At 47.8% G+C, this 122,847-nt stretch overlaps 3 protein-coding genes across 5 annotated transcripts in view; 1 reads left to right on the forward strand and 2 right to left on the reverse strand.

The window, feature by feature from the left end:
- LOC135518484 (uncharacterized) overlaps positions 1-4,102 on the reverse strand; it is a 51,955-nt gene extending 47,853 nt beyond the window's left edge. Inside the window, exon 1 of the mRNA XM_064943656.1 lies at positions 3,971-4,102. Within this exon, the coding sequence (XP_064799728.1) occupies positions 3,971-3,979 (9 nt within the window). The 5' untranslated portion in view covers positions 3,980-4,102. The remainder of the gene's footprint in view (positions 1-3,970) is intronic.
- Positions 4,103-23,470: 19,368 nt separating this feature from the next.
- LOC135517133 (U2 snRNP-associated SURP motif-containing protein-like) lies at positions 23,471-79,106 on the reverse strand. 3 transcript variants are annotated; one of them, XM_064941165.1, is made up of 25 exons: positions 78,999-79,106; positions 78,141-78,239; positions 77,743-77,854; positions 75,115-75,257; positions 74,942-75,012; positions 72,152-72,243; positions 46,204-46,239; positions 46,021-46,103; positions 45,666-45,831; positions 42,390-42,601; positions 41,859-41,902; positions 38,555-38,659; positions 38,378-38,444; positions 35,361-35,527; positions 33,958-34,120; positions 33,507-33,586; positions 33,274-33,361; positions 32,957-33,097; positions 32,468-32,714; positions 32,226-32,312; positions 27,436-27,632; positions 27,008-27,118; positions 25,115-25,251; positions 24,441-24,668; positions 23,471-24,234 (listed from the first exon to the last, which is right to left on the reverse strand). In XM_064941165.1, the coding sequence occupies exons 1-25, from the start codon at positions 79,041-79,043 to the stop codon at positions 24,096-24,098; spliced, it is 3,060 nt and encodes a 1,019-aa protein (XP_064797237.1). In that variant the 5' UTR covers positions 79,044-79,106; the 3' UTR covers positions 23,471-24,095. The 3 variants fall into 3 exon arrangements, with proteins under 3 accessions (XP_064797237.1, XP_064797239.1, XP_064797240.1); XM_064941167.1 differs by lacking the exon at positions 46,204-46,239; XM_064941168.1 differs by lacking the exons at positions 41,859-41,902; positions 45,666-45,831; positions 46,021-46,103; ... (5 more) ...; positions 78,141-78,239; positions 78,999-79,106 and having other exon boundaries at positions 42,390-42,407.
- A 4,868-nt stretch (positions 79,107-83,974) lies between these two features.
- On the forward strand, positions 83,975-119,045 carry LOC135518500 (procollagen C-endopeptidase enhancer 2-like). Its single transcript, XM_064943673.1, has 9 exons — positions 83,975-84,218; positions 84,615-84,723; positions 86,311-86,566; positions 89,222-89,346; positions 89,885-90,021; positions 90,944-91,107; positions 102,546-102,629; positions 104,857-105,024; positions 117,846-119,045. Exons 1-9 carry the CDS (start codon positions 84,070-84,072, stop codon positions 117,974-117,976), a joined length of 1,323 nt encoding a protein of 440 aa, XP_064799745.1. The 5' UTR covers positions 83,975-84,069; the 3' UTR covers positions 117,977-119,045.
- The last annotated feature ends 3,802 nt before the right edge of the window (positions 119,046-122,847 follow it).

Consider the following 122,847-nt stretch of genomic DNA (forward strand, 5'->3'; position numbering starts at 1 on the left):
AAAGAGGAGAGATTACAATAGAGGAAACCAAGTCTAGATTTAACCTTAGCCTGCAGCTTTGATATGTGCTGAGAGAAGGACAGTGTACTGTCTAGCCATGTACTTGTATGAGGTGACTACCTCAAGCTCTAAACCCTCAGAGGTAGTAATAACACCTGTGGGAAGAGGGGGATTCTTCTTACCAAACCACATGACCTTTGTTTTGGAGGTGTTCAGAACAAGGTTAAGGGCAGAGAAAGCTGGTTGGACACTAAGAAAGCTTTGTTGTAGAGCATTTAACACAAAATCCGGGGAGGGGCCAGCTGAGTAAAAGACTGTATCGTCTGCATATAAATGGACGAGAGAGCTTCCTTCTGCCTGAGCTATGTTGTTGATGTAAATTGAGAAGACCCAGTGTCTGCTGGGAACAGAGTTTCCATGGTGATAGAGAACCAACCACCTGGCTCAAGATCCATGATGGTGAGAGGGAACCAACCCCCTGTCCAGTCCCCTCCTACTCCCCCCAAGGCCTAGAGGGGATATGACCAAGGTCAGTCCGGTGGGGGACCCTGTCCCTCTCGTCACCACTGGTGTGACGGTACTCATCTCTGCTCCAGCTGGTAAACTGGTGTGTGTGTGTGTGTGTGTGTGTGTGTGTGTGTGTGTCAAGCTGAAGTGAGAGATGTATTGTCAGTCAGGAGTTAACAGAAGAAAATAAACTCACACTGCCGTACTTCCTTAGCATACAACCACACAGCTACACACAGCAGGCCTGAAATAGCCAGGAGATAAAACAACAACAAGGCGTTTGGAGGGAAGGCCGAGCCCAGGGCCTGGGTTCGTGTGATCGGTCTACTCTAACCTCTGACCCCTGAGGGCTGGCCTTCTTTGAGCTGGAGAGGCCTGTTAGACAGCATCTCTACTATTAGCGGTTCAGTAGACGGTAGAAGGAGGAAGCAGAGGAGACCAGACCACTGCTACTGTTACATCTCATATCTCTTGGATAACCTCTCTGTCACAACTCACTAGTGAGGGCTACTGTTACATCTCATATCTTAGATAACCTCTCTGTCACAACTCACTAGTGAGGGCTACTGTTACATCTCATATCTTAGATAACCTCTCTGTCACAACTCACTAGTGAGGGCTACTGTTACATCTCCTATCTTAGATAACCTCTCTGTCACAACTCACTAGTGAGGGCTACAGCATATGTAAGTAAGTATGGGACTATGCGTGACAAGGCACCTGGTTTGGATAGGGTAAGTCCTTAAACCCCCTGGCTCTGTGTCTCCCATTCCATCAGTGCTGCTGTCATTCTCAACATGTCCTGCAGAGTTACGGTCATTCTCAACATGTCCTGCAGTGTTACGGTCATTCTCAACATGTCCTGCAGTGTTACGGTCATTCTCAACATGTCCTGCAGTGTTACGGTCATTCTCAACGTGTCCTGCAGTGTTACGGTCATTCTCAACATGTCCTGCAGTGTTACGGTCATTCTCAACGTGTCCTGCAGTGTTACGGTCATTCTCAACATGTCCTGCAGTGTTACGGTCATTCTCAACGTGTCCTGCAGTGTTACGGTCATTCTCAACATGTCCTGCAGTGTTACGGTCATTCTCAACATGTCCTGCAGTGTCACGGTCATTCTCAACATGTCCTGCAGTGTTACGGTCATTCTCAACATGTCCTGCAGTGTTACGGTCATTCTCAACGTGTCCTGCAGTGTTACGGTCATTCTCAACATGTCCTGCAGTGTTACGGTCATTCTCAACGTGTCCTGCAGTGTTACGGTCATTCTCAACATGTCCTGCAGTGTTACGGTCATTCTCAACATGTCCTGCAGTGTTACGGTCATTCTCAACATGTCCTGCAGTGTTACGGTCATTCTCAACATGTCCTGCAGTGTTACGGTCATTCTCAACGTGTCCTGCAGTGTTACGGTCATTCTCAACGTGTCCTGCAGTGTTACGGTCATTCTCAACGTGTCCTGCAGTGTTACGGTCATTATCAAAGTGTCCTGCAGTGTTACTGTCATTATCAATGTGTGTGTGTGTGTGTGTGTGTGTGTGTGTGTGTGTACCTGCGTGTTTGAGGATGAGGATTGTAAAACATGTAGTGAGACCTGATGATGCAGTATGTGACTTCCTGCACTGGGCCTGGTCACCATTGATCCCCATGCACCCAACTCTGGCCTTTGACCCCTAAAATGGGGTGAAAGGTCAAAATGCTTTCTCCAGGTTATATTGAGTTCTTTGCCATAATGACCACTCAACTACAAAGAGAGAAAAGAAGACAGAATACAGCTGGGCCTGAGGCGGATGTAAACCCTGACCCTGCCCTACACCCCAGGTTTCTCCCTCCCTGTTGACAGCTCTACAATGCTGACTCTTAGCGGAACCTGGTGCAGTGATATCATACTTGGTCAGGCCGTTCCTGACCGTGCCATCTCCGTGAGGCTGCTTTCCACGCCAATGACTAAGGGGCTTGACCACTGTGTACCATCCCGTCGGAAAGAAGATCGGCCTGCTCTGCCAAAGGCCATTATGTTACCTCTTACTCTAACTAAATGACATGGAAATGTTTAGTTTAAATTTGGTGTTTTACTTGGTATTCTTTGGTTCTCTATTTCACCTACAGTACGCTATTCTGTACAGCTCTTCTTCCATAAATGTTTTGTATTTCATTCCCTTTTTCTCCCCAATTTCGTGGGATCCAATTACGATCTTGTCTCAGTGCTGCAACTCCGCAACGGGATTGGGAAAGGCGAAGGTCGAGTCATGAGTCCTCCAAAACATGACCCGACAAATCGTTCTTCTTAACCAGGAAGCCAGCTGCACCAATTGTGTCGGAGGAAACGCCACTCAACTGGTGACCGAAGTCAGCCTGCAGGCTCCCGGCCCACCACAAGGAGTCGCTAGAGCACAATGAGCCAAGTAAAGCCCCCCTCTGCCAAACACTCCCCGGATGATTCTGGGCAATTGTGCGCCACCCTATGAGACTGTTTGTGACTCAGCCCGGGAACGAACCAGGGTCTGTAGTGACGTCTCTTCTAAAGGAATGAACACTTAAACAAATATGACATAATGAAGATGGACAGTCTTAGCACAAGGAAACCATAATGCTGTATAATCAGTATATAAACAGACAGTAACCTACACACGGACAGGGTGACCTGAACTTACCTTAACGGGACAGTAATGTTATAAAACACAGTGTGTATGTACAGACACACGCCATCTAAACATTCAGTTTACATGAACTTCACAACCTTTACACAGTCCTCCCATCCAAGCCTTCTGCGACATGTGAAATGAGAAGATTGTTGACACGAGCCAGATATTCAACAGACTATTAAAAGCCTGGTCAATATTCCCCTTGACCCTCTTGTGTGAGAGGAATGCCAGAGGTTTACCTCTGGACTGCGATTTAGTGATAACAGTGTATGAAGTGCATACAGAGTTCTCATCACACACACACACACGAAGAGGAGAAAGTGTAAGGTCCACCTAACAACATTGTCAATGCATACCATCACCCATCACTCACACCTAACAGACTGGCTTCTCTCACTCAAACAAGCACTAACACACACACACACACACACACACACAGAGAACAAGAATATACATGTACACAGATGGATGTAGAAGAACACAAAGCCACACATTAGTTCATTTAGAACATTCCACACACAACGGTGTGACGTTAATGTGAACAAAGGTTTAAGGTTTCTATCTAGATCCTCATAAGAGACTCGTCCATCATGATTTAATAGCACTAGATGACAGGACCCGAAAGCCTGGCTGACTTAGTGAAGCTCCCTGAGACACGGCCACACTTTAAACCACCGCACTTTGATAACACCGATCACCTGGAACTAACTAACTAACAAAAGGTGTCACATGACTCCAGCAGCTCCCTCTGTTCTCAGACCTATAGGGTTCACTAACATCTCCAAAGTCAGCTGTCCAGTGAAAAGTGTTCTCACCTGAGCCATAGTAGGGCTGCTGTGGCATCCTCTGACAGCCAGCGAAGACACACGGAAACGTGAGACTACTAGCTAGGCTAGCTGTGGAATTCCAACACACCCAAGCCGAGCTTTCATTCCAGAACGTTAGACAGTCTCCCTCACGGCACGCCAACACTACAGCTACGGCTTGTTTTCTCTGTCCGGAGGCAGCGAGCCCAACCCCAGAGAAACACAAGAGAGGAAGGAGGGAGGGAGGGTGGAGGCTGGCCAGCAGTTAAGTCTCTGAAAAAAATATGTTTGCAGGATAGCAGAGAGCCAGCTGGTGAGTGTGTGTGAGACTGTGTGTGTGTCTGTGTGTCATCCCTTTTGGCTAGCCTTTCTCACACAGGAAACGGGTCCAGGTGAGTATGTTAGCGGGATGCTAGCACCAGGTGGATGGTTCCAGTCTACTTACTACTTTCCTCTTGAAGACTAAAAGGGGAAGACCCATCTCATCCTGTCTACCAGGAAGCATGTGGTAATATCTGCCCCATTAACATAAAGGAAAGAATAAAAGACATCCACATCCAAGACGTACACCTGTTTAACCAATCAGGGCCATTGAATGGAAGGCCACCTCCAGTAAGCTCTCTTTCTATTGGTCAATTCAGTGTCCGTTCAAGGTTGGTTGGCTCTGCAAAACAAAGGGCTTGATGTGGTTGGCTGACACAGTGGGTCTTAGACTTTAGCAGCTAGCCAAACGCAAAGAGCTTTAATGCAGGAGAACTTAAATCCGTTTCACCAAATTTTTATCAGCAAGTTAAATGTGCAACCAGAGGGAAAAAAATAGACTATAGACCACCTTGACTCCACACACAGAGATGCGTACAAAGCTCTCCCTCACCCTTCATTTGGCAAATCTGACTATAGTCCTCTCCTCCTGATTCCTTCTTACATGCAAAAATTAAAGCAGGAAGCACCAGTGACGAGATCAATAAAAAAAGTGGTCAGATGAAGCAGATGCTCAGCCACAGAACTGTTTTGCACAGACTGGAATATGTTCCGGGATTCCTCCAATGGCATTGAGGAGGACACCACATCAGTCATTGGCTTCATCAATAAGTGCATCGATGACGTCGTCCCTACAGGGACCGTACGTACATACCCCAACCAGAAGCCATGGATTACAGGTAACATCCGCACTGAGCTAAAGGCTGTAGCTGGCGCTTTCAAGGAGCGGGACTCTAACCTGAAAGCATATAAGAAATCCCACTATGTCCTCCGACGAACCATCAAACAGGCAAAACATAGTTCACCGGCTCTGACGCTCGTTGGATGTGGCAGAACCTGCAAACCATTACAGACTACAAAGGGAAGCACAGCCGAGAGCTGCCCAGTGACACGAGCCTACCAGACGAGCTAAACTACTTCTATGCTCGCTTCGAGGCAAATAACACTGAAGCATGCATGAGATTACCAGCTGTTCTGGAAGACTGTGAGATCACGCTCTCCGTAGCCGATGTGAGTAAGACCTTTAAACAGGTCAACATTCACAAGGCCGCAGGGCCAGACGGATTACCAGGACGTGTACTGCGTGCATGCGCTGACCAACTAGCGAGTTTCTTCACAGAAATGTTCAACCTCTCCCTGTCCGAGTCTGTAATACCAACATGTTTTAAGCAGACCATCATGTGCCCAAGAACACTAAGGTAACCTGTCTAACTGACTACCGACCCATAGCACTCACATCTGTAGCCATGAAGTGCTTTGAAAGGCTGGTCATGGCTCACATCAACACCATTATCCCAGAAACACTAGACCCACTCCAATTTGCATACAGTCCCAACAGATCCACAGTTGATCAAATCAAAGTGTATTTGTCACGTGCGCCGAATACAACAGGTGTAGACCTTACAGTGAAATGCTTACTTACAGGCTCTAACCAATAGTGCAAAAAATATATTAGGTGAACAATAGGTAAGTAAAGAAATAAAACAACAGTAAAAAGACAGGTTATAACAGTAGCGAGGCTATATACAGTAGAGAGGCTATAAACAGTAGAGAGGCTATAACAGTAGCGAAGCTATAACAGTAGAGAGGCTATAAACAGTAGCGAGGCTATAACAGTAGCGAGGCTATATACAGTAGCGAGGCTATAAAAGTAGCAAGGCTCCATACAGACACAGGTTAGTCAGGCAGATTGAGGTTGTATGTACATGTATATATGGTTAAAGTGACTATGCAAATATGAACAGAGAGAAGCAGTAGCGTAAAAGAGGGGTTGGCTGGTGGTGGGTGGGACACAATGCAGGTAGCCCGGTTAGCCAATGTGCGGGAGCACTGGTTGTTCGGCCCAATTGAGGTAGTATGTACAGGAATGTATAGTTAAAGTGACTATGCATATATGATCAACAGAGAGAGTAGATGCTGCAATCTCTATTGCACTCCACACTTCCCTTTCCCACCTGGACAAAAGGAACACCTATGTGAGAATGCTATTCATTGACTGCAGCTCAGCGTTCACCACCATAGTGCCCTCCAAGCTCATCACTAAGGACCCTGGATGTTGAACTGGATCCTGGACTTCCTGACGGGGCGCCCCCAGGTGGTAAGGGTAGGAAACAAACACATCCGCCATTCTGATCCTCAACACAGGGACCCCTCAGGGGTGCGTGCTCAGTCCCCTCCTGTACTCCCTGTTCACTCACGACTGCATGGCCATGCACGACTCCAACATCATCATTAAGTTTGCCGATGACACAACAGTGGTAGGCCTGATCACCAACAACAATGAGACAGCCTATAGGGAGCAGGTCAGAGACCTGGCCGTGTGGTGCCAGGACAACAACCAGTCCCTCAACATGATCAAGACAAAGGAGATGATTGTGGGATACAGGAAAAGGTGAACCCAGCACGCTCCCATTCTCATCGACGGGGCTGTAGTGGAGAAGGTTGAGAGCTTCAAGTTCGTGGTGTCCACATCACCAACAAACTAACATGTTCCAAGCACACCAAGACAGTCGTGAAGGCACAACAAAACCTATTCCCCCTCAGGAGACTGAAATGATTTGGCATGGGTCCTAAGATCCTCAAAAGGTTCTACAGCTGCACCGTCAAGATCATCCTGACTGGTTGCATCACTGCTTGGTATGGCAACTGCTCGGCCTCCGACCGCAAGGCACTACAGATAGTGCGAACGGCCCAGTACATCACAGCTTCCTGCGATCCAGGACTATACCAGGCGGTGTCAGAGGAAGGCCCCAAAAAATGTCAAAGACTCCAGCCACCCTAATCATAGACTGTTCTCTCTGCTACCGCACGGCAAGCGGTACCGGAGCTCCAAGTCTAGATCTAAGAGGCTTCTAAACAGCTTCTACCCCCAGGCCATAAGACTCCTGAACATCTAGTCAAATGGCTACTCAGACTATTTGCATCCCCCCCCTTTTTACAACGCTGCTACTCTGTTGTTATCATCTCTGCATAGTCACTTTAATAACTCTACATACATGAACATATTACCTCAACTAACCAGTGCCTCCGCACATTGACTCTGTACCGGTACCCTCTGTATATAATCTCGCTATTGTTATTTTACTGCTGCTCTTTAATTACTTGTTACTGTTATTTCTTATTCCGTATTTTTTTTAACTGCATTGTTGGTTAGGGACTCGTCAGTAAGCATTTCACTGTAAGCTCTACAACGGTCAAACGGTTGGTTAGGGGCTCGTCAAACGGTTGGTTAGGGGCTCGTCAGTAAGCATTTCACTGTAAGCTCTACACCTGTTGTATCCGGCACATGTGACAAATGCAGTTTGATTTGATTTGATCCGGAAGTTGTTCTGTTCGAACCAAAAAGGGTGCTACCCGGAACCAAAACGGGTTCTCCGATGGGGACAGTCGAAGATCCCTTTTGGAACTATTTTTTTCTAAGAGTGTTCTGGTGAATCACAAATATCATTGCTCAAGAAAAGACCATTGGTTCTCTGATACTATTCATTATAGCTGTGCTGTAGTTTCAGAAAACATATAGAGAGCATTGTGGTGAAATTGAACCCCTAGTTATCTCCAGCAGCAGCTCCCTCACGGAGTCATGACAGCATAAATTACACAGGCTCCACCTTTCACCCAGAAAGGCCCGTTGAAAGTGTTGCCTGGGCTTTGGTTTGCGTTGGCACAGTGAATCTACCTCCCTGAAAGACCGAGCGTGAGGGGACCGGGACGGCTGCCAATTTCACTCCCTTCTACAGCACAGCAGCACAGCAGAGCTCAGCATACACACTAGGTGTACGAAACATTAGGAACACCTGCTCTTTCCCTGACATAGACTGGCCAGGTGAATCCAGGTGAATCCAGGTGAAAGTTATGATCCCTTATTGATGTCACTTTGTTAAATCCACTTCAAGCAGTGTAGTCGAAGGGGAGGAGACAGGTTAAAGGATTTCAAGCCTTGAGACGTGGATTGTGTACGTGTGCCATTCACAGGGAGAATTGGTAAGACAACAGATTTATGGGGTAGTAATTGCACACCGGTTTAACTGTGTCAAGAACTGCCACGCTGCTGGTTTTTAAACGCTCTAACAATTTTCCTATGTGTATCAAGAATGGTCCACCGCCCAAATGACAGCCAGCCAACTTAACACGACAATGGGAATTATTGGAGTCAACATGGGCCAGCATTCCTGTGGAACGCTTTCAACACCTTGTAGAGTCCATGCCCCAACGAGTTGAAGCTGTTCTGAGGGAAAAAGGGATGCAAATCAATACTAGGTAGTTCTTAATGTTTCGTACACTCAGTATACGTGTACACACACACACACACACACACAGACACACAGAACAGCTCGAATAAAATCAAATTTGATTTGATCAGAAGCCTCAGCAACAAAGGGGTTTTTCATTTTCAGCGTTTTTCTTGTGGGAGCAAATTCCACTGGCTTCTCTCTATTTCCTTGCCTTGTGTTATGAAACAGGAGTTGGCTTATTTTTTTCAGATCTCCACGATGGCTAAGCCCCCCCCCAAGCCTCGTAATACAAACCCCTTGCTTCAGTATTTACTTCGGGTTTTTTTTGTATTAATGTAAAGGCCTCAACATTTTAACCGTTTGTGAAAATGTAGATGAGCCGCGTAGTACTGTAATCACATGGATCTAACTAAGAGTTTGAAGCCACATAAAACCTTTGAACTCATTATTAGTCAAAGATCCAGCAAACATTAAACAGGTAGAAAGAGAGAGAGAAGAAAGTCTCCCCCCAAAACAGCTGAACAATCATTACAAACCTGGCAGTTATGACAGGTTCGGGCATCTGCTGACAATATGTCAAATCAAATCCCTTCAATCCAATGTTCTCTCGGAAGGATTTGTATGTATTGTTAGATACTACTGCATGTTTGGAGCTGGGAACATAAACATTTCCCTACATCCGCTAAATATGTGTTTGCCACCAATAACATTTGATTTGAACAAAGTTCTGAAGAAACTGGTTGAGGTGAAACGGAGAGAGAGAGAGAGAGAGAGAGAGAGAGAGAGAGAGAGAGAGAGAGAAACAGAGAGAGAAACAGAGAGAGAGAGACAGAGAGAGTGAGTGAGTAGAGAGAGGAGTGAGTGAGAGTGTGTGTGTGCCATGATTCCTTTCTTCCAGTTCTGTCGATACCACTTAGTTTATTTAACACAGATATTTAAATGACACAAGTTCAAGACAAACAAGCTAAAACATGAACTTGTAGACATCCCGACTTCCCATCCCAGACAGTAGTTGACTGGAAGACATCTATAAGAAGCCCAGCCCTGTATTACAGTAGCTATCCAAAACAACACGCCTCCGTGCTCTGAACATTCACCAATATCTCAACGTTCTAATGCCTAGAATACCAGAGCTGTTCACATTATAAATAACCAACTTAAAGTTCAAAAAGGCGTTTTACATTATCTGCACCCCAAATGGGACCCTATTCCCTATAATACAGCAAGTAGTGCACTACTTGTGATCCACAGGCCAATGGTAAGATGTCCATTGAAATGGATGTAAACATCTATTCATTTTTTTTATTCTTCAGCAGTGGAGAGGCAGGCGTGCATCGTGGTCTCTGTGAAGAGGACAAGAGAACAGAACATTGGAGGATGTGCACTGCCCTGCAACAGACGCCAGGTCTGTTCGCTATGGTGTCAACAAACAAACAAAAACAAATACTTAAAACAATACAGCAGGCTAGCTCTGTTCTTTTAGTTAGCATCCCTGACCTTTCAGTAGTGCTAGAAGCGTGTAACTTTATAAAAAAATATACTTTAATAACCAAACCCACAAACTACACATAAATATAATCTCAGTTCAGAAAAACAAGCTAAACTAACTGTAGCATATGGTGCTACTCGTTTTAGGACCACTATTGTTTTCACAATATATTTTACCTCTTGCGGATGTTATTCGAAAACATAATGTTAACTTTCACTGCTATGCAGATGACACACAGCTGTACATTTCAATGAAACATGGTGAAGCCCCAAAATTGCCCTTGCTAGAAGCATGTGTTTCAGACATAAGGAAGTGGATGGCTGCAAACTTTCTACTTTTAAACTCGGACAAAACAGAGAGGCTTGTTCTAGGTCCCAAGAAACAAAGAGATCTTCTGTTGAATTTGACAATTAATCTTAATGGTTGTACAGTCGTCTCAAATAAAACTGTGAAGGACCTCGGCGTTACTCTGGACCCTGATCTCTCTTTTGAAGAACATATCAAGACCATTTCAAGGACAGCTTTTTTCCATCTACGTAACATTGCAAAAATGAGAAACTTTCTGTCCAAAAATGATGCAGAAAAATTAATCCATGCTTTTGTCACTTCTAGGTTAGACTACTGCAATGCCCTACTTTCCGGCTACCCGGATAAAGCACCAAATAAACTTCAGTTCGTGCTAAATACGGCTGCTAGAATCCTGACTAGAACCAAAACAATTGATCATATTACTCCAGTGCTAGCCTCCCTACACTGGCTTCCTGTCAAAGCAAGGGCTGATTTCAAGGTTTTACTGCTAACCTACAAAGCATTACATGGGCTTGCTCCTACCCATCTCTCTGATTTGGTCCTGCCGTACATACCTACACGTACGCTACGGTCACAAGACGCAGGCCTCCTAATTGTCCCTAGAATTTCTAAGCAAACAGCTGGAGGCAGGGATTTCTCCTATAGAGCTCCATTTTTATGGAACGGTCTGCCTACCCATGTCAGAGACGCAAACTCGGTCTCAACCTTTAAGTCTTTACTGAAGACTCATCTCTTCAGTGGGTCATATGATTGAGTGTAGTCTGGCCCAGGAGTGGGAAGATGAACGGAAAGGCTCTGGAGCAACGAACCGCCCTTGCTGTCTCTGCCTGGCCGGTTCCCCTCTTTCCACTGGGATTCTCTGTCTCTAATCCTAATACAGGGGCTGAGTCACTGGCTGACTGGGGCTCTCTCATGCCGTCCCTGGAAGGGGTGTGTCACCGGAGTGAGTTGATTCACTGATGTGGTCATCCTGTCTGGGTTGGCGCCCCCCCTTGGGTTGTGCCATGGCGGAGATCTTTGTGGGCTATACTCAGCTTTGTCTCAGGATGGTAAGTTGGTGGTTGAAGATATCCCTCTAGTGGTGTGGGGGCTGTGCTTTGGCAAAGTGGGTGGGGTTATATCCTTCCTGTTTGGCCCTGTCCGGGGGTGTCCTCGGATGGGGCCACAGTGTCTCCTGACCCCTCCTGTCTCAGCCTCCAGTATTTATGCTGCAGTAGTTTATGTGTCGGGGGGCTGGGGTCAGTTTGTTATATCTGGAGTACTTCTCCTGTCCAATTCGGTGTCCTGTGTGAATCTAAGTGTGCGTTCTCTAATTCTCTCCTTCTCTCTCTCGGAGGACCTGAGCCCTAGGACCATGCCCCAGGACTACCTGACATGATGACTCCTTGCTGTCCCCAGTCCACCTGGCCGTGCTGCTGCTCCAGCTTCAACTGTTCTGCCTTATTATTATTCGACCATGCTGGTCATTTATGAACATTTGAACATCTTGGCCATGTTCTGTTATAATCTCCACCCGGCACAGCCAGAAGAGGACTGGCCACCCCACATAGCCTGGTTCCTCTCTAGGTTTCTTCCTAGGTTTTGGCCTTTCTAGGGAGTTTTTCCTAACCACCGTGCTTCTACACCTGCATTGCTTGCTGTTTGGGGTTTTAGGCTGGGTTTCTGTACAGCACTTTGAGATATCAGCTGATGTACGAAGGGCTATATAAATAAATTTGATTTGGTGCGTTTACCATCACGTCGATGCTGAGGGAAGCCGGTCTCAGTACGACACAAAGTGCAAATGGCACCCCCATTTACTTTGCAGTGCACTAATTTAGAAGGCCCCATACGGAAATAAGGTGCCATTTGAGACACATTCAATGAAGCAGCTGCGCATAAACATATTCTCACTTCAGATTGACAAACTAACGTAACTGTAGCGTACAGTGTGCTGCGTTCACTACCACTCTGACACGGAGGGAAGCAGTGTGAAGCAGCCGGCTACACACAGTACATCATAAAATGACAGATACAAGCCAACAATTAAGATCTGCCTCATAAATTTAGACTGAAAATACATCAGGAGGACTGGATTGTAACACATCTGCATATTCATGGTGCTGCAGTCAGAACTGATTGTTTCCCCCACTGTGCTTTCCCAGGCAGCATCGCAGAGGCTACTGCAACGTCAAACCTCTTGTGCTAGGGGGCAGACGTGCGTGTGTTACACACACATACACACACACATACATATATATATATATATATCAACAATGAGTATACGTATAAGCAGGATGACCCAATATACAATTATATTGAGGGGTAACAACCCATTTTGTGTTGAAGTAATATCCACTAAAATAAGTTATTTTCATGTGGACAGTAGTAGGGGCGGCAGTGTAGCCTAGTGGTTAGAGCGTTGGACTAGTTCAAACCCCCAAGCTGACAAGGTACAAATCTGTCGTTCTGCCCCTGAACAGGCAGTTAACCCACTGTTCCCAGGTCGTCATTGAAAATAAGAATTTGTTCTTAACTGACTTGTCTGGTTAAATAAAGGTAAAAAATAAAAAATAAATAAAAATGGCACTAAATACACATATATAGGAAGTGTGCCATAGGTACCTCATCATAATCCGTACGACTTTCAGGAAGTTGACATCAATACCAGTGTTTTTGTTTTGAACCGAGAACAAGCCTCGCTAATCAACGTTGACTGTCAAGTCCTCGTTTCCCGACTGGTCGCTAACTCGTTAAGTCTAAAAACAGGTCAAAGGCGAAACTAATGAGGAAAAACAAGCATCACTTGACCAGGATATCAATCTTTTAAACTAACCCTGTAACGAGCGTTGTTTCGTGGCCAACTGCTCGTTAAGTCACGTGACTATATATATAAAAAAAAAAAATGCGTGTGTGTTTTTGATCTACTTGGTGTGTGTGTCCTTGACTGACAGAGTTAACGAGAGAGGCAGACCTGATGCGACCTCTGGCCACAGAATTAGAAATTAGAACACTACTAATGGTAATTTAATAGGATCACTATGGTCACCAGGTTGTGTGACCTCCGACCCCACCAGACTGCGACCCGGAGCGGTTCTTTAAAACGCATTCCTTCCCTGTCACACCAACACATTCCAGACTCATCAGGACCAGCCCTGACGACAGCGGGTGGTTTTTGTACCTCAGCACAGGGCAAGCACTTATTCACACTTTACATTACATCATGTATACGCTATATGTTATTATAACTAAAATGTGCTGTATATATTTCAAACTATTGAAGTGGACCTTTAATATCCCGGTGAATCCAACAGGTTGAATTAAGCGACGTGCAGTGCATACCACCATATCTCAAAGCCATCATACCCGTAGCAATTCAGGGAGGCAGTTCAAAGTGAACTAAGAGGTTTTACGTAATCAGAAGGGTTGAATCTGTGCATGAGTTGAGACTGTCTCTGGGGCTGGGCTCTGTGTGTGTGTGTTTCGCTGGGCTTTGTGTCCCTGTGGTTACTTCCTGCACAATGTGGAATGTTAGAGGAGTTTACAGGGAGCCCGAGGGAGACATTTCTTGTCCTGACAGACAGACAGACAGCACCACAGAGGGCGATATCCACAGTGACGTTCGTTACACCCAGGATAAAACGTGTTCCTGACCTGACTCATAATGGGTGTTGTAATGTTACCTGCTGCGTCAAAACTAATGTGCCCGTGGTTTTGTCAGACACTTTCGGGACCATTTCAGGGCTGATCACATGGCAAAAGTCGGAGCGAGAGGGCAGCTGACAACTGTAAGAAATGAGGATTCACTGGTGAAGAACCTGACTGACATAGATCCAAGCCACCCCCTGTCCCTGTGATCTTTTAATGACACTTCATTAGATGGGGAAACAGGAAATACATGTTCCACATCAACACTTTACAGGAAGTACTGTACAGGTTCCTATTGTCCTGATCTGCTTCCCAAATTAAGCACTATGGGGCTCTGGTCAAAAGTAGTGCACTACATAGGGAATAGGGTTCCATTTGGACAAGCCTATACATTAAGTACAGTTACCGGTCATGCTGATAACACTGACAAGCAGATGTCAAAACAGAGTGAAATGGAAAATTAGTTTGACAACAATACACACTTCTCCATAAAAACAAAATCAAACCCAAAGATTGATTACACTTCTGGAAAAGTGTGACTTTATTTGGATGAGCCGCATTGCTGTTAGACAAAACATACAACTTTATTCTACCGGGGGACAACGGAGTCCAACACGACCTCAAATCAATAGGGTTTATCTATTATGGGTTGGGCCATCCTGGTGAATGGGACTGTGTTTATAAGGGTCTATATGCTTATATCTTTACCCCCAGGCGAATGGGACTGTGTTTATAAGGGCCTATATCCTGAAATCTTTACCCCCAGGTGAATGGGACTGTGTTTATAAGGGCCTATATCCTGATATCTTTACCCCCAGGTGAATGGGACTGTGTTTATAAGGGCCTATATCCTGATATCTTTACCCCCAGGTGAATGGGACTGTGTTTATAAGGGCCTATATCCTGAAATCTTTACCCCCAGGTGAATGGGACTGTGTTTATAAGGGCCTGTATCCTGATATCTTTACCCCCAGGTGAATGGGACTGTGTTTATAAGGGTCTATATCCTGATATCTTTACCCCCAGGTGAATGGGACTGTGTTTATAAGGGCCAATACTATGCTGTTTAGCCCTGCAACCATGACAACTGGCATCTTGTCTAAAGAGCCAGTTAAGCTCGGGGGTTTGGCAGGGCAGGACCGAGGACCCAACCACAGAGACACTTTAGTCTACTTCCACAGCTGTCTGCTCTGGCAGCCCACGTAATCTTCCCACACTTCCAGCCAACACATAATAGATGCTCTCTCGATCCAGTGATGGGACAAACATGTCCAAGAGCAGACACTGGGTACTTCATTGTCTGTTGCTTCTCTTCTGGTTTCGACTGAGATGTTAGGAAGTCCGTATCACCCTGGAACGGTACTTTAAAGGTTTTACTGACAGAAGAGATAACAGTAATGTGCCGGGTATAGACACGCCCTTCGTGGTGCTAAGTGTGGGTGTTTCAGTGGGTTGGCTTGGTTAAGGGTGAAACATTCCCATGCATTGATAATTGGGCCCGGTAGTTAAAATAACAGAACGCAGGAGCCCAGCAGATCCAAACAAAAAAAGGTAAGTTTCCATAGCGACCGATTGTAAGAGAGTAAATACATGTCACAATAGCAGAACGAGGGTGAATTAGTGAAACACACGAGACAGCATCACTTCTGCAGAAGAATATTAGACTCTTGGGAAAGACTGAAGCTGTGGTGTGGTTGAGGAACAGACTGGTTGTTGTGTTTTGCTTCAATATTATTGGTATGAATGATGAAGGTCTCCGTACACCAGTAGGCTTTTCTCACAGGGCAAATCGGACAGGTTGGAGCAATAATAAATGTATGCCTACAGGTAAAAGATGTAGCGCCTCATATTTGAGTGCATATTAGACCTGTGTGGCTCAGTCGGTAGAGCATGGTGCTTGCAACGCCAAGCGTCGTGGGTTCGATTCCCGCTGGGGCCACCCATATGTAAAAGTAGTGGCCCCAGCCGACTTGTAAGTCGCTTTGGACAAAAGCGTCTGCTAAATGGGATATATTAAAACAGGACACATTTTACACAACACTTTGAAGAGGTTTGTATAAGCAAACACTAAGATAATTTCATTTCAGTGGCTCAATATAGTTCAGGAGAATGTACACTTAATCTACACTGACTGAAGGGGATTTAACAGGTGACATCAATAAGGGATCATAGCTTTCACCTGGTCAGTCTGTCATGGAAAGAGCAGGTGTTCTTAATGTTTTGTACAGTCAGTGTAACTCAGAGGATGTGGGCAACAATGCCATGACTAGATTTTCCTAAATTAAAAAGGCAGCAGAGTGTATCGCATACATTGGTCATCACTGCATTGTGATTTTGAATTCTAGTATTGGGGGTGTGTGGGGGGCGCTTGACAACAATAATGTACTACTCCACTCAGAGAGAGAAGCATAAACATTCCATTAACTTCGACTGCTTCAGTGAGACCATCTTACCTGGTAGAGTTTCGGTACTGCCCAGCAGAGCATATATGCTGATAAAGTGAATTTAGCCGTCACATATCACTCCGGCAGGCAGGCGAGATGCATATGAACCTCTTCCAGATCTCCTCCAGCATTGTTTTCTGCCGCTGTCCCGCTATCAGCTGACGAGTCGCCCTGGCAGTCAGACCACTTGAAGCGAGCGTTCTCATTGTTGTGATCATCCATGTTCCTCGACCTGTCGTATTCTAGGATGTTTTCAAACAGTCTACTCTCGAGGCATCGTAGCCATCACCTGCCACCAATTTCCACGTTCCACCAATTCCCACGTTGTGCCCGCACATGGAAGGCAAGTTTCTAAATTGTCAACATGATTGCTGTCGCCTACTTAATTAGAAGAAGCTGTTATCATACACAACGACAAAAACGTTAACCAAACCATACTTGTCTCCTTGTATGCAAAACCAGAATACAGTTACAAAATGTTCACCCCTATTCCCATCCATATGGAGCACGGCCAAACGGAGACAGTGGCGCACTGTTCATTACAGGGTACTCCGTTAACTAGTCCCCTGGGGGTAACTGCCCCGCCCAACTGTAACTCACATTAACAAGATAGCATCATATTATTTCCCCAACACTTTCCCTGGCTGCCACTGCTCTTGCTCAACAAAACAACTTTTGGAGATATAAATTCAATCAAACATTTTTTTTTATTTTTTTTTGAAAAATTTGAGATATATTTAAATGAAGTTAGAGCTACATATGTTTCCTAGAAGTAGGAAAGCTTTAAGATAAAGATAATTATTTAGATGCTTTTTGAGTAAAGTACTAATATGTTGGATGAGTGTGTTGGGGGCAAATCAAATAAAATTGTATTGGTCACATACACGTATTTAGCAGATGTTATTGCAGGTGTACCGAAATGCTTGTGTATCTAGCTCCAACTGTGCAGTAGTCTTAACAATTGACAACAATACACACATCTAAAAGTAAAATAATGGAATTAAGAAATATATAAATATTAGGATGAGTGGCATTGACTAATTACAGTAGAATAGAATACAGTGTACACATATGGAATGAGTAAAGCAGTATGTAAACATTATTAGTGACTGGTGTTCCATTATTAAAGTGACCAGTGATTCCATGTCTATGTATATAGGGCAGAAGCCTCTAAGCTGCAGGGTTGAGTAGCCGGGTGGTAGCAGGCTAGTGATGGCAGGCTAGTGGTGGCTTTTTAACAGTCTGATGGCCTTGAAAGAGAAGGTGTTTTTCAGTCTCTCGGTCCCAGCTTTGATGCACCTGTACTGACCTCGTCTTCTGGATGATAGCGGAGCGAACAGGCAGTGGCTCGGGTGGTTGATGTCCTTGATCTTTTTAGACTTCCTGTGACATCGGGTGCTGTACGTGTCCAGGAGGGCAGGTAGATTGCCCCCGGTGATGCATTGGGCAGACCGTACCACCCTCTGGAGAGCCTTGCGGTTGTGGGCGGTGCGGTTGCCGCACCAGTCAGTGATACAGCCCGACAGGCTGCACTCCATTGTGCATCCGTAAAAGTTTGAGGATCTTAGGGGCCAAGATGAATTTCTTCAGCCTCCTGAGGTTGAAAAGGCAGTGTTGCGCCTTCTTTGCCACACTGTCTGTGTGGGTGGACCATTTCAGATTGACACTGATGTGTACGTCGAGGAACTTGAAGCTTTCCACCTTTTCCAAGTCCACGATCAGCTTCTTCATTTTGTTGACGTTGAGTGAGAGGTTATTTTCCTGACACCACTCCAACAGGACCGTTCACCTGCTCACTGTAGACTGTCTCGTCATTGTTGGTAATCAGGCCTACTACTGTTAGTCCCTGGGAGCGGGCCGCGTCGGTGGCACTGTGTAATCCTCAAAGCGGGCAAAGAAGGTGTTCAGCTTGTCCGGGAGCAAGACGTCGGCGTCCGAGATGTTGCTGGTTTTCCCTTTGTAATCCAGGATGGTCTGTAGACCCTGCCACATTTGTCTTGTGTCTGAGGAATTGAATTGTGACTCCACTTTGTCTCTGTACTGATGTTTTGCCAGTTTGATTGCCTTACGGAGGGAATAACTACACTGTTTGTATTCAACCATTTTCCCAGTCACCTTGCCATGGCTAAAATGCGGTGGTCTGTGCTTTCAGTTTTGCGCGAATGCTGCCATCTATCCACGGTTTATGGTTTGTGTAGGTTTTAATAGTCACCTTGGGAACAACATCCCCTATACACTTCCCAATGAACTCAGTCACGTGTGTAAGAATCAATGTTATTCTCAGAGGCTACCCGGAACGGGTTTGGCGACGAGTATGAAGCGAGGGCCAGCCAACGAGAGCGTACAGGTCGCAGTAGTGGGTAGTATATGGAGCTTTGGTGACAAAACGGATGGCACTGTGATAGACTGCATCCAATTTATTGAGTAGGTTATTGAAGGCTATTTTGTAAATGACATCACCGAAGTCGAGGATCGGTAGGATGGTCAGTTTTACGAGGGTATGGTTTGGCAGCATGAGTGAAGGATGCTTTGTTTCGAAATAGGAAGCCAATTCTAGATTTAATTTTGGATTGGAGATGTTTGATGTGAGTCTGGAAGGAGAGTTTACAGTCTAACCAGACACCTAGCTATTTGTAGTTGTCCACATATTCTAAGTCAGAACCGTCCAGAGTAGTGATGTTGGACAGGCGGGAAGGTGCAGGCAGAAATCGGTTGAAGAGAATGCATTTAGTTTTACATTTATTTAAGAGCAATTGGAGACTACGGAAGGAGAGTTGTATGGCATTGAAGCTCGCCTGGAGGGTTGTTAACACAGTGTCCAAAGAAGGGCCAGAAGTAGACCGAATGGTGTCGTCTGCATAGAGGTGGATCAGGGACTCACCAGCAGCAAGAGCGACATCATTGATGTATACAGAGAAGAGAGAAGAAATAAAGGTGATTTAAAAAAAAAATGTTTTAATTGTTGCCTTTACTAACTGGAAGCAGAGCCAATTGTGCTTTAATCACGAGACAGAGAGGTGCTCTTGTACTACTCCAAACTCGAGTTTACTTTATGAACCGAAATCGTCCGGTAGACGTGCTTAATTTGCGCAAATAAAAGACACTGTTGCGTCAATTAGTTTTTAGCTTTGTTTGGAATCTGTATTCAATTGTGACCAGAATCTACTTTGAGCGTTTATAGAGGGGTAGACGGATGCCAAGGTAATTATTTACCTCAGGAATTAGTTCGGGAAATTTTACAAGGTCGTCTATGACTTCTATCACAATAGATAAATCCATCAATGTGTTTTATAGCAGATGCTTTATGGTCTAGTTTACAGTCTATATACATTATCAAGACCTTGCTGGTCGGAAAAGGAATTCTGATTATTCTGTGTGTTCCATGTTCTGTTATTCTGGATTGTTTTTAAATCAATTTGAAGTTCCTTTGGTGTGAGAAAAGCGCTTTACAAATTAAATGAATTATTATTATAGATCACACAAGGGGCGGTAAGTAGCCTAGTGGTTAGAGCGTTGGACTAGTAACCAAAATGTTGTCAATTCAGGGATTCGATCTTGCAAGGTAAATATCTGTCATTCTGCCCCTGAACAAGGCAGTTAACCCACTGTTCCCCGGTAGGCCGTCATTGAAAATAAGAATTTGTTCTTAACTGACTTGCCTAGTTAAATAAGGGTACAATTTTATAAAGCAAGTTCCGCCATGTTATATCGTGAGGATTAACGCATCTATACAATGTGTCACAAGGGGTCTTTCTAGACAGAACCTCCATAAAGGTCAAGAGGCTTGAAAGGGTATTGTTTATCCCTTACTACTGTCACTTCCAAACTGAATCAGTCTCTGTCCCCACGTCTTTATCCAAGAGGTCAAACACACGCAGTGTCCCCACGTCTTTATCCAATAGGTCAAACACACGCAGTGTCCCCACGTCTTTATCCAAGAGGTCAAACACACGCAGTGTTCCAACGTCTTTATCCAAGAGGTCAAATACACGCAGTGTTCCCACGTCTTTATCCAAGAGGTCAAACACACGCAGTGTTCCCACGTCTTTATCCAAGAGGTCAAACACACGCAGTGTTCCCACGTCTTTATCCAAGAGGTCAAACACACGCAGTGTTCCCACGTCTTTATCCAAGAGGTCAAACACACGCAGTGTTCCCACATCTTTATCCAAGAGGTCAAAGACACGCAGTGTCCCCACGTCTTTATCCAAGAGGTCAAACACACGCAGTGTCCCCACGTCTTTATCCAAGAGGTCAAACACACGCAGTGTCCCCACGTCTTTATCCAAGAGGTCAAACACACGCAGTGTTCCAACGTCTTTATCCAAGAGGTCAAACACACGCAGTGTTCCCACATCTTTATCCAAGAGGTCAAACACACGCAGTGTTCCCACGTCTTTATCCAAGAGGTCAAACACACGCAGTGTTCCCACGTCTTCATCCAATAGGTCAAACACACGCAGTGTCCCCACGTCTTTATCCAAGAGGTCAAACACACGCAGTGTCCCCACGTCTTCATCCAATAGGTCAAACACACGCAGTGTTCCCACGTCTTTAACAGTGAGGTCATCCTCTATAGATCACGTCTGTGCTTTAGGTTTTTACTTCCTGAGGAGGAGTGGTCCAAGCCAGCCTTAATGGCAATGCAGTGTCTTAGCAAGACAGACTCACTCTCCCAGTATTGTACACATGGGACTCAACACTTCCTGCATCATGGAGACAGTTTACCATTGTCTTTGGATAAACTCCACTGGGGATCTGTGAGGACAGATGCAGGGCACTAAACAAGCAAGGACTCTATTCCAGATAGCTTAGACAGGCAAACAGATAGATTAGAGAAACTGACAGCACATCAGTCATTCAGCACGGGGCTTTCCCATGGGACAGTTACACAGCAAACACCCCGAATCCTATCCTGGCAAAGACAACGGTTCTTTCTCACCGAGGCTCGTAGCACATAGTGAGCGATATGTAAGACGAATTACAGTGTTAGGTAGCCCCAGTGAGAGACAGAAAGTAAGAAAGAGAGAAGGGGGAGAGGGAAAGAGAGAGTGTGTACGCACACATTTATCAGTACATCCATCTGTTGTTTCCCAGGAACACGACCGAGTGGGACTGAGAATTGATGGCAAGACTTCTGTGCTTGAGATGCTGATATGGAGGCAACTTTAAAAAAAAAAGGTCAACAACATTAAAAACAAATGAATAACACAATACAGGATTGTTAGAAGTCTCTAGAATTGTGAACCTTTAAAGCAGCATCATACTGTCACCTAGTGGATATGTAGTTTAATAAAAACAAGCTGTGTGGCAGAACGTTCTGGATATCAACTTTTATACCATTACTCGTGGATATATCCCTGTTCCCTCAAGTGTAACCAGAGTAGATATTAATTAAAATGTACTTATGTAGACCATGACAACGGAGTAGCAGAGGTCACCATCTGATGTAGTGTCCATATATCCAGCACAGTGAAAGCACGGACACATCTATGGACTATACACCCAGCGGTGAATGAACTCAACCAACTTTGTTTAACCTTGAAAAACATTAGGGCCTCCCGGGTGGCGCAGTGGTCTAAGGACACCAGAGATTCTGGGTTCGAGTCCAGGCTCTGTCGCAGCCGGCCACGACCCGGGTGGCTCATGTGGCGGCGCACAATTGGCCCAGCATCGTCCGGGTTAGGGAGAGTTTGGCCGGCCGAGATATCTTTGTCTCAGCGCGAACTAGCGACTCCTGTGGCGGGCGGGGCACAGTGCACGCTGACCAGGTCGCCAGGTGTACGGTGTTTCCTCTGACACATTGGTGCTTCTGGGTTGGATGGGCATTGTGTTAAAGCTGGATTGGATGGGCATTGTGTTATAGCTGGGTTGGATGGGCATTGTGTTAAAGCTGGGTTGGATGGGCATTGTGTTAAAGCTGGGTTGGATGGGCATTGTGTTAAAGCTGGGTTGGATGGGCATTGTGTTAAAGCTGGGTTGGATGGGCATTGTGTTAAAGCTGGGTTGGATGGGCATTGTGTTAAAGCTGGGTTGGATGGGCATTGTGTTAAAGCTGGGTTGGATGGGCGCTGTGTTAAAGCTGGGTTGGATGGGCATTGTGTTAAAGCTGGGTTGGACAGGCATTGTGTTAAAGCTGGGTCGTGTTTTGGAGAACGCATGGCTCTCGACCTTGAAAAACATTTCAATCGTTAAATCGACTTCCAAACTTTCCCCCGTTTCCACCACTGCCATTACAGACTGAGCAATAATCTTTGTCTGTTTGGGGTGTCCTCAGGCACAGAACAGCCATATGTTTAATACCTTGGAGCGGCCTAGCCAGTCTCCAGACCTTAATCCCATCGAAAATCTGTGGAGGGAGCTGAAGGTACCTCGATACCTTAATGACTTGGAGAAGTTCTGCAAAGAGGAGTGGGACAAAATCCCTCCTGAGATGTGTGCAAACCTGGTGGCCAACTACATAAAACGTCTGACCTCTGATTGCCAACAAGGGTTTTGCCACCAAGTACTAAGTCATGTTTTGCAGAGGGGGTCAAATACTTATTTCCCTCATTAAAATGCAAATCAATTCATAACATTTTTGACATGCGTTTTTCTGGACTTTGTTGTTGTTATTCTGTCTCTCAGTGTTCAAATAAACCTACCATTAAAATTATAGACGGATCATTTCTTTGTCAGTGGGCAAACGTACAAAATCAGCAGGGGATCAAATACCTTTTTTCCCCTCACTGTACATTAGGATTCCTGTCTATCAGAAAAGACTGACTGTTTGATCTATTATCTGTTGAACTTCTAACAGTTATAACTTCGAACTGACCTCAAATTCATTCTGGCGTTGTCTGTAGACAAATAATGCATATTTGGTTTGTGTAAAAATAGAGTTAACGGACTTGTACGACTTGTCTGAAACGATTTGCGTTGCAAAACGTTAAAGGACAAATTATATATTTTTTATTATGAATCCTTTTTATTAATTTGTGACAAAAAAGAAAAGGATATCATGAGGAAAAAAGAGACTACATCATCACACTGGGAGTGTGTCTACTACAAGGATTAACCCCATCGGGTGGTGGAAGAACACATATCCAGCTCATATTTTCTTATTATTCAGGTTAGATCCATTCTGGCAAAATGTATTTAGTCCCAACATGGCAACCCTGCTGGATCCATTGAGTCCCAACATGGCAACCCTGCTGGATCCATTGAGTACCAACATGGCAACCCTGCTGGATCCATTGAGTACCAACATGGCAACCCTGCTGGATCCATTGAGTCCCAACATGGCAACCCTGCTGGATCCATTGAGTACCAACATGGCAACACGGCTAGATCCCAGACACACATCACCTGGCAACCAGGCTGGATCCATCGAGACCCAACATGGAATACCCATTACTCCTCTTCATCATCCTCTTCTTCACAGGAACATTCAGGCAGGGAACGGAGCTGCCACTCCAGTTCATTCTTTTATTTATCCATCACGGGAGAGGGTGTGTATAGTGGAGGTTGGGGGGGGAGGGTGTATAGGGGAGAGTGAACAGGGATGTGATTTGTCAGTGTTTGCTCTTCTTTGATTTCTTGTGGGACCGATGCGGAGACCGTGATTTTGACCGTGACTTCTTAGAGGATTTCTTGGGTGTTCTGGAGCGCGATCTCCTGGACCGTTTGGGCGTGCGGGGTAAAGAGGGAGACCTGGGGAGAAAGCACACACACAGGAGAGTTAAGGAGAACTGAAGACTAACGGCCTTTAAGGATGTTTTCTGAAAGTTATCCACAAAGATAGAAGGATCAGATATTTGATTGCCCAAACAGTTGTTTTTCCTCTCAAAGGTAAAAGGAAAAGCAGAACAACATAACTTCTAGAGGAATGTTTTGAAGACATCTAAATGCTTCCTGACCTTTTGGACAACTTCTTGCTGCTGGTGACGCGAGGGGAGTCTTTGTGGGAGGAGCGGGATCGTGACGACGCCACGTCCTTGGAGTAGGAGCGGTCCGAGCGTTCGGAACGTTCTGACCTCTCCGAGCGGGGGGACGGGGAGCGAGCTCGTCTGCTGCTGCTCCTCGGGGGGCTGCCGGGCGAGCCGCTGTGACGCCGTTTCTTAGCAACCACAGGAGAAACACCGCGCCTGGCAGAGAAGATGAAATTGGCAGAATATTTTTGTTGTTGTTGTTGTTGTTGTCATAAAACGACTGGCTATCGGTTTTTAATTTGAATCCCAATGAGATATGAATCTCTGTCAAGGAAGCCCTGAACTGACACTCTTTTCAAGGGTGCATATGAATGGTATTTAATCCTAATAGGGAGTGCTTTCCTAGGATCTGATAGGAACCCATCACATAGCTCTATCACTAAGTTTGCTCTTGCTATCCAACCATTATTTATGTCGATCTTCATTTTAGATTTGTAAATGTTTTGTTTCATCTTTCTCACATCGTTTCATTTTATTTCTTCAGCACTTTGAAAGGCATTTGTTGGAAGAAATGTGGTCTATAAATAAAGCTTGACTGATTAATAGAGCCACTAATGTCATTAAGTCTAATGAATGCATCACGAAAACTATGCGGGACTGACCTGTCTCTCCTGGTTGGAGTAGAATCCTCCTTCTCCTTCTTGGCGTCTTTTAAACGAGCTTCGCTTTTCTCCTTATCCCTTTTCTCCCTCTCTTTCTCCCGCTCTTTCTCTCGTTCCAGTTTCTCCTTTTCTTTTTCCTAAAAAAAAAAAGGGCTTTAAGTTATATTACTGAATGGAAAGCGACATGATCCAATATTTTCCTTTATTCAGCTATGAATAAACCACCCAGTAACAATTGGAACTGTTCTCCAGGGAGTACTGGGCTATTAAATATGTCAATATCTGAAGTATCCTCTAGGATATGTCCTTCAGATGTAAACTTCAGATAATTTGAGGTAAATAACAATGACCGTAATTCATGTAATAAATTACATTGGGAAACAATAGTACAGCTCCGACACGGCATTCGTAAAGTATCCCCTTTTTCCACAATTTGTTACGTTACAGTCTTAGTCTAAAATGGATTAAATAAATAAACAATCCTCCTCATCAATCTACACACAATATCCCATAATGACAAAGTGCAAACAGGTTTTTAGAAATTTGTGCAAATATATAAAAAACATAAAAATCTTATTTACACATATATGTATTCAGACCCTTTGCATGAGACTCAGGTGCATCCTGTTTCCATTTATCATCCTTGAGATGTTTCTATAACTGGATTAGAGTCCACCTGTGGTAAATTCAATTGATTGGATAAGATTTGGAAAGGCGCAGACCTGTCTATATAAAAAGGTCCCACAGTTGACAGTGCATGTCAGAGGAAAAAAAACAAGCCATGAGGTGTCCGTAGAGCTGCGTGACAGGATTGCGTCGAGGCACAGATCTGGGGAAGGGTACCAAAACATTTATGAAGCATTGAAGGTCACCGAGATAACAGGGCCTATCATTCTTAAATGGAAGAAGTTTGGAACAACCAAGACTTCCTACAGCTGGCCGCCCAGCCAAACTGAGCAATCGGGGGAGAAGGGCCTTGGTCAGGGAGGTGACCAAGAACCCGATGGTCACTCTGACGGAGCTCCAGAGTTCCTCTGTGGAGATGGGAGAACCTTCCAGAAGGACAACCATCTCTGCAGCACTCCACCAATCAGGCCTTTATGGTAGAGTGGCCAGATGGAAGGCACCTTTAGACTATCAGACCATGTGAAACAAGCTTCTCTGGTCTGGTGAAACCAAGATTGAACTCTTGGCCTGAATGCCAAGCTTCACGTCTGATGGCGGCAGGGACAAGGAGATGGGTCAGGATCGAGGGAAAGATGAACCGAGCACAGAGATATCCTTGATGAAAACCTACTCCAGAGTGCTCAGGACCTAAGACTGGGGCGAAGGTTCACATTCCAACAGGAAATGACTAAGCACACAGCGAAGACAACGCAGGAGTGGCTTCGGGACAAGTCTCTGAATGTCCTTGAGTGGCCCAGCCAGAACCCAATCCAACATCTCTGGAAAGACCTGAAAATAGCTGTGCAGCGATGCTCCCCATAGAACCTGACAGAGCTTGAGAGAATCTGCAGAGGAGAATGGAAGAAACTCCCCAAATACAGGTGTGCCAAGCTTGTAGCGTCATACCCAAGAAGAATCCAGGCTGTAATCACTGCCAAAGGTGCTTCAACAAAGTACTGAGTAAAGGGTCTGAATACGTATGTAAAATGTGATTTCAGTTTATTTTAATTTTTATATAACTGTAGAAAAAAAAATACAGACCCGTTTTTGCTTTAGTTGTTATGGGGATATTGTGTGTAGATTTATGGAGGAAAAAAGAAATGTAAATAGATTTTAGAATAAGGCTGTAACGTAACAAATTGTGGAAAAAGTCAAGGGGGTCTGAATACTTTCAGAATGTATATATGTTCCGTCAGCAACCAAGAGGATTCGGTTCATACGAAATACCTTGTGTAACAGTTTGTCTCTGTAGTGTTCCACCTGTTCTTGGAGACTCTGGCCAGACTTCTTGGGCCTTTTCCCAGACTCTAGCTCGTCCTGGAACTTCATCACTTTGACCTGAAGAAAACAGATTATTTTTTACATGTAGAAAAATACCCACAGGGTCAACTTACATGGTGTGGCCATTGAACATATTATACTATTATTATAGTATAATATTATACTATTAAAATGAACAACTCCGAGCCTCATGTGAGTTGTACTTGTTTGTCTGCTTATTTCCGGCCATCTGATAATAATAATATTATATACCATTTAGCAGACACAGTCAAGCGCGAATGTATTATTTATTTACGTAAGGGTGGTCCCAGGAATCGAACCCACTATCCGTGTGCTCCACCAACTGAGCTCCAGTAAAATGGTGCCATGTTTACCTCTATCTCCCGGAGCTTGGTGCGTCTGTCCTCATTCATCTCAGAGTGCTTGGTCTTGGAGTCCAAGTCGTCTCTGATGGGGTTGGAGTAACTGGGAGGCTCCTCTGAACGAGAACTCTTGGTGTCCTCATCATCACTGTCGTCCTTATTCTCCTCCTCTGGCTGCTCAAAGATCTCCCACTTTGAGGTGGTCACGGCTGAGGAGGAAACAAATAAACAATTAAGAAAAAAAACAGGTTCGGGACACTTTCAAGTGGAATCCTAGCTTGGTAGAAAGTGGAATCCTAGCTTGGTAGAAAGTGGAATCCTAGCTTGGTAAAAAGTGGAATCCTAGCTTGGTAGAAAGTGGAATCCTAGCTTGGTAAAAAGTGGAATCCTAGCTTGGTAAACAGTGGAATCCTAGCTTGGTAGAAAGTGGAATCCTAGCTTGGTAAAAAGTGGAATCCTAGCTTGGTAAAAAGTGGAATCCTAGCTTGGTAAAAAAGTGGAATCCTAGCTTGGTAGAAAGTGGAATCCTAGCTTGGTAAAAAGTGGAATCCTAGCTTGGTAGAAAGTGGAATCCTAGCTTGGTAGACAGTGGAATCCTAGCTTGGTAAAAAGTGGAATCCTAGCTTGGTAGAAAGTGGAATCCTAGCTTGGTAGAAAGTGGAATCCTAGCTTGGTAGAAAGTGGAATCCTAGCTTGGTAGAAAGTGGAATCCTAGCTTGGTAGAAAGTGGAATCCTAGCTTGGTAGAAAGTGGAATCCTAGCTTGGTAGAAAGTGGAATCCTAGCTTGGTAGAAAGTGGAATCCTAGCTTGGTAGACAGTGGAATCCTAGCTTGGTAGAAAGTGGAATCCTAGCTTGGTAGAAAGTGGAATCCTAGCTTGGTAGACAGTGGAATCCTAGCTTGGTAAACAGTGGAATCCTAGCTTGGTAGAAAGTGGAATCCTAGCTTGGTAGACAGTGGAATCCTAGCTTGGTAGAAAGTGGAATCCTAGCTTGGTAGAAAGTGGAATCCTAGCTTGGTAAACAGTGGAATCCTAGCTTGGTAGAAAGTGGAATCCTAGCTTGGTAAACAGTGGAATCCTAGCTTGGTAGAAAGTGGAATCCTAGCTTGGTAGAAAGTGGAATCCTAGCTTGGTAGAAAGTGGAATCCTAGCTTGGTAGAAAGTGGAATCCTAGCTTGGTAGACAGTGGAATCCTAGCTTGGTAAAAAGTGCAATCCTAGCTTGGTAAAAAGTGGAATCCTAGCTTGGTAGAAAGTGGAATCCTAGCTTGGTAGAAAGTGGAATCCTAGCTTGGTAGAAAGTGGAATCCTAGCTTGGTAGAAAGTGGAATCCTAGCTTGGTAGAAAGTGGAATCCTAGCTTGGTAGAAAGTGGAATCCTAGCTTGGTAAAAAGTGGAATCCTAGCTTGGTAAAAAGTGGAATCCTAGCTTGGTAGACAGTGGAATCCTAGCTTGGTAGACAGTGGAATCCTAGCTTGGTAGACAGTGGAATCCTAGCTTGGTAGACAGTGGAATCCTAGCTTGGTAGACAGTGGAATCCTAGCTTGGTAGACAGTGGAATCCTAGCTTGGTAGAAAGTGGAATCCTAGCTTGGTAGAAAGTGGAATCCTAGCTTGGTAGAAAGTGGAATCCTAGCTTGGTAGAAAGTGGAATCCTAGCTTGGTAGAAAGTGGAATCCTAGCTTGGTAAAAAGTGGAATCCTAGCTTGGTAAAAAGTGGAATCCTAGCTTGGTAGAAAGTGGAATCCTAGCTTGGTAGAAAGTGGAATCCTAGCTTGGTAAAAAGTGGAATCCTAGCTTGGTAAAAAGTGGAATCCTAGCTTGGTAAAAAGTGGAATCCTAGCTTGGTAAAAAGTGGAATCCTAGCTTGGTAAAAAGTGGAATCCTAGCTTGGTAGAAAGTGGAATCCTAGCTTGGTAGAAAGTGGAATCCTAGCTTGGTAGAAAGTGGAATCCTAGCTTGGTAGAAAGTGGAATCCTAGCTTGGTAAAAAGTGGAATCCTAGCTTGGTAAAAAGTGGAATCCTAGCTTGGTAGAAAGTGGAATCCTAGCTTGGTAGAAAGTGGAATCCTAGCTTGGTAGAAAGTGGAATCCTAGCTTGGTAGAAAGTGGAATCCTAGCTTGGTAAAAAGTGGAATCCTAGCTTGGTAAAAAGTGGAATCCTAGCTTGGTAGAAAGTGGAATCCTAGCTTGGTAGAAAGTGGAATCCTAGCTTGGTAGAAAGTGGAATCTAGCTTGGTAGAAAGTGGAATCCTAGCTTGGTAAAAAGTGGAATCCTAGCTTGGTAAAAAGTGGAATCCTAGCTTGGTAGAAAGTGGAATCCTAGCTTGGTAGAAAGTGGAATCCTAGCTTGGTAGAAAGTGGAATCCTAGCTTGGTAGAAAGTGGAATCCTAGCTTGGTAAAAAGTGGAATCCTAGCTTGGTAAAAAGTGGAATCCTAGCTTGGTAGAAAGTGGAATCCTAGCTTGGTAGAAAGTGGAATCCTAGCTTGGTAGAAAGTGGAATCCTAGCTTGGTAGAAAGTGGAATCCTAGCTTGGTAGAAAGTGGAATCCTAGCTTGGTAGAAAGTGGAATCCTAGCTTGGTAAAAAGTGGAATCCTAGCTTGGTAGAAAGTGGAATCCTAGCTTGGTAAAAAGTGGGATCCTAGCTTGGTAGAAAGTGGAATCCTAGCTTGGTAAAAAGTGGAATCCTAGCTTGGTAGAAAGTGGAATCCTAGCTTGGTAGACAGTAGCCTATACAAGTGGAATCCTAGCTTGGTAGACAGTAGCCTATTCAAGTGGAATCCTAGCTTGGTAAAAAGTGGAATCCTAGCTTGGTAAAAAGTGGAATCCTAGCTTGGTAGAAAGTGGAATCCTAGCTTGGTAGAAAGTGGAATCCTAGCTTGGTAGAAAGTGGAATCCTAGCTTGGTAGAAAGTGGAATCCTAGCTTGGTAAACAGTGGAATCCTAGCTTGGTAGAAAGTGGAATCCTAGCTTGGTAGAAAGTGGAATCCTAGCTTGGTAAACAGTGGAATCCTAGCTTGGTAGAAAGTGGAATCCTAGCTTGGTAGAAAGTGGAATCCTAGCTTGGTAGAAAGTGGAATCCTAGCTTGGTAGAAAGTGGAATCCTAGCTTGGTAGAAAGTGGAATCCTACCTTGGTAGACAGTGGAATCCTAGCTTGGTAAAAAGTGCAATCCTAGCTTGGTAGAAAGTGGAATCCTAGCTTGGTAGAAAGTGGAATCCTAGCTTGGTAGAAAGTGGAATCCTAGCTTGGTAAAAAGTGGAATCCTAGCTTGGTAAAAAGTGGAATCCTAGCTTGGTAGAAAGTGGAATCCTAGCTTGGTAGAAAGTGGAATCCTAGCTTGGTAGAAAGTGGAATCCTAGCTTGGTAAAAAGTGGAATCCTAGCTTGGTAAAAAGTGGAATCCTAGCTTGGTAGACAGTGGAATCCTAGCTTGGTAGACAGTGGAATCCTAGCTTGGTAGACAGTGGAATCCTAGCTTGGTAGACAGTGGAATCCTAGCTTGGTAGAAAGTGGAATCCTAGCTTGGTAGACAGTGGAATCCTAGCTTGGTAGACAGTGGAATCCTAGCTTGGTAGACAGTGGAATCCTAGCTTGGTAGACAGTGGAATCCTAGCTTGGTAGACAGTGGAATCCTAGCTTGGTAGAAAGTGGAATCCTAGCTTGGTAAAAAGTGGAATCCTAGCTTGGTAAAAAGTGGAATCCTAGCTTGGTAAAAAGTGGAATCCTAGCTTGGTAGAAAGTGGAATCCTAGCTTGGTAGAAAGTGGAATCCTAGCTTGGTAGAAAGTGGAATCCTAGCTTGGTAGAAAGTGGAATCCTAGCTTGGTAAAAATGGAATCCTAGCTTGGTAAAAAGTGGAATCCTAGCTTGGTAGAAAGTGGAATCCTAGCTTGGTAGAAAGTGGAATCCTAGCTTGGTAAAAAGTGGAATCTAGCTTGGTAAAAAGTGGAATCCTAGCTTGGTAGAAAGTGGAATCCTAGCTTGGTAGAAAGTGGAATCCTAGCTTGGTAGAAAGTGGAATCCTAGCTTGGTAGAAAGTGGAATCCTAGCTTGGTAGAAAGTGGAATCCTAGCTTGGTAAAAGTGGAATCCTAGCTTGGTAAAAAGTGGAATCCTAGCTTTGGTAGAAAGTGGAATCCTAGCTTGGTAGAAAGTGGAATCCTAGCTTGGTAGAACGTGGAATCCTAGCTTGGTAGAAAGTGGAATCCTAGCTTGGTAGAAAGTGGAATCCTAGCTTGGTAAAAAGTGGAATCCTAGCTTGGTAGAAAGTGGAATCCTAGCTTGGTAAAAAGTGGGATCCTAGCTTGGTAGAAAGTGGAATCCTAGCTTGGTAAAAAGTGGAATCCTAGCTTGGTAGAAAGTGGAATCCTAGCTTGGTAGAAAGTGGCCTATTCAAGTGGAATCCTAGCTTGGTAAACAGTAGCCTATACAAGTGGAATCCTAGCTTGGTAGAAAGTGGCCTATTCAAGTGGAATCCTAGCTTGGTAGACAGTAGCATATTCAAGTGGAATCCTAGCTTGGTAGACAGTAGCCTATACAAGTGGAATCCTAGCTTGGTAAACAGTAGCCTATACAAGTGGAATCCTAGCTTGGTAGAAAGTGGCCTATTCAAGTGGAATCCTAGCTTGGTAGACAGTAGCATATTCAAGTGGAATCCTAGCTTGGTAGACAGTAGCCTATTCAAGTGGAATCCTAGCTTGGTAGAAAGTGGCCTATTCAAGTGGAATCCTAGCTTGGTAGACAGTAGCATATTCAAGTGGAATCCTAGCTTGGTAGACAGTAGCCTATAGTCGTGGTCTCACCCTGTGCCTCCAGCTCAGACTCGTCCACTGCTTCCCATTTTGAAGGGGCTACTTTAAAGGATGCAGCTTTGACCGCAGCCCGATCCACTAAAAGACAAGGAGGAGGTTGATTAGAAAACTGTCCTGTCGACGTTCGGGTTGAGTCCATAGACCTCTTCCAAGGTAAGGAAACAAATATGACGTATCCCTTCAATAATCAATGTGTCCGTATGTGGATGTGTACAGGTTAAATGGTCACCCACAGGGCAGTCTGTCTATGTCCTCCTCCAGGGCTTTGATGGGCACTCCATCCAGATCATCCAGCCCCAGGGAGGCTCCGTCTGGAGGGGCGCCGGCCACCGCGGCAGCCCCGTCCAGTCCAATAGGAACCCCATCCACGTCCTCCAGTGGGGCCCCATCCATGTCCTCCCCAATGGGGGCCCCGTCGATGTCCTCCACTGGCTCATTCTGGGCCAACAGACTAGGGGCCAGATGTTCAAACGGCAGTTTCTGTAGTGAGGAGAAGTGGAGCGGTTTAGGATTAAAACAAAAAGAAGCTTCCAGAAGTTATTAGTGCTGCGTGGATGACATTACACATCACCAACATTATCAAATCGTAACATTTCCAATAGTCACACAATATTGTCAAACCACGACAACATTTTCAAATCGTAGCCAATAATAAGATTAGCAAGCATTCGTTAGCAGAACCATGAGAAAAGAGGACAAGACGGGGAAGTAGGCTAGCTGACCTCTACTGTGATGGGAGTGGAAGCCACCTCCTCAGCTGACAGGTTGACTAGACCCAGGAAGACGTTCTGCAGCTTGATGAGGAAGGGATCTGGGTACACGGCCCAGTCCTCCCACGCACGGAAACACGACATCACTCGTTGCTGAGGGACAAGAGAAAATACCACTTTAGAAATTCGAAAGGGTAAGACCCTGTCCAGAAGCAAACCCTATAGCCCCTAAAACCCAGGTCCTACACCCTTAGCCCCCTGTAGTTCTGAAATATAGGTGTAGGTAACATGATTAAAACTGAGAGGAAAATGAATACAATTGAATATACCTTGAAGTTCTCTGATTGGAGGTGACCCTGTGTCGACTTGTATGTTGCATTGAGGTCCGAGAAGACCTGGCAGAGCTTGGCCTCAAAGCTGTGTGAGGGACACGTTTAACATATTAACTTGTGTTGGAAAACACCAAAGATATACACTGCAAAAGTTATGCAAACCAAACCACACCCACACCCACAGTCACAACCAAACATCACAACCACTGAACCCAAACTCAACGACTTACTATTTTCTGTAGTACGACGCGTTGGCTACTTTAGCAGACGAGTTGTACAGCACATCAGACACAAGATATAAACGTGCAATCTGGAAAAACAAGGAATAATTTAAAAATAATAATAATATTTCAGACAAACTGGCAAGTCCTCCCTGATTTAAATGAAATAACTACGATATAAATAGGACTCATTTTACGGCACGTTTCACACAAGCCACTCGAGGCTCTGTCAGAAAACCAAACACCACAAGGCAAAAAAGGAAGTTACTGAGAAACAAACATGGGTGAACGCAAAAAAAAACAAAGTTGTGCCTACGACACGATCAAGTATCTTTAGTCACCCATTCACATGGAAATTCATTTTGGCGGGGTAAGCATACAAAACAATGCTATATACATGCAATAGAAAACGATGTCTATTTAACATAGTATGTCACCTAACAGATTTCATCCTGTTTACCTTCTTGGGGAGTGGTGTCTTGAGGATGGAGAGAGACTCTGTGACACACTCTACGATCTCCTCTGCAGCCTCGGCATGACTCAGACAGAACAACATGGCCTCTGCTATGTCACCCTTCCTAGGAGTCAGACCTCTCAACAGCTCTTCTAGCTGATCACGCTCTCTGGGGGGGGGGGAATAAGTAGTTCAACATCATTTTTAATGTTTAAAGTTAGTAGCCTTGTCCGACCCCGAATGACGCATAGAGGAGTCTATCTCCTGTTTCTGTAGTGTGAGGCAGCGTGATGTACCAGTACATCCCCTGGACAGGTCACTAGTCTATCTCCTGTTTCTATAGCGTGGGGCAGCGTGATGTACCAGTACATCCCCTGGACAGGACACTAGTCTATCTCCTGTTTCTATAGCGTGGGGCAGCGTGATGTACCAGTACATCCCCTGGACAGGACACTAGTCTATCTCCTGTTTCTATAGCGTGGGGCAGCGTGATGTACCAGTACATCCCCTGGACAGGACACTAGTCTATCTCCTGTTTCTATAGCGTGGGGCAGCGTGATGTACCAGTACATCCCCTGGACAGGACACTAGTCTATCTCCTGTTTCTATAGCGTGGGGCAGCGTGATGTACCAGTTCACCCACTGGACAGGACACTAGTCTATCTCCTGTTTCTGTAGTGTGGGGCAGCCTGATGTACCAGTACATCCCCTGGACAGGACACTAGTCTATCTCCTGTTTCTGTAGTGTGGGGCAGCCTGATGTACCAGTACATCCCCTGGACAGGACACTAGTCTATCTCCTGTTTCTGTAGTGTGAGGCAGCGTGATGTACCAGTTCACCCCCTGGACAGGACACTAGTCTATCTCCTGTTTCTGTTGTGTGAGGCAGCGTGATGTACCAGTTCACCCCCTGGACAGGACACTAGTCTATCTCCTGTTTCTGTAGTGTGAGGCAGCGTGATGTACCAGTTCACCCCCTGGACAGGACAATAGTCTATCTCAGGGTCTTTAGTGTCAAGGTGCGAGTAACTTCGTCCACATGCTATTGTGCACAGCACATTTAAGCCTGGTACATCAAGAAATTGAAAGTTAGCCTTAGTGAACATTGAATTATATGGGACTGACCTACTGAGTAAATAATTTGTTATAATAACATTTTTGCGAATCACATGACTGCAAGGCATGGCTCTATGCTTGTGGTGTGCTTGCGTACGGGGAGGGTGATGTGGGAGATGATTGGTTGGTAGAATAAGCTGATTAAGCCAATGCCTATGTGCCGGGAGTTTCTCCAGGTCTTTCTGTGTGGACTAACGAAGGCCCAGGTTGACTCGTTGCTTCACCAGATTCTTTGTGCATTTGTTCTTCAGAGAATACCAATATGTTAATGACATTACAAACACGGAACATACTCCTCTTTTAAGCATCCTTTCTTCCCAGGCTCCTCCTCTTCCTCCTCTGGCTCCTCCCCCTCTTCAAAGTTGCCGTGTAGGTAGGGGTTGAGTGGAGGAGGGCGCCACAACGAGCCGTTCTTGAACATGCGGAATTCGTCGGTCCGCCATTTTGTTGGCGCTTCTCCCTGTGGGGGGTTAGGACATCATTCATATTAGATTAGACAACAAGGACATTGTTCAGGGTATCAAACAGTAGCAAGTTGAACAATGCCTCTTCTTCCTCCTTTTCAATGTGACAATATTAAGAGGACAGGCATGTTTGACCTAACCAATCACGAGAGGACAGACATGTTTGACCTAACCAATCACGAGAGGACAGGCATGTTTGACCTAACCAATCACGAGAGGACAGGCATGTTTGACCTAACCAATCACGAGAGGACAGGCATGTTTGACCTAACCAATCACGAGAGGACAGGCATGTTTGACCTAACCAATCACGAGAGGACAGGCATGTTTGACCTAACCAATCACGAGAGGACAGGCATGTTTGACCTAACCAATCACGAGAGGACAGGCATGTTTGACCTAACCAATCACGAGAGGACAGGCATGTTTGACCTAACCAATCACGAGAGGACAGGCATGTTTGACCTAACCAGTCACGAGAGGACAGGCATGTTTGACCTAACCAGTCATGAGGGGACAGACATGTTTGACCTAATCAGTCACGAGGGGACAGACATGTTTGACCTAACCAGTCACGAGGGGACATACATGTTTGACCTAACCAGTCATGAGGGGACAGACATGTTTGACCTAACCAGTCATGAGGGGACAGACATGTTTGACCTAACCAGTCATGAGGGGACAGACATGTTTGACCTAACCAGTCATGAGGGGACAGACATGTTTGACCTAACCAGTCATGAGGGGACAGACATGTTTGACCTAACCAATCATGAGGACAAACATGTTTGACCTAACCAGTCATGAGGACAAACATGTTTGACCTAACCAGTCATGAGGGGACAGACATGTTTGACCTAACCAATCATGAGGACAAACATGTTTGACCTAACCAGTCATGAGGACAAACATGTTTGACCTAACCAATCATGAGGACAAACATGTTTGACCTAACCAATCATGAGGACAAACATGTTTGACCTAACCAGTCATGAGGACAAACATGTTTGACCTAACCAATCATGAGGACAAACATGTTTGACCTAACCAGTCATGAGGACAAACATGTTTGACCTAACCAGTCATGAGGACAAACATGTTTGACCTAACCAGTCATGAGAGGACAAACATGTTTGACCTAACCAGTCACGAGAGGACAAACATGTTTGACCTAACCAATCATTTAAAGGTGGCAAGGTAAAAAATCTGTCGTTCTGGGAGGATGTGAAACTGGGAGGATGTGATGCAGGAGAAAAGGGGAGGATGTGATGCAGGGGAAGTTAGAAGGGGAGGATGTGAGGCAGGAGAAGGTAAAAGGGGAGGATGTGAGGCAGGAGAAGGTAAACGGGGAGGATGTGATGCAGGAGAAGGTAAACGGGGAGGATGTGATGCAGGAGAAGGTAAACGGGGAGGATGTGATGCAGGAGAAGGTAAACGGGGAGGATGTGATGCAGGAGAAGGTAAACGGGGAGGATGTGATGCAGGAGAAGGTAAAAGGGGAGGATGTGATGCAGGAGAAGGTAAACGGGGAGGATGTGATGCAGGGGAAGGTAAACGGGGAGGATGTGATGCAGGAGAAGGTAAACGGGGAGGATGTGATGCAGGAGAAGGTAAACGGGGAGGATGTGATGCAGGAGAAGGTAAAAGGGGAGGATGTGATGCAGGAGAAGGTAAACGGGGATGGATGTGGGGAAGGTAAACGGGAGGATGTGATGCAGGAGAAGGTAAACGGGGAGGATGTGATGCAGGGGAAGGTAAACGGGGAGGATGTGATGCAGGGGAAGGTAAACGGGGAGGATGTGATGCAGGAGAAGGTAAAAGGGGAGGATGTGAGGCAGGAGAAGGTAAACGGGGAGGATGTGATGCAGGAGAAGGTAAACGGGGAGGATGTGATGCAGGAGAAGGTAAACGGGGAGGATGTGATGCAGGAGAAGGTAAACGGGGAGGATGTGATGCAGGAGAAGGTAAAAGGGATGCAGGATGTGATGCAGGAGAAGGTAAACGGGGAGGATGTGATGCAGGGGAAGGTAAACGGGGAGGATGTGATGCAGGAGAAGGTAAACGGGGAGGATGTGATGCAGGAGAAGGTAAACGGGGAGGATGTGATGCAGGGGAAGGTAAACGGGGAGGATGTGATGCAGGAGAAGGTAAAAGGGGAGGATGTGAGGCAGGAGAAGGTAAAAGGGGAGGATGTGATGCAGGGGAAGGTAAAAGGGGAGGATGTGAGGCAGGAGAAGGTAAACGGGGAGGGTGTGATGCAGGAGAAGGTAAACGGGGAGGATGTGATGCAGGAGAAGGTAAACGGGGAGGATGTGATGCAGGAGAAGGTAAACGGGGAGGATGTGATGCAGGAGAAGGTAAACGGGGAGGATGTGATGCAGGAGAAGGTAAACGGGGAGGATGTGATGCAGGAGAAGGTAAAAGGGGAGGATGTGATGCAGGAGAAGGTAAACGGGGAGGATGTGATGCAGGGGAAGGTAAAAGGGGAGGATGTGATGCAGGAGAAAAGGGGAGGATGTGATGCAGGGGAAAAGGGGAGGATGTGATGCAGGAGAAGGTAAAAGGGGAGGATGTGATGCAGGAGAAGGTAAAAGGGGAGGATGTGATGCAGGAGAAGGTAAACGGGGAGGATGTGATGCAGGGGAAGGTAAACGGGGAGGATGTGATGCAGGGGAAGGTAAAAGGGGAGGATGTGATGCAGGGGAAGGTAAAAGGGGAGGATGTGATGCAGGAGAAGGTAAACGGGGAGGATGTGATGCAGGGGAAGGTAAAAGGGGAGGATGTGATGCAGGAGAAGGTAAACGGGGAGGATGTGATGCAGGAGAAGGTGGCTGGTCCATACTGACCTGTAGTATGGAGTAGAGTTTCCAGCGGTAGTAGACATGTGCTGGGCTCTGGTTCTCAAACAGAAACCTGCCCAACAGAGGCAACACAATGACTAACAGTCAACTTGTTGACGAACAAAATACACTACGGTACATGACATAATCAAACCGGTGATCATAGGAGACGTGCAAACATACCGGTACATGGGATTGCTGAGCTCTCGATTCATGATCATGGCTTCGAACATGGGGCCCTCGCGCACCACAAACTCGATCATTCGGTGGATGAGAGAGAGCAAATTCCTAGAAGAAGAACACAGTTAAAACAAAACAGATTCAGGGCAGGCAACCCTTCTTCTCCTGAGGCCTGTGTGTCTGCTTGTGAGACCTAGAAACAGCCTCTGGGCTACACACTATCACAACACATCCAGGTGTACTAGACCAGGGTTTCACAGACTCGGTTCTGGAGACCCCCCCCCCACCAAAGGGGTGCACGTTTTTTGTGTGTTTTTTTTTCTCCCTCCAGCTGATTCAAATAATCAAAGCTTTGAGTTCATTACTTGAATCAGCTGTGTAGTGCGAGGACAAAAACCAAAACGTGCACACCTTGGGGGTCTCCAGGACTGAGTTTGGGAAACGCTGTACTAGACGATTAAACTTTAACTATTTCTTACATTGTATTGTTTGACTACGATAACTAATCTAATGTGTAAGAATGATGAAAGAAACATCTTCCTAGATGTTTGACCTTCTAGCATTTCTGATATTATAAAAACACCTTCAAATCAATTTTAAGAGCCATTAACAGTCTAAAAACAAAAAAAACACTAGTTATTACTTCTACTAATTACGTAAGCATGCATGGGCCTTTATGAATCAATATAACAGGCAATGCTCACTTCCATCTCCCCACAGTAAAGACTAAAAGGAAGGGAGGACAGTGAGGCTGGATAATAATACAAGTGTGATAGAGAGGTTTGAGTGACTCTTTATTGAGTGACGTATCAGCCAATACAGTGCCTGTCAAATCCACCCTGAACTCCTGACTGGCTGGAAGAACCAAAGCAGTACAGGATTGTTGGCCTAAATAGGCTCCCTAACAAAAAGACCCTCTATTGGTCACTATGAATCACTAGTTATAATGACGTATGAATAAATACCAGTGTGTAAATGGGGGAATTAAGGCCTCAAGAGTGATCTAATATTGGTGCATGTTGGACAAATTAGTGGCCAAAAAAAAAAAAAAAAAAACACAGGATGTCTTTAATTTATTTGTAGACAACACAAATCACATTGATGAGATAGTATTGGAGCTGATCCTACCAATGCATGGTGGGTAAAATTCTGTATACTTTCCCAATCCATCCCATGATGCTTTCAGGTCCCTCGCTGCCGCAGACAGTTCAACTTGTTCTGCTCACCAAGGCCAATGTCAAAGGTCACTGAGACTAATGGGAGGTTTGGATTGGATGTCTGAGCTGGGGCCAGGGACCAGGTGTTGCTGAGCCCGTGATTGGATGACAGAGGCCAAGGGGGCGTGTCGGTGGGAGTGAGCAATAGTTAGAGGGCAGGACCGGTCACTAAAGAACCCAACTACTACCAGAATGGTATGGTATGTACGTCATGTGAGAGTGTAATATGTAGCTAGCGTCATAACATGGATATTATTAGCCTATGCATGCGAGTGGTGATATAGTGTAGTGAAAATGCTTTTGATGCCCTCTATACCATCAAACAAGTAATGGCATGGTGGGTGGTTCACGGACTGTATTGATGTTTGCAGGGAGAGTGGATAAATGTGTGAAGAGAACAGCATATGGACACTGGTGGCAGGAAGCCAATGGTCTGCTGTAGGAATGAGCATCTTGCAGTCTGCTAGTATTAAACCTGATGGGGCTCTTTGGCTACGTCTGCTAGCATTAAACCTGATGGGGCTCTTTGGCTACGTCTGCTAGCATTAAACCTGATGGGGCTCTTTGGCTACGTCTGCTAGCATTAAACCTGATGGGACTATAAGGCTACGTCTGCTAGCATTAAACCTGATGGGGCTCTTTGGCTACGTCTGCTAGCATTAAACCTGATGGGACTATAAGGCTACGTCTGCTAGCATTAAACCTGATGGGACTATAAGGCTACGTCTGCTAGCATTAAACCTGATGGGGCTCTTTGGCTACGTCTGCTAGCATTAAACCTGATGGGACTATAAGGCTACGTCTGCTAGCATTAAACCTGATGGGACTATAAGGCTACGTCTGCTAGCATTAAACCTGATGGGGCTCTTTGGCTAAGTCTGCTAGCATTAAACCTGATGGGGCTCTTTGACTACGTCTGCTAGCATTAAACCTGATGGGGCTCTTTGGCTACGTCTGCTAGCATTAAACCTGATGGGGCTCTTTGACTACGTCTGCTAGCATTAAACCTGATGGGACTATAAGGCTACGTCTGCTAGCATTAAACCTGATGGGGCTCTTTGGCTACGTCTGCTAGCATTAAACCCGATGGGACTATAAGGCTACGTCTGCTAGCATTAAACCTGATTGGACTATAAGGCTACGTCTGCTAGCATTAAACCTGATGGGACTATAAGGCTACGTCAGCTAGCATTAAACCTGATGGGGCTCTTTGGCTACGTCTGCTAGCATTAAACCTGATGGGACTATAAGGCTACGTCAGCTAGCATTAAACCTGATGGGGCTCTTTGGCTACGTCTGCTAGCATTAAACCTGATGGGGCTCTTTGGCTACGTCTGCTAGCATTAAACCCGATGGGACTATAAGGCTACGTCTGCTAGCATTAAACCTGATGGGGCTCTTTGGCTACGTCTGCTAGCATTAAACCTGATGGGACTATAAGGCTACGTCTGCTAGCATTAAACCTGATGGGGCTCTTTGGCTACGTCTGCTAGCATTAAACCTGATGGGGCTCTTTGGCTACCTCTGCTAGCATTAAACCTGATGGGGCTCTTTGGCTACGTCTGCTAGCATTAAACCTGATGGGGCTCTTTGGCTACGTCTGCTAGCATTAAACCCGATGGGATTATAAGGTTACGTCTGCTAGCATTAAACCTGATGGGGCTCTTTGGCTACGTCTGCTAGCATTAAACCTGATGGGGCTCTTTGGCTACGTCTGCTAGCATTAAACCTGATGGGACTATAAGGCTACGTCTGCTAGCATTAAACCTGATGGGGCTCTTTGGCTACGTCTGCTAGCATTAAACCTGATGGGACTATAAGGCTACGTCTGCTAGCATTAAACCTGATGGGGCTCTTTGGCTACGTCTGCTAGCATTAAACCTGATGGGACTATAAGGCTACGTCTGCTAGCATTAAACCTGATGGGGTCATAAGCCTACTTGTGCGTGCCTCAACCATTGCTCACCCATACTGAACAACCCCCGTAGCATGCAGAGATCTAATTGATCAAACTTTAAAAATGTGGGTTTATTCATTACGGGTTGTTTTTATACGTTTTTACACCAATTTAAAAAAGTAAAAACATGTACCTTTCTGTTGGGATAACCACTTTGACTATGGCTTGGGACAGAGTCTGTATATGAAGTCACATCAGATAATAAACATAGAATATGTGAGTATTATTAAAAAGGCAACAGGTGAAAGATATAAATATAAAATGCATTATAGACTGCATCATATGAAAAACAACTTTCCTTTTTTACTGCTGTCAATTTTTACTAAAAGGTCAAATGTACACAGTTCTTAAAATTCTCACACAACTTACCACTGCGTTTTTATTTAGACTAACACACACACCTCTCTATACAGCCATTGTTCCTGTACTGTCATCTTAAATGACTTTGCTTCTAACCCAGCTAGGAAAACAGAAGTTCAAAATCTCACCTCAATTAAAAGTAGACATTTTAAAAATGGAACAAACCTATGACTAGTAGACGATATGCTCCCAAAAACCGTCACTGGCTGGCCAATGGCCTAAGTAGGCCTAGGTCTACCAAAACACTTCTAAAACACTGGTACAACAGGCCTAATACAGCAACATCCCAGACACGGCGAATTACCTTGTCGAATTCCTCCTTGTTCTTGGGCGGAGGGAGCATGACGGCGTTGGGGTTCTTCAGCCTCTCGCGGGTCTGTGCGTTGAAGGGCAGGCCGGAGGGGGGCGGAGGGAGGGTGTTCTCCACCATGGACGGGGGGATGTAGATGGGGTGAGGTGGGATGGGTACACCTTTACCCCAGCCCAGCTTCATCTCAAAGTTCATGATCATCTTCCCTGGATGCAACACAAAAATATTCTCTTAAAAATTAAAACACGAGTAACCTTTCCACCACATCTGATCTTAAGAGCAATTCTACCGTATCAGCTGCTGTTTCCAATATGTCAATGTCATGTTGTATGATACAAGGAACCACATAATATCCATTATTATCACTGGTATCGACAATGGAAGGCTGCTGATCCCATGCATCATATGTCCTTCCATTCTAGCCTTGAGCAAGACACTTAAACCCCCCCCCCAATGTAAAAACACTGCACTGATAAATCTGATCCGTTAACCCTCCATCTGGAGAGCTACTGGGGGTGCAGGCTTTTGATCAAACCCTGCTCAAAACACAGAGTCAGCTTATCAAGGTCCTGTTGAGCAGCTGAATTATATATATATTTTTTTTACAATGTGGTATGTTCGAGCAGGGGTGGAGTAAAACCCTGCATGCTCAGCAGGTCTCCTGGACTCTCCAGGAGGAGGGTTGGCCACCCTGCATGCTCAGCAGGTCTCCTGGACTCTCCAGGAGGAGGGTTGGCCACCCTGCATGCTCAGCAGGTCTCCTTGACTCTCCAGGAGGAGGGTTGGCCACCCTGCATGCTCAGCAGGTCTCCTGGACTCTCCAGGAGGAGGGCTGGCCACCCTGCATGCTCAGCAGGTCTCCCGGACTCTCCAGGAGGAGGGTTGGCCACCCTGCATGCTCAGCAGGTCTCCTGGACTCTCCAGGAGGAGGGCTGGCCACCCTGCATGCTCAGCAGGTCTCCCGGACTCTCCAGGAGGAGGGTTGGCCACCCTGCATGCTCAGCAGGTCTCCTGCAACATTGCAATTACCACCAAATACATTGTCCTTCTAAAAATAATTCTAAAATAATTTAATGAAGCAGGCGAAGGTGGGTGAAGTGTATAAGAAGATGTTTATCTATTTGTAAGGTTAAAATATTCAGTGTTCAGGGGAGATCATGACAGCATAGGAGTTAATTGTCAATTAGGCTATTCTAAGAATGTTTTTTTTTTACTTTGTCAGAATTACATGGCCAGTATTGAATAGAGTCGAATCCTAGCCAATTATGATCGCTTGAGAGACGGTTCTACAACCGGAGTATGCAACATTGGTTTCGTCAACTGCGCACCCCTATCAACTGCGTGTTGGCCATCTGTTATTTTAGGACATGGGACATGACATTAATGCATGCTAATAGCTAACTAGCCAGATAGACAATTCTAAATATATTGTGTAGTTTGGCTGGTTATCTAGTGAGTCTGTTGTGTATCATCATTTTAAATAAATAATTTATCTGCTGCACAATGCCCCTCTCTCCTCTAGCTACAGGCCCACTGGCACACACGCAGGTGATGCACAAAGCATGACTTTTCAAGGATTTTAATTGCTGACCAAAAACGTGCTATGACTGGGCAAATAACTCGCTAGCAATTATCAACAACAAATGCGCTTCGATCTCAAAAACGCATCTTGCGACTGCATGATTGAAAGACAGCTCGTGCCTGTCAATGCAAGGCCTACAATCGTTATACTGTGGTGCACTCTGCAGCGATTGGGAGGACAGGTGGGCAAAACACTGCATCAACAGGACGCTTTGATCCAATTATGATCGGAGCCTAATTATTTGATATTGTGATTTTTTGCATGATTTGTTTTACTTGTCCAACCGGACAAAATGACATCTAGAGTCTGCTTGTCCAACCGGACAAAATGACATCTAGAATCTGCTTGTCCAACCGGACAAAATGACATCTAGAATCTGCTTGTCCAACCGGACAAAATGACATCTAGAATCTGCTTGTCCAACCGGACAAAATGAAATCTAGAATCTGCTTGTCCAACCGGACAAAATGAAATCTAGAATCTGCTTGTCCAACCGGACAAAATGAAATCTAGAATCTGCTTGTCCAACCGGACAAAATTACATCTAGAATCTGCTTGTCCAACCGGACAAAATGAAATCTAGAATCTGCTTGTCCAACCGGACAAAATTACATCTAGAATCTGCTTGTCCAACAAATGTTTTTACTTGCCCCCGCAGGACAAGCGTTAATGTTGACAAGATTTTTCATCCATTATCAGTTTTCATATCATAACCATTAAACTCTTAACTGTTTTAATGTCACCATTGGCCACATGGTGAAATTCCTGAGCGGTTTCCTTCCTCTCCGGCAACTGAGTTAGGAGGGACACCTGTATTTTTGGATGTATTGATACATCATCCAAACCCTAATTAATAACTTCACCATGCTCAAAGGGATATTCAGTGTCATTATTAATATATATATCATTTTTACACGTCTACCAATCAGTGCCCTTCTTTACAAGGCATTGGAAAATGTCTCTGGTCTTTGTGGTTGAAGAGTGATTGAAATTCAATACTCAATTGAGGGACCTTACAGATAATTGTATGTTTGGGGTACAGAGATGGGGTAGTCAATGCAACTTACTTTGTGATTGGTTAAGTACATTTTCACTCCCAAACGTATTTAGGTTTGCCTTTAACAAAGGGATTGATTACTTATTGACTCAAGATATTTCATCTATTAATTTTTTTAACAACTGTACAACAAACTGTATAGAAACATAATTCCACATTGACATTACGGGGTATTGTGTGTAGGCCAGTGTCGTGACACAAACCCTTAATTTAGTCCATTTTATATTCAGGCTGTAAAACAACAAAATATGGAAAAAGTCAAAAGGGGGGTGAATACATGTGATACCTGCTGGTGTACTCTACAACTCCCATGTCCCACAGTGTAAAAGGAAAGCCCAGGAGGCAGTACATGTGATACCTGCTGGTGTACTCTACAACTCCCATGTCCCACAGTGCAAAAGGAAAGCCCAGGAGGCAGTACATGTGATACCTGCTGGTGTACTCTACAACTCCCATGTCCCACAGTGCAAAAGGAAAGCCCAGGAGGCAGTACATGTGATACCTGCTGGTGTACTCTACAACTCCCATGTCCCACAGTGCAAAAGGAAAGCCCAGGAGGCAGAAGCGTTATTTGATGTTAGTGAGATTGCATTGTGGGTCAGTGGTGTGATGATAACTAAAGCTGTAATACCGTTGAGGTTCTTCAGAGCTCTCTCCGCATCCCTCCGGTTCATAAAGGCCACAAAGCCACAGTTCCTCTCCCTGGCCCTCTCCTCGTCCGTCCGCGGCCACATGATCTTCACGCTGGCTAGAGGGCCATAGCGCCCAAACTCCTGACACAGCATCTCCTCGTTCATCTATATTTAGCAACCAGAAGAACACAGAGGGGGAGGCAGGGACTTGTTATTGGTGTCATTTTACAGTGGAATATCCTCAGTAATACAATATATTAGTAGCAATTCAGTTACTAAAATATTCAATTAGGAATATAATACATTCATACAACACATTCAGAAGCAATTTCTAAACCACAAAAAAAGGTTTACCTGTGGGTTGATGTTTCCGAGATATAAGTTTGTCGTAGAGGGGTCTCCAACGTCATGGGAACCAGGTGCAGAGTCATCCAGAACTGCAGAGAGAGGGCAGAGCAGAGAAGTCCTTCTATAACAGATAAACTTAGTGAGACGTAGATATTAAAAGCAACCCACGGTATTAAGTTATCAAATTACCACTGGACGGACGGTTTCTTCTTGAAGAAACATCCACTAAAAAAAGCAGAAAAGCAGGATAAATGTTGTTTCCCAGCCGAAGTGGAAATGGGGTGGAAGGAGGACGGAGGCAGTTGGCACGAGGGGCGTGGAGGAGGGGGGGACAGTCAGTAGGAGGAGGAGGGGGACGAGAGTCAGTATTGGGGGGGGGGCGAGAGTCAGTATGAGGAGGGGGGGGACGAGAGTCAGTATGAGGAGGGGGACGAGAGTCAGCATGAGGAGGGGGGGACGAGAGTCAGCATGAGGAGGGGGGGGACGAGAGTCAGCATGAGGAGGGGGACGAGAGTCAGCATGAGGAGGGGGACGAGAGTCAGCAGGAGGAGGGGGACGAGAGTCAGCATGAGGAGGGGGGGACGAGAGTCAGCATGAGGAGGGGGACGAGAGTCAGCATGAGGAGGGGGACGAGAGTCAGCATGAGGAGGGGGGGACGAGAGTCAGCATGAGGAGGGGGGCGAGAGTCAGCATGAGGAGGGGGGGACGAGAGTCAGCATGAGGAGGGGGGGGGCGAGAGTCAGCATGAGGAGGGGGGCGAGAGTCAGCATGAGGAGGGGGGGGGGGAGAGTCAGCATGAGGAGGGGGGGCGAGAGTCAGCATGAGGAGGGGGGGCGAGAGTCAGCATGAGGAGGGGGGGGCGAGAGTCAGCATGAGGAGGGGGGGGCGAGAGTCAGCATGAGGAGGGGGGCGAGAGTCAGCATGAGGAGGGGGCGAGAGTCAGCATGAGGAGGGGGGGGCGAGAGTCAGCATGAGGAGGGGGGGGCGAGAGTCAGCATGAGGAGGGGGGCGAGAGTCAGCATGAGGAGGGGGGGAGAGTCAGCATGAGGAGGGGGCGAGAGTCAGCATGAGGAGGGGGCGAGAGTCAGCATGAGGAGGGGGGGCGAGAGTCAGCATGAGGGAGGGGGCGAGAGTCAGCATGAGGAGGGGGCGCGAGAGTCAGCATGAGGAGGGGGGGCGAGAGTCAGCATGAGGAGGGGGGGCGGCGAGTCAGCATGAGGAGGGGGGGGGCGAGAGTCAGCATGAGGAGGGGGGGCGAGAGTCAGCATGAGGAGGGGGGGAAGCAGAGTCAGCATGAGGAGGGGGGGCTAGAGTCAGCATGAGGAGGGGGGCGAGAGTCAGCATGAGGAGGGGGGCGAGAGTCAGCATGAGGAGGGGGGCGAGAGTCAGCATGAGGAGGGGGCGAGAGTCAGCATGAGGAGGGGGGCGAGAGTCAGCATGAGGAGGGGGGGGGCGAGAGTCAGCATGAGGAGGGGGGCGAGAGTCAGCATGAGGAGGGGGCGAGAGTCAGCATGAGGAGGGGGGCGAGAGTCAGCATGAGGAGGGGGGCGAGAGTCAGCATGGGGGGGCGAGAGTCAGCATGAGGAGGGGGGGCGAGAGTCAGCATGAGGAGGGGGGCGAGAGTCAGCATGAGGAGGGGGGCGAGAGTCAGCATGAGGAGGGGGACGAGAGTCAGCATGAGGAGGGGGACGAGAGTCAGCATGAGGAGGGGGACGAGAGTCAGTATGAGGAGGGGGGGCGAGAGTCAGCATGAGGAGGGGGGACGAGAGTCAGCATGAGGAGGGGGGACGAGAGTCAGCAGGAGAAGGAGGAGGGGGACGAGAGTCAGTATGAGGAGGGGGGGACGAGAGTCAGTATGAGGAGGGGGGACGAGAGTCAGTATGAGGAGGGGGACGAGAGTCAGTATGAGGAGGGGGACGAGAGTCAGTATGAGGAGGGGGGACGAGAGTCAGTATGAGGAGGGGGGGGGACGAGAGTCAGTATGAGGATGGGGGGACAAGAGTCAGTATGAGGAGGGGGACGAGAGTCAGTATGGGGAGGGGGGCGAGAGTCAGTATGAGGAGGGGGGGAAGAGAGTCAGTATGAGGAGGAGGGACGAGAGTCAGTATGAGGAGGGGGGGACGAGAGTCAGTATGAGGAGGGGGGACGAGAGTCAGTATGAGGAGGAGGGGGACGAGAGTCAGTATGATGAGGGGGACGAGAGTCAGTATGGGGAGGGGGACGAGAGTCAGTATGAGGAGGGGGACGAGAGTCAGTATGAGGGAGGGGGACGAGAGTCAGTATGAGGAGGGGGACGAGAGTCAGTATGAGGAGGGGGACGAGAGTCAGTATGAGGAGGAGGAGAGGGGACGAGAGTCAGGAGGAGGAGGAGAGGGACGAGAGTCAGTATGAGGAGGAGGAGGAGGGGGGCGAGAGTCAGTATGGGGGAGGAGGAGGGGGGGACGAGAGTCAGTATGAGGAGGGGGACGAGAGTCAGTATGGGGGAGGAGGAGGGGGCGAGAGTCAGTATGATGAGGAGGAGGGGGGGCGGGCGAGTCAGTATGGGGAGGGGGGCGAGAGTCAGTATGAGGAGGGGGGCGAGAGTCAGTATGAGGAGGGGGCGAGAGTCAGTATGAGGAGGGGGGGGGCGAGAGTCAGTATGAGGAGGGGGCGAGAGTCAGTATGAGGAGGGGGCGAGAGTCAGTATGAGGAGGGGGGGCAAGAGTCAGTATGAGGAGGGGGGGCAAGAGTCAGTATGAGGAGGGGGACGAGAGTCAGTATGAGGAGGGGGACGAGAGTCAGTATGAGGAGGGGGACGAGAGTCAGTATGAGGAGGGGGACGAGAGTCAGTATGAGGAGGGGGACGAGAGTCAGTATGGGGGAGGAGGAGGGGGGACGAGAGTCAGTATGGGGGAGAAGGAGGGGGCGAGAGTCAGTATGGGGAGGGGGACGAGAGTCAGCATGAGGAGGGGGGACGAGAGTCAGCATGAGGAGGGGGACGAGAGTCAGCATGAGGAGGGGGACGAGAGTCAGCATGAGGAGGGGGACGAGAGTCAGTATGAGGAGGGGGACGAGAGTCAGTATGAGGAGGGGGACGAGAGTCAGTATGAGGAGGGGGGGCGAGAGTCAGTATGAGGAGGGGGGGCGAGAGTCAGTATGAGGAGGGGGGGCGAGAGTCAGTATGAGGAGGGGGGGGGTCGAGAGTCAGTATGAGGAGGGGGGCGAGAGTCAGTATGAGGAGGGGGGAGAGTCAGTATGAGGAGGGGGGGGAGAGTCAGTATGAGGAGGGGGGCGAGAGTCAGTATGAGGAGGGGGGGCGAGAGTCAGTATGAGGAGGAGGAGGAGGGGGCGAGAGTCAGTATGAGGAGGAGGAGGAGGGGGACGGGAGTCAGTATGAGGAGGGGGGGCGAGAGTCAGTATGAGGAGGGGGCGAGAGTCAGTATGAGGAGGGGGGGCGAGAGTCAGTATGAGGAGGGGGGCGAGAGTCAGTATAAGGAGGGGGCGAGAGTCAGTATGAGGAGGGGGGACGAGAGTCAGTAGGAGGAGGAGGAGGAGGAGGAGGGGGCGAGAGTCAGTATGAGGAGGGGGACGGGAGTCAGCAGGAGGAGGAGGGGGACGAGAGTCAGCATGAGGAGGGAGGGCGAGAGTCAGCATGAGGAGGGGGGCGAGAGTCAGTATGAGGAGGGGGGGCGAGAGTCAGTATGAGGAGGGGGGCGAGAGTCAGTATGAGGAGAGGGGGACGAGAGTCAGTATGAGGAGAGGGGGACGAGAGTCAGTATGAGGAGGGGGACGAGAGTCAGTATGAGGAGGGGGGACGAGAGTCAGTAGGAGGAGGAGGAGGAGGAGGGGGGCGAGAGTCAGCATGAGAAGGAGGAGGGGGACGGGAGTCAGCAGGAGGAGGAGGAGGGGGACGAGAGTCAGCATGAAGAGGGGGGCGAGAGTCAGCATGAAGAAGGGGGCGAGAGTCAGCATGAAGAGGGGGGCGAGAGTCAGCATGAAGAGGGGGGCGAGAGTCAGCATGAAGAGGGGGGGCGAGAGTCAGCATGAAGAGGGGGGCGAGAGTCGGCATGAAGAGGGGGGGCGAGAGTCGGCATGAGGTGGGGGGACGAGAGTCGGCATGAGGAGGGGGACGAGAGTCGGTATGAGGAGGGGGACGAGAGTCGGTATGAGGAGGGGGACGAGAGTCGGTATGAGGAGGGGGACGAGAGTCAGTATGAGGAGGGGGGACGAGAGTCAGTATGAGGAGGGGGACGAGTCAGTAGGAGGAGGAGGAGGAGGAGGGCGAGAGTCAGTATGAGGAGGAGGACGAGAGTCAGCATGAAGAGGGGGCGAGAGTCAGCATGAAGAGGGGGGCGAGAGTCAGCATGAAGAGGGGGGCGAGAGTCAGCATGAGGAGGGGGACGAGAGTCAGCATGAGGAGGGGGACGAGAGTCAGCATGAGGAGGGGGATGAGAGTCAGTATGGGGGAGGAGGGGGACGAGAGTCAGTATGAGGAGGGGGGGGGGCGAGAGTCAGCATGAGGAGGAGGGACGAGAGTCAGCATGAGGAGGGGGGACGAGAGTCAGTATGGGGGAGGAGGGGGGACGAGAGTCAGTATGGGGGAGGAGGGGGACGAGAGTCAGTATGGGGGAGGAGGAGGGGGACGAGAGTCAGTATGGGGAGGAGGAGGGGGAGGAGGGTCAGTATGAGGAGGAGGAGGGGGGGGGCGAGTCAGTATGAGGAGGGGGACGAGAGTCAGTATGAGGAGGGGGGTCGAGAGTCAGTATGAGGGGGGGAGTCAGTATGAGGGGGGGGGGGCGAGAGTCAGTATGAGGAGGGGGGGCGAGAGTCAGTATGAGGAGGGGGGGGCGAGAGTCAGTATGAGGAGGGGGGGCGAGAGTCAGTATGAGGAGGGGGGGGGCGAGAGTCAGTATGAGGAGGAGGAGGAGGGGGCGAGAGTCAGTATGAGGAGGAGGAGGAGGAGGGGGCGAGAGTCAGTATGAGGAGGAGGAGGGGGACGAGAGTCAGTATGAGGAGGGGGACGAGAGTCAGTATGAGGAGGGGGACGAGAGTCAGTATGAGGAGGGTGGGCGAGAGTCAGTATGAGGAGGGTGGGCGAGAGTCAGTATGAGGAGGGGGGCGAGAGTCAGCATGAGGAGGGGGGGCGAGAGTCAGCATGAGGAGGGGGGGCGAGAGTCAGCATGAGGAGGGGGGCGAGAGTCAGCATGAGGAGGGGGGCGAGAGTCAGCATGAGGAGGGGGGGCGAGAGTCAGCATGAGGAGGGGGGGCGAGAGTCAGCATGAGGAGGGGGGACGAGAGTCAGTATGAGGAGGGGGACGAGAGTCAGTATGAGGAGGGGGACGAGAGTCAGTATGAGGAGGGGGGGGCGAGAGTCAGTATGAGGAGGGGGGGCGAGAGTCAGTATGAGGAGGGGGCGAGAGTCAGTATGAGGAGGGGGCGAGAGTCAGTATGAGGAGGGGGGGCGAGAGTCAGTATGAGGAGGGGGGGCGAGAGTCAGTATGAGGAGGGGGGCGAGAGTCAGTATGAGGAGGGGGGCGAGAGTCAGTATGAGGAGGAGGAGGGGGACGGGAGTCAGCATGAAGAGGGGGCGAGAGTCAGCATGAAGAGGGGGGGCAAGAGTCAGCATGAAGAGGGGGGCGAGAGTCAGCATGAAGAGGGGGCGAGAGTCAGCATGAGGAGGGGGACGAGAGTCAGCATGAGGAGGGGGGATGAGAGTCAGCATGAGGAGGGGGGCGAGAGTCAGCATGAGGAGGAGGGACGAGAGTCAGCATGAGGAGGGGGGGGGACGAGAGTCAGTATGGGGGAGGAGGGGGACGAGAGTCAGTATGAGGAGGGGGGCGAGAGTCAGCATGAGGAGGAGGGACGAGAGTCAGCATGAGGAGGGGGGACGAGAGTCAGTATGGGGGAGGAGGGGGGACGAGAGTCAGTATGGGGGAGGAGGAGGGGGGACGAGAGTCAGTATGGGGAGGAGGAGGGGGGAGGAGGGTCAGTATGAGGAGGAGGAGGGGGAGGCGAGTCAGTATGAGGAGGGGGACGAGAGTCAGTATGAGGAGGGGGACGAGAGTCAGTATGAGGAGGGGGACGAGAGTCAGTATGAGGAGGGGGGACGAGAGTCAGTATGAGGAGGGGGGCGAGAGTCAGTATGAGGAGGGGGGGCGAGAGTCAGTATGAGGAGGGGGGGGAGAGTCAGTATGAGGAGGGGGGGCGAGAGTCAGTATGAGGAGGGGGGGGCGAGAGTCAGTATGAGGAGGGGGGGGCGAGAGTCAGTATGAGGAGGGGGGGCGAGAGTCAGTATGAGGAGGGGGGCGAGAGTCAGTATGAGGAGGGGGCGAGAGTCAGTATGAGGAGGAGGAGGAGGAGGAGGAGGGGGCGAGAGTCAGTATGAGGAGGAGGAGGAGGAGGGGGCGAGAGTCAGTATGAGGAGGGGGACGAGAGTCGGTATGAGGAGGGGGGGACGAGAGTCACTATGAGGAGTGGGGACGAGAGTCAGTATGAGGAGGGGGGACGAGTCAGTAGGAGGAGGAGGAGGAGGGCGAGAGTCAGTATGAGGAGGAGGGGGCGAGAGTCAGTATGAGGAGGAGGAGGACGAGAGTCAGTATGAAGAGGGGGGCGAGAGTCAGCATGAAGAGGGGGGCGAGAGTCAGCATGAAGAGGGGGCGAGAGTCAGCATGAGGAGGGGGACGAGAGTCAGCATGAGGAGGGGGACGAGAGTCAGCATGAGGAGGGGGATGAGAGTCAGCATGAGGAGGGGGATGAGAGTCAGTATGGGGGAGGAGGGGGACGAGAGTCAGTATGAGGAGGGGGGCGAGAGTCAGCATGAGGAGGAGGGACGAGAGTCAGCATGAGGAGGGGGGACGAGAGTCAGTATGGGGGAGGAGGGGGACGAGAGTCAGTATGGGGGAGGAGGAGGGGGACGAGAGTCAGTATGGGGAGGAGGAGGGGGAGGAGGGTCAGTATGAGGAGGAGGAGGGGGGGGGGCGAGTCAGTATGAGGAGGGGGACGAGAGTCAGTATGAGGAGGGGGTCGAGAGTCAGTATGAGGGGGGCGAGAGTCAGTATGAGGGGGGGGCAAGAGTCAGTATGAGGAGGGGGGGGCGAGAGTCAGTATGAGGAGGGGGGCGAGAGTCAGTATGAGGAGGGGGGCGAGAGTCAGTATGAGGAGGGGGGGACGAGAGTCAGTATGAGGAGGAGGAGGAGGGGGCGAGAGTCAGTATGAGGAGGAGGAGGGGGGCGAGAGTCAGTATGAGGAGGAGGAGGGGGACGAGAGTCAGTATGAGGAGGGGGACGAGAGTCAGTATGAGGAGGGTGGGCGAGAGTCAGTATGAGGAGGGTGGGCGAGAGTCAGTATGAGGAGGGGGGCGAGAGTCAGCATGAGGAGGGGGGACGAGAGTCAGTATGAGGAGGGGGGCGAGAGTCAGTATGAGGAGGGGGACGAGAGTCAGTATGAGGAGGGGGGGGGTCGAGAGTCAGTATGAGGAGGGGGACGAGAGTCAGTATGAGGAGGGGGGACGAGAGTCAGTATGAGGAGGGGGACGAGAGTCAGTATGAGGAGGGGGGACGAGAGTCAGTATGAGGAGGGGGGGCGAGAGTCAGTATGAGGAGGAGGGGGGCGAGAGTCAGTATGAGGAGGGGGGCGAGAGTCAGTATGAGGAGGGGGGGCGAGAGTCAGTATGAGGAGGGGGGGGAGAGTCAGCATGAGGAGGGGGGCGAGAGTCAGCATGAGGAGGGGGATGAGAGTCAGCATGAGGAGGGGGCGAGAGTCAGCATGAGGAGGAGGGGGCGAGAGTCAGCATGAGGAGGGGGACGAGAGTCAGCATGAGGAGGGGGATGAGAGTCAGCATGAGGAGGGGGGGCGAGAGTCAGCATGAGGAGGAGGGACGAGAGTCAGCATGAGGAGGGGGGGACGAGAGTCAGTATGGGGGAGGAGGGGGACGAGAGTCAGTATGAGGAGGGGGGGCGAGAGTCAGTATGAGGAGGAGGGACGAGAGTCAGCATGAGGAGGAGGGACGAGAGTCAGCATGAGGAGGGGGGGACGAGAGTCAGTATGGGGGAGGAGGGGGGACGAGAGTCAGTATGGGGGAGGAGGAGGGGGACGAGAGTCAGTATGGGGAGGAGGAGGGGGAGGAGGGTCAGTATGAGGAGGAGGAGGGGGAGGCGAGTCAGTATGAGGAGGGGGGACGAGAGTCAGTATGAGGAGGGGGACGAGAGTCAGTATGAGGAGGGGGGCGAGAGTCAGTATGAGGAGGGGGGCGAGAGTCAGTATGAGGAGGGGGGGCGAGAGTCAGTATGAGGAGGGGGGGCGGGTCAGTATGAGGAGGGGGGGCGAGAGTCAGTATGAGGAGGGGGGCGCGAGAGTCAGTATGAGGAGGGGGGCGAGAGTCAGTATGAGGAGGGGGGCGAGAGTCAGTATGAGGAGGAGGAGGAGGAGGGGGCGAGAGTCAGTATGAGGAGGAGGAGGAGGGGGGGGCGAGAGTCAGTATGAGGAGGAGGAGGAGGGGGCGAGAGTCAGTATGAGGAGGGGGCGAGAGTCAATATGAGTGGGGGGGGCGGCGAGAGTCAGTATAAGGAGGGGGGGCGAGAGTCAGTATGAGGAGGGGGACGAGAGTCAGTAGGAGGAGGAGGAGGGGGCGAGAGTCAGTATGAGGAGGGGGACGGGAGTCAGCAGGAGGAGGAGGGGGACGAGAGTCAGCATGAGGAGGGAGGGCGAGAGCCAGCATGAGGAGGGGGACGAGAGTCAGTAGGAGGAGGAGGAGGAGGGGGCGAGAGTCAGTATGAGGAGGAGGAGGGGGCGAGAGTCAGTATGAGGAGGAGGAGGGGGACGAGAGTCAGTATGAGGAGGGGGACGAGAGTCAGTATGAGGAGGGTGGGCGAGAGTCAGTATGAGGAGGGTGGGCGAGAGTCAGTATGAGGAGGGGGTGCGAGAGTCAGCATGAGGAGGGGGGCGAGAGTCAGCATGAGGAGGGGGGCGAGAGTCAGCATGAGGAGGGGGGGACGAGAGTCAGCATGAGGAGGGGGGGCGAGAGTCAGTATGAGGAGGGGGACGAGAGTCAGTATGAGGAGGAGGAGGAGGGGGCGAGAGTCAGTATGAGGAGGAGGAGGGGGCGAGAGTCAGTATGAGGAGGAGGAGGGGGACGAGAGTCAGTATGAGGAGGGGGACGAGAGTCAGTATGAGGAGGGTGGGCGAGAGTCAGTATGAGGAGGGTGGGCGAGAGTCAGTATGAGGAGGGGGGGCGAGAGTCAGCATGAGGAGGGGGGGCGAGAGTCAGCATGAGGAGGGGGGGGCGAGAGTCAGCATGAGGAGGGGGCGAGAGTCAGCATGAGGAGGGGGACGAGAGTCAGTATGAGGAGGGGGACGAGAGTCAGTATGAGGAGGGGGGGACGAGAGTCAGTATGAGGAGGGGGGAGAGTCAGTATGAGGAGGGGGGCGAGAGTCAGTATGAGGAGGAGGGGGGCGAGAGTCAGTATGAGGAGGGGGGGGGGAGAGTCAGTATGAGGAGGGGGCGAGAGTCAGTATGAGGAGGGGGGGCGAGAGTCAGCATGAGGAGGGGGGCGAGAGTCAGCATGAGGAGGGGGGATGAGAGTCAGCATGAGGAGGGGGGGCGAGAGTCAGCATGAGGAGGAGGGGGCGAGAGTCAGCATGAGGAGGGGGGGACGAGAGTCAGCATGAGGAGGGGGGATGAGAGTCAGCATGAGGAGGGGGGGGCGAGAGTCAGCATGAGGAGGAGGGACGAGAGTCAGCATGAGGAGGGGGGACGAGAGTCAGTATGGGGGAGGAGGGGGACGAGAGTCAGTATGAGGAGGGGGGGAAGAGAGTCAGTATGAGGAGGAGGGACGAGAGTCAGCATGAGGAGGAGGGACGAGAGTCAGCATGAGGAGGGGGGACGAGAGTCAGTATGGGGGAGGAGGGGGACGAGAGTCAGTATGGGGGAGGAGGAGGGGGACGAGAGTCAGTATGGGGAGGAGGAGGGGGAGGAGGGTCAGTATGAGGAGGAGGAGGGGGAGGCGAGTCAGTATGAGGAGGGGGACGAGAGTCAGTATGAGGAGGGGGACGAGAGTCAGTATGAGGAGGGGGGCGAGAGTCAGTATGAGGAGGGGGCGAGAGTCAGTATGAGGAGGGGGGGGCGAGAGTCAGTATGAGGAGGGGGCGGGAGTCAGTATGAGGAGGGGGGCGAGAGTCAGTATGAGGAGGGGGGGCGAGAGTCAGTATGAGGAGGGGGGCGAGAGTCAGTATGAGGAGGGGGCGAGAGTCAGTATGAGGAGGAGGAGGAGGGGGGCGAGAGTCAGTATGAGGAGGAGGAGGAGGGGGGCGAGAGTCAGTATGAGGAGGAGGAGGAGGGGGCGAGAGTCAGTATGAGGAGGGGGGGCGAGAGTCAATATGAGTGGGGGGCGAGAGTCAGTATAAGGAGGGGGGCGAGAGTCAGTATGAGGAGGGGGGACGAGAGTCAGTAGGAGGAGGAGGAGGGGGCGAGAGTCAGTATGAGGAGGGGGACGGGAGTCAGCAGGAGGAGGAGGGGGACGAGAGTCAGCATGAGGAGGAGGGACGAGAGTCAGCATGAGGAGGGGGGACGAGAGTCAGTATGGGGGAGGAGGGGGGACGAGAGTCAGTATGGGGGAGGAGGAGGGGGACGAGAGTCAGTATGGGGAGGAGGAGGGGGAGGAGGGTCAGTATGAGGAGGAGGAGGGGGGGCGAGTCAGTATGAGGAGGGGGGGCGAGAGTCAGTATGAGGAGGGGGGCGAGAGTCAGTATGAGGAGGGGGGGCGAGAGTCAGTATGAGGAGGAGGAGGAGGGGGCGAGAGTCAGTATGAGGAGGAGGAGGGGGGGACGAGAGTCAGTATGAGGAGGGGGACGAGAGTCAGTATGAGGAGGGGGGCGAGAGTCAGTATGAGGAGGGGGGGGGAGAGTCAGTATGAGGAGGGGGGGCGAGAGTCAGTATGAGGAGGGGGCGAGAGTCAGTATGAGGAGGGGGGCGAGAGTCAGTATGAGGAGGGGGGGGGCGAGAGTCAGTATGAGGAGGGGGCGAGAGTCAGTATGAGGAGGGGGCGAGAGTCAGTATGAGGAGGGGGCGAGAGTCAGTATGAGGAGGGGGACGAGAGTCAGTATGAGGAGGGGGACGAGAGTCAGTATGAGGAGGGGGACGAGAGTCAGTATGAGGAGGGGGCGAGAGTCAGTATGAGGAGGGGGGGCGAGAGTCAGTATGAGGAGGGGGGCGAGAGTCAGTATGAGGAGGGGGCGAGAGTCAGTATGAGGAGGGGGGGGGAGAGTCAGTATGAGGAGGGGGGCGAGAGTCAGTATGAGGAGGGGGGGGCGAGAGTCAGTATGAGGAGGAGGAGGAGGGGGGGGCGAGAGTCAGTATGAGGAGGAGGAGGAGGGGGGGGGCGAGAGTCAGTATGAGGAGGGGGGGCGAGAGTCAGTATGAGGAGGGGGGGCGAGAGTCAATATGAGGAGGGGGGCGAGAGTCAGTATAAGGAGGGGGGGCGAGAGTCAGTATGAGGAGGGGGCGAGAGTCAGTATGAGGAGGGGGACGAGAGTCAGTAGGAGGAGGAGGAGGGGGGCGAGAGTCAGTATGAGGAGGGGGACGGGAGTCAGCAGGAGGAGGAGGGGGACGAGAGTCAGCATGAGGAGGGAGGGCGAGAGCCAGCATGAGGAGGGGGCGAGAGTCAGTATGAGGAGGGGGCGAGAGTCAGCATGAGGAGGGGGGCGAGAGTCAGTATGAGGAGGGGGCGAGAGTCAGTATGAGGAGGGGGGGCGAGAGTCAGTATGAGGAGGGGGACGAGAGTCAGTATGAGGAGGGGGGACGAGAGTCAGTATGAGGAGGGGGACGAGAGTCAGTATGAGGAGGGGGACGAGAGTCAGTATGAGGAGGGGGACGAGAGTCAGTAGGAGGAGGAGGAGGAGGAGGAGGAGGGGGGCGAGAGTCAGCATGAGAAGGAGGAGGGGGACGGGAGTCAGCAGGAGGAGGAGGAGGGGGACGAGAGTCAGCATGAAGAGGGGGGGAGAGTCAGCATGAAGAGGGGGCGAGAGTCAGCATGAAGAGGGGGGCGAGAGTCAGCATGAAGAGGGGGGCGAGAGTCAGCATGAAGAGGGGGCGAGAGTCAGCATGAGGTGGGGGGACGAGAGTCAGCATGAGGAGGGGGACGAGAGTCGGCATGAGGAGGGGGACGAGAGTCGGTATGAGGAAGGGGGACGAGAGTCAGTATGAGGAGGGGGGGACGAGAGTCAGTATGAGGAGGGGGACGAGAGTCAGTATGAGGAGGGGGACGAGAGTCAGTATGAGGAGGGGGGACGAGAGTCAGTAGGAGGAGGAGGAGGAGGGCGAGAGTCAGTATGGAGGAGGAGGGGGCGAGAGTCAGTATGAGGAGGAGGACGAGAGTCAGTATGAAGAGGGGGGCGAGAGTCAGCATGAGGAGGGGGCGAGAGTCAGCATGAGGAGGGGGACGAGAGTCAGCATGAGGAGGGGGACGAGAGTCAGCATGAGGAGGGGGGGGACGAGAGTCAGCATGAGGAGGGGGACGAGAGTCAGCATGAGGAGGGGGACGAGAGTCAGCATGAGGAGGGGGGACGAGAGTCAGCATGAGGAGGGGGGATGAGAGTCAGTATGGGGGAGGAGGGGGACGAGAGTCAGTATGAGGAGGGGGGGGGGCTAGAGTCAGCATGAGGAGGGGGCGAGAGTCAGTATGAGGAGGAGGAGGAGGGGGCGAGAGTCAGTATGAGGAGGAGGAGGAGGGGGGCGAGAGTCAGTATGAGGAGGGGGCGAGAGTCAGTATGAGGAGGGGGGCGAGAGTCAATATGAGGAGGGGGGCGAGAGTCAGTATAAGGAGGGGGCGAGAGTCAGTATGAGGAGGGGGGGCGAGAGTCAGTATGAGGAGGGGGGGACGAGAGTCAGTAGGAGGAGGAGGAGGGGGCGAGAGTCAGTATGAGGAGGGGGACGGGAGTCAGCAGGAGGAGGAGGGGGACGAGAGTCAGCATGAGGAGGGAGGGCGAGAGCCAGCATGAGGAGGGGGGGCGAGAGTCAGTATGAGGAGGGGGGCGAGAGTCAGCATGAGGAGGGGGCGAGAGTCAGTATGAGGAGGGGGGGGCGAGAGTCAGTATGAGGAGGGGGCGAGAGTCAGTATGAGGAGGGGGACGACGAGTCAGTATGAGGAGGGGGACGAGAGTCAGTATGAGGAGGGGGACGAGAGTCAGTATGAGGAGGGGGACGAGAGTCAGTATGAGGAGGGGGACGAGAGTCAGTAGGAGGAGGAGGAGGAGGAGGAGGAGGGGGGGGCGAGAGTCAGCATGAGAAGGAGGAGGGGGACGGGAGTCAGCAGGAGGAGGAGGAGGGGGACGAGAGTCAGCATGAAGAGGGGGCGAGAGTCAGCATGAAGAGGGGGGCGAGAGTCAGCATGAAGAGGGGGCGAGAGTCAGCATGAAGAGGGGGCGAGAGTCAGCATGAAGAGGGGGGCGAGAGTCAGCATGAGGTGGGGGGACGAGAGTCAGCATGAGGAGGGGGACGAGAGTCGGCATGAGGAGGGGGACGAGAGTCGGTATGAGGAAGGGGGACGAGAGTCAGTATGAGGAGGGGGACGAGAGTCAGTATGAGGAGGGGGACGAGAGTCAGTATGAGGAGGGGGACGAGAGTCAGTATGAGGAGGGGGACGAGAGTCAGTAGGAGGAGGAGGAGGAGGGCGAGAGTCAGTATGAGGAGGAGGGGGGCGAGAGTCAGTATGAGGAGGAGGACGAGAGTCAGTATGAAGAGGGGGGCGAGAGTCAGCATGAGGAGGGGGGCGAGAGTCAGCATGAGGAGGGGGACGAGAGTCAGCATGAGGAGGGGGACGAGAGTCAGCATGAGGAGGGGGGACGAGAGTCAGCATGAGGAGGGGGATGAGAGTCAGTATGGGGGAGGAGGGGGACGAGAGTCAGTATGAGGAGGGGGGGCGAGAGTCAGCATGAGGAGGAGGGACGAGAGTCAGCATGAGGAGGGGGGGACGAGAGTCAGTATGAGGAGGGGGGCGAGAGTCAATATGAGGAGGGGGCGAGAGTCAATATGAGGAGGGGGGGGCGAGAGTCAGTATAAGGAGGGGGGCGAGAGTCAGTATGAGGAGGGGGGACGAGAGTCAGTAGGAGGAGGAGGAGGGGGCGAGAGTCAGTATGAGGAGGAGGAGGAGGAGGAGGGGGACGAGAGTCAGCATGAGGAGGGAGGGCGAGAGCCAGCATGAGGAGGGGGGGCGAGAGTCAGCATGAGGAGGGGGGGCGAGAGTCAGTATGAGGCGGGGGGGCGAGAGTCAGTATGAGGAGGGGGGCGAGTCAGTATGAGGAGGGGGGGCGAGAGTCAGTATGAGGAGGGGGACGAGAGTCAGTATGAGGAGGGGGACGAGAGTCAGTATGAGGAGGGGGACGAGAGCCAGTATGAGGAGGGGGACGAGAGTCAGTATGAGGAGGGGGACGAGAGTCAGTATGAGGAGGGGGACGAGAGTCAGTATGAGGAGGGGGGGCGAGAGTCAGTATGAGGAGGGGGCGAGAGTCAGTATGAGGAGGGGGGGGAGAGTCAGTATGAGGAGGGGGGCGAGAGTCAGTATGAGGAGGGGGGGAGAGTCAGTATGAGGAGGGGGGGAAGAGAGTCAGTATGAGGAGGAGGAGGAGGGGGCGAGAGTCAGTATGAGGAGGAGGAGGAGGGGGGCGAGAGTCAGTATGAGGAGGGGGGCGAGAGTCAATATGAGGAGGGGGGCGAGAGTCAGTATAAGGAGGGGGGCGAGAGTCAGTATGAGGAGGGGGGACGAGAGTCAGTAGGAGGAGGAGGAGGGGGCGAGAGTCAGTATGAGGAGGGGGACGGGAGTCAGCAGGAGGAGGAGGGGGACGAGAGTCAGCATGAGGAGGGAGGGCGAGAGCCAGCATGAGGAGGGGGGCGAGAGTCAGCATGAGGAGGGGGGCGAGAGTCAGCATGAGGAGGGGGGCGAGAGTCAGTATGAGGAGGGGGCGAGAGTCAGTATGAGGAGGGGGACGAGAGTCAGTATGAGGAGGGGGACGAGAGTCAGTATGAGGAGGGGGACGAGAGTCAGTATGAGGAGGGGGACGAGAGTCAGTAGGAGGAGGAGGAGGAAGAGGGGGGGGCGAGAGTCAGCATGAGAAGGAGGAGGGGGACGGGAGTCAGCAGGAGGAGGAGGAGGGGGACGAGAGTCAGCATGAAGAGGGGGGCGAGAGTCAGCATGAAGAGGGGGGCGAGAGTCAGCATGAAGAGGGGGCGAGAGTCAGCATGAAGAGGGGGCGTCAGCATGAAGAGGGGGCGAGAGTCAGCATGAAGAGGGGGGGCGAGAGTCAGCATGAAGAGGGGGGCGAGAGTCAGCATGAGGTGGGGGGACGAGAGTCAGCATGAGGAGGGGGACGAGAGTCGGTATGAGGAGGGGGACGAGAGTCGGTATGAGGAAGGGGGACGAGAGTCAGTATGAGGAGGGGGACGAGAGTCAGTATGAGGAGGGGGACGAGAGTCAGTATGAGGAGGGGGGACGAGAGTCAGTATGAGGAGGGGGACGAGAGTCAGTAGGAGGAGGAGGGCGAGAGTCAGTATGAGGAGGAGGGGGCGAGAGTCAGTATGAGGAGGAGGACGAGAGTCAGTATGAAGAGGGGGGGCGAGAGTCAGCATGAGGAGGGGGGGCGAGAGTCAGCATGAGGAGGGGGACGAGAGTCAGCATGAGGGGGACGAGAGTCAGCATGAGGAGGGGGACGAGAGTCAGCATGAGGAGGGGGGATGAGAGTCAGTATGGGGGAGGAGGGGGACGAGAGTCAGTATGAGGAGGGGGGGCGAGAGTCAGCATGAGGAGGAGGGACGAGAGTCAGCATGAGGAGGGGGGGACGAGAGTCAGTATGAGGAGGGGGTGAGAGTCAATATGAGGAGGGGGGCGAGAGTCAGTATAAGGAGGGGGGCGAGAGTCAGTATGAGGAGGGGGACGAGAGTCAGTAGGAGGAGGAGGAGGGGGCGAGAGTCAGTATGAGGAGGGGGACGGGAGTCAGCAGGAGGAGGAGGGGGGACGAGAGTCAGCATGAGGAGGGAGGGCGAGAGCCAGCATGAGGAGGGGGGGGGAGAGTCAGCATGAGGAGGGGGGCGAGAGTCAGCATGAGGAGGGGGCGAGAGTCAGTATGAGGAGGGGGGGGCGAGTCAGTATGAGGAGGGGGACGAGAGTCAGTATGAGGAGGGGGACGAGAGTCAGTATGAGGAGGGGGACGAGAGCCAGTATGAGGAGGGGGACGAGAGTCAGTAGGAGGAGGGGGGACGAGAGTCAGTATGAGGAGGAGGAGGAGGGGGCGAGAGTCAGCAGGAGGAGGAGGAGGAGGGGGACGAGAGTCAGTATGAGGAGGGGGAGGAGGGGGACGAGAGTCAGTATGAGGAGGGGGACGAGAGTCAGTATGAGGGGGGCGAGAGTCAGTATGAGGGGGGCGAGAGTCAGTATGAGGAGGGGGGCGAGAGTCAGTATGAGGAGGGGGGCGAGAGTCAGTATGAGGAGGGGGGCGAGAGTCAGTATGAGGAGGGGGGGGCGAGAGTCAGTATGAGGAGGGGGCGAGAGTCAGTATGAGGAGGGGGGGCGAGAGTCAGTATGAGGAGGGGGCGAGAGTCAGTATGAGGAGGGGGACGAGAGTCAGTATGAGGAGGGGGACGAGAGTCAGTATGAGGAGGGGGCGAGAGTCAGTATGAGGAGGGGGGCGAGAGTCAGTATGAGGAGGGGGGGCGAGAGTCAGTATGAGGAGGGGGGGGCGAGAGTCAGTATGAGGAGGGGGGGGGGCGAGAGTCAGTATGAGGAGGGGGGGGGCGAGAGTCAGTATGAGGAGGGGGGCGAGAGTCGGTATGAGGAGGAGGAGGAGGGGGCGGGAGTCAGTATGAGGAGGAGGAGGAGGGGGGCGAGAGTCAGTATGAGGAGGGGGGGGCGAGAGTCAGTATGAGGAGGGGGGGCGAGAGTCAATATGAGGAGGGGGGGGCGAGAGTCAGTATAAGGAGGGGGGCGAGAGTCAGTATGAGGAGGGGGACGAGAGTCAGTAGGAGGAGGAGGAGGGGGCGAGAGTCAGTATGAGGAGGGGGGGACGGGAGTCAGCAGGAGGAGGAGGGGGACGAGAGTCAGCATGAGGAGGGAGGGCGAGAGCCAGCATGAGGAGGGGGGGGCGAGAGTCAGCATGAGGAGGGGGGCGAGAGTCAGCATGAGGAGGGGGGGGCGAGAGTCAGTATGAGGAGGGGGGCGAGAGTCAGTATGAGGAGGGGGACGAGAGTCAGTATGAGGAGGGGGACGAGAGTCAGTATGAGGAGGGGGACGAGAGTCAGTAGGAGGAGGAGGAGGAAGAGGAGGGGGGGCGAGAGTCAGCATGAGAAGGAGGAGGGGGACGGGAGTCAGCAGGAGGAGGAGGAGGAGGGGGACGAGAGTCAGCATGAAGAGGGGGGCGAGAGTCAGCATGAAGAGGGGGGGCGAGAGTCAGCATGAAGAGGGGGGGGCGAGAGTCAGCATGAAGAGGGGGCGAGAGTCAGCATGAAGAGGGGGGGCGAGAGTCAGCATGAAGAGGGGGCGAGAGTCAGCATGAAGAGGGGGGCGAGAGTCAGCATGAAGAGGGGGGCGAGAGTCAGCATGAGGTGGGGGGACGAGAGTCAGCATGAGGAGGGGGGGACGAGAGTCGGTATGAGGAGGGGGACGAGAGTCGGTATGAGGAAGGGGGACGAGAGTCAGTATGAGGAGGGGGACGAGAGTCAGTATGAGGAGGGGGACGAGAGTCAGTATGAGGAGGGGGGGACGAGAGTCAGTAGGAGGAGGAGGAGGAGGGCGAGAGTCAGTATGAGGAGGAGGGGGCGAGAGTCAGTATGAGGAGGAGGACGAGAGTCAGTATGAAGAGGGGGCGAGAGTCAGCATGAGGAGGGGGGCGAGAGTCAGCATGAGGAGGGGGGGACGAGAGTCAGCATGAGGGGGGACGAGAGTCAGCATGAGGAGGGGGACGAGAGTCAGCATGAGGAGGGGGGATGAGAGTCAGTATGGGGGAGGAGGGGGACGAGAGTCAGTATGAGGAGGGGGGCGAGAGTCAGCATGAGGAGGAGGGACGAGAGTCAGCATGAGGAGGGGGACGAGAGTCAGTATGAGGAGGGGGTGAGAGTCAATATGAGGAGGGGGCGAGAGTCAGTATAAGGAGGGGGGGCGAGAGTCAGTATGAGGAGGGGGACGAGAGTCAGTAGGAGGAGGAGGAGGGGGCGAGAGTCAGTATGAGGAGGGGGACGGGAGTCAGCAGGAGGAGGAGGGGGACGAGAGTCAGCATGAGGAGGGAGGGCGAGAGCCAGCATGAGGAGGGGGCGAGAGTCAGCATGAGGAGGGGGGGCGAGAGTCAGCATGAGGAGGGGGGCGAGAGTCAGTATGAGGAGGGGGCGAGTCAGTATGAGGAGGGGGGGACGAGAGTCAGTATGAGGAGGGGGACGAGAGTCAGTATGAGGAGGGGGGGACGAGAGCCAGTATGAGGAGGGGGACGAGAGTCAGTAGGAGGAGGAGGAGGAGGGGGGGGCGAGAATCAGCATGAGAAGGAGGAGGGGGACGGGAGTCAGCAGGAGGAGGAGGAGGGGGGACGAGAGTCAGCATGAAGAGGGGGGGGGCGAGAGTCAGCATGAAGAGGGGGGGCGAGAGTCAGCATGAAGAGGGGGGGCGAGAGTCAGCATGAAGAGGGGGGCGAGAGTCAGCATGAGGTGGGGGGACGAGAGTCGGCATGAGGAGGGGGACGAGAGTCGGTATGAGGAGGGGGGGGACGAGAGTCGGTATGAGGAGGGGGACGAGAGTCAGTAGGAGGAGGGGGACGAGAGTCAGTAGGAGGAGGAGGAGGAGGGCGAGAGTCAGTATGAGGAGGAGGGGGCGAGAGTCAGTATGAGGAGGAGGACGAGAGTCAGTATGAAGAGGGGGCGAGAGTCAGCATGAGGAGGGGGCGAGAGTCAGCATGAGGAGGGGGCGAGTCAGCATGAGGAGGGGGGGGCGAGAGTCAGCATGAGGAGGGGGGCGAGAGTCAGCATGAGGAGGGGGACGAGAGTCAGCATGAGGGGGGGACGAGAGTCAGCATGAGGAGGGGGACGAGAGTCAGCATGAGGAGGGGGATGAGAGTCAGTATGGGGGAGGAGGGGACGAGAGTCAGTATGAGGAGGGGGGCGAGAGTCAGCATGAGGAGGAGGGACGAGAGTCAGCATGAGGAGGGGGGACGAGAGTCAGTATGGGGGAGGAGGGGGACGAGAGTCAGTATGGGGGAGGAGGAGGGGGGACGAGTCAGTATGGGGAGGAGGGGGAGGAGGGTCAGTATGAGGAGGAGGAGGCGAGTCAGTATGAGGAGGGGGACGAGAGTCAGTATGAGGAGGGGGTCGAGAGTCAGTATGAGGGGGCGAGAGTCAGTATGAGGAGAGGGGGGGAGAGTCAGTATGAGGAGGGGGGCGAGAGTCAGTATGAGGAGGGGGCGAGAGTCAGTATGAGGAGGGGGGGCGAGAGTCAGTATGAGGAGGGGGGGGCGAGAGTCAGTATGAAGAGGGGGGCGAGAGTCAGCATGAGGAGGAGGGACGAGAGTCAACATGAGGAGGGGGGACGAGAGTCAGTATGGGGGAGGGGGACGAGAGTCAGTATGAGGAGGAGGAGGAGGGGGCGAGAGTCAGTATGAGGAGGAGGAGGAGGGGGCGAGAGTCAGTATGAGGAGGAGGAGGGGGACGAGAGTCAGTATGAGGAGGGGGACGAGAGTCAGTATGAGGAGGGGGCGAGAGTCAGCATGAGGAGGAGGGACGAGAGTCAACATGAGGAGGGGGGGACGAGAGTCAGTATGGGGGAGGGGGACGAGAGTCAGTATGAGGAGGAGGAGGAGGGGGGCGAGAGTCAGTATGAGGAGGAGGAGGAGAGGGGCGAGAGTCAGTATGAGGAGGAGGAGGGGGACGAGAGTCAGTATGAGGAGGGGGACGAGAGTCAGTATGAGGAGGGGGGGAGAGTCAGTATGAGGAGGGGGCGAGAGTCAGTATGAGGAGGGGGCGAGAGTCAGTATGAGGAGGGGGACGAGAGTCAGTATGAGGAGGAGGAGCGGAGGGGGCGAGAGTCAGTATGAGGAGGGGGCGAGAGTCAGTATGAGGAGGGGGGCGAGAGTCAGTATGAGGAGGGGGGGCGAGAGTCAGTATGAGGAGGGGGCGAGAGTCAGTATGAGGAGGGGGACGAGAGTCAGTATGAGGAGGGGGACGAGAGTCAGTATGAGGAGGAGGGGGGCGAGAGTCAGTATGAGGAGGAGGAGGAGGGGGCGAAGAGAGTCAGTATGAGGAGGGGGGGCGAGAGTCAGCATGAGGAGGGGGGGGGAGAGTCAGCATGAGGAGGGGGGGGGGGAGAGTCAGCATGAGGAGGGGGGGCTTAGAGTCAGCATGAGGAGGGGGCGAGAGTCAGCATGAGGAGGGGGACGAGAGTCAGCATGAGGGGGGACGAGAGTCAGCATGAGGAGGGGGACGAGAGTCAGCATGAGGAGGGGGATGAGAGTCAGTATGGGGGAGGAGGGGGACGAGAGTCAGTATGAGGAGGGGGGCGAGAGTCAGCATGAGGAGGAGGGACGAGAGTCAGCATGAGGAGGGGGGACGAGAGTCAGTATGGGGGAGGAGGGGGACGAGAGTCAGTATGGGGGAGGAGGAGGGGGGACGAGAGTCAGTATGAGGAGGAGGAGGCGAGTCAGTATGAGGAGGGGGGGGACGAGAGTCAGTATGAGGAGGGGGGCTCGAGAGTCAGTATGAGGGGGGGCGAGAGTCAGTATGAGGAGGGGGCGAGAGTCAGTATGAGGAGGGGGGGCGAGAGTCAGTATGAGGAGGGGGGGCGAGAGTCAGTATGAGGAGGGGGGCGAGAGTCAGTATGAGGAGGGGGCGAGAGTCAGTATGAGGAGGGGGGGCGAGAGTCAGTATGAAGAGGGGGGCGAGAGTCAGCATGAGGAGGAGGGACGAGAGTCAGTATGGGGGAGGGGGACGAGAGTCAGTATGAGGAGGAGGAGGAGGGGGCGAGAGTCAGTATGAGGAGGAGGAGGAGGGGGGCGAGAGTCAGTATGAGGAGGAGGAGGGGGACGAGAGTCAGTATGAGGAGGGGGACGAGAGTCAGTATGAGGAGGGGGGCGAGAGTCAGCATGAGGAGGAGGGACGAGAGTCAACATGAGGAGGGGGGACGAGAGTCAGTATGGGGGAGGGGGGACGAGAGTCAGTATGAGGAGGAGGAGGAGGGGGCGAGAGTCAGTATGAGGAGGAGGAGGAGGGGGCGAGAGTCAGTATGAGGAGGAGGGGGACGAGAGTCAGTATGAGGAGGGGGACGAGAGTCAGTATGAGGAGGGGGCGAGAGTCAGTATGAGGAGGGGGGAGAGTCAGTATGAGGAGGGGGGGGCGAGAGTCAGTATGAGGAGGGGGACGAGAGTCAGTATGAGGAGGCGGCGGAGGGGGGTGAGAGTCAGTATGAGGAGGGGGGGCGAGAGTCAGTATGAGGAGGGGGGGCGAGAGTCAGTATGAGGAGGGGGGCGAGAGTCAGTATGAGGAGGGGGGGGAGAGTCAGTATGAGGAGGGGGGGACGAGAGTCAGTATGAGGAGGGGGGGGGACGAGAGTCAGTATGAGGAGGAGGGGGCGAGAGTCAGTATGAGGAGGAGGAGGAGGGGGCGAGAGTCAGTATGAGGAGGGGGGCGAGAGTCAGTATGAGGAGGGGGGGGCGAGAGTCAGTATGAGGAGGGGGCGAGAGTCAGTATGAGGAGGGGGCGAGAGTCAGTATGAGGAGGGGGGGCGAGAGTCAGTATGGGAGGAGGGGGGCGAGAGTCAGTATGAGGAGGGGGGCGAGAGTCAGTATGAGGAGGGGGGCGTAGAGTCAGTATGAGGAGGGGGCGAGAGTCAGTATGAGGAGGGGGGGCGAGAGTCAGTATGAGGAGGGGGGGGGCGAGAGTCAGTATGAGGAGGGGGGCGAGAGTCAGTATGAGGAGGGGGCGAGAGTCAGTATGAGGAGGGGGCGAGAGTCAGTATGAGGAGGGGGACGAGAGTCAGTATGAGGAGGGGGACGAGAGTCAGTATGAGGAGGGGGGGCGAGAGTCAGTATGAGGAGGGGGCGAGAGTCAGTATGAGGAGGGGGGCGAGAGTCAGTATGAGGGGGCGAGAGTCAGTATGAGGAGGGGGGGCGAGAGTCAGTATGAGGAGGGGGCGAGAGTCAGTATGAGGAGGGGGGGGGGCGAGAGTCAGTATGAGGAGGGGGGGCAAGAGTCAGTGTGAGGAGGGGGCGAGAGTCAGTATGAGGAGGAGGAGGAGGGGGCGAGAGTCAGTATGAGGAGGAGGAGGGGGACGGGAGTCAGTATGAGGAGGGGGGGCGAGAGTCAGTATGAGGAGGGGGGGGAGTCAGTATGAGGAGGGGGGGCGAGAGTCAATATGAGGAGGGTGGGCGAGAGTCAGTATAAGGAGGGGGGGAGAGTCAGTATGAGGAGGGGGACGAGAGTCAGTAGGAGGAGGAGGAGGAGGAGGGGGGCGAGAGTCAGTATGAGGAGGGGGACGGGAGTCAGCAGGAGGAGGAGGGGGACGAGAGTCAGCATGAGGAGGGGGGGCGAGAGTCAGCATGAGGAGGGGGGGCGAGAGTCAGTATGAGGAGGGGGGCGAGAGTCAGTATGAGGAGAGGGGGACGAGAGTCAGTATGAGGAGGGGGACGAGAGTCAGTATGAGGAGGGGGGACGAGAGTCAGTATGAGGAGGGGGACGAGAGTCAGTAGGAGGAGGAGGAGGGGCGAGAGTCAGCATGAGAAGGAGGAGGGGGACGGGAGTCAGCAGGAGGAGGACGGGAGTCAGCAGGAGGAGGAGGAGGGGGCGAGAGTCAGCATGAAGAGGGGGCGAGAGTCAGCATGAAGAGGGGGGCGAGAGTCAGCATGAAGAGGGGGGCGAGAGTCAGCATGAAGAGGGGGCGAGAGTCAGCATGAAGAGGGGGCGGAGAGTCAGCATGAAGAGGGGGGCGAGAGTCAGCATGAAGAGGGGGGGCGAGAGTCAGCATGAAGAGGGGGGGCGAGAGTCAGCATGAAGAGGGGGCGAGAGTCAGCATGAGGTGGGGGGATGAGAGTCAGCATGAGGAGGGGAGACGAGAGTCGGTATGAGGAGGGGGGGCGAGAGTCGGTATGAGGAGGGGGGGGAGAGTCAGTATGAGGAGGGGGCGAGAGTCAGTATGAGGAGGGGGGGCGAGAGTCAGTATGAGGAGGGGGACGAGAGTCAGTATGAGGAGGAGGAGGAGGGGGACGAGAGTCAGTATGAGGAGGGGGGGCGAGAGTCAGTATGAGGAGGGGGGGCGAGAGTCAGTATGAGGAGGGGGCGAGAGTCAGTATGAGGAGGGGGCGAGAGTCAGTATGAGGAGGGGGGCGAGAGTCAGTATGAGGAGGGGGGGGGCGAGAGTCAGTATGAGGATGGGGCGAGAGTCAGTATGAGGAGGGGGGGCGAGAGTCAGTATGAGGAGGGGCGGCGGGAGTCAGTATGAGGAGGGGGGCGAGAGTCAGTATGAGGAGGGGGGACGAGAGTCAGCATGAGGAGGAGGGACGAGAGTCAGCATGAGGAGGGGGAGGAGGGTCAGTATGAGGAGGAGGAGGGGGGCGAGAGTCAGCATGAGGAGGAGGGACGAGAGTCAGCATGAGGAGGGGGAGGAGGGTCAGTATGAGGAGGAGGGGGGGCGAGTCAGTATGAGGAGGGGGGACGAGAGTCAGTATGAGGAGGGGGTCGAGAGTCAGTATGAGGGGGGCGAGAGTCAGTATGAGGAGGGGGGGCGAGAGTCAGTATGAGGAGGGGGGGCGAGAGTCAGTATGAGGAGGGGGGGAGAGTCAGTATGAGGAGGGGGGGCGAGAGTCAGTATGAGGAGGGGGGGCGAGAGTCAGTATGAGGAGGGGGGGGCGAGAGTCAGTATGAGGAGGGGGACGAGAGTCAGTATGAGGAGGAGGAGGAGGGGGACGAGAGTCAGTATGAGGAGGGGGGGCGAGAGTCAGTATGAGGAGGGGGCGAGAGTCAGTATGAGGAGGGGGGGGGCGAGAGTCAGTATGAGGAGGAGGGGGGCGAGAGTCAGTATGAGGAGGGGGCGAGAGTCAGTATGAGGAGGGGGGGCGAGAGTCAGTATGAGGAGGGGGGGGGCGAGAGTCAGTATGAGGAGGAGGGGGGGAGAGTCAGTATGAGGAGGGGGCGAGAGTCAGTATGAGGAGGGGGGCGAGAGTCAGTATGAGGAGGGGGCGAGAGTCAGCATGAGGAGGAGGGACGAGAGTCAGCATGAGGAGGGGGACGAGAGTCAGTATGAGGAGGGGGACGAGAGTCAGTATGAGGAGGGGGGCGAGAGTCAGTATGAGGAGGGGGCGAGAGTCAGTATGAGGAGGGGGCGAGAGTCAGCATGAGGAGGAGGGACGAGAGTCAGCATGAGGAGGGGGGACGAGAGTCAGTATGGGGCGGAGGGGGACGAGAGTCAGTATGGGGGAGGAGGAGGGGGGAGGAGGGTCAGTATGATGAGGAGGGGGAGGAGGGTCAGTATGAGGAGGAGGGGGGCGAGAGTCAGTATGAGGAGGGGGACGAGAGTCAGTATGAGGAGGGGGACGAGAGTCAGTATGAGGAGGGGGACGAGAGTCAGTATGAGGGGGACGAGAGTCAGTATGAGGAGGGGGGGCGAGAGTCAGTATGAGGAGGGGGCGAGAGTCAGTATGAGGAGGGGGACGAGAGTCAGTATGAGGAGGGGGACGAGAGTCATCATGAGGAGGGGGGACGAGAGTCAGTATGAGGGGGACGAGAGTCAGTATGAGGAGGGGGGCGAGAGTCAGTATGAGGAGGGGGGGGCGAGAGTCAGTATGAGGGGGGGCGAGAGTCAGTATGAGGAGGGGGGACGAGAGTCAGTATGAGGAGGGGGACGAGAGTCATCATGAGGAGGGGGACGAGAGTCATCATGAGGAGGGGGGGCGAGAGTCAGTATGAGGAGGGGGACGAGAGTCAGCATGAGGAGGGGGACGAGAGTCAGCATGAGGAGGGGGACGAGAGTCAGCATGAGGAGGGGGACGAGAGTCAGCATGAGGAGGGGGACGAGAGTCAGCATGAGGAGGGGGGACGAGAGTCAGCATGAGGAGGGGGGACGAGAGTCAGCATGAGGAGGAGGAGGGGGACGAGAGTCAGCAGGAGGAGGAGGAGGGGGACGAGAGTCAGCAGGAGGAGGAGGAGGGGGACGAGAGTCATCATGAGGAGGGTTGGCGAGAGTCAGCATGAGGAGGGTTGGCGAGAGTCATCATGAGGAGGGGGACGAGAGTCAGCATGAGGAGGGGGACGAGAGTCAGCATGAGGAGGGGGACGAGAGTCAGCATGAGGAGGGGGGACGAGAGTCAGCATGAGGAGGGGGACGAGAGTCAGCATGAGGAGGGGGACGAGAGTCAGCATGAGGAGGGGGGACGAGAGTCAGCATGAGGAGGGGGACGAGAGTCAGCATGAGGAGGGGGACGAGAGTCAGTAGGAGGAGGGGGACGAGAGTCAGTAGGAGGAGGGGGACGAGAGTCAGTATGAGGAGGGGGACGAGAGTCAGTATGAGGAGGGGGCTGAGAGTCAGCATGAGGAGGGGGACGAGAGTCAGCATGAGGAGGAGGGGGACGAGAGTCAGTAGGAGGAGGGGGACGAGAGTCAGTATGAGGAGGGGGCTGAGAGTCAGTATGAGGAGGGGGGACGAGAGTCAGTATGAGGAGGAGGAGGGGGACGAGAGTCAGTATGGGGGAGGAGGGGGGGGATGAGAGTCAGTAAGGGGAGGAGGAGGGGGGACGAGTCAGTATGATGAGGAGGAGGGGGGACGAGAGTCAGTATGGGGGAGGAGGGGGGACGAGAGTCAGTAAGGGGAGGAGGAGGGGGACGAGAGTCAGTATGGGGGAGGAGGAGGGGGATGAGAGTCAGTATGGGGGAGGAGGAGGGGGGGACGAGAGTCAGTATGGGGAGGAGGAGAGGGGACGAGAGTCAGTATGGGGGGGTTCTAGACAGTCAGTGAGGAGGAGGTTCCAGGTAGTCAGCCAAAGGGTCTGAGAGGCGGGGGCCAGTCAGCCAAAGGGCATATATGTATTTTATATAGTCTAGCGGTTTAATAGCCTGAAATCTTAACTGACATGCTCTGTTTGACCATTGAAACAGAGCAAATGAGTTTGGACTCCAGCCTAACCTTACCCTGTCAGTAGTCATACAGCAGACACTTACTTGAGGAGCGTTTTCCCTCCATCCCAGAGAGAGGTTCGAATCGACTGACTCTGCCTTTTATCTTGTGCCTTTCATCTCTCTCCTCCTGTATTCTGAGAGATACAGGCAAAGAATATGTTATGCAATCTAATGCAATAAACAAGTACAGTCGTGGCCAAAAGTTTTGAGAATGACACAAATATTAAGTTTCAAAAAGTTTGCTGCTTCAGTGTCTTTAGATATTTTTGTCAGATGTTACTATGGATACTGAAGTATAATTACAAGCATTTCATAAGTGTCAAAGGCTTTTATTGACAATTACATGAAGTTGATGCAAAGAGTCAATATTTGCAGTGTTGACCCTTCTCTTTCAGGACCTCTGCAATCCGCCCTGGCATGCTGTCAATTAACTTCTGGGCCACATCCTGACTGATGGCAGCCCATTCTTGCATAATCAATGCTTGGAGTGCCTAAATTTGTGGGTTTTTGTTTGTCCACCCGCCTCGAGGGTTGACCACAAGTTCTCAATGGGATTAAGGTCTGGGGACTTTCCTGGCTATGGACCCAAAATATCAATGTTTTGTTCCCAGAGCCACTTCGTTATCACTTTTGCCTTATGGCAAGGTGCTCCATCACGCTGGAAAAGGCATTGTTCATCACCAAACTGTTCCTGGATGGTTGGGAGAAGTTGCTCTCGGAGGATGTGTTGGTCCCATTCTTTATTCATGGCTGTGTTCTTCGGCAAAGTTGCGAGTGAGCCCACTCCCTTGGCTGAGAGGCAACCCCACACATGAATGGTCTCAGGATGCTTTACTGTTGGCATGACACAGGACTGATGGCAGCTCTCACCTTGTCTTCTCCGGACAAGTTTTTTTCCGGATGCCCCAAACAATCGGAAAGGGGATTCCTCAGAGAAAATTACTTTACCCCAGTTCTCAGCAGTCCAATAATCCCTGTACCTATTGCAGAATATCAGTCTGTCCCTGATGTTTTTCCTGGAGAGGAGTGGCTTCTTTGCTGCCCTTCTTGACACCAGGCTATCCTCCAAAAGTCTTCGCCTCACTGTGCGTGCAGACACACTCACACCTGCCTGCTGCCATTCCTGAACAAGCTCTGTACCGGTGGTGCCCCGATCCCGCAGCTGAATCAACTTTAGAAGATGGTCCTGGTGCTTGCTGGACTTCCTTGGGCGCCCTGAAGCCTTCCTCCCAATTGAATTACTCTCCTAGAAGTCCTTGATGATCCGATAAATGGTTGATTTAGGAGCAATCTTACTGGCAGGAAAATCCTTGCCTGTGAAGCCCTTTTGTGCAAAGCAATGATGACGGCACTTGTTTCCTTGCAGGTAACCATGGTTGACAGAGGAAGAACAATGATTCCAAGCACCACCGTCCTTTTGAAGCTTCCAGTCTGTTATTCGAACTCAATCAGCATGACAGAGTGATCTCCAGCCTTGTCCTCGTCAACACTCACACCTGTTTTAACGAGAGAATCACTGACATGATGTCAGCTGGTCCTTTTGTGGCAGGGCTGAAATGCAGTGGAAATGTTTTTTGGGGATTCAGTTCATTTCCATGGCAAAGGGGGACTTTGCAATTCATCTGATCACTCTTCATAACATTCTTGAGTATATGCTCATTGCCATCACACAAACTGAGGCAGCAGACTGTGAAAATTAATTTGTGTCATTCTCAAAACTTTTGGCCACGACTGTACATTGTGACGACCCTCCCACTCTGTCTGCCGAATTCTTTCTCTTTGCTCGTTTTCCTTAATAGGATGTCGGTGGGCCAGAGCCAGGAGGGTCGTCAGCGACATGGGATGCACCTGGGCTTGGGTGTGTCCCAGGATAAATACACCTCGTCCCCATTCACTGAGGAAACTCTCTCCATGCAGACACACTGATAGATTTTGGTTGTGGCGGTTTTTTTGTGGCTGTTTTGTTTTGTTTGCGTTGGCACCTTTTTAACACCCCTCATAGTCACATTTATACACGCAAACACTCACTTACACCACTGATTACTGACACCATTGTTAATTGTATTTAAGTTTACTTTAGTTAATAATAATTTTGTTATTCCTTATCTCCATGTTGTGTCCCTTTTTGTGACGAACTTCGAGCCGGTTTGTGGCAACATGGAGCAAAAGAAGATCTCACTGAGGAGACTCATGGAGAGTCTCCGGCCCACCGACATCCTATTAAGGAAAACGAGCAAAGAGAAAAGAATTCGGCAGACAGAGTGGGAGGGTCGTCACAATGTACAGTCGTGGCCAAAAGTGTGTCGGGGGGCTAGGGTCAGTTTGTTATATCTGGGATACTTCTCCTGTCCTATTCGGTGTCCTGTGTGAATTTAAGTGTGCTCTCTAGAATTCTCTCTCTCTTTCTTTCTTTCTCTCGGAGGACCTGAGCCCTAGGACCATGCCTCAGGACTACCTGACATGATGACTCCTTGCTATCCCCAGTCCACCTGGCTGTGCTGCTGCTCCAGTTTCAATTATTCTGCCTTATTAGTATTGGGCCATGCTGGTCATTTATGAACATTTGAACATCTTGGCCATGTTCTGTTATAATCTCCACCCGGCACAGCCAGGAGAGGACTGGCCACCCCACATAGCCTGGTTCCTCTCTAGGTTTCTTCCTAGGTTTTGGTCTTTCTATGGAGTTTTTCCTAGCCACCGTGCTTCTACACCTGCATTGCTTGCTGTTTGGGGTTGTAGGCTGGGTTTCTGTACAGCACTTTGAGATATCAGCTGATGTACGAAGGGCTATATAAATAAATTTGATTTGATTTTGGATGTGAAATTGCTTACTGTTTCAGTTCTTCTTTAAAGAGCTCTAGGTTGCTTTTCTTCTTTCCCTTTTCAGTTGTTTTCTTCAGTGTCTGAAAAGTTGTTTTTTTAAGTTTATTTTTCTTCATTTTTGAAGAAGCCAGTATAAGGACTACATATTTTGGTTAATAAATGCTTGTTGCAATAATACATACATGTTTTTTATCTAATGTTAAAAACTGTGGAGGGATTTCCAAAGGCAGGAAGCTGCTTTTCGCTGGTGCTGCTGCTGCTGTTGTCTCGAAGCGAGACTTGGGTTTATACAGCTTGCCCTTCTTGTCATCGGAAGCAGCCTCCTCTGTAGGAAAAAGCATACAGTATGTCAACACGAGATAGACTAGTTGTTTTTTTTACTAGAATGTACAATACAATAACTCACAACTGTATTTATCCTATACACAGAGACAATGGAAAATAGTCATTTGACTCCCCGACATACAGTTGAAGTTGGAAGTTTACATACATTTCGGCGTGAGTCATTAAAACTTGTTTTTTAACCACTACACACATTTTTTGTTAACAAACTAGTAACCATGGCTAGCGTCCCACCTCATCAACAGCCAGTGAAACTGCAGGGCGCCAAATTCAAAACAACAGAAATCCCATAATTAAAATTCCTCAAACATACAACTATTTTACACCATTTTAAAGATACACTTGTTGTAAATGCAGCCACAGTGTCCAAATTCAAAAAGGCTTTACCACGAAAGCAAACCAAACGATTATGTTGGGTCAGAGCCAAGTCACAGAAAAACACAACCATATTTCCAGGCAAAGAGAGGAGTCACAAAAAGCAGAAATAGAGAAAAATAATCACTAATCTTTGATGATCATCAGATGACACTCATAGGACTTCATTACACAATACATGCATGTTTTGTTTGGTAAAGTTCATATTTATATCAAAAAATCTTAGTTTACATTGGCGCGTTACGTTCAGTAGTTCCAAAACATCTGGTGATTTTGCAGAGAGCCACATCAATTTACATAAATACTCATAATAAACATTGATAAAATATACAATATATGCAACCGCTGTGTCAGATTTCAAAAAAGCTTTACGGAAAAAGCAAACCATGCAATAATCTGAGTACAGCGCTCAGACAACAAATCAAGCCAAACAAATATCCGCCATGTTGGAGTCAACAGAAGTCAGAAATAGCATTATAAATATTCACTTACCTTTGATGATCTTCATCAGAATGCACTCCCAGGAAGCCCAGTTGCACAATAAATATTTGTTTTGTTCGATAATGTCCATAATTTATGTCCAAATACCTCCTTTTTGTTCGCGTGTTTAGCCCAGTAATCCAAATTCATGACGCGCGATCACTTGAAGCAGAAAGTTCCGTTACAGTCCGTAGAAACATGTCAAACGTATATGTATAGAATCAATCTTTAGGATGTTTTTTAACATAAATCTTCAATAATGTTCCAACCGGAGAATTCCTTTGTCTGTAGAATTGCAATGGAACGCAACCTGACTCTCACGTGAACGAGCGTGGCCAGCTCGTGCCTCTCTGGCAGACCTCTGACTCATTCCCCTCTCATTCGCCCCCACTTCAGAGTCAAGCCTCAAACAAGGTTCTAAAAACTGTTGCCATCTAGTGGAAACCTTAGGAAGTGCAATATGACCCCATAGAAACGGTGCATTTGATAGGCCAAGAGTTGAAAAATTACAAACCTCAGATTTCCCACTTCCTGGTTGGATTTTTTCTCAGGTTTTTGCCTGCCATATGAGTTCTGTTATACTCACAGACATAATTCAAACAGCTTTAGAAATTTCAGAGTGTTTTCTATCCAAATCTACTAAATATATGCATATTCTAGCTTTTATGGCTGAGTAGCAGGCAGTTTACTTTGGGCACGCTATTCATCCAAAAGCGCCATAAAAAAGCCAGACTACGGTTTGGAACTGCACATGGGGACAAAGATCGTACTTTTTGGAGAAATGTCCTCTGGTCTGATGAAACAAAAATAGAACTGTTTGGTCATAATGACCATCGTTATGTTTGGAGGAAAAAGGGGGATGCTTGCAAGCTGAAGAATACCATCCCAACCCTGAAGCACGGGGGTGGCAGCATCATGTTGTGGGGGTGCTTTGCTGCAGGAGGGACTGGTGCACTTCACAAATTAAATGGCATCATGAGGAAGTAAAATTACGTGGATATTTTGAAGCAACATTTCAAGACATCAGTAAGGAAGTTAAAGCTTGCTCGCAAATGGGTCTTCCAAATGGACAATGACCCCAAGAATACTTCCAAAGTTGTGGCAAAATGGCTTAAGGACAACAAAGTCAAGGTATTTGAGTGGCCATCACAAAGCCCTGACCTCAATCGTACAGAAAATGTGTGGGCAGAACTGAAAAAGCGTGTGTAAGCAAGGAAAAAAATCACCAAACTTAATGTGGGAAGCTTGTGGAAGGCTACCCAAAAAGTTTGACCATAGTTAAACAATTTAAAGGAAATGCTACCAAATACTAATTGAGTATATGTAAACTTCTGACCCACTGGGAATGTGATTAATGAAATAAAAGCTGAAATAAATCATTTTCTCTACTATTATTCTGACATTCCACATTCTTAAAATAAAGTGGTGATTCTAACTTATCTAAAACAGTGAATTTTTACTAGGATTAAACGTCAGGAATTGTGAAAATCTGAGTTTAAATGTATTTGGCTGAGGTGTATGTAAACTTCTGACATCAACTGTATCTACACATTTAATATTTAGCTAAAAAATATCCCTGAGAGTTTTGTGCAGTTTGAGTTGGTTCTACTTACCTTTAGTTGCATTAGCAATGCCTCCCCGGACAAAGGCCTTGACCTTGCCCTCTCCTCCCTCGAACGCAGCCAGGAACTCTTCATAGATCTCTGCAGCTGCCCGCTCATCCTCCTGCCAAGGACCAGACCATGAACATCTCTCACAATCCCAGAGCACTTGTCCAATAATAAATACTTATTGTACTTTCTAATGCAAAAACGTTTGCTACCGTTTTCTCTAATATGCACGACACTGATTCAACAATCTAATTTAAACACAAACAGTTAAGGCTACAGGAATCATGTGCATTTTTGGATATTGCCCAAAACAAACACGAGGGCATATCCAGATTTCAATTTGATCCCTTGTTTGGGCCACAACTTGTAACTTGAAATACATGTTTGACACTTATATTTACCTTTTTTTTAATTTCCTCTTGTTCCTTCTTGCTTAGGGTCCTCTTGGGCACGACCGTTTTGCCAATGCTGAAGGACTTCAACTTGCTCTCTAGTAGCGCCTACAAATGTAAATAAAAGACAACTTCGATAGCTAAAGAATTGAATACACTCACATGTCTCATTACAATAACAGTTAAGAGATGACTCATTTGTGCATTTTCCTTGAGGTTGCTCGCTGACCTGACAGACACAGTTGTGAAACAGACAGCTTACAGTATGCTAACTGGTGAAATGACAGGTTGTTGCTAGCTAGCTGCTAGCTAATAGCCAACTGGGTATTTCCTAATACTGTGGATAGTATTGATGTGTTGTTGAATTGGAATGATCGAAATGCTGAGTGTGTCAGTAGCTTAGTTAACTAAGGTAGTTATCACAGCCTGACAGGAGGCCTAAGGCGGGTCCAATGATTTTTGTCCACCAGCTACAGCCTCAAAACTGCAAAGGACTAGTGGAGGCTATTGTTAGCTAGCCAGTATGTATTTATTCACCACGCTGGTGCAACAACCAAAAACAAGCACCAACTCACAGCAAATAGCTAAATGGAGCCAAATGCTATAATAGTAATCAGCTAAGTCGGTAACACATGGCGAAATCAGTCCAATGTTTGAAAACAGGAAAAATACCGGTGTATCAGGCCCTTAGAGTAGCTAGCTAGCGTTAATTAGCTAAGTGGTCGTTTCGTACACAAACGCCCCTTTATAATTAGGAACACGTATGGCAATAGCTGCACAACGTTTACAACCACACAAACTACAATAGACCGTTCATATAGAGTTTAATTGTCAATGCATCAAGTAAATGTCGATTAATAAATTCACCTTTGCGCTAGATTTCTGCGAACCACCTGGCGTTCGGTCCGCCATCTTGGTTGTGCTAACTCTAATCAATTACCGATTTTGGGATACGTTTTTTTTTTACCTAGTCCAAAATAGTCGAATAAAGAAATATCGATGACTGTTTGCATGGCTTTGTTGTGGTTTGAATGGCCTACGACCTAAACGGTGGCCTTGCAATAATACGCTTCTGGATAAAAAAAAATAAAAAAACAACTAGAACTGTTAATTACAGTCGTGATTTATTTTTTGTAGAGTTGGTGCCTACTCCATATCCAAATGCAGTGGTGTAAAGTACTTAAGTATATTTTAGCAATTACAATTACTTTTGATACCCACGTATAATTAAAACCCAATACTTTTAGACTTTTACTCAAGTAGTATTTTACTTGGTGACCTTCACCTTTACTTTAGTAATTTTCTATTAAGGTATCTTTACTTTTACTCAAGTATGATAGTTGAGTATTTTATTCACCACGGTTTAAATTGCATTACCCAACTTGTCTATTGAAGACCTGTTGACACATGGCTTTTCAAGCCAAAATCACATTCAGACAACCTGAAAACATGTATTTGAGAAGCGATGCTTCATTTGCTACACCAGATGGAGCCATTTATAGCCAAACCTCTCTGCGTTTGTGTGTGTGTGTGTGTGTGTGTGTGTGTGTGTGTGTGTGTGTGTGTGTGTGTGTGTGTGTGTGTGTGTGTGTGTGTGTGTGTGTGTGTGTGTGTGTGTGTGTGTGTGTGTGTGTGTGTGTGTGTGTGTGTGTTAAAAGATCTCAAATTTGACCAACTTTTATCTAGGGGTTTAGTGTTGTGAGAATTAGAGTTAGAATTACATTAAAGATTAGGGTTCGTTTTAGGGTTAGGAGCTAGGGTTCGTTTTAGGGTTAGGAGCTAGGGTTAATTTTAGGGTTAGGGTTAGGTTTCGGGTTAAGGTTAGGGTTAGGGTTAATGTTAGGTTTAGGGTTAGTGTTAAAGTTAAGGTTTAAAAAAACAATAACAGATCAGAGGGAGTAGGGATGACCAGGGATGTTCACTTGATAAGTGTGTGAATTGGACACTTTTCCTGTCAAAATGCTTATTTGATTTATTTTTATGTAACCTTTATTTAACTAGGCAAGTCAGTTAAGAACAAATTCTTATTTACTATGACGGCCTACCAAAAGGCAAAAGGCCTCCCGTGGAGACGGGGGCCCTGGATAAAAAAAATAAAAAATACAATAAAATATAAGATAAAAGACACATCACAACAAGAGAGACAACACAACACTACATAAAGAGAGACCGAAGCCAACAACATAGCAAGGCAGCAACACATCACAACACAGCATGGTAGCAACACAACATAAAAAGAACATTGCAGCAACACAACATGGTAGCAGCACAAATCATGGTACAAACATTATTGGGCACAGACAACAGCACAAAGGGCAAGAAGGTAGAGACAACAATACATCACACACAGCAGCCACAACTGTCAGCAAGAGTGTCCATGAACTGTGAAATACACCACAAAATTATTGAGTACTTTAGGGTGTCAAGGACAATATATGGAGTAAAAAGTACATTATTTTCTTTAGGAATGTAGTGAAGTAAAAGTAAAAGTTGGCAAAAAAATAAATAGTAAAATATTGTCTCGATACCCCCCAAAACTACTTAAGTAGTACTTTAAAGTATTTGAGATTAAGTACTTTACACCACTGGTATACAGTCTATATATGAGGAGTACCTGGGATATGGATTCGGCTATTCCAGCCACAACCGTTGCTGACAGGTATATAAATCGAGCACACAACCATGCAATCTCCATAGACAAACATTGACAGTAGAAAGGCCTTACTGAAGGGCTCAGTGACTTTCATAGGATTCCACCTTTCCAACAAGTCAGTTCATCAGCTTTCTACCCTGCTAGTGCTGCCCCGGTCAACTGCAAATTATGTTATTGTGAATTGGAAACATCTAGGAGAAACAACGGCTCAGCTGTGAAGTGGTAGGCCACACAAGCTCATAGAACGGGACCGCCGAGTGCTGTAAAACGTAGCATGTAAAAATGGTCTGTCCTCGGTTGCAACACCCACTACTGAGTTCCAAACTGCCTCTGGAAGCAACTGTGTTTGTTGGGAGATTCATGAAATGGATTTCCATGGCCGAGCAGCCGCATACAAGCCTAAGATCACCATGTGCAATGACAAGTGCCGGATGGTGTGGCATAAACCTCGCCGCCATTGGACTCTGGAGCAGTGGAAATGCTTTCACGCTTCACATTCTGGCAGTCCAGCAGACAAATGTAGGTTTGGTGGATGCCAGGAGAACGCTACCTGTCCCAATGCATAGTGCCAACTGTAAAATTTGGTGGAGAAATAATGGTCTGGGGCTATTTTTCATGGTTCGGGCTAGGCCCCTTAGTTCCAGTGAAGGGAAATCTTAACGCTACGGCATACAATAACATTCTAGACGATTCTGTGCTTCCAAATTTGTGGCAACAGTTTGGGTAAGGCCCTTTCCTGTTTCAGCATGACAATGCCCCCGAGGTCCATACAGAAATGGTTTGTCGAGATTGGTATGGAACAACTTGACTGGCCTGCACAGAGCCCTGATCTCAAACCCATCAAACACCTTCGGGATGAATATGAACACCGACTGCGAGCCAAAAATCGCCCAAAATCAGTGCCCGACCACACTAGGGCTCTTGTGGCTGAATGGAAGCAAGTCCCTGCAGCAATGTTGCAACATCAAGTGGAAAGCCTTTCCAGAAGAGAGGAGGCTACTATAGTAGCCAAGGGGGGGAACGACTCCATATTAATGCCCATGAATTTGGAATGAGATGTTTGACGAGCAGGTGTCCACATACTTTTGGTCATGTAGTGTAGTTGGCGTGATTGATTGAGGTAATATGTACATGTAGGTAGGGGTGAAAGCAGAAAGTCCAGGTACCCATTTGATTAATAACTATTCAGCAGTCTTATTTCTGGCTTTGGGATAGAAGCTGTTCAGGAGCATTTAGGACTAAGACTTGGGTGGATTCTGGCCATTTTTAGGGTCTTCAATTTTTAGAGGCTTTTTTAGGACCTTCCTCTGGTATAGAGGATACATATAGTGTCCTGTTTGCATGGTGCATAAGGGCACATTTTGGAATATGTACTGTAAATTCTGTAACATACAGGGCATTCAGAAAGTATTCAGACCCCTTCACTTTTTCCACATTTTATTCCACTACAGACTTATTCTAAAATTGATTTTTTTTATATATAAAACATCTTCATCAATCTACACACACCCCATAATCACAATTCAAAAACAGGTTAGAATTTTTTTTGCGCAAATGTATTAAAATTATAAAACAGAAATACCTTATTTACACAAGTATTCAGACCCTGTGCTATGAGACTCAAAATGGAGCTCAGGTACATCCTGATTCAATTGATCATCCTTGAGATGTTTCTACAACTTGATTCGTGTCCACCTGTTGAAAATGCAATTGACTGGACATGATTTGGAAAGGCACACACCTGTCTATATAAGTTTCCACAGTTGACAGTGCCTGTCAGAGCAAAAACCAAGCCATGAGGTCGAAGGAATTGTCCGTAGAGCTGCTAGCTCCTGGGGAAGGGTACCAAAAAATGTCTGCAGCATTGAAGGTTCTCAAGAACACAGTGGCCTCCGGCATTCTTAAATGGAAGAAGTTTGGAACCACCAAGACTCTTCCTCGAGCTGGCCGCCTAGCCAAACTGAGCAATTGGAGGAGAAGGGCGTTTGTCAGGGAGGTGACCAATAACCCAATGGTCACTATGACAGAGCTCCAGAGTTCCTCTGTGGAGATGGGAGAACCTAGCAGAAGGACAACCATCTCTGCAGCACTCCACCAATCAGGCCTCTATGGTAGAGTGGACAGACGGAAGCCACTCCCCTCAGTAAAGGCACATGACAGCCCGCTTGGAGTTTACATACTGGTGGCAGCATCATGCTGTGGGGAGGGACTGGGAGACTAGTCAGGATCGAGGGAAAAATGAATGGAGCAAAGTAATAACCTGCTCCAGAGCGCTCAGGACCTCAGATTGGGGTCAAGGTTCACCTTTCAACAGGACAACGATCCTAAGCACACAGCCAAGACAACGCAGGAGTGGCTTCAGGACAAGTCTTTGAATGTCCTTGAGTGGCCCAACCAGAGACAGGGCTTGAAACCGAATAAACATCTCTGGAGAGACCTGAAAATAGCTGTGCAACGACACTCCCCATCCAACCTGACAGAGCTTGAGAGGATCTGCAGAGAAAAATGGGAGAAACTAGCCAAATACAGGAGTGCCAAGCATGTAGCATCATACCCAAGAAGACTTGAGGCTGTAATCGTTGCCAAAGGTTTTCAACAAAATACTGGGTTAAGGGTCTGAATACTTGGGTAAATGTGATATTCCAGTTTTTCATTTTAATAAATTAGCAACATTTTCTAAAAACTTGTTTTACTTTGTCAAATTGATGAGGGGAAAAAACATTTAATCCACTTTCAAATAAGGCTCTAACATAACAAAATGTGTAAAAAGTGATAGGGTCTGAATTCTTCCCAGGTGCACCATATATCCATACTGTAATAGTTTTATCTAAAAATATATATTTTTAAATAGACTTATAGACTATTTTAGTTTTTTGGCATATTTTGCATTGATGTATTCATTATTCACTTTTTTTAAACGCATGTAATTCTGAAGACCACACAGAAACAGTCTATTTTCAAAGTGCATACATTTTGTTCATGTGGAACTCTGTTCCCTGGACAAATCTTTCACTCGGGATATTCACATTATTCTATCGAAGGTAAGTTATTATGCCAGGTGTGGTACTCAACTATAGCAAGAGTCACCATTCCCCCATACTCCTCCCACCCCAATACTTCCAGTGTGTCTTTGATCCCAGGTTTTGGAAAAAGGCAGCTGCCTGCCGATTGCTCCCTCCTACCACCAGAACAAATGCTATATTCAGTCTGTGTTCCAGCTTGCAGCCTGCGAAACTCCCTCCACGAACTTCCCTGGGTACTTTTCCCCACCGCTCGAGCCACTGAATGTCATTCATGCCACGGAGCGAAAACAGGCGAACTGGTGCCTGGTCCGTTGACCCGACAATGTGGAGAATATGCAGTATTTTTTGCGCTTGGGGTGTCCTGTCTTTGACAGAGGTCTGCGCGCAGTCTCTACTGGGGTCACGACGGAGGTAGGTTACCTTTTCCCTTCACTTTAATCTAACAATCTCTAGTTTTTTGGGGCTCTGTGTTATGCTATTGGTCAGGAAATACAACTGTGTAGCACTAGCCTACTGTACAAAGCCTTATCACGAGTTGATACGTTAGTCTACAGCACAATGCTGAAGGAACCGCATCAATCATCATCATCATTTATCATCATCACCACCCGTGAGTTATTATTTTGGAGGACTCTGCAGTGTGCGCTGTAGGCATAAGGACGCACACAGGCGCATTGCCGAGAAAATCCCATAATAAACACCAACAACACCTTTACGCCTAAGTTTTTTTCTCCTTTCAAAGATTCCCTGGTAGACATTTGTATTAGAATGAGAAGTTGTCACAAATATTTTTTCTCATGTTTCCAGACCAACGTTTACATGCGGAGGCAATATAACGGAGGATTCTGGGGTCGTTGGGAGCCTGGGTTATCCAGGGGTGTATCCCCCAAATACCAAATGTGTTTGGAGAATCACGGTGAGCCAAACATACTTGTAGCCTACTGTAAATACATGATTCTTGTTTAACAGTTATCAACTTAGTGTGTTCCTAATTAGCTACTGATTACTTTACCAGTGCCATGTCAGACAGAAAGAGAAGCAATATCAGCGAACTAAAATGATTCAATGATTCTTGTAATACACTTCAATGGTATACCAATCCACAAATCTTAACTGTGTAATTGGTAGTCTGGTATTTGGCTAGTGGCTACAGCACCCCCCCAGGCACTTTGAGCTGCCTGCTTGGTATTTTCAACATGCAGTCTGGTCACATGGCTGGAATGAATGGTAAATCAAGGAAATAATCACCAACAACAGCAAAGTCCTGTAATTAAAGAAAACTGCATGTTTCGTACTTGTTAATAACATGTGTATCCTTGCTAGATTTAGACTTTGAATGATTTGACTGTTGATTGCAGTTTGGTGTATTTAAAAGGGGAAGAGTATTATATATTATATATTATATTGAGTTGTCAGATAGGCCCCCTATGTGATTGAATAGATTGTACTGTATACTGTATGGGATTGTATAGATTGTACTGTATACTGTATGTGATTGAATAGATTATACTGTATACTGTATGTGATTGAATAGATTGTACTGTATACTGTATGTGATTGTATGGATTGTACTGTATACTGTATGTGATTGAATAGATTGTACTGTATACTGTATGTGATTGTATGGATTGTACTGTATGTGATTGTATAGATTGTACTGTATACTGTTTGTGATTGTATGAATTGTACTGTATACTGTATGTGATTGTATGGATTGTACTGTATACTGTATGTGATTGAATAGATTGTACTGTATACTGTATGTGATTGTATGGATTGTACTGTATACTGTATGTGATTGTATAGATTGTACTGTATACTGTATGGATTGTACTGTATATTGAATATATTGAATGGATTGTACTGTATACTGTATGTGATTGTATGGATTGTACTGTATGTGATTGAATAGCTTGTACTGTATACTGTATGTGATTGAATAGATTGTACTGTATATTGTATGTGATTGTACTGTATATTGAATAGATTGTATGGATTGTACTGTATACTGTATGTGATTGTATAGATTGTACTGTATACTGTATGTGATTGTATAGATTATACTGTATGTGATTGAATAGATTGTACTGTATATTGTATGTGATTGTATAGATTGTACTGTATATTGAATATATTGAATGGATTGTACTGTATACTGTATGTGATTGTATAGATTGTACTGTATGTGATTGTACTGTATACTGTATGTGATTGAATAGATTGTACAGTATACTGTATGTGATTGAATAGATTGTACTGTATATTGTATGTGATTGTATGGATTGTACTGTATACTGTAAGTGATTGTATAGATTGTACTGTATACTGTATGTGATTGTATAGATTGTACTGTATATTGAATAGATTATACTGTATGTGATTGTATAGATTATACTGTATAGATTGTACTGTATACTGTATGTGATTGTATAGATTATATTGTATACTGTATGCGATTGTATAGATTGTACTGTATACTGTATGTGATTGTATGTTGTCTCAGGTCCCTGAGGGTAAAGTGGTGGTCCTGTCCTTCCGCTTCATTGACCTGGAGAGTGACAACCTGTGTCGCTATGACTACGTAGATGTGTACAGCGGCCATGCGAGTGGCCAGAGGCTGGGCCGCTTCTGTGGGACCTTCAGGCCAGGCGCCTTGGTCTCCACCGGCAACAAGATGCTAATTCAGATGGTGTCTGATGCCAACACGGCAGGGAGTGGCTTCCTGGCGGTATACTCGGCTGCCGAGCCGCACGAGAGAGGTAAGCAGAATAGAATATAGACGAAGAATAGAATAATACTATCCTCGTTTTTAAGGGTTTTACGTGTCTTACTCAAGCGCACCATGGCAGGAGACAGATCTAGGATGCTATAGGGGATCCTATTTAAACTTGAGATTTGAGATTCTCACCGGTTGTCTAGGCTACCCCCGGGCCAGGAACCACTGTGTGGGTTGAAGAGGGGCTGTGCCATCTCTAAGCTGTTGTAGCCCTCGGTGTAGTGTGTAGGCAACACTGTAGTCATCTGTATCCAGCCTCTACCCAAGCATGTTCAGCGGAGCCTTAGACGCCGAGTCCTAGCCATGACTCTTCTCTGACACATCGTGACACATCGTGACACATCGTAAAGACATCCGATGTCAGTGAGTGTTTGTGTGTTTAGGGCCAAAGGTCACATTTTAACAAGCTAATTAACGTGCCTCTTAACCTCCTCTAGCTGCCCCTAGTAATGATACAATACCCAGATGGAGATATATGAGAGGGGAATTGTTTACATCTGAGAAAAGGCAGTTGTAGCTTGATAAATCACTCCCAACGGATAGCAGGTCGTACAACAGCAGTGGAAGGAACAGCGGAACTTGGAAAGATAAAGTTCAGACTTCTTATGTAGTTTAAGACGAGGCCTATTGACGTAAAGCTTCAGCTACAGTTCACAGTAGGACGAGGCGAATGAAACACAGGAACACAGTTCACAGTAGGACGAGGCGAATGAAAAACATGAACACAGTTCACAGTAGGACGAGGCGAATGAAACACAGGAACGTCTCGACACAGTTCACAGTAGGACGAGGCGAATGAAAAACAGGAACACAGTTCACAGTAGGACGAGGCGAATGAAACACAGGAACGTCTCGACACAGTTCACAGTAGGACGAGGCGAATGAAAAACAGGAACGTCTCGACACAGTTCACAGTAGGACGAGGCGAATGAAACACAGGAACGTCTCGACACAGTTCACAGTAGGACGAGGCGAATGAAACACAGGAACGTCTCGACACAGTTCACAGTAGGACGAGGCGAATGAAACACAGGAACGTCTCGACACAGTTCACAGTAGGACGAGGCGAATGAAAAACAGGAACGTCTCGACACAGTTCACAGTAGGACGAGGCGAATGAAAAACAGGAACACAGTTCACAGTAGGACGAGGTAAATGAAACACAGGAACGTCTCGACATAGTTCACAGTAGGACGAGGCGAATGAAACACAGGAACGTCTCGACACAGTTCACAGTAGGACGAGGTGAATGAAACACAGGAACACAGTTCACAGTAGGACGAGGCGAATGAAAAACAGGAACGTCTCGACACAGTTCACAGTAGGACGAGGTGAATGAAAAACAGGAACGTCTCGACACAGTTCACAGTAGGACGAGGTAAATGATACACAGGAACGTCTCGACACAGTTCACAGTAGGACGAGGCGAATGAAACACAGGAACGTCTCGACACAGTTCACAGTAGGACGAGGCGAATGAAACACAGGAACGTCTCGACACAGTTCACAGTAGGACGAGGTAAATGAAACACAGGAACGTCTCGACACAGTTCACAGTAGGACGAGGTAAATGAAACACAGGAACACAGTTCACAGTAGGACGAGGTGAATGAAAAACAGGAACGTCTCGACACAGTTCACAGTAGGACGAGGTGAATGAAAAACATGAACACAGTTCACAGTAGGACAAGGTGAATGAAAAACAGGAACGTGTCGACACAGTTCACAGTAGGACGAGGTGAATGAAAAACAGGAACGTCTCGACACAGTTCACAGTAGGACGAGGAATTTGTCACGGCTTGTTTTTTCCCGGACGGAGTGTTCTAGAGGCAGACGGGTCAGCGCCGTCCTGTCCTCTTCTCACCAGGTGACGTCTCCCGGAATTAGTTTGTGGAATTTTAATGGTTGGTTGTATACCTTCTCTCTTGTCTCTGTACCTCTTCAGAGGCTGACAGCTAGAATGTCTCTGGGTCTGTCAGTTTAGATAGACTGGTGTTCTTCACACACCTGATGCTGGAGCAGATGGACTGTGGTTGCTCTGTCTGTCTCCCCGTTCCTGGGAGTGGTTAAAACTGAAAAACACCACACAGCCCTCTCCCATTGGTTCAATGTCTATTTTAGTTACTCAGACAAATTGCACTCGCCGTCGTCTGCCAGCCATGAGTATGGGAGCTCAGCTGTAGTGGAAACACTGTTCGTCAATAAACTGCATGTTACAGGAGATCCCACAGTGTTTTTCTTAAAGATCCACAGATCTCTTGCCAGTCCAAAGCAGCATGCGTGGTAGACTGACGTGTTCTCTCTCCGATGTGTGATGGCTTGCCTAGCGTGTAGACTTCCTGTTAACAACTCATTCCAGCAGGGGACCAAGGCATAGAGACAGACAACTGTCTTTTTTAGTTACTCGTAAATCACAACGGAAGCATGAGATGAGAGTTAGCCTACTGATTAGAACATTCTAGGTCTCATTATAGAATTATTTCATGCACAACATTCCGTCCTTTGACGTTAAAGAGGAAGAGATATTTTGCACAATAAGGAACGATGTTCAGTAGTTCTTTAAAGGAACAGCATGTGGAGCAGTACTATCTGCCAGGGACGATAACTAAACATTGTGGTTTGACTTTGCACCCATCAGGGGACCAGTACTGTGGAGGTCATCTGGATAAACCGTTCGGGTCAATTAAAACCCCTAACTGGCCTGAGAAGGACTACCCCGCTGGGGTGACCTGCTCATGGCACATAGTGGCTCCTAAGAACCAGGTGAGTGTTACTACCAGATGCCTCAGCAGTAGTTAATTGGGGATCCTAACAAATACTACTACTACTACTCACAGTTCAACTTGACGAATGACACCATTGAGAGTGATTGAGATCGTTTGAGGTTTTCACATCATTGCTTTGTGGTTTGCTCATGTTTAGTGCTGCACAGTGTAATACACCTTTAGAATGTGGGCTGAAAGCAATGCGTTCTATATAACCTGTGTTCTATATAACCTGTGTTCTATATAACCTGTGTTCTATGTAACCTGTGTTCTATGTAACCTGTGTTCTATGTAACCAGTGTTCTATATAACCTGTGTTCTATGTAACCTGTGTTCTATATAACCTGTGTTCTATATAACCTGTGTTCTATGTAACCTGTGTTCTATGTAACCTGTGTTCTATATAACCTGTGTTCTATGTAACCTGTGTTCTATGTAACCAGTGTTCTATATAACCTGTGTTCTATGTAACCTGTGTTCTATGTAACCTGTGTTCTATGTAACCTGTGTTCTATGTAACCTGTCCACTAACACAGATCATTGAGGTGAAGTTTGAGAAGTTCGATGTGGAAAGAGACAACTACTGTCGCTACGACTACGTGGCCATTTTCAACGGGGCAGAGGTCAACGATGCCAAGAGGATCGGGAAGTACTGTGGCGATAGCCCCCCAGCGTACGTCACACACCTGTTTATACTCTGCATTTATCTTGCTAATGTAGCTACCGCTTATCGTTTTGATCTTGATCAACAAATCAATTCGCATTTGATTTGTCACATGCACCAAATACATGAGGCGTAGACTTTACAGTGAAATGCTTACGAGCCCTTTCCCTACAATGCAGAGTTAAAAAGTAAGATCAAAACCACCCCAAAAAATAAAAAGGAAACAGTAAGAGAATAAAATAACAATAACGAGACTATATAGAAGGAGTACCCGTACTGAGTCAATGTGCAGGGGTACCAGGTAGTAATGACACTATATACAAGGAGTACCAGTACTGAGCCAATGTGCAGGGGTACCAGTACTGAGTCAATGTGCAGGGGTACCAGGTAGTAATGACACTATATACAAGGAGTACCAGTACTGAGTCAATGTGCAGGGGTACCAGGTAGTAATGACACTATATACAAGGAGTACCAGTACTGAGCCAATGTGCAGGGGTACCAGTACTGAGTCAATGTGCAGGGGTACCAGTACTGAGTCAATGTGCAGGGGTACCAGTACTGAGTCAATGTGCAGGGGTACCAGGTAGTAATGACACTATATACAAGGGGTACCAGTACTGAGTCAATGTGCAGGGGTACCAGGTAGTAATGAGACTATATACAAGGAGTACCAGTACTGAGTCAATGTGCAGGGGTACCAGGTAGTAATGAGACTATATACAAGGAGTACCAGTACTGAGTCAATGTGCAGGGGTATGAGGTCATTGAGGTAATATTCCCATGTAGGTGGGTGTAAAAGTGACTAGGCAATCAGGATAGATGGTAAACAGGATAGATAATAAACCTACAAATGCCTGATTTTCTGAATAACCTATGCACAATGTATTCATTAGCCTATGTGATCTCTCTCTCTTCCCCCCCCCTTCAGTCCTGTATTCTCTGAAGGTAACCAGCTCCTGATCCAGTTCCTCTCAGACCTCAGTTTGACTGCAGATGGGTTCATCGGCCACTACAAGTTCAGACCTAAGAAGTTCCCCACCACCCCGGTACCACTGACCACCACCACCCCAGCTGCTACCACCAGACCCTTACGTAGGTAGCTCTCTTTCCTCTGTTTAATCCAAGCAGGAGATATATTTCCTCTTGTCCATCACATTAAAGTCTTGTTGTTACAATATAAAATGCTTTTAGCACTACAGAAATCCAGTTCAGTTTCATCATCATCTTCAGGCTACACGTGTGGCTTGAAGTTCTACTGAGGCATTAGCCTGGTCCCAGATCAGACCTACTGTGGTATTAGCCTGGTCCCAGATCAGACCTACTGTGGTATTAGCCTGGTCCCAGATCAGACCTACTGTGGTATTAGCCTGGTCCCAGATCAGATCTACTGTGGTATTAGCCTGGTCCCAGATCAGACCTACTGTGGTATTAGCCTGGTCCCAGATCAGACCTACTGTGGTATTAGCCTGGTCCCAGATCAGACCTACTGTGGTATTAGCCTGGTCCCAGATCAGACCTACTGTGGTATTAGCCTGGTCCCAGATCAGATCTACTGTGGCATTAGCCTGGTCCCAGATCAGACCTACTGTGGCATTAGCCTGGTCCCAGATCAGATCTACTGTGGTATTAGCCTGGTCCCAGATCAGACCTACTGTGGTATTAGCCTGGTCCCAGATCAGATCTACTGTGGTATTAGCCTGGTCCCAGATCAGATCTACTGTGGTATTAGCCTGGTCCCAGATCAGATCCACTGTGGCATTAGCCTGGTCCCAGATCAGATCCACTGTGGTATTAGCCTGGTCCCAGATCAGACCTACTGTGGTATTAGCCTGGTCCCAGATCAGACCTACTGTGGTATTAGCCTGGTCCCAGATCAGACCTACTGTGGCATTAGCCTGGTCCCAGATCAGATCCACTGTGGTATTAGCCTGGTCCCAGATCAGACCTACTGTGGCATTAGCCTGGTCCCAGATCAGATCCACTGTGGTATTAGCCTGGTCCCAGATCAGACCTACTGTGGTATTAGCCTGGTCCCAGATCAGATCTACTGTGGTATTAGCCTGGTCCCAGATCAGACCTACTGTGGTATTAGCCTGGTCCCAGATCAGACCTACTGTGGTATTAGCCTGGTCCCAGATCAGATCCACTGTGGTATTAGCCTGGTCCCAGATCAGATCTACTGTGGTATTAGCCTGGTCCCAGATCAGATCTACTGTGGTATTAGCCTGGTCCCAGATCCGATCTACTGTGGTATTAGCCTGGTCCCAGATCAGATCTACTGTGGTATTAGCCTGGTCCCAGATCAGACCTACTGTGGTATTAGCCTGGTCCCAGATCAGATCTACTGTGGTATTAGCCTGGTCCCAGATCAGACCTACTGTGGTATTAGCCTGGTCCCAGATCAGATCCACTGTGGTATTAGCCTGGTCCCAGATCAGACCTACTGTGGCATTAGCCTGGTCCCAGATCAGATCCACTGTGGTATTAGCCTGGTCCCAGATCAGATCCACTGTGGTATTAGCCTGGTCCCAGATCAGATCTACTGTGGTATTAGCCTGGTCCCAGATCAGACCTACTGTGGTATTAGCCTGGTCCCAGATCAGACCTACTGTGGCATTAGCCTGGTCCCAGATCAGATCTACTGTGGTATTAGCCTGGTCCCAGATCAGATCCACTGTGGTATTAGCCTGGTCCCAGATCAGATCCACTGTGGTATTAGCCTGGTCCCAGATCAGATCTACTGTGGTATTAGCCTGGTCCCAGATCAGATCCACTGTGGTATTAGCCTGGTCCCAGATCAGATCCACTGTGGTATTAGCCTGGTCCCAGATCAGATCCACTGTGTTAGTGTCTGTTGCCCAGGATGAAAGGCAATGGAGCACACACCAAGGCTGGATGGCAGTTCATCTGGCCTGGAAGCCAGTCATAACATCAGTCCCCTACATGTTATCACTTTCTTCTAGTATTTTTACATCTGTGATTTGTCAACTCGGACAGAGCTAATGGGAAGGGGGGACAAGTAAACACCCCAAAGAGACACCCTGTTCCTTTTTATAGATAGACCAACTAGATGTTCTGGAGCCCTAAATCCTGTTGACTCTGTACATACCAAACCTCCTACATCCTGTTGACTCTGTACATAACAAACCTCCTACATCCTGTTGACTCTGTACATAACAAACCTCCTACATCCTGTTGACTCTGTACATAACAAACCTCCTACATCCTGTTGACTCTGTACATAACAAACCTCCTACATCCTGTTGATTATGTACATAACACACCTCCTACATCCTGTTGACTCTGTACATAACAAACTTCCCACATCCTGTTGACTCTGTACATAACAAACCTCCTACATCCTGTTGACTCTGTACATAACAAACCTCCTACATCCTGTTGACTCTGTACATAACAAACCTCCCACATCCTGTTGACTCTGTACATAACAAACTTCCCACATCCTGTTGACTCTGTACATAACAAACCTCCCACATCCTGTTGACTCTGTACATAACAAACCTCCCACATCCTGTTGACTCTGTACATAACAAACTTCCCACATCCTGTTGACTCTGTACATAACAAACCTCCCACATCCTGTTGACTCTGTACATAACAAACTTCCCACATCCTGTTGACTCTGTACATAACAAACCTCCCACATCCTGTTGACTCTGTACATAACAAACATCCCACATCCTGTTGACTCTGTACATAACAAACCTCCCACATCCTGTTGACTCTGTACATAACAAACCTCCCACATCCTGTTGACTCTGTACATAACAAACTTCCCACATCCTGTTGACTCTGTACATAACAAACCTCCCACATCCTGTTGACTCTGTACATAACAAACCTCCTACATCCTGTTGACTCTGTACATAACAAACCTCCTAAAGGTAAGGACCTCCTGGGCTAAGGAATGATAGTTACTGGTTGAAGTATCCTGGGTTAAGGAATGATAGTTACTAGTTGATGTATCCTGGGGTAAGGAATGATAGTTACTAGTTGAAGTATCCTGGGTTAAGGAATGATAGTTACTAGTTGATGTATCCTGGGGTAAGGAATGATAGTTACTAGTTGAAGTATCCCGGGGTAAGGAATGATAGTTACTAGTTGAAGTATCCTGGGGTAAGGAATGATAGTTACTAGTTGAAGTATCCTGGGGTAAGGAATGATAGTTACTAGTTGAAGTATCCTGGGATAAGGAATGATAGTTACTAGTTGAAGTATCCTGGGGTAAGGAATGATAGTTACTAGTTGAAGTATCCTGGGATAAGGAATGATAGTTACTAGTTGATGTATCCTGGGGTAAGGAATGATAGTTACTAGTTGAAGTATCCTGGGGTAAGGAATGATAGTTACTAGTTGAAGTATCCTGGGATAAGGAATGATAGTTACTAGTTGAAGTATCCTGGGATAAGGAATGATAGTTACTAGTTGATGTATCCTGGGGTAAGGAATGATAGTTACTAGTTGAAGTATCCTGGGGTAAGGAATGATAGTTACTAGTTGAAGTATCCTGGGATAAGGAATGATAGTTACTAGTTGATGTATCCTGGGGTAAGGAATGATAGTTACTAGTTGAAGTATCCTGGGGTAAGGAATGATAGTTACTAGTTGATGTATCCTGGGTTAAGGAATGATAGTTACTAGTTGAAGTATCCTGGGATAAGGAATGATAGTTACTAGTTGATGTATCCTGGGGTAAGGAATGATAGTTACTAGTTGAAGTATCCTGGGGTAAGGAATGATAGTCACTAGTTGAAGTATCCTGGGATAAGGAATGATAGTTACTAGTTGAAGTATCCTGGGGTAAGGAATGATAGTTACTAGTTGATGTATCCTGGGGTAAGGAATGATAGTTACTAGTTGATGTATCCTGGGGTAAGGAATGATAGTTACTAGTTGAAGTATCCTGGGGTAAGGAATGATAGTTACTAGTTGAAGTATCCTGGGGTAAGGAATGATAGTTACTAGTTGATGTATCCTGGGGTAAGGAATGATAGTTACTAGTTGATGTATCCTGGGTTAAGGAATGATAGTTACTAGTTGAAGTATCCTGGGTTAAGGAATGATAGTTACTAGTTGAAGTATCCTGGGGTAAGGAATGATAGTTACTAGTTGAAGTATCCTGGGGTAAGGAATGATAGTTACTAGTTGAAGTATCCTGGGGTAAGGAATGATAGTCACTAGTTGATGTATCCTGGGGTAAGGAATGATAGTTACTAGTTGAAGTATCCTGGGGTAAGGAATGATAGTTACTAGTTGAAGTATCCTGGGGTAAGGAATGATAGTTACTAGTTGAAGTATCCTGGGGTAAGGAATGATAGTTACTAGTTGATGTATCCTGGGATAAGGAATGATAGTTACCAGTTGAAGTATCCTGGGGTAAGGAATGATAGTTACTAGTTGAAGTATCCTGGGGTAAGGAATGATAGTTACTAGTTGAAGTATCCTGGGGTAAGGAATGATAGTTACTAGTTGATGTATCCTGGGGTAAGGAATGATAGTTACTAGTTGATGTATCCTGGGGTAAGGAATGATAGTTACTAGTTGAAGTATCCTGGGGTAAGGAATGATAGTTACTAGTTGAAGTATCCTGGGGTAAGGAATGATAGTTACTAGTTGAAGTATCCTGGGTTAAGGAATGATAGTTACTAGTTGATGTATCCTGGGGTAAGGAATGATAGTTACTAGTTGAAGTATCCTGGGTTAAGGAATGATAGTCACTAGTTGATGTATCCTGGGGTAAGGAATGATAGTTACTAGTTGAAGTATCCTGGGTTAAGGAATGATAGTTACTAGTTGATGTATCCTGGGGTAAGGAATGATAGTTACTAGTTGAAGTATCCTGGGGTAAGGAATGATAGTTACTAGTTGAAGTATCCTGGGGTAAGGAATGATAGTTACTAGTTGATGTATCCTGGGTTAAGGAATGATAGTTACTAGTTGAAGTATCCTGGGGTAAGGAATGATAGTTACTAGTTGAAGTATCCTGGGGTAAGGAATGATAGTTACTAGTTGAAGTATCCTGGGGTAAGGAATGATAGTTACTAGTTGATGTATCCTGGGTTAAGGAATGATAGTTACTAGTTGAAGTATCCTGGGGTAAGGAATGATAGTTACTAGTTGGGGGTAAGGAATGATAGTTACTAGTTGATGTATCCTGGGGTAAGGAATGATAGTTACTAGTTGATGTATCCTGGGGTAAGGAATGATAGTTACTAGTTGAAGTATCCTGGGGTAAGGAATGATAGTTACTAGTTGAAGTATCCTGGGGTAAGGAATGATAGTTACTAGTTGAAGTATCCTGGGGTAAGGAATGATAGTTACTAGTTGGGGGTAAGGAATGATAGTTACTAGTTGATGTATCCTGGGGTAAGGAATGATAGTTACTAGTTGATGTATCCTGGGGTAAGGAATGATAGTTACTAGTTGAAGTATCCTGGGGTAAGGAATGATAGTTACTAGTTGGGGGTAAGGAATGATAGTTACTAGTTGATGTATCCTGGGGTAAGGAATGATAGTTACTAGTTGATGTATCCTGGGGTAAGGAATGATAGTTACTAGTTGAAGTATCCTGGGGTAAGGAATGATAGTTACTAGTTGAAGTATCCTGGGTTAAGGAATGATAGTTACTAGTTGAAGTATCCTGGGGTAAGGAATGATAGTTACTAGTTGGGGGTAAGGAATGATAGTTACTAGTTGATGTATCCTGGGGTAAGGAATGATAGTTACTAGTTGATGTATCCTGGGTTAAGGAATGATAGTTACTAGTTGAAGTATCCTGGGGTAAGGAATGATAGTTACTAGTTGGGGGTAAGGAATGATAGTTACTAGTTGATGTATCCTGGGGTAAGGAATGATAGTTACTAGTTGATGTATCCTGGGGTAAGGAATGATAGTTACTAGTTGAAGTATCCTGGGGTAAGGAATGATAGTTACTAGTTGAAGTATCCTGGGTTAAGGAATGATAGTTACTAGTTGATGTATCCTGGGGTAAGGAATGATAGTTACTAGTTGAAGTATCCTGGGTTAAGGAATGATAGTCACTAGTTGATGTATCCTGGGGTAAGGAATGATAGTTACTAGTTGAAGTATCCTGGGTTAAGGAATGATAGTTACTAGTTGATGTATCCTGGGGTAAGGAATGATAGTTACTAGTTGAAGTATCCTGGGGTAAGGAATGATAGTTACTAGTTGAAGTATCCTGGGTTAAGGAATGATAGTTACTAGTTGAAGTATCCTGGGATAAGGAATGATAGTTACTAGTTGAAGTATCCTGGGGTAAGGAATGATAGTTACTAGTTGAAGTATCCTGGGGTAAGGAATGATAGTTACTAGTTGATGTATCCCGAGGTAAGGAATGATAGTTACTAGTTGAAGTATCCTGGGGTAAGGAATGATAGTTACTAGTTGAAGTATCCTGGGGTAAGGAATGATAGTTACTAGTTGATGTATCCTGGGTTAAGGAATGATAGTTACTAGTTGAAGTATCCTGGGGTAAGGAATGATAGTCACTAGTTGATGTATCCTGGGTTAAGGAATGATAGTTACTAGTTGAAGTATCCTGGGGTAAGGAATGATAGTTACTAGTTGATGTATCCCGAGGTAAGGAATGATAGTTACTAGTTGAAGTATCCTGGGGTAAGGAATGATAGTTACTAGTTGATGTATCCTGGGGTAAGGAATGATAGTTACTAGTTGAAGTATCCTGGGGTAAGGAATGATAGTTACTAGTTGAAGTATCCTGGGGTAAGGAATGATAGTTACTAGTTGGGGGTAAGGAATGATAGTTACTAGTTGAAGTATCCTGGGTTAAGGAATGATAGTTACTAGTTGAAGTATCCTGGGGTAAGGAATGATAGTTACTAGTTGATGTATCATGTGGTAAGGAATGATAGTTACTAGTTGGGGGTAAGGAATGATAGTTACTAGTTGAAGTATCCTGGGTTAAGGAATGATAGTTACTAGTTGAAGTATCCTGGGGTAAGGAATGATAGTTACTAGTTGAAGTATCCTGGGGTAAGGAATGATAGTTACTAGTTGATGTATCCTGGGTTAAGGAATGATAGTTACTAGTTGATGTATCCTGGGATAAGGAATGATAGTTACTAGTTGAAGTATCCTGGGATAAGGAATGATAGTTACTAGTTGAAGTATCCTGGGTTAAGGAATGATAGTTACTAGTTGAAGTATCCTGGGTTAAGGAATGATAGTTACTAGTTGATGTATCCTGGGATAAGGAATGATAGTTACCAGTTGAAGTATCCTGGGATAAGGAATGATAGTTACTAGTTGAAGTATCCTGGGATAAGGAATGATAGTTACTAGTTGATGTATCATGGGGTAAGGAATGATAGTTACTAGTTGAAGTATCCTGGGTTAAGGAATGATAGTTACTAGTTGAAGTATCCTGGGTTAAGGAATGATAGTTACTAGTTGAAGTATCCTGGGGTAAGGAATGATAGTTACTAGTTGAAGTATCCTGGGGTAAGGAATGATAGTTACTAGTTGAAGTATCCTGGGTTAAGGAATGATAGTTACTAGTTGATGTATCCTGGGATAAGGAATGATAGTTACCAGTTGAAGTATCCTGGGATAAGGAATGATAGTTACTAGTTGAAGTATCCTGGGATAAGGAATGATAGTTACTAGTTGATGTATCATGGGGTAAGGAATGATAGTTACTAGTTGATGTATCCTGGGATAAGGAATGATAGTTACTAGTTGAAGTATCCTGGGATAAGGAATGATAGTTACTAGTTGAAGTATCCTGGGGTAAGGAATGATAGTTACTAGTTGATGTATCCTGGGTTAAGGAATGATAGTTACTAGTTGAAGTATCCTGGGGTAAGGAATGATAGTTACTAGTTGAAGTATCCTGGGATAAGGAATGATAGTTACTAGTTGAAGTATCCTGGGGTAAGGAATGATAGTTACTAGTTGAAGTATCCTGGGGTAAGGAATGATAGTTACTAGTTGAAGTATCCTGGGTTAAGGAATGATAGTTACTAGTTGAAGTATCCCGAGGTAAGGAATGTTTTTTGGGGCGCACACACACAACCCTTTATTGGTTTTCCTTCACTGAGGCCAGTACTCACAATATCAAATCCCTAGTCAGATGATCGCCTTGGCAGCCCCCCACCATGATGTAATCTGGGCCCTGTGATGACTGCCTCAGATTGTCTTATCTTTCAGGCGTGTTGTTCTCGGCCAGTGAAAGCAACATTTGGACAGTGGTTGGAGAGTCATTCTCTAGTCTTCCCTATACCATAGTTCCCCACTACCATAGTAGCTTTGATTGTAAAAAACAGATGGTAGCCAGCAGTAACCAATTTTTGTTTTAGTTTGTATTTAACTAGGCATAAGAACAAATTCTTACATGTGACAATGGCCTTGTTCAGGGGCAGAACAACAGATTTGTACCTTGTCAGCTTGGGGATTTGATCGAGCAGATGTTTGGTTATGAGTCCAATAGCTCTAACCACTAGGCTACCTGCTGGGGAAGCACCTATACTTTGAGCATGAACAGTACATCATTATTTGATTGTTTTTTATTCATATTATTATTCATATTTTTAGCGTCTTGGGTGTAAGAAAAAGTGTTTTTCAAATTAAATGTATTATTATTATGAATATGAATATAATGTGGGGCAGCAGGTAGCCTAGTGGTTAGAGAGGGGTGGCAGGTAGCCTAGTGGTTAGGGGGGGCAGGTAGCCTAGTGGTTAGAGAGGGGTGGCAGGTAACCGAGTGGTTAGAGAGGGGGGGCAGGTAGCCTAGTGGTTAGAGAGGGGTGGCAGGTAGCCTAGTGGTTAGGGGGGCAGGTAGCCTAGTGGTTAGAGAGGGTGGCAGGTAGCCTAGTGGTTAGGGGGGCAGGTAGCCTAGTGGTTAGAGAGGGGGTGGCAGGTAGTCTAGTGGTTAGGGGGGCAGGTAGCCTAGTGGTTAGGGGGGCAGGTAGTCTAGTGGTTAGGGGGGGCAGGTAGCCTAGTGGTTAGGGGTGGCAGGTAGCCTAGTGGTTAGGGGGCAGGTAGTCTAGTGGTTAGGGGGGCAGGTAGTCTAGTGGTTAGGGGGGGCAGGTAGCCTAGTGGTTAGGGGGGCAGGTAGTCTAGTGGTTAGGGGGGCAGGTAGTCTAGTGGTTAGAGAGGGGGTGGCAGGTAACCGAGTGGTTAGGGGGGGCAGGTAGCCTAGTGGTTAGGGGGGGGGGGGGGCAGGTAGTCTAGTGGTTAGAGAGGGGGGGGGTGGCAGGTAACCGAGTGGTTAGGGGGGCAGGTAGCCTAGTGGTTAGGGGGGGCAGGTAGTCTAGTGGTTAGAGAGGGGTGGCAGGTAACCGAGTGGTTAGGGGGCAGGTAGCCTAGTGGTTAGAGAGGCGGGGTGGCAGGTAACCGAGTGGTTAGGGGGGGCAGGTAGCCTAGTGGTTAGGGGGGCAGGTAGTCTAGTGGTTAGGGGGGCAGGTAGCCTAGTGGTTAGGGGGCAGGTAGCCTAGTGGTTAGTGGAGGGGGTGGCAGGTAACCGAGTGGTTAGGGGGGCAGGTAACCGAGTGGTTAGGGGGGCAGGTAGCCTAGTGGTTAGGGGGAGGCAGGTAGTCTAGTGGTTAGAGAGGGGGGTGGCAGGTAACCGAGTGGTTAGGGGGGGCAGGTAGCATAGTGGTTAGGGGGGCAGGTAGTCTAGTGGTTAGGGGGGCAGGTAGTCTAGTGGTTAGGGGGGGCAGGTAGCCTAGTGGTTAGGGGGGGCAGGTAGTCTAGTGGTTAGGGGGGCAGGTAGTCTAGTGGTTAGGGGGGCAGGTAGTCTAGTGGTTAGAGGGGGGTGGCAGGTAACCGAGTGGTTAGGGGGGGGCAGGTAGCCTAGTGGTTAGGGGGGGGCAGGTAGTCTAGTGGTTAGAGAGGGGGTGGCAGGTAACCGAGTGGTTAGGGGGGCAGGTAGCATAGTGGTTAGGGGGGGCAGGTAGTCTAGTGGTTAGAGAGGGGGGTGGCAGGTAACCGAGTGGTTAGGGGGGCAGGTAGGCTAGTGGTTAGGGGGGCAGGTAGCCTAGTGGTTAGGGGGGCAGGTCGCCTAGTGGTTAGGGGGGCAGGTCGCCTAGTGGTTAGGGGGGCAGGTAGTCTAGTGGTTAGTGGAGGGCAGGTAGCCTAGTGGTTAGGGGGGGCAGGTAGCCTAGTGGTTAGGGAGGGGGGGCAGGTAGCCTAGTGGTTAGAGAGGGGGGGCAGGTAGCCTAGTGGTTAGAGAGGGGGGGGCAGGTAGCCGAGTGGTTAGAGTGTTGGGCCACTAAACGAAAGGTTGCTTGATCAAATCCCCAAGCTGACAAGGTCAAAATCTGTCTTTCTGCCCCTGAACAAGGCAAGGCCGTCATTGTTAATAAGAATTTGTTCTTAACTTAATAAAGTTTTAAAATAATAATGTGATCTGTTATGTAGGATTCAGTGGTGGTCGGTGCCTTTTAAGATGAGGGAGGATTAAAAAAATGTAATCAACATCGCCTTACAGCATATTGGATGACTGTCATTCATATTCCATTCACCCAGCTCAATGTAACACTGATAGGTTTAGGCTACTACATGATACTCAAATGTTCCCTATACCAGTCATGAGGTTGCTACAACCTAGCCTATGAATGAAAGTTTACAACGTAGGTGCACACAGGTCGAGAGAATTTTGAGTAATCAAGGTAATAGACAGTGACACATTCAATACTGACTTGCACACTCTTGCCTGCATCTAGCTGATCTAAGGTGTAATCATTAGTCCAACAGTTGCAAACAAGAGTTTCTATTGGATAAATTCAGGTATGTTTATCCCCATTTCATTCCGTTTAAGAAACGTTTTTCAACAGAATCGGGGCAATGATTACACCCTTGATCACATGCAAACACAGTTCACTTTCATAGCAGCCACATACAAAAAACTGGTTGTATACAGTATATAATTCCTTCTCGTATCTATCTATGCGCTCTCCTCCTCTCACCTTTTCCCTTCGCTTGTGGACTTCAGTGCACAACACATCAGCTGTCTGTACATAAAAACTTTCCAAGCCAAACCTTCATATCATGACCGCTTCACACAGCCACCATCGTTGACACATTTTGTATTGAAGTCAGTGTACCCAGAGGAGGACGGAAGCTAGCTGTCCTCCGGCGACACCAAGGTGCTACCTTACAGACTGCTGGTTAATTAAAGGCTTCTGTAGACCTTCATCGCAAAATAGTGTGTTTTAATCAATTATTTGGTGACTTGAATATATTTAACTGTAGTTTTATCTCAAAATGTTTCACTATTTAAGATGGTCCTCTCTTTCCTCCTCTGTCCTTCTCTCGGGAGCCTCCACTGGTAGGATTCGAAGTTACTTACAGTTTTCAATGGGATGTGTTTGTACTAATTAATTAGCCTATGTTTGATTTCAATGCATTCCCTGAATTGTCTCGAGATTAAATAAAATCAACCCAAATCCTACTTGCTAGCATCACCCGAATGTGGAAGAATTTGAATTAAGGGACTGTGTTGTCTTTTTCTCTCTATGTCTCCCCAGCTCTGAAGTACTCTGTAGGTTTGTGCCAGCAGAAATGCAAAAGAAGTGGAACCGTTGAGAGCAACTACTGTACCAGTGACTTCGGTAAGAGAAATACTATTTTCCCTCAGCTAATGCTACATCTGTTACTATGGCTGCCCTACCTAAAGCTGCCAGTACTACTGTCACAAATACCAAATACTTAGCAGGAACAAACAATAACAGGTCAACAGTGTGTGTGTGTGTGTCAGTCAAATCAAATCAAACTTTATCTGTCACATGCGTGGAATAGTGTAGACCTTACCGTGAAATCCTCTACTTACAAGCCCTTAACTCTCAGTGCAATTCAAGAAAAGTTAAGAAAAGATTTACCAAATAAACTAAAGTTAAAAAGAATTAAAAAGTAACACAATAAAATAACAATAACGAGGCTGTATACAGTGGCTATATACCGTGGGTATATACAGTGGCTATATACAGTGGCTATATACATTGGCTATATACCGTGGGTATATACAGTGGCTATATACAGTGGGTACATACAGTGGCTATATACAGTGGCTATATACCGTGGGTATATACAGTGGCTATATACAGTGGCTATATACAGTGGCTATATACAGTGGCTATATACCGTGGGTATATACAGTGGCTATATACAGTGGGTATATACAGTGGCTATATACAGTGGCTATATACAGTGGCTATATACAGTGGGTACAGTGGGTACAGGTACCGAGTCAATGTGCGGGGGTACGGGTTAGTCGAGGTCATTTGTACATGTATGCAGGGGTAAGGTGACTATGCATAGATAATAAACAGAGGGTAGTAGCAATGGGGAGGTGACAGAAAATCCTCCCAACATTAATTAATCCCACATTAACATTAATCTCAGTCCATATCAACCATCCCTCCCACAACAAGCCCATGTTGTCATGGTCCCCTCCATCATGACACACTACCCATGGCCTTCTGGGTGTTTTCTGAGAGGGCAGTGAATTTGCGTGGGACAGACACAGTTCTCTTCTCACAGAGTAAACAGAACTGTTGCTAACAGAAAGTGTTAATTCAGCCAACATACTCCAACATTCTCCAACATACTCCAACATTCTCCAACATACTCCAACATACTCCAACATTCTCCAACATACTCCAACATTCTCCAACATACTCCAACATACTCCAACATACTCCAACATTCTCCAGCATTCTCCAACATACTCCAACATACTCCAACATACTCCAACATTCTCCAACATTCTCCAACATACTCCAACATACTCCAACATACTCCAACATACTCCAACATTCTCCAACATTCTCCAACATTCTCCAACATTCTCCAACATTCTCCAACATTCTCCAACATTCTCCAACATACTCCAACATACTCCATGACCTCAGTTTGCTGCCCCGTCCTTCAGACTACCTCTATTCGTTACTTTTTCTCTGAACAGATGTTGATGGAATGAGGCAGGTATTTTATTCATGCTTTTTTTCTCATTGGACATTAGGTCAGATATTTGCATGGGAAAAGGGTTCTGGCTCACTGGCTGTCAGTGAAGCCCAGTAATGTGGCGTTGGTGGAAAATGTTATTGTATAATACATTGGCAGACAAGCTGCAGTCATATCAAGCCAAGAGCGTTACATCACACGTTCTATTAACTAGGCGAGACACAAAAGGACCTAACAGACAACTCGACTGACTCGTCTTTTCCTTCCTGTTTACACATGGTTTTCGTTATGTCCTATTCAACCAGTACATTTTGATGAAAGCCCCCACGGCAGAAAATGTCCAAGCATCACAGTATTCGCATTGAAAGATATTCAATCTTGACCCTACTTCACGAGTGTCAAGGCTCACACAGAGCCGACAGGACTTAATATTGTCGAGTTATGCTCCACCGTTTCATGACGATAACACAGTTTTCAGACTATAAATCGAAAGCGGGTTTTGTTGAGCGCCTGTGGTTCTGTTCAGCACACCAATCCCAGCCCTCTAAACTCCCTGTGGTTCTGTTCAGCACACCAATCCCAGCCCTCCAAACTCCCTGTGGTTCTGTTCAGCACACCAATCCCAGCCCTCCAAACTCCCTGTGGTTCTGTTTAGCACACCAATCCCAGCCCTCTTAGCTCCCTGTGGTTCTGTTCAGCACACCAATCCCAGCCCTCCAAACTCCCTGTGGTTCTGTTCAGCACACCAATCCCAGCCCTCTAAACTCCCTGTGGTTCTGTTCAGCACACCAATCCCAGCCCTCCAAACTCCCTGTGGTTCTGTTCAGCACACCAATCCCAGCCCTCTAAACTCCCTGTGGTTCTGTTCTGTGACAGTGATAACAGGAACTGTCATCACGGCGGTGGTGCGAGGAGGCAGCGTATACGCCACCATCTCCATCATCAACGTCTACAAAGAAAGCAACCTGGCCATCCAGCAGGCCGGCAAAACCATGAGCACCAAGATCATCGTCCTCTGCAAGAAGTGTCCGTTCATCAGACGAGGTGTGTAGTCGTACAACAACGAGCCACAGCTCTGGTCCAGCGCGTTATGTGCGGCTCGAACGGTTTTATATAGTCTATGGGCTTGAAGATGGCTATACTGCCCGTATAGCCCAGGACCAGAGCTATGTGGACCACTACTAGGGGGCTCGCTCTCCCCTGGATATATTCATCAGTTATTAGTCCATGATAGACATTCACCATGATATGCATGACAGCACCAGGTATTAGTCCATGATAGACATTCACCATGATATGCATGACAGCACCAGGTATTAGTCCACGATAGACATTCACCATGATATGCATGATAGCACCAGGTATTAGTCCACGCTAGACATTCACCATGATATGCATGATAGCACCAGGTATTAGTCCATGATAGACATTCACCTTGATATGCATGATAGCACCAGGTATTAGTCCACGATAGACATTCACCATGATATGCATGACAGCACCAGGTATTAGTCCACGATAGACATTCACCATGATATGCATGACAGCACCAGGTATTAGTCCACGATAGACATTCACCATGAAATGCATGATAGCACCAGGTATTAGTCCACGATAGACATTCACCATGATATGCATGAAAGCACCAGGTATTAGTCCATGATAGACATTCACCATGACAGCACCAGGTATTAGTCCACGATAGACATTCACCATGATATGCATGATAGCACCAGGTATTAGTCCACGATAGACATTCACCATGAAATGCATGATAGCACCAGGTATTAGTCCACGATAGACATTCACCATGATATGCATGAAAGCACCAGGTATTAGTCCACGATAGACATTCACCATGATATGCATGATAGCACCAGGTATTAGTCCATGATAGACATTCACCATGATATACATGATAGCACCAGGTATTAGTCCATGATAGACATTCACCATGATATACATGATAGCACCAGGTATTAGTCCATGATAGACATTCACCATGATATGCATGATAGCACCAGGTATTAGTCCATGATAGACATTCACCATGATAGCACCAGGTTTTAGTCCATGATAGACATTCACCATGATATGCATGATAGCACCAGGTATTAGTCCATGATAGACATTCACCATGATATACATGATAGCACCAGGTATTAGTCCATGATAGACATTCACCATGATAGCACCAGGTATTAGTCCACGATAGACATTCACCATGATATACATGATAGCACCAGGTGTTAGTCCACGATAGACATTCACCATGATATGCATGATAGCACCAGATATTAGTCCAGGATAGACATTCACCACAATATGCATGATAGCACCAGGTATTAGTCCACAATAGACATTCACCATGATATGCATGATAGCACCAGGTATTAGTCCATGATAGACATTCACCATGATATGCATGATAGCACCAGGTATTAGTCCATGATAGACATTCACCATGATAGCACCAGGTATTAGTCCACGATAGACATTCACCATGATATGCATGATAGCACCAGGTATTAGTCCATGATAGACATTCACCATGATATACATGATAGCACCAGGTATTAGTCCATGATAGACATTCACCATGACAGCACCAGGTATTAGTCCACGATAGACATTCACCATGATATGCATGATAGCACCAGGTATTAGTCCACGATAGACATTCACCATGAAATGCATGATAGCACCAGGTATTAGTCCACGATAGACATTCACCATGATATGCATGATAGCACCAGGTATTAGTCCACGATAGACATTCACCATGATATGCATGATAGAACCAGGTATTAGTCCATGATAGACATTCACCATGATATGCATGATAGCACCAGGTATTAGTCCATGATAGACATTCACCATGATAGCACCAGGTATTAGTCCACGATAGACATTCACCATGATATGCATGATAGCACCAGGTATTAGTCCATGATAGACATTCACCATGATATACATGATAGCACCAGGTATTAGTCCATGATAGACATTCACCATGACAGCACCAGGTATTAGTCCACGATAGACATTCACCATGATATGCATGATAGCACCAGGTATTAGTCCACGATAGACATTCACCATGATATACATGATAGCACCAGGTATTAGTCCATGATAGACATTCACCATGACAGCACCTGGTATTAGTCCACGATAGACATTCACCATAAAATGCATGATAGCACCAGGTATTAGTCCACGATAGACATTCACCATGATATGCATGATAGCACCAGGTATTAGTCCACGATAGACATTCACCATGATATGCATGATAGAACCAGGTATTAGTCCATGATAGACATTCACCATGATATGCATGATAGCACCAGGTATTAGTCCACGATAGACATTCACCATGATATGCATGATAGCACCAGGTATTAGTCCATGATAGACATTCACCATGATATACATGATAGCACCAGGTATTAGTCCATGATAGACATTCACCATGATAGCACCAGGTATTAGTCCACGATAGACATTCACCATGATATACATGATAGCACCAGGTATTAGTCCACGATAGACATTCACCATGATATGCATGATAGCACCAGGTATTAGTCCATGATAGACATTCACCATGATATGCATGATAGCACCAGGTATTAGTCCATGATAGACATTCACCATGATATGCATGATAGCACCAGGTATTAGTCCATGATAGACATTCACCATGATATGCATGATAGCACCAGGTATTAGTCCATGATAGACATTCACCATGATATACATGATAGCACCAGGTATTAGTCCACGATAGACATTCACCATGATATGCATGATAGCACCAGGTATTAGTCCATGATAGACATTCACCATGATATGCATGATAGCACCAGGTATTAGTCCATGATAGACATTCACCATGATATGCATGATAGCACCAGGTATTAGTCCATCATAGACATTCACCATGATATACATGATAGCACCAGGTATTAGTCCACGATAGACATTCACCATGATATGCATGATAGCACCAGGTATTAGTCCATGATAGACATTCACCATGATATGCATGATAGCACCAGGTATTAGTCCATGATAGACATTCACCATGATATGCATGATAGCACCAGGTATTATTCCATGATAGACATTCACCATGATAGCACCAGGTATTAGTCCACGATAGACATTCACCATGATATACATGATAGCACCAGGTATTAGTCCACGATAGACATTCACCATGATATGCATGATAGCACCAGGTATTAGTCCACGATAGACATTCACCATGATATGCATGATAGCACCAGGTATTAGTCCATGATAGACATTCACCATGATATGCATGATAGCACCAGGTATTAGTCCATGATAGACATTCACCATGATATGCATGATAGCACCAGGTATTAGTCCATGATAGACATTCACCATGATATGCATGATAGCACCAGGTATTAGTCCATGATAGACATTCACCATGATATGCATGATAGCACCAGGTATTAGTCCATGATAGACATTCACCATGATATACATGATAGCACCAGGTATTAGTCCACGATAGACATTCACCATGATATGCATGATAGCACCAGGCATTAGTCCACGATAGACATTCACCATGATATGCATGATAGCACCAGGTATTAGTCCATGATAGACATTCACCATGATATGCATGATAGCACCAGGTATTAGTCCATCATAGACATTCACCATGATATACATGATAGCACCAGGTATTAGTCCACGATAGACATTCACCATGATATGCATGATAGCACCAGGTATTAGTCCATGATAGACATTCACCATGATAGCACCAGGTATTAGTCCACGATAGACATTCACCATGATATGCATGATAGCACCAGGTATTAGTCCATGATAGACATTCACCATGATATACATGATAGCACCAGGTATTAGTCCATGATAGACATTCACCATGACAGCACCAGGTATTAGTCCACGATAGACATTCACCATGATATGCATGATAGCACCAGGTATTAGTCCACGATAGACATTCACCATGATATACATGATAGCACCAGGTATTAGTCCATGATAGACATTCACCATGACAGCACCTGGTATTAGTCCACGATAGACATTCACCATAAAATGCATGATAGCACCAGGTATTAGTCCACGATAGACATTCACCATGATATGCATGATAGCACCAGGTATTAGTCCACGATAGACATTCACCATGATATGCATGATAGAACCAGGTATTAGTCCATGATAGACATTCACCATGATATGCATGATAGCACCAGGTATTAGTCCACGATAGACATTCACCATGATATGCATGATAGCACCAGGTATTAGTCCATGATAGACATTCACCATGATATACATGATAGCACCAGGTATTAGTCCATGATAGACATTCACCATGATAGCACCAGGTATTAGTCCACGATAGACATTCACCATGATATACATGATAGCACCAGGTATTAGTCCACGATAGACATTCACCATGATATGCATGATAGCACCAGGTATTAGTCCATGATAGACATTCACCATGATATGCATGATAGCACCAGGTATTAGTCCATGATAGACATTCACCATGATATGCATGATAGCACCAGGTATTAGTCCATGATAGACATTCACCATGATATGCATGATAGCACCAGGTATTAGTCCATGATAGACATTCACCATGATAGCACCAGGTATTAGTCCACGATAGACATTCACCATGATATGCATGATAGCACCAGGTATTAGTCCATGATAGACATTCACCATGATATACATGATAGCACCAGGTATTAGTCCATGATAGACATTCACCATGACAGCACCAGGTATTAGTCCACGATAGACATTCACCATGATATGCATGATAGCACCAGGTATTAGTCCACGATAGACATTCACCATGATATACATGATAGCACCAGGTATTAGTCCATGATAGACATTCACCATGACAGCACCTGGTATTAGTCCACGATAGACATTCACCATAAAATGCATGATAGCACCAGGTATTAGTCCACGATAGACATTCACCATGATATGCATGATAGCACCAGGTATTAGTCCACGATAGACATTCACCATGATATGCATGATAGAACCAGGTATTAGTCCATGATAGACATTCACCATGATATGCATGATAGCACCAGGTATTAGTCCACGATAGACATTCACCATGATATGCATGATAGCACCAGGTATTAGTCCATGATAGACATTCACCATGATATACATGATAGCACCAGGTATTAGTCCATGATAGACATTCACCATGATAGCACCAGGTATTAGTCCACGATAGACATTCACCATGATATACATGATAGCACCAGGTATTAGTCCACGATAGACATTCACCATGATATGCATGATAGCACCAGGTATTAGTCCATGATAGACATTCACCATGATATGCATGATAGCACCAGGTATTAGTCCATGATAGACATTCACCATGATATGCATGATAGCACCAGGTATTAGTCCATGATAGACATTCACCATGATATGCATGATAGCACCAGGTATTAGTCCATGATAGACATTCACCATGATATACATGATAGCACCAGGTATTAGTCCACGATAGACATTCACCATGATATGCATGATAGCACCAGGTATTAGTCCATGATAGACATTCACCATGATATGCATGATAGCACCAGGTATTAGTCCATGATAGACATTCACCATGATATGCATGATAGCACCAGGTATTAGTCCATCATAGACATTCACCATGATATACATGATAGCACCAGGTATTAGTCCACGATAGACATTCACCATGATATGCATGATAGCACCAGGTATTAGTCCATGATAGACATTCACCATGATAGCACCAGGTATTAGTCCATGATAGACATTCACCATGCTATGCATGATAGCACCAGGTATTAGTCCACGATAGACATTCACCATGATATGCATGATAGCACCAGGTATTATTCCATGATAGACATTCACCATGATATGCATGATAGCACCAGGTATTAGTCCATGATAGACATTCACCATGATATGCATGATAGCACCAGGTATTATTCCATGATAGACATTCACCATGATAGCACCAGGTATTAGTCCACGATAGACATTCACCATGATATACATGATAGCACCAGGTATTAGTCCACGATAGACATTCACCATGATATGCATGATAGCACCAGGTATTAGTCCACGATAGACATTCACCATGATATGCATGATAGCACCAGGTATTAGTCCATGATAGACATTCACCATGATATGCATGATAGCACCAGGTATTAGTCCATGATAGACATTCACCATGATATGCATGATAGCACCAGGTATTAGTCCATGATAGACATTCACCATGATATGCATGATAGCACCAGGTATTAGTCCATGATAGACATTCACCATGATATGCATGATAGCACCAGGTATTAGTCCATGATAGACATTCACCATGATATACATGATAGCACCAGGTATTAGTCCACGATAGACATTCACCATGATATGCATGATAGCACCAGGCATTAGTCCACGATAGACATTCACCATGATATGCATGATAGCACCAGGTATTAGTCCATGATAGACATTCACCATGATATGCATGATAGCACCAGGTATTAGTCCATCATAGACATTCACCATGATATACATGATAGCACCAGGTATTAGTCCACGATAGACATTCACCATGATATGCATGATAGCACCAGGTATTAGTCCATGATAGACATTCATCATGATAGCACCAGGTATTAGTCCATGATAGACATTCACCATGCTATGCATGATAGCACCAGGTATTAGTCCACGATAGACATTCACCATGATATGCATGATAGCACCAGGTATTATTCCATGATAGACATTCACCATGATATGCATGATAGCACCAGGCATTAGTCCATGATAGACAGTCACCATGATATACATGTTGGTACCAGGTATTAGTCCATGATAGAATTCACCATGATAGCACCTGTTATTAGTCCATGATAGACATTCACCATGATATGCATGATAGCACCAGGTATTAGTCCATGATAGACATTCACCATGATATACATGATAGCACCAAGTATTAGTCCATGATAGACATTCACCATGATATGCATGATAGCACCAGGTATTAGTCCATGATAGACAGTCACCATGATATACATGTTGGTACCAGGTATTAGTCCATGATAGAATTCACCATGATAGCACCAGGTATTAGTCCATGATAGACATTCACCATGATATGCATGATAGCACCAGGTATTAGTCCATCATAGACATTCACCATGATATACATGATAGCACCAGGTATTAGTCCACGATAGACATTCACCATGATAGCACCAGGTATTAGTCCACGATAGACATTCACCATGATAGCACCAGGTATTAGTCCATGATCGACATTCACCATGATATGCATGATAGCACCAGATATTAGTCCATGATAGACATTCACCATGATATGCATGATAGCACCAGGTATTAGTCCATGATAGACATTCACCATGATATGCATGATAGCACCAGGTATTAGTCCATGATAGACATTCACCATGATATACATGATAGCACCAGGTATTAGTCCACGATAGACATTCACCACGATATGCATGATAGCACCAGGTATTAGTCCATGATAGACATTCACCATGATAGCACCAGGTATTAGTCCATAATAGACATTCACCATGATATGCATGATAGCACCAGGTATTAGTCCACGATAGACATTCACCATGATAGTACCAGGTATTAGTCCATGATAGACATTCACCATGATATGCATGATAGCACCATGTATTAGTCCATGATAGACAGTCACCATGATATATATGTTGGTACCAGGTATTAGTCCATGATAGAATTCACCATGATACCACCAGGTATTAGTCCATGATAGACATTCACCATGATATGCATGATAGCACCAGGTATTAGTCCATGATAGACATTCACCATGATATGCATGATAGCACCAGGTATTAGTCCATGATAGACATTCACCATGATATGCATGATAGCACCAGGTATTAGTCCACGATAGACATTCACCATGATATGCATGATAGCACCAGGTATTAGTCCATGATAGACATTCACCATGATAGCACCAGGTATTAGTCCATAATAGACATTCACCATGATATGCATGATAGCACCAGGTATTAGTCCATGATAGACATTCACCATGATATGCATGATAGCACCAGGTATTAGTCCATGATAGACATTCACCATGATATGCATGATAGCACCAGGTATTAGTCCATGATAGACATTCACCATGATATACATGATAGCACCAGGTATTAGTCCACGATAGACATTCACCACGATATGCATGATAGCACCAGGTATTAGTCCATGATAGACATTCACCATGATAGCACCAGGTATTAGTCCATAAGACATTCACCATGATATGCATGATAGCACCAGGTATTAGTCCACGATAGACATTCACCATGATAGTACCAGGTATTAGTCCATGATAGACATTCACCATGATATGCATGATAGCACCATGTATTAGTCCATGATAGACAGTCACCATGATATATATGTTGGTACCAGGTATTAGTCCATGATAGAATTCACCATGATACCACCAGGTATTAGTCCATGATAGACATTCACCATGATATGCATGATAGCACCAGGTATTAGTCCATGATAGACATTCACCATGATATGCATGATAGCACCAGGTATTAGTCCATGATAGACATTCACCATGATATGCATGATAGCACCAGGTATTAGTCCATGATAGAATTCACCATGATACCACCAGGTATTAGTCCATGATAGACATTCACCATGATATGCATGATAGCACCAGGTATTAGTCCATGATAGACATTCACCATGATATGCATGATAGCACCAGGTATTAGTCCATGATAGACATTCACCATGATATGCATGATAGCACCAGGTATTAGTCCACGATAGACATTCACCATGATATGCATGATAGCACCAGGTATTAGTCCATGATAGACATTCACCATGATAGCACCAGGTATTAGTCCATAATAGACATTCACCATGATATGCATGATAGCACCAGGTATTAGTCCATGATAGACATTCACCATGATATACATGTTGGCACCAGGTATTAGTCCATGATAGACATTCACCATGATATACATGATAGCACCAGGTATTAGTCCATGATAGACATTCACCATGATATACATGATAGCACCAGGTATTAGTCCATGAGACATTCACCATGATAGTACCAGGTATTAGTCCATGATAGACATTCACCATGATATGCATGATAGCACCATGTATTAGTCCATGATAGACAGTCACCATGATATATATGTTGGTACCAGGTATTAGTCCATGATAGAATTCACCATGATACCACCAGGTATTAGTCCATGATAGACATTCACCATGATATGCATGATAGCACCAGGTATTAGTCCATGATAGACATTCACCATGATATGCATGATAGCACCAGGTATTAGTCCATGATAGACATTCACCATGATATGCATGATAGCACCAGGTATTAGTCCACGATAGACATTCACCATGATATGCATGATAGCACCAGGTATTAGTCCATGATAGACATTCACCATGATAGCACCAGGTATTAGTCCATAATAGACATTCACCATGATATGCATGATAGCACCAGGTATTAGTCCATGATAGACATTCACCATGATATACATGTTGGCACCAGGTATTAGTCCATGATAGACATTCACCATGATATACATGATAGCACCAGGTATTAGTCCATGATAGACATTCACCATGATAGCACCAGGTATTAGTCCATGATAGACATTCACCATGATATACATGATATCACCAGGTATTAGTCCATGATAGACATTCACCATGATATACATGATAGCACCAGGTGTTAGTCCATGATAGACATTCACCATGATATACATGATAGCACCAGGTATTAGTCCATGATAGACATTCACCATGATATACATGATAGCACCAGGTATTAGTCCATGATAGACATTCACCATGATATACATGATAGCACCAGGTATTAGTCCATGATAGACATTCACCATGATAGCACCAGGTATTAGTCCATGATAGACATTCACCATGATATACATGATAGCACCAGGTATTAGTCCATGATAGACATTCACCATGATAGCACCAGGTATTAGTCCATGATAGACATTCACCATGATATACATGATATCACCAGGTATTAGTCCATGATAGACATTCACCATGATAGCACCAGGTATTAGTCCATGATAGACATTCACCATGATATACATGATAGCACCAGGTATTAGTCCATGAGACATTCACCATGATATACATTATGGTGTCAGCTGTTGGTAATAACTATCCGCAACGACATGAGAGAAAGTGTCAAACCCGAGGCCCACACCTGCCCCTCACCTAACTAATATAGAAAACGTGCTGTAGGCTACAGTCAGAGAAGATTATTTTTTTTTGCATCATAAACATAGGTTTCTTTTTATAATTTCGGACATTTTGGTATTTCTTAGTCAAGTTGTTTATAATTCGATACATAGCCCCTCTTTTCTGTCGTTTATATGTTGCCCTAAAAACGAAATAATCCTTGCTCACCAAAATAATGTCACACATCGATTGAATGAATGCTTCAATCTAATTGACATTGGTACAGTTTTTTCTGTTGTCTCTGCTTCTTTCTCTTAGCAATGACGTTTAGGGACCGGGGAGTAAATGCAATATCTCAACAACAACAGAAAAAGGGGAAATGACATCAGTTTGACCAGTTGTCAGGAAATAGAAAGCTGTGGAAACGACCCAACATGTTCCCGATAAAATTTCAGTTCAGCTTGGATGAATATTTAATGTGGTGGAAATACTATCAGCTTTTATGATGCTGATAAAGACAGCACCTCTACAGACGGCATCTAACTGAGCATTCTCATTCTATCAAGATGCTGAAAGAAATCAATCATATTTCTCCACTTCTGTTCCTGAGACAATATGTAGTTTACAATTGGTGTATCGTTTGCTTAATTCTGCAGGAGTTCATATTGAGGCTATGTGAGAGGTTATAGACCTACCGTCAGTGTCCAGATTTCACTTTCCATTCAACCCATCTGAACTGTAGGCTACAGTTGCCTTGATGTGCCAAAGGCCTGTTTGAAGTTACTGTCTTGTGACTGTGCCTCACATCATCACACATAACATAGCCGGCACTGCTATGATAATCTTTTACCACTTCACCAAATAATTCCCAAACATGACTTTTCTGACCTTCCTTTGTCTTTATTGTCAACTCTCTATTTCACAGCTTTTCCTCTTATTGAATTAAACTCTGACATGGTCCCTATTGCCTCTGTGGATCGATGTAAACTTTTTTTTCTGCCTGTTCCCAAAAGCATTAGGTGATTGGTGTGTAGGTTATTTGGTGTACAGTTAAGACCTAAAGGTTAAAGGTTAGGATCACACACTAACGCCAGATAACGTAAATAATGAAAGAAAAACCACAATGTAGCCTGTAGATAAAATTAGCAATTAAAAAAAAAAAATGCATTTTCTCTATTCTCATGATAGCACCATCGAGCCAATGTGTTTTTCTTTCAGTTCAAATTCTATAGTTGAGTAATACTCACACAGTTTCACGTGACTTTGAAGTGTGGCACTGAGTGTGAGAAATGCATGTAACAGAGGCGTGTCCCAAATATACAAGATACTTAAAGAAACAGTGGGGGCTGCTGAGGGGAGGACGGCTCACAATAATGGCTGGAATGGAGCCGAACGCAATGGCGTCAAACATATGAAAACCATGGAAACCTTATGTTTGAAGTATCTGATTCCATTCCAGTGATTCCACTCCAGCCATTACCACGAGCCCCGTCCTCCCCATATAGAGTTCCACCATTCTCCTGTAATAGGAACGGTAGGCCCCAGTTGCAGGTGTTTCCACAGACTATCCGATCTTGTGTATGGCTCTGAATTAGCTTCCATTGCTGTATTCCACCTTCAAGCTCATCTGAAGGAGTTTGAGGTAAGCGGCAAAACTCACTGTCGGAATAAGATCTAAACCTTCCCTCAGCCGTTGATCCATAATGTGAATATATATACCCACAAACAGTGTATGTTTATAAACACACTGTATATGGAACCCAGAGGAGAACGGGGGGATACCTAGTCAGTTGTACAACTGAATGCCTTCGACTGTAATGTGTATTCCACATTTAACCCAACCCCTCTGATATGTTAACAGGAAACTGCCTTGCTCAGGTGCTGAACAACAGATTTTTAACTTGTCAGCTCAGGGATTCCATCCAGCAACCTTTTGGTTACTGGCCCAACGTTCTAACCACTAGGCTACCTGCTGGTTACTGGCCCAACGCTCTAACCACTAGGCTACCTGCTGGTTACTGGCCCAACGCTCTAACCACTAGGCTACCTGCTGGTTACTGGCCCAACGCTCTAACCACTAGGCTACCTGCTGGTTACTGGCCCAACGCTCTAACCACTAGGCTACCTGCTGGTTACTGGCCCAACGCTCTAACCACTAGGCTACCTGCTGGTTACTGGCCCAACGCTCTAACCACTAGGCTACCTGCTGGTTACTGGCCCAACGCTCTAACCACTAGGCTACCTGCTGGTTACTGGCCCAACGCTCTAACCACTAGGCTACCTGCTGGTTACTGGCCCAACGCTCTAACCACTAGGCTACCTGCTGGTTACTGGCCCAACGCTCTAACCACTAGGCTACCTGCTGGTTACTGGCCCAACGCTCTAACCACTAAGCTACCTGAATAGACGCTGATGTGCTACCTTCCTGAATGTCTCAGCCGTTCCGCCACTGCATTCAGCCTCTGTCTTTGTGATCTCACTAGGCCTCAACTACATCTTCATGGGCTCAGCGGACGAGGATGGGAAGGGGAAGATCGCCCCACATCACTTCGTTATGGCCTTCAAGGCCAAGAACCAGAGGGGCCTCAACGTCCTGAAGACCAAACGCTGCTGAGATCAGCTACATGCTGCCTGAGACTCCAGCCCCCCCCCCACCACCACCACCACCATGTAACACCATTCTCGTTTGTCTCCGCCCAGCATACCCTGGCTCCGCCCCTCATCACCTCTCATCCGTCACCACAGGACTAGTCTACAGATCTCAGGCTGTGATTGGCTGTTTCTTTCTTTCTTTTCACATGCTGTTTTCCTGTCCTCTGAGCTGGACCTGTTTTGAGCACAATGTGAAGATGTGAGTGTAATAATTGAAGGAGGAGAGGGAGATAGAGAGTACCAGTTGGAACGAAACAGGAGAAAATGTTTTGTAATATGCTAATACCTAAGTTATCTATTTAAAAAAGAAAAACAAAAATTTTCTGACGTTTCAAGGCCACTGAAAAACCGTCAGATGTCACGATGAGTGTTGTCTTGGATCAAACATGGGGTTTGGTTACAGGAAGTACATTATTGAGGACTGGGTGTTGTAGTTTTAAGGACAGTGTTTACTCACTGCTCTTTATCCTCCATGTTCACTTTGGATATGGGAGGTATGTTATGTGGGGTCGAAAAGTGCAATAGTTTAATATATACTATTCCCAATGGAATGATATGGTGTCAAACTGGTGTTCTGTTTAGTACTGTCACTTATTAGCCAAAGCGTTTACGATGAATGGATACAACACAGCACTCTATCTCATTATGTCAGCTTGGTTTTTGTCGCCTTGCATTCAAATGTAATGTTTGTAATAAAAAAGTGGAGATGTGAACTCAAAAGGATAATTCCTCTCAAAAACGATATTTTAGTATTTGTTAGTCCATTGTTGTCCATTGTTGTCCATAGTCCATTGTTGATATAGTCCCAAAATCTCACTTTTTTTTAAAATCACTTTTTCAAGATATAGAACTTTCAAAATAACGAAATACAACCGGTATGATGCATTTTGCCAAAAGATCATTTTTGGGTGGAGTTTTCCTTAATCAATATAAAGTATTTTCATATGAAACCATTAGTAAATGTTATTTATATTTTATTATTTCCATCTGACCAAATAAAAAATAAAAAGTTTTTTATTATGAGGTGATTCTTCATATGGAATGTCATCTTGAATTAATTGACCAGTAGTAACTTGTCATGTTAACATTGTATATATGAAGATAAATAACCATTATATCTGGTTTACATAGAGTTAGTGGTAACTTTGGCCAGGTGTGGAGGCAGCTGTTGGTCGGGCTGAATGCTCCATTGAGCACTGGGAATGATCAGGTGTGGAGACAGCTGTTGGTAAGGATGAATGCTCTGTGTTAACCAGGGATATGCTGGCGCTGAACAGTGAGAAACACTCTCAGATGCCACTATTAAAACCAACTGTCTCCTCCTCACAGCCAGCTCTCTGTGAGAAAATAATCTTCTGTTTTCAAGTATTTTCCCAAGCGTGGGATGCAACTCAATATTTAGTCTCTCATCGTTTCTCCCTGCCAAGGTAAAATAAAGCAGAGGCGGGACCAAGTCACTTTTATTCGAGTCACAAGCAGGTCTCAAGTAACGAGGTCAAAGTCTCAAGTCGAGTCCCAAAATAGAACGGTGCGAGTCCCAAATAGAACGGGCGAGTCCCAAATAGAACGGGTCGAGTCCCAAATAGAACAGGTCGATTCCCAAATAGAATGGGTCGAGTCTCAAATAGAACGGGTCGAGTCCCAAATAGAACGGGTTGAGTCTCAAATAGAACGGGTCGAGTCCCAAATAGAACGGGTCGAGTCCCAAATAGAAAGGGTCGAGTCTCGAGTCAAGTCCATGTCGTGCGTTCTCGTCAAGTCACGAGTTCTCTTTCATGTCCAGTCGCAAGCCAAGTATTTTCGTTGTTGTTTTATCTGTACAGACAATGACTTGTTCAACTGTTGGGGTAGGTTCCTTGTCAATCATTTTGCTTATTGGTGAAATCAGCAATCGGACAATATATTTAAGTAAATCAATCTAAAACCTTTATTAATGCAATTGCATACAGAAGTTGACAACGGGAAACGTAGCACGCATGTTTCCGAGTAAGTTTTGCAACATAAAAAAGGTCCAAGTTGCTTTAATATGCTTGCAGTCAACCCCTAGTGATGTAGCGCCTACGTCAACACCTTCTACGCATGAGACCAAGCCCATGCATATACAGTTATACCAACTTGCAGGAGAGAACAATAGTCCAAGTGTTTTCCAAGGGCTCAGCAGTAATTTTCCACTCCCCAGGTTGCTTTATAGTGGTATGTCTGACTTGTCTCTTATCTCTTTACTCCCCTGCAGGGGTCTGTGTCTATTAATCTCTTTTAGCCTTGAGGCGGTTTCTCACAGACACCCTGTTGTCTGCAATAACTCACACATCTCTCAGACCGTTTCGTATAAGAAGTAGAGACTAGAAAAGAACTGTCAAACAATATTAAACCTTATAATGCATATATATATATATATATATAGCTAATCTGTAGTCCAGGACCCTATAAATGTAGTGAGGGAGGGGTCTTATAGCCCTTCCCCTTCTATTAATACAACATAAGCATAATCAATTATTAAAATACATCAATCGTTTGGTGGAGCCCCTATCATGAACTAAAAATCTTGTTATATTTATTGAGGCAACCAGGAATGCCTTTCATTATTTTGTCTACAACACATTTTGATTATGTAGCCTAATAATAATTTTAACAACAAATTCCAAATGCAAGCTTCCTAAGTAAATGATACATTTCAAGCAATTTGTACATAGCAAAAGACCAGTAGGTCTATGCTAGTAATTGTTGCCTGATTCCCCATCGCTGGTGAGCTTGCAAAATAAACAGCTCATATTCTTGATGACCAAACTGCATATTCGTTTATGGCAATCCTCTCTCACCTGTTTCTATGGCAATCCTCTCTTACCTGTTTCTATGGCAATCCTCTCTCACCTGTTTCTATGGCAATCCTCTCTTACCTGTTTCTATGGCAATCCTCTCTCACCTGTTTCTATGGCAATCCTCTCTTACCTGCTTCTATGGCAATCCTCTCTCACCTGTTTCTATGGCAATCCTCTCTCACCTGTTTGAATGTGTGCTCTACATGTGCCCCGCCTAGAAAAGTGCCCCGCCGAGACAAGTGCCCCGCCTAGACAAGTGCCCCGCCGAGACAAGTGCCCCGCCTAGACATGTGCCCCGCCTAGACATGTGCCCCGCCTAGAAAAGTGCCCCGCCTAGACATGTGCCCCGCCTAGACATGTGCCCCGCCTAGACATGTGCTCCGCCTAGAAAAGTGCCCCGCCTAGACAAGTGCCCCGCCTAGACATGTGCCCCGCCTAGACATGTGCTGCACCTAGACATGTGCCCCGCCTAGACTTGTGCTCCGCCTAGAAAAGTGCTCCGCCTAGACATGTGCCCCGCCTAGACATGTGCCCCGCCTAGACAAGTGCCCCGCCTAGACATGTGCCCCGCCTAGACATGTGCTCCGCCTAGAAAAGTGCCCCGCCTAGACATGTGCCCCGCCTAGACATGTGCCCCGCCTAGACAAGTGCCCCGCCTAGACATGTGCCCCACCTAGACATGTGCCCCGCCTAGACATGTGCCCCGCCTAGACATGTGCTCCGCCTAGAAAAGTGGCCCGCCTAGACATGTGCCCCACCTAGACATGTGCCGCACCTAGACATGTGCCCCGCCTAGACATGTGCTCCGCCTAGAAAAGTGCTCCGCCTAGACATGTGCCCCGCCTAGACATGTGCCCCGCCTAGACAAGTGCCCCGCCTAGACATGTGCCCCGCCTAGACATGTGCTCCGCCTAGACATGTGCCCCGCCTAGACATGTGCCCTGCCTAGACATGTGCCCCGCCTAGACAAGTGCCCCGCCTAGACATGTGCCCCGCCTAGACATGTGCCCCGCCTAGACATGTGCTCCGCCTAGAAAAGTGCCCTGCCTAGACATGTGCCCCGCCTAGACATGTGCTCGGCCTAGACAAGTGCCCCGCCTAGACAACTGCCCCGCCTAGACAAGTGCCCCGCCTAGACAAGTCCCCCGCCTAGACAAGTGCCCCGCCTAGACATGTGCTCCGCCTAGACAAGTGCCCCGCCTAGACATGTGCTCCGCCTAGACAAGTGCCCCGCCTAGACAAGTGCCCCGCCTAGACATGTGCCCCGCCTAGACAAGTGCCCCGCCTAGACATGTGCTCCGCCTAGACAAGTGCCCCGCCTAGACAAGTGCCCCGCCTAGACATGTGCTCCGCCTAGACAAGTGCCTCGCCTAGACAAGTGCCCCGCCTAGACATGTGCTCCGCCTAGACAAGTGCCCCGCCTAGACATGTGCTCGGCCTAGACAAGTGCCCCGCCTAGACAAGTGCCCCGCCTAGACATGTGCTCCGCCTAGACAAGTGCCCCGCCTAGACATGTGCTCCGCCTAGACAAGTGCCCCGCCTAGACATGTGCTCGGCCTAGACAAGTGCCCCGCCTAGACAAGTGCCCCGCCTAGACATGTGCTCCGCCTAGACATGTGCCCCGCCTAGACAAGTGCCCCGCCTAGACAAGTGCCCCGCCTAGACAAGTGCCCCGTCTAAACAAGTGCCCCGCCTAGACATGTGCCCCACCTAGACATGTGCTCCGCCTAGACGAGTACATATTTCCAGATGAGCTCATGGTTTAAATTTCTCCTCTGTGACTGGACACAAAGTGTTTTCTGAGCATGCTAGGGTCAGAAATACGACACTCTGAGTGAAGAAGCTGAGAGGGATGGTTGGGGTTGAGAACAGTCTTAGCTGGTTGGTTGAGAACAGTCTTAGCTGGTTGGTTGAGGTTGGGAATGGCCTTAGCTGGTTGGCTGAGAACAGTCTTAGCTGGTTGGTTGAGGTTGGGAATGGCCTTAGCTGGTTGGTTGAGAACAGTCTTAGCGGG

Source organism: Oncorhynchus masou, chromosome 28 (genome assembly GCF_036934945.1).
Source record: "Oncorhynchus masou masou isolate Uvic2021 chromosome 28, UVic_Omas_1.1, whole genome shotgun sequence".
Classification (NCBI taxonomy): Eukaryota; Metazoa; Chordata; class Actinopteri; order Salmoniformes; family Salmonidae; genus Oncorhynchus; species Oncorhynchus masou.

What these genes read in the sequence shown, in the direction of transcription:
- LOC135517133 (XM_064941165.1), bottom strand. Translation starts at nt 79,043, where the DNA reads ATGGCGGACCGAACGCCAGGTGGTTCGCAGAAATCTAGCGCAAAG. An exon ending in AAGAGGAAATTAAAAAAAAG is followed by an intron (nt 77,855 to 78,140) that starts GTAAATATAAGT and finishes GGTCCTTGGCAG; the next exon opens with GAGGATGAGCGGGCAGCTGC. An exon ending in GGAGGGAAAACGCTCCTCAA is followed by an intron (nt 46,240 to 72,151) that starts GTAAGTGTCTGC and finishes TGCTTTTTTTAG; the next exon opens with TGGATGTTTCTTCAAGAAGA.
- LOC135518500 (XM_064943673.1), top strand. Translation starts at nt 84,070, where the DNA reads ATGTCATTCATGCCACGGAGCGAAAACAGGCGAACTGGTGCCTGGTCC. An exon ending in TGCTACCACCAGACCCTTAC is followed by an intron (nt 91,108 to 102,545) that starts GTAGGTAGCTCT and finishes ATGTCTCCCCAG; the next exon opens with CTCTGAAGTACTCTGTAGGT. An exon ending in CTACTGTACCAGTGACTTCG is followed by an intron (nt 102,630 to 104,856) that starts GTAAGAGAAATA and finishes GTTCTGTGACAG; the next exon opens with TGATAACAGGAACTGTCATC.